At 41.0% G+C, this 130,484-nt stretch overlaps 11 protein-coding genes, 1 long non-coding RNA gene and 2 pseudogenes across 12 annotated transcripts; 1 reads left to right on the forward strand and 13 right to left on the reverse strand.

Moving 5' to 3' along the window:
* Positions 1-3,912: 3,912 nt before the first annotated feature.
* On the reverse strand, positions 3,913-5,946 carry LOC137062389 (zona pellucida sperm-binding protein 3-like). The gene is made up of 8 exons (XM_067433269.1): positions 5,381-5,946; positions 5,071-5,189; positions 4,891-4,994; positions 4,636-4,813; positions 4,385-4,502; positions 4,219-4,301; positions 4,055-4,146; positions 3,913-3,983 (listed from the first exon to the last, which is right to left on the reverse strand). Exons 1-8 carry the CDS (start codon positions 5,915-5,917, stop codon positions 3,913-3,915), a joined length of 1,302 nt encoding a protein of 433 aa, XP_067289370.1. The 5' UTR covers positions 5,918-5,946.
* A 4,347-nt stretch (positions 5,947-10,293) lies between these two features.
* On the reverse strand, positions 10,294-13,517 carry LOC137062390 (zona pellucida sperm-binding protein 3-like; annotated as a pseudogene).
* A 5,787-nt stretch (positions 13,518-19,304) lies between these two features.
* Positions 19,305-21,343, reverse strand: LOC137062392 (zona pellucida sperm-binding protein 3-like). The gene is made up of 8 exons (XM_067433270.1): positions 20,756-21,343; positions 20,463-20,581; positions 20,283-20,386; positions 20,028-20,205; positions 19,777-19,894; positions 19,611-19,693; positions 19,447-19,538; positions 19,305-19,375 (listed from the first exon to the last, which is right to left on the reverse strand). Exons 1-8 carry the CDS (start codon positions 21,290-21,292, stop codon positions 19,305-19,307), a joined length of 1,302 nt encoding a protein of 433 aa, XP_067289371.1. The 5' UTR covers positions 21,293-21,343.
* Positions 21,344-27,134: 5,791 nt separating this feature from the next.
* LOC137062393 (zona pellucida sperm-binding protein 3-like) lies at positions 27,135-29,173 on the reverse strand. Its single transcript, XM_067433271.1, has 8 exons — positions 28,586-29,173; positions 28,293-28,411; positions 28,113-28,216; positions 27,858-28,035; positions 27,607-27,724; positions 27,441-27,523; positions 27,277-27,368; positions 27,135-27,205 (listed from the first exon to the last, which is right to left on the reverse strand). Exons 1-8 carry the CDS (start codon positions 29,120-29,122, stop codon positions 27,135-27,137), a joined length of 1,302 nt encoding a protein of 433 aa, XP_067289372.1. The 5' UTR covers positions 29,123-29,173.
* Positions 29,174-33,497: 4,324 nt separating this feature from the next.
* On the reverse strand, positions 33,498-35,536 carry LOC137062394 (zona pellucida sperm-binding protein 3-like). The gene is made up of 8 exons (XM_067433272.1): positions 34,949-35,536; positions 34,656-34,774; positions 34,476-34,579; positions 34,221-34,398; positions 33,970-34,087; positions 33,804-33,886; positions 33,640-33,731; positions 33,498-33,568 (listed from the first exon to the last, which is right to left on the reverse strand). Exons 1-8 carry the CDS (start codon positions 35,483-35,485, stop codon positions 33,498-33,500), a joined length of 1,302 nt encoding a protein of 433 aa, XP_067289373.1. The 5' UTR covers positions 35,486-35,536.
* Positions 35,537-41,328: 5,792 nt separating this feature from the next.
* LOC137062395 (zona pellucida sperm-binding protein 3-like) lies at positions 41,329-43,367 on the reverse strand. Its single transcript, XM_067433273.1, has 8 exons — positions 42,780-43,367; positions 42,487-42,605; positions 42,307-42,410; positions 42,052-42,229; positions 41,801-41,918; positions 41,635-41,717; positions 41,471-41,562; positions 41,329-41,399 (listed from the first exon to the last, which is right to left on the reverse strand). Exons 1-8 carry the CDS (start codon positions 43,314-43,316, stop codon positions 41,329-41,331), a joined length of 1,302 nt encoding a protein of 433 aa, XP_067289374.1. The 5' UTR covers positions 43,317-43,367.
* Positions 43,368-47,692: 4,325 nt separating this feature from the next.
* LOC137062396 (zona pellucida sperm-binding protein 3-like) lies at positions 47,693-49,680 on the reverse strand. Its single transcript, XM_067433274.1, has 8 exons — positions 49,144-49,680; positions 48,851-48,969; positions 48,671-48,774; positions 48,416-48,593; positions 48,165-48,282; positions 47,999-48,081; positions 47,835-47,926; positions 47,693-47,763 (listed from the first exon to the last, which is right to left on the reverse strand). Exons 1-8 carry the CDS (start codon positions 49,678-49,680, stop codon positions 47,693-47,695), a joined length of 1,302 nt encoding a protein of 433 aa, XP_067289375.1.
* Positions 49,681-54,374: 4,694 nt separating this feature from the next.
* On the reverse strand, positions 54,375-56,062 carry LOC137062397 (zona pellucida sperm-binding protein 3-like). The gene is made up of 6 exons (XM_067433275.1): positions 55,526-56,062; positions 55,216-55,334; positions 55,036-55,139; positions 54,781-54,958; positions 54,530-54,647; positions 54,375-54,446 (listed from the first exon to the last, which is right to left on the reverse strand). Exons 1-6 carry the CDS (start codon positions 56,060-56,062, stop codon positions 54,399-54,401), a joined length of 1,104 nt encoding a protein of 367 aa, XP_067289376.1. The 3' UTR covers positions 54,375-54,398.
* A 4,375-nt stretch (positions 56,063-60,437) lies between these two features.
* LOC137062398 (zona pellucida sperm-binding protein 3-like) lies at positions 60,438-62,481 on the reverse strand (annotated as a pseudogene).
* Positions 62,482-66,811: 4,330 nt separating this feature from the next.
* On the reverse strand, positions 66,812-68,799 carry LOC137062400 (zona pellucida sperm-binding protein 3-like). The gene is made up of 8 exons (XM_067433276.1): positions 68,263-68,799; positions 67,970-68,088; positions 67,790-67,893; positions 67,535-67,712; positions 67,284-67,401; positions 67,118-67,200; positions 66,954-67,045; positions 66,812-66,882 (listed from the first exon to the last, which is right to left on the reverse strand). The coding sequence occupies exons 1-8, from the start codon at positions 68,797-68,799 to the stop codon at positions 66,812-66,814; spliced, it is 1,302 nt and encodes a 433-aa protein (XP_067289377.1).
* A 4,377-nt stretch (positions 68,800-73,176) lies between these two features.
* Positions 73,177-75,222, reverse strand: LOC137062401 (zona pellucida sperm-binding protein 3-like). Its single transcript, XM_067433277.1, has 8 exons — positions 74,645-75,222; positions 74,335-74,453; positions 74,155-74,258; positions 73,900-74,077; positions 73,649-73,766; positions 73,483-73,565; positions 73,319-73,410; positions 73,177-73,247 (listed from the first exon to the last, which is right to left on the reverse strand). Exons 1-8 carry the CDS (start codon positions 75,179-75,181, stop codon positions 73,177-73,179), a joined length of 1,302 nt encoding a protein of 433 aa, XP_067289378.1. The 5' UTR covers positions 75,182-75,222.
* A 4,331-nt stretch (positions 75,223-79,553) lies between these two features.
* LOC137062402 (zona pellucida sperm-binding protein 3-like) lies at positions 79,554-81,562 on the reverse strand. Its single transcript, XM_067433278.1, has 8 exons — positions 81,005-81,562; positions 80,712-80,830; positions 80,532-80,635; positions 80,277-80,454; positions 80,026-80,143; positions 79,860-79,942; positions 79,696-79,787; positions 79,554-79,624 (listed from the first exon to the last, which is right to left on the reverse strand). The coding sequence occupies exons 1-8, from the start codon at positions 81,539-81,541 to the stop codon at positions 79,554-79,556; spliced, it is 1,302 nt and encodes a 433-aa protein (XP_067289379.1). The 5' UTR covers positions 81,542-81,562.
* A 2,525-nt stretch (positions 81,563-84,087) lies between these two features.
* On the reverse strand, positions 84,088-86,143 carry LOC137062403 (zona pellucida sperm-binding protein 3-like). Its single transcript, XM_067433279.1, has 7 exons — positions 85,556-86,143; positions 85,246-85,364; positions 85,066-85,169; positions 84,811-84,988; positions 84,560-84,677; positions 84,230-84,476; positions 84,088-84,158 (listed from the first exon to the last, which is right to left on the reverse strand). Exons 1-7 carry the CDS (start codon positions 86,090-86,092, stop codon positions 84,088-84,090), a joined length of 1,374 nt encoding a protein of 457 aa, XP_067289380.1. The 5' UTR covers positions 86,093-86,143.
* A 4,565-nt stretch (positions 86,144-90,708) lies between these two features.
* On the forward strand, positions 90,709-98,868 carry LOC137062878 (uncharacterized). The gene is made up of 4 exons (XR_010901302.1): positions 90,709-91,308; positions 91,763-92,428; positions 92,838-92,919; positions 96,466-98,868. It is a non-coding gene; the product is annotated as an uncharacterized lncRNA (long non-coding RNA).
* The last annotated feature ends 31,616 nt before the right edge of the window (positions 98,869-130,484 follow it).

A 130,484-nucleotide genomic window follows, 5' to 3' on the forward strand; every position in this document is an offset into this window, starting at 1 on the left:
TCAATAGAGGAAGAAAGTGTTCGAAATGTTTGACGACAAATAGTTCATCAAACAGTATCGTTTAGACAGAGCAGACATCATCTTTTTCAGCACTGGTTAATGTTGGGTTTTATAAAAAAAATAAAAATAAAAATAAAAACACTGTTCGAGTAATTCAGCAAGCAGTAGCGATCGTTTCTCTCTCCTGCCATGTCGGTTTTCTTTTGGAATCCATGGTGGCTGATTATATATATAAAAAAATCTAGGCTATATATGGGCAATTTAACAGCACGCCAGTTTAAAGACAATGAATTACATGGATGAAAACATGTTTATCTTTCATTTAAAATGTGTATATTATAATGTATTCTCTTGAAAACTCTTTATTGTCAAATGTGTATTGAATGTAAACTCCTCTTAGGAATTTCACCATTCAATGTGAATTTATCTTTATATTCTTAAATAAGGACATCTATTCAGTATTTGTGGCACAGCAAAGTGTCGTAAATCCACACTAAGACTAGCATTTAAGATTTAGTCCTACACTTTACTTAAAGTATGATTGGGACGCTTGATAACTAACTTTTAAGCGCAGCTTTGAGCCAAGAATTGTTTTACTCTTAAGTCAATTCTTAGCAGTGTTCTTGTGAGTAATTCTAAGATGTTTGATAAATACGGGCCCAGATTCCCCCCGACCTACTGTTATTATCCAGTCTATCTGTTCTGTCAGATTGAGCTGCAAACATCAATGACAGATTTGAACTTATCCAAGCTTGAAATGGTCAACCGACGTGAATTATAAAATCATTTTAGTACGCCATTCAAATCATGAGGGTCAACCATGTTGCATTGCAAAGCGATCACCAACAGAACCATTTTGGATGGAGATTAATGCAAACACAGATATCAGTTACCAGTCATGAGTAAAGTGAATGTAAACCGGTGGGACAAAAAAAAAAAAGAAACAAAGTACATGGTCAAAAGATCAGTGTAAATGCAGCCATCTGTCTCTCTTCAACTAAAAACATATGCATCGGGTTAATTTACACAACGCCATTTTGTGTGCTTGAAAACACAAATTTTACCATCGTCTGTGTAAACAACAAAAACGTGAACTTTTGAAAACAGATATCATATGTCTAGGTTCATCTTTGATTACTCCTTCAGGGTCGGTCAGAAATCTTGGAGTAATCTTTGATGACCAGCTGTCCTTCAAAGACCACATCTCGGTCATGCAGGTTTGCATTGCACAACATCAGGGAAATCAGACTGTTCCTTACAGAGCATGCAACACAGCTTCTTGTCCAAGCCCTGGTAATTTCTAGACTTGACTATTGCAATGCGCTTCTGGCTGGACTTCCATCCTGTGCAATCAAACCGCTGCAAATGATCCAGAACGCTGCGGCACGTCTTGTATTCAATGAGCCCAAAATGGCTCATGTCACACCTCTATTCAGCTCTCTGCATTGGCTACCACTCGCTGCCCGGATCAAATTCAAAGATCTGACTCTTGCTTATGGATCTTCCACAAGCTCTGCACTCCTACGAGTCTACACCCCCAGCAGAAGCCTTCGCTCCGCTAATGAGCGAAGGCTTGTGGTACCATCACAGAGAAGCATGAAATCCCTCTCCAGAACTTTTTCTTTCATTGTTCCTGGTTGGTGGAACGATCTTCCGTCCTCCATACGCACAACAGAATCACTGGCTTCATTCAAAAGACAGGTAAAATCTAATCTCTTCCATGAGCACTTAATCTTACATAAAACAATAAAAAAAAATACTCAACTCCTGAGTTGTAAGTCGCTTTGGATAAAAGCGTCTGCTAAATGTATAAATGTAAATGTAAATATGCGCATTTCGGGTTTGGTGGGTGTTTCTTGACAAAGTTTCAGCGCAGACTACTGGCCTGGCATGCATAATACAGCCTGTTTAGTACTTTTTTGAGAGATCCGTGTGAACGGGGATCAGTTTAACAAATATGCTGCGTTCCACTCCCACTTTAAGACACGCACTTGCAAACTACCCTAAGCATTTCCACTCCACCCCACCACCATTTTGAAGTGCAACCCACTTTGTGAGGTGGACAAGGGAAGTTTATATGGAGAGACCCTTGCTCCCTTGATTTTGACCGAGGGATCAAGTCTACTTCATATGTACACTTCAGGCAGCTTCATATACCACAGTGCAATGTGATTGTGACATCACCGCATATTACGTTTAATTTACCCCACCACAGACAACTCTATGATATTTTTAAAAACATTTATAACAACCCAAACACACCTATATACATATATAATGCTGCTTTAAACAATTTCGTGAAGGAAAAAATCAATCAATCAATCAACTCAATAGTGGATTCCAAGTGATCAAGGGCTTAGGGCATTCCAGTTCAGTCCATTGCTAATATTCCACCAGTAGTGGACACTCATGCAACGTAAGCAAAGATGCACATCCGAGTGATCAAGACGAAGGGAAGTTAGCGAGTGAAGGGCATAATACAAACTAACTGGAACGCAGCAATAGACTGTAAAAAAAAAATATGGACGTAGTGTCTGTGACATCACCCATAGGATTCTGAAGAGCAGTTTTGAAGTGCAAAGTAGAGACGAGCTGACTGTTGACATCTTACCAGCTTGACACTCCCGGGTAACAGAAAACGGGCAACAGAAAGCGGCAGGACGTGGGCTGGGCTGAGCTGAGGTGACGTGATGACTAACAGACAGCAGATAAACGAAAACCAAACCGTCCCTCAAAGTGGCCACGGCCTTAATTATGCAGAAATTTAAGGCTTTATATAATTATAAATGTGTTACACAAAAAATCCACCCCCATCACAGTTGTAATGAAGGTGAAAAATTGCTATATAGACCAAAACCACAAATTTTACCAGGCTGTAAACATGTTTTTTTCTGCTGTAAAGTTGGATATTTTAACATGGAGCCCAATGAGATTCTGCTCCCTTCTGGAGCCTGTCCCTAGCAGCCAGTTAATGAATTGCAGTTTAAGTCACTTCCGTACTGGCATCAAGAGAAACTGGGGAGGTTTCCGCTTGGTTTAACATTGTCATGTACCCTAAGGGTCATATGCATACACACACACACACACACTATAGGCGTGTTCAACTACAAGCTGTCTGAATGCAACTGATCAGCAAGGAGCTAAAAACAGAAACATGAAGTCAGACACTTTCTGCTTCCTAGAGTGATGCTTGCACAATGTTTGAATACTTTATCACAGATGGAGTGAAATAAATGCAATAGTTGTCAAATACACAGATGTTTCAGAGGCATGACTGTTATGTAAATCTTTATGTACTGCTTACAGCATCTGTTTGTACGATGAACTTCAACACAAGACTATATTAAGGAAGCTGGTTCTTTCTTTAATCAGTAGCCACCCATGTGTAAACGTAGCCCGAGTCGCTTATAGCACTTTGATGGCATAGGCGCAATCTCCATTCAGACAATTTCTAACCAGAGTGCACTGCTTAAGTCAGCCAGCAATCAGTCTGTGTGTTGCTGCATGAGTCAAACAAGCATTTTGAGGAGAATTAATTTAGGGAGCACAATGCAACCATGTCTGCAGTGCTTTATGGGACAAAACATTACCTGTAGAGCTCTTGCAATGATTTGCGTGCCAGGTTCTTGAGCATCGTGGGTAGTGTTTTTCATACGGAATTCTGCCGTTAAACACTAAAAATATTGTAAAATGATTGTTTCAAATACAGATACCAGTTAACCATGGAGCAGTATTTAAATGGGTCAGAGTCTAAAATTCCCAACTTCTGGAAGCCTATGGTTTTATGCATTATGGGACTTGCAAAGGTACAGAAGGACTGTCAGGGTCACCAGTGGCAGAATGTGCAAAAGCAGTTAAACCAGACATGAAGGAAAATGACAAGTCAGATACAAGCAAGAATTGATGTCAGTTTTATTGAGGAGCTTTCTTTTGCCCTTGAACCACCACAGGACCAAGTGTGGCCTTGCCTTCCCACTGAACACCTAGAGAGAAGAAACAAGTTAGAGCAATAAAAACATCGTAAGCAACCTTAGAAATAGCAAGATATACTAACCTCCATAGGGAGCAGCAGCAATTCCACCATCAGGACCACATGTTGAGTCACAGCAACCACAAACTTGGTCATTTCCATCAGCAGCAAACCACCTGCAACAGGACAAAGACACCACCTTCAAGATGAGCAAAGTCAGCTTTAAAATAAGATAAAGTGCAACGTACCCATTGGTGAAAGAACAGGATTTGTGCTCAGCGTCACTGGGTGCAGAAGCAAGAGTTGCCTTCACAACACACGTTATGTAGATCTGCAAGGGATGACAGACAAGTCAGAAAACCAAAGCAGATGGGAAGAGAAGTTGAATTTACTCATGATATGCGTAGTACATACAGAAGGACTGGAGCTCTCCTGGAACCTGAATGCCTCCAGCTGGATCTGGACCTTGTCAGCCTGGGACCGAGGCATGAAGCGGGAGCTGGAAGCTGTAGCCTTGGCATCCACAAAGCACCTGATGAGGTCAGCACAAAGAGAAACCCATGAATCCATTCAGAGTCACAGATCATTTCTAGTTGGTTGACATCAGTGACAGTTTAAAAAGAGCAACTAAAACTGTCCTATAGCGCCAAGGGCCATAACCTTACCCATGATTCTCAATGAAGGAATATCTCGGAAGGGAGTTCACATCAGGCACTTGAGTGGCCACACAGCTGTCCACAAACACACGCAGAGGCACATGATTGTACTGCTTCACAGATGCCTCAATGTTAATAACGCCACCCAGGAAATAAAGGTATGAAGGCCTCTGATTGGACCAATCATCTACAGATAAGAAAAGGGGACCTTTTAGGCACAAATCACAAGGATAAAGATTTATTTTATTAAAAACCTGTACCAACCCATCATGAGCTTCAGGGAGAACACCAAGGCTTCTTCACCAATCTCCGTTGAGGCATAAGGGACCCATGTTGGCCTCAAGGCATTACTGCTTACATTTTGAAGCCTGTGGTTCATTAAGGGACCCATTAAATGGTCTCCCAGTTGCACGGGAGGCAGTGAAAGGCACAGAGGTCACTTACCTTTGATAGTGGCACTGAACACCAACAACTGCACCCTCAGTCCGGGTAATCGCAGTACTTGCAAGAGCCTCAGGGGTGTAGGTAAGAGAAAAGGTGTAGACAAGCTCATCCTCATTCATCTGGAAGAGATTGAAGTAGTTAAAACAAAAGGGTTCCTCACAAAGATGATTGGGTGAACCATTAACCTTTAAGACAGGTTTGTACCAGATGCCCTGGCATTACAAAGACAACAGCCATGTGAACTGACACTCTTTGAGGATTTTGGAGATCCTCAACTAGAACAAACTGATTACGATTTAGGAGTTCTTACCATCTGCACGCTGTTGCAGTCCTGTAACTCATACTCAAAGATGAGCACCTTAGACTGAGAGTCCTGACCAACAACAGGACATCCACCTAAAGACAGACCAGTTGGCTGGATCAAATGACCATTGCTAAACAAGTCCTGCTGGACCTCTACAAGGACCCGGTTCTCTCCACATTGAACCGCTACGCTGCTGGGAGTCACGGGTTGCCTCAACTGGAAGTTCACCGCCAACTCACTCTGCACCTCGGGAACGACAGGATACTTCCAATCCAAAGGCTTCACTGGACCCTGCAACAGCTGCTTCTCCTGAAGGCCAAAAGGGTCCTGTGCAAGGCCTCTGGAGGCAGAACCCAAAGGACTCTGAGCAACTTTCAAAGGGTTCCAGAGCCCTGGAGGAGAAAGGGCAGGACCTCTGGAAGCTGGATCGGATTTTGGCCCCATGCTTCTTGGACTTTGACTGTAGCTCAAACTTCCCCATGCATCAGGCAGATCAAATGCAACAATCACAGCCACCACTAAGACACCTTTTAGAACCTCCATCCTAGCAAACTTTAACACAAATGCCACAACACGCACCAGTGCTTGCCTTTGCCATTTTGTACATCTTTGAATGAAGGTGTCACCTCCCCTTTTAGTTTAATTGATTACCTTTGATTCTGCTCTGGACCTGTAGAGTTTATGCATCTCTGGGATCCACAGCTCTGCCAAGTGAAACTCTGCACTTTGGTATGGCTGCGTTTACACTGGCACAAAAAATAAAAAATCTGGGCCCGTATTTATCAAGCTTCTCAAAGTGCTATTTTAGTCTTAAGTGCTGAGAATTCATGACATTTACTCCTACTTTCAAACTTAAGTATAAAAGCAAGTTATCAAATTTCTTAAAGCTAAGAATCTCTCTTACTCTCCCAGTTATTTAAGACAGCTCGAGAGGTCTCTCAAGTGGTTAGGAGTTGCCAGTAGGGGCTTGTGATGGCGCTATGGAGACAGAGACGTGCGCAAATCTTTCAATAGAGGAAGAAAGTGTTCGAAATGTTTGACGACAAATAGTTCATCAAACAGTATCGTTTAGACAGAGCAGACATCATCTTTTTCAGCACTGGTTAATGTTGGGTTTTATAAAAAAAATAAAAATAAAAATAAAAACACTGTTCGAGTAATTCAGCAAGCAGTAGCGATCGTTTCTCTCTCCTGCCATGTCGGTTTTCTTTTGGAATCCATGGTGGCTGATTATATATATAAAAAAATCTAGGCTATATATGGGCAATTTAACAGCACGCCAGTTTAAAGACAATGAATTACATGGATGAAAACATGTTTATCTTTCATTTAAAATGTGTATATTATAATGTATTCTCTTGAAAACTCTTTATTGTCAAATGTGTATTGAATGTAAACTCCTCTTAGGAATTTCACCATTCAATGTGAATTTATCTTTATATTCTTAAATAAGGACATCTATTCAGTATTTGTGGCACAGCAAAGTGTCGTAAATCCACACTAAGACTAGCATTTAAGATTTAGTCCTACACTTTACTTAAAGTATGATTGGGACGCTTGATAACTAACTTTTAAGCGCAGCTTTGAGCCAAGAATTGTTTTACTCTTAAGTCAATTCTTAGCAGTGTTCTTGTGAGTAATTCTAAGATGTTTGATAAATACGGGCCCAGATTCCCCCCGACCTACTGTTATTATCCAGTCTATCTGTTCTGTCAGATTGAGCTGCAAACATCAATGACAGATTTGAACTTATCCAAGCTTGAAATGGTCAACCGACGTGAATTATAAAATCATTTTAGTACGCCATTCAAATCATGAGGGTCAACCATGTTGCATTGCAAAGCGATCACCAACAGAACCATTTTGGATGGAGATTAATGCAAACACAGATATCAGTTACCAGTCATGAGTAAAGTGAATGTAAACCGGTGGGACAAAAAAAAAAAAGAAACAAAGTACATGGTCAAAAGATCAGTGTAAATGCAGCCATCTGTCTCTCTTCAACTAAAAACATATGCATCGGGTTAATTTACACAACGCCATTTTGTGTGCTTGAAAACACAAATTTTACCATCGTCTGTGTAAACAACAAAAACGTGAACTTTTGAAAACAGATATCATATGTCTAGGTTCATCTTTGATTACTCCTTCAGGGTCGGTCAGAAATCTTGGAGTAATCTTTGATGACCAGCTGTCCTTCAAAGACCACATCTCGGTCATGCAGGTTTGCATTGCACAACATCAGGGAAATCAGACTGTTCCTTACAGAGCATGCAACACAGCTTCTTGTCCAAGCCCTGGTAATTTCTAGACTTGACTATTGCAATGCGCTTCTGGCTGGACTTCCATCCTGTGCAATCAAACCGCTGCAAATGATCCAGAACGCTGCGGCACGTCTTGTATTCAATGAGCCCAAAATGGCTCATGTCACACCTCTATTCAGCTCTCTGCATTGGCTACCACTCGCTGCCCGGATCAAATTCAAAGCTCTGACTCTTGCTTATGGATCTTCCACAAGCTCTGCACTCCTACGAGTCTACACCCCCAGCAGAAGCCTTCGCTCCGCTAATGAGCGAAGGCTTGTGGTACCATCACAGAGAAGCATGAAATCCCTCTCCAGAACTTTTTCTTTCATTGTTCCTGGTTGGTGGAACGATCTTCCGTCCTCCATACGCACAACAGAATCACTGGCTTCATTCAAAAGACAGGTAAAATCTAATCTCTTCCATGAGCACTTAATCTTACATAAAACAATAAAAAAAAATACTCAACTCCTGAGTTGTAAGTCGCTTTGGATAAAAGCGTCTGCTAAATGTATAAATGTAAATGTAAATATGCGCATTTCGGGTTTGGTGGGTGTTTCTTGACAAAGTTTCAGCGCAGACTACTGGCCTGGCATGCATAATACAGCCTGTTTAGTACTTTTTTGAGAGATCCGTGTGAACGGGGATCAGTTTAACAAATATGCTGCGTTCCACTCCCACTTTAAGACACGCACTTGCAAACTACCCTAAGCATTTCCACTCCACCCCACCACCATTTTGAAGTGCAACCCACTTTGTGAGGTGGACAAGGGAAGTTTATATGGAGAGACCCTTGCTCCCTTGATTTTGACCGAGGGATCAAGTCTACTTCATATGTACACTTCAGGCAGCTTCATATACCACAGTGCAATGTGATTGTGACATCACCGCATATTACGTTTAATTTACCCCACCACAGACAACTCTATGATATTTTTAAAAACATTTATAACAACCCAAACACACCTATATACATATATAATGCTGCTTTAAACAATTTCGTGAAGGAAAAAATCAATCAATCAATCAACTCAATAGTGGATTCCAAGTGATCAAGGGCTTAGGGCATTCCAGTTCAGTCCATTGCTAATATTCCACCAGTAGTGGACACTCATGCAACGTAAGCAAAGATGCACATCCGAGTGATCAAGACGAAGGGAAGTTAGCGAGTGAAGGGCATAATACAAACTAACTGGAACGCAGCAATAGACTGTAAAAAAAAAATATGGACGTAGTGTCTGTGACATCACCCATAGGATTCTGAAGAGCAGTTTTGAAGTGCAAAGTAGAGACGAGCTGACTGTTGACATCTTACCAGCTTGACACTCCCGGGTAACAGAAAACGGGCAACAGAAAGCGGCAGGACGTGGGCTGGGCTGAGCTGAGGTGACGTGATGACTAACAGACAGCAGATAAACGAAAACCAAACCGTCCCTCAAAGTGGCCACGGCCTTAATTATGCAGAAATTTAAGGCTTTATATAATTATAAATGTGTTACACAAAAAATCCACCCCCATCACAGTTGTAATGAAGGTGAAAAATTGCTATATAGACCAAAACCACAAATTTTACCAGGCTGTAAACATGTTTTTTTCTGCTGTAAAGTTGGATATTTTAACATGGAGCCCAATGAGATTCTGCTCCCTTCTGGAGCCTGTCCCTAGCAGCCAGTTAATGAATTGCAGTTTAAGTCACTTCCGTACTGGCATCAAGAGAAACTGGGGAGGTTTCCGCTTGGTTTAACATTGTCATGTACCCTAAGGGTCATATGCATACACACACACACACACACTATAGGCGTGTTCAACTACAAGCTGTCTGAATGCAACTGATCAGCAAGGAGCTAAAAACAGAAACATGAAGTCAGACACTTTCTGCTTCCTAGAGTGATGCTTGCACAATGTTTGAATACTTTATCACAGATGGAGTGAAATAAATGCAATAGTTGTCAAATACACAGATGTTTCAGAGGCATGACTGTTATGTAAATCTTTATGTACTGCTTACAGCATCTGTTTGTACGATGAACTTCAACACAAGACTATATTAAGGAAGCTGGTTCTTTCTTTAATCAGTAGCCACCCATGTGTAAACGTAGCCCGAGTCGCTTATAGCACTTTGATGGCATAGGCGCAATCTCCATTCAGACAATTTCTAACCAGAGTGCACTGCTTAAGTCAGCCAGCAATCAGTCTGTGTGTTGCTGCATGAGTCAAACAAGCATTTTGAGGAGAATTAATTTAGGGAGCACAATGCAACCATGTCTGCAGTGCTTTATGGGACAAAACATTACCTGTAGAGCTCTTGCAATGATTTGCGTGCCAGGTTCTTGAGCATCGTGGGTAGTGTTTTTCATACGGAATTCTGCCGTTAAACACTAAAAATATTGTAAAATGATTGTTTCAAATACAGATACCAGTTAACCATGGAGCAGTATTTAAATGGGTCAGAGTCTAAAATTCCCAACTTCTGGAAGCCTATGGTTTTATGCATTATGGGACTTGCAAAGGTACAGAAGGACTGTCAGGGTCACCAGTGGCAGAATGTGCAAAAGCAGTTAAACCAGACATGAAGGAAAATGACAAGTCAGATACAAGCAAGAATTGATGTCAGTTTTATTGAGGAGCTTTCTTTTGCCCTTGAACCACCACAGGACCAAGTGTGGCCTTGCCTTCCCACTGAACACCTAGAGAGAAGAAACAAGTTAGAGCAATAAAAACATCGTAAGCAACCTTAGAAATAGCAAGATATACTAACCTCCATAGGGAGCAGCAGCAATTCCACCATCAGGACCACATGTTGAGTCACAGCAACCACAAACTTGGTCATTTCCATCAGCAGCAAACCACCTGCAACAGGACAAAGACACCACCTTCAAGATGAGCAAAGTCAGCTTTAAAATAAGATAAAGTGCAACGTACCCATTGGTGAAAGAACAGGATTTGTGCTCAGCGTCACTGGGTGCAGAAGCAAGAGTTGCCTTCACAACACACGTTATGTAGATCTGCAAGGGATGACAGACAAGTCAGAAAACCAAAGCAGATGGGAAGAGAAGTTGAATTTACTCATGATATGCGTAGTACATACAGAAGGACTGGAGCTCTCCTGGAACCTGAATGCCTCCAGCTGGATCTGGACCTTGTCAGCCTGGGACCGAGGCATGAAGCGGGAGCTGGAAGCTGTAGCCTTGGCATCCACAAAGCACCTGATGAGGTCAGCACAAAGAGAAACCCATGAATCCATTCAGAGTCACAGATCATTTCTAGTTGGTTGACATCAGTGACAGTTTAAAAAGAGCAACTAAAACGGTCCTATAGCGCCAAGGGCCATAACCTTACCCATGATTCTCAATGAAGGAATATCTCGGAAGGGAGTTCACATCAGGCACTTGAGTGGCCACACAGCTGTCCACAAACACACGCAGAGGCACATGATTGTACTGCTTCACAGATGCCTCAATGTTAATAACGCCACCCAGGAAATAAAGGTATGAAGGCCTCTGATTGGACCAATCATCTACAGATAAGAAAAGGGGACCTTTTAGGCACAAATCACAAGGATAAAGATTTATTTTATTAAAAACCTGTACCAACCCATCATGAGCTTCAGGGAGAACACCAAGGCTTCTTCACCAATCTCCGTTGAGGCATAAGGGACCCATGTTGGCCTCAAGGCATTACTGCTTACATTTTGAAGCCTGTGGTTCATTAAGGGACCCATTAAATGGTCTCCCAGTTGCACGGGAGGCAGTGAAAGGCACAGAGGTCACTTACCTTTGATAGTGGCACTGAACACCAACAACTGCACCCTCAGTCCGGGTAATCGCAGTACTTGCAAGAGCCTCAGGGGTGTAGGTAAGAGAAAAGGTGTAGACAAGCTCATCCTCATTCATCTGGAAGAGATTGAAGTAGTTAAAACAAAAGGGTTCCTCACAAAGATGATTGGGTGAACCATTAACCTTTAAGAAAGGTTTGTACCAGATGCCCTGGCATTACAAAGACAACAGCCATGTGAACTGACACTCTTTGAGGATTTTGGAGATCCTCAACTAGAACAAACTGATTACGATTTAGGAGTTCTTACCATCTGCACGCTGTTGCAGTCCTGTAACTCATACTCAAAGATGAGCACCTTAGACTGAGAGTCCTGACCAACAACAGGACATCCACCTAAAGACAGACCAGTTGGCTGGATCAAATGACCATTGCTAAACAAGTCCTGCTGGACCTCTACAAGGACCCGGTTCTCTCCACATTGAACCGCTACGCTGCTGGGAGTCACGGGTTGCCTCAACTGGAAGTTCACCGCCAACTCACTCTGCACCTCGGGAACGACAGGATACTTCCAATCCAAAGGCTTCACTGGACCCTGCAACAGCTGCTTCTCCTGAAGGCCAAAAGGGTCCTGTGCAAGGCCTCTGGAGGCAGAACCCAAAGGACTCTGAGCAACTTTCAAAGGGTTCCAGAGCTAGTGATGGGACATCTGAAGCGAGGCTCCGGAGCTTGTGTCGAGCAAAAAGGGGCGTTCCAGATGAAGCCCCGATTCGAGGCTTGTATCGTTTCTGTGAAAATCACGTGACGATGACAAACGAGGCCTCGTTTTCTTTTGAATACGTCATTGCTTCATTCGGAGTATCGCTTTCGGATAAAAGTGGTTCGAAACCTCGCGGCTCTTGTGGGGTTTGCAGTAGGCATTTGCATTGGTGTTGAGGTGTTGGTTGTATAGTAGCGATATCATTATATATCATAGCTTGTATTATATATTATATTACATTATACTTAGTTTAGTAGATTATTAGAGTAAATTATACATAGTTCAGTAGATTAATAGAGTAAATTAGCCTATATCTAGTTGTATATCTAGTAGTGTGTATACTACGTAATTATAATTATAATATATATTATATATATTTTTAACATGAATGTATAACCCGGGGACATAAAAGTTCCCCCAATTGAAGAATCACCCATATAATATATATATATATATATATATATATATATATATATATATATATATATATATATATATATATATATATATATTAGTAGGCCTAGTGTTATTATTATATATATATATATATATATATATATATATATATATATATATATATATATATATATATATATATATATATATATATATATATATTATTGCTATTATTATTATTATTATTATTAATAATATTATTATAAGACTAGACTGTATTAGGGAAAGCTTTCCCATCCCTGTTGCAGTTTGCTGTTCCACAATTCCAGTCCCATAAGCACTGCACTCACAATAATTTATTTACAATCATTCTGGGCATTCACTCATCACTAACCCAAAGAACTACTGAATAGTTGAACACAAAGTTGTGTGTTTGTGTGAGTTGTGTGTGCATAGGTTAATACAAGCAGAGTAAAATACTTTATTAATACACAGGCAATAGAAAAAGGGTGTGCCCACACTATGACAATTTGGTTGCTCAGGATGAATAGATTTGTGTGCGATGCATTGCTTTGCACAGCAGGTGTCACTAGGGAGCACACTGTTTCATGAGGCTTCAGGTAAATGAACCTTTTGGTGAACCAATGGGCTGGAAAGCCTCAGTGGTTCAGGAAGCCTCATTTGGCCATCACTATCCAGAGCCCTGGAGGAGAAAGGGCAGGACCTCTGGAAGCTGGATCGGATTTTGGCCCCATGCTTCTTGGACTTTGACTGTAGCTCAAACTTCCCCATGCATCAGGCAGATCAAATGCAACAATCACAGCCACCACTAAGACACCTTTTAGAACCTCCATCCTAGCAAACTTTAACACAAATGCCACAACACGCACCAGTGCTTGGCTTTGCCATTTTGTACATCTTTGAATGAAGGTGTCACCTCCCCTTTTAGTTTAATTGATTACCTTTGATTCTGCTCTGGACCTGTAGAGTTTATGCATCTCTGGGATCCACAGCTCTGCCAAGTGAAACTCTGCACTTTGGTATGGCTGCGTTTACACTGGCACAAAAAATAAAAAATCTGGGCCCGTATTTATCAAGCTTCTCAAAGTGCTATTTTAGTCTTAAGTGCTGAGAATTCATGACATTTACTCCTACTTTCAAACTTAAGTATAAAAGCAAGTTATCAAATTTCTTAAAGCTAAGAATCTCTCTTACTCTCCCAGTTATTTAAGACAGCTCGAGAGGTCTCTCAAGTGGTTAGGAGTTGCCAGTAGGGGCTTGTGATGGCGCTATGGAGACAGAGACGTGCGCAAATCTTTCAATAGAGGGAGAATGTGTTCGAAATGTTTGACGACAAATAGTTCATCAAACAGTATCGTTTAGACAGAGCAGACATCACCTTTTTCAGCACTGGTTAATGTTGGGTTTTATAAAAAAAAAAATAAAAAATAAAAAACACTGTTCGAGTAATTCATTAAGCAGTAGCGATCGTTTCTCTCTCCTGCCATGTCGGTTTTCTTTTGGAATCCATGGTGGCTGATTATATATATAAAAAAATCTAGGCTATATATGGGCAATTTAACAGCACGCCAGTTTAAAGAAAATGAATTACATGGATGAAAACATGTTTATCTTTCATTTAAAATGTGTATATTATAATGTATTCTCTTGAAAACTCTTTATTGTCAAATGTGTATTGAATGTAAACTCCTCTTAGGAATTTCACCATTCAATGTGAATTTATCTTTATATTCTTAAATAAGGACATCTATTCAGTATTTGTGGCACAGCAAAGTGTCGTAAATCCACTCTAAGACTAGCACTTAAGATTTAGTCCTACACTTTACTTAAAGTATGATTGGGACGCTTGATAACTAACTTTTAAGCGCAGCTTTGAGCCAAGAATTGTTTTACTCTTAAGTCAATTCTTAGCAGTGTTCTTGTGAGTAATTCTAAGATGTTTGATAAATACGGGCCCAGATTCCCCCCGACCTACTGTTATTATCCAGTCTATCTGTTCTGTCAGATTGAGCTGCAAACATCAATGACAGATTTGAACTTATCCAAGCTTGAAATGGTCAACCGACGTGAATTATAAAATCATTTTAGTACGCCATTCAAATCATGAGGGTCAACCATGTTGCATTGCAAAGCGATCACCAACAGAACCATTTTGGATGGAGATTAATGCAAACACAGATATCAGTTACCAGTCATGAGTAAAGTGAATGTAAACCGGTGGGACAAAAAAAAAAAGAAACAAAGTACATGGTCAAAAGATCAGTGTAAATGCAGCCATTTGTCTCTCTTCAACTAAAAACATATGCATCGGGTTAATTTACACAACGCCATTTTGTGTGCTTGAAAACACAAATTTTACCATCGTCTGTGTAAACAACAAAAACGTGAACTTTTGAAAACAGATATCATATGTCTAGGTTCATCTTTGATTACTCCTTCAGGGTCGGTCAGAAATCTTGGAGTAATCTTTGATGACCAGCTGTCCTTCAAAGACCACATCTCGGTCATGCAGGTTTGCATTGCACAACATCAGGGAAATCAGACTGTTCCTTACAGAGCATGCAACACAGCTTCTTGTCCAAGCCCTGGTAATTTCTAGACTTGACTATTCTGCCGTGCAAAGGCAAAAGGCCGTAACTTCGTTTTTGGTCGAAAATTAGTTATTGACATTTTTGGGACTTTCAAGACCTCCTTTATCATGTGGATAAATATCGTTAGTCAATTATGTTGTTTTTTCGAGAAAATTATGGATTGTCTGAACAGTAACTTCCAAAAGCCCAGGAGAAACCAAGGCAGAAAACCGTAACAGCAGTTACCGCTCTTTGCCTTGGTTTTAGAACACTCAAACTGAGTTACAGTACTCTGCCTTTGTTTAGCCATGCGTCTAAATTAAGTTACGGTACCGACATGCAGTTATGGTGTCCCGCCTTTGTATTAATGTCTATTAAAGTTTGCCGCGTTTGAGTTACGGTGTAGCCTGTGTACTGTCATACATGTTTTCATAATGCAGAATATTCTCTCAGCGCGCTGTCAGGCAGTCTGGGGCTGCCCACTGCACGAGTGTGTGTAGGCTACTCGAATGCAGTGACAGCGTGCGACCACGCATACAATCAGTAGGCTAGTAACAGTTTGCAATTATATCCATATATCCTACCTTTTCTTGTAAAACCGATAAAATCCATGCCAATGAACGTCATCGGAGATGTTTAATCCACAAGCATTCTGAGAATTATTCCTGTCACATCAATCTAAAAGTTGTCCTTTTAGGCTTGGCGATTTTCATTCAAAGATGTAAAAGTATAAGCTGTGTAGCCTATAGTATCTTTTTTACTAGATAAAAACATTAAAAACATATTGCAATAAATAATTACTCTGTTTAGCCTATGAATGGGCAATCCGATCCAGTCAGCGCTGTCATTAGCCAAAATATAATAGCGTGATAGCCAAACTTAACCCTTGATTAACCAGCGGCACTGTTTGCTATTTGTCTTATTTATCACATGCATTTTTACAAGATTTTTTATTTGTTCTATTTTTTTATATCTTTGCATTATATATGCAAATGTTTACTCATTAGAAATAATCTTATCTTGTTCATATAATTCAGTGTCACCTATCAACCTGTAAGTTTTGCTGCACACCAATGAAGATTCTCTTTACTAGAGGTATTGTGTCCTTAATAATAATAAGATGGCTATAATTAATTGTAAATCATCCAAAAAAAAAATGCCATGATCATTAGATTTTATAAAGGTGTTACTATATTGATTTTGCAAATGGTGATCAGCAACCAAATATTGATAATATGGAAGTTACTGCCTTTTGCCTTGGCATGACTCCACATTTTTTGCAGACAATACAAAGGCAGAGTGCCGTAACTTCAAAATAGGGGTCAAAAGTCAAGTTTGAGTAAAAAAAAAGTGTATGTAGATAATTGTCATTACTAAAACATCTAAATGCCAGATTTCCAGTGTCCTACCTATAACTAATTTGGCTGGACAACAAAAAACTTTTAAAGTCATTTTTCTCAGTTCCACACTCCAGTGAGTTAAGGTCTTTTGCCTTTGTAGGGCAGTATTGCAATGCGCTTCTGGCTGGACTTCCATCCTGTGCAATCAAACCGCTGCAAATGATCCAGAACGCTGCGGCACGTCTTGTATTCAATGAGCCCAAAATGGCTCATGTCACACCTCTATTCAGCTCTCTGCATTGGCTACCACTCGCTGCCCGGATCAAATTCAAAGCTCTGACTCTTGCTTATGGATCTTCCACAAGCTCTGCACTCCTACGAGTCTACACCCCCAGCAGAAGCCTTCGCTCCGCTAATGAGCGAAGGCTTGTGGTACCATCACAGAGAAGCATGAAATCCCTCTCCAGAACTTTTTCTTTCATTGTTCCTGGTTGGTGGAACGATCTTCCGTCCTCCATACGCACAACAGAATCACTGGCTTCATTCAAAAGACAGGTAAAATCTAATCTCTTCCATGAGCACTTAATCTTACATAAAAAAATAAAAAAAAATACTCAACTCCTGAGTTGTAAGTCGCTTTGGATAAAAGCGTCTGCTAAATGTATAAATGTAAATGTAAATATGCGCATTTCGGGTTTGGTGGGTGTTTCTTGACAAAGTTTCAGCGCAGACTACTGGCCTGGCATGCATAATACAGCCTGTTTAGTACTTTTTTGAGAGATCCGTGTGAACGGGGATCAGTTTAACAAATATGCTGCGTTCCACTCCCACTTTAAGACACGCACTTGCAAACTACCCTAAGCATTTCCACTCCACCCCACCACCATTTTGAAGTGCAACCCACTTTGTGAGGTGGACAAGGGAAGTTTATATGGAGAGACCCTTGCTCCCTTGATTTTGACCGAGGGATCAAGTCTACTTCATATGTACACTTCAGGCAGCTTCATATACCACAGTGCAATGTGATTGTGACATCACCGCATATTACGTTTAATTTACCCCACCACAGACAACTCTATGATATTTTTTAAAACATTTATAACAACCCAAACACAACTATATACATATATAATGCTGCTTTAAACAATTTCGTGAAGGAAAAAATCAATCAATCAATCAACTCAATAGTGGATTCCAAGTGATCAAGGGCTTAGGGCATTCCAGTTCAGTCCATTGCTAATATTCCACCAGTAGTGGACACTCATGCAACGTAAGCAAAGATGCACATCCGAGTGATCAAGACGAAGGGAAGTTAGCGAGTGAAGGGCATAATACAAACTAACTGGAACGCAGCAATAGACTGTAAAAAAAAAATATGGACGTAGTGTCTGTGACATCACCCATAGGATTCTGAAGAGCAGTTTTGAAGTGCAAAGTAGAGACGAGCTGACTGTTGACATCTTACCAGCTTGACACTCCCGGGTAACAGAAAACGGGCAACAGAAAGCGGCAGGACGTGGGCTGGGCTGAGCTGAGGTGACGTGATGACTAACAGACAGCAGATAAACGAAAACCAAACCGTCCCTCAAAGTGGCCACGGCCTTAATTATGCAGAAATTTAAGGCTTTATATAATTATAAATGTGTTACACAAAAAATCCACCCCCATCACAGTTGTAATGAAGGTGAAAAATTGCTATATAGACCAAAACCACAAATTTTACCAGGCTGTAAACATGTTTTTTTCTGCTGTAAAGTTGGATATTTTAACATGGAGCCCAATGAGATTCTGCTCCCTTCTGGAGCCTGTCCCTAGCAGCCAGTTAATGAATTGCAGTTTAAGTCACTTCCGTACTGGCATCAAGAGAAACTGGGGAGGTTTCCGCTTGGTTTAACATTGTCATGTACCCTAAGGGTCATATGCATACACACACACACACACACTATAGGCGTGTTCAACTACAAGCTGTCTGAATGCAACTGATCAGCAAGGAGCTAAAAACAGAAACATGAAGTCAGACACTTTCTGCTTCCTAGAGTGATGCTTGCACAATGTTTGAATACTTTATCACAGATGGAGTGAAATAAATGCAATAGTTGTCAAATACACAGATGTTTCAGAGGCATGACTGTTATGTAAATCTTTATGTACTGCTTACAGCATCTGTTTGTACGATGAACTTCAACACAAGACTATATTAAGGAAGCTGGTTCTTTCTTTAATCAGTAGCCACCCATGTGTAAACGTAGCCCGAGTCGCTTATAGCACTTTGATGGCATAGGCGCAATCTCCATTCAGACAATTTCTAACCAGAGTGCACTGCTTAAGTCAGCCAGCAATCAGTCTGTGTGTTGCTGCATGAGTCAAACAAGCATTTTGAGGAGAATTAATTTAGGGAGCACAATGCAACCATGTCTGCAGTGCTTTATGGGACAAAACATTACCTGTAGAGCTCTTGCAATGATTTGCGTGCCAGGTTCTTGAGCATCGTGGGTAGTGTTTTTCATACGGAATTCTGCCGTTAAACACTAAAAATATTGTAAAATGATTGTTTCAAATACAGATACCAGTTAACCATGGAGCAGTATTTAAATGGGTCAGAGTCTAAAATTCCCAACTTCTGGAAGCCTATGGTTTTATGCATTATGGGACTTGCAAAGGTACAGAAGGACTGTCAGGGTCACCAGTGGCAGAATGTGCAAAAGCAGTTAAACCAGACATGAAGGAAAATGACAAGTCAGATACAAGCAAGAATTGATGTCAGTTTTATTGAGGAGCTTTCTTTTGCCCTTGAACCACCACAGGACCAAGTGTGGCCTTGCCTTCCCACTGAACACCTAGAGAGAAGAAACAAGTTAGAGCAATAAAAACATCGTAAGCAACCTTAGAAATAGCAAGATATACTAACCTCCATAGGGAGCAGCAGCAATTCCACCATCAGGACCACATGTTGAGTCACAGCAACCACAAACTTGGTCATTTCCATCAGCAGCAAACCACCTGCAACAGGACAAAGACACCACCTTCAAGATGAGCAAAGTCAGCTTTAAAATAAGATAAAGTGCAACGTACCCATTGGTGAAAGAACAGGATTTGTGCTCAGCGTCACTGGGTGCAGAAGCAAGAGTTGCCTTCACAACACACGTTATGTAGATCTGCAAGGGATGACAGACAAGTCAGAAAACCAAAGCAGATGGGAAGAGAAGTTGAATTTACTCATGATATGCGTAGTACATACAGAAGGACTGGAGCTCTCCTGGAACCTGAATGCCTCCAGCTGGATCTGGACCTTGTCAGCCTGGGACCGAGGCATGAAGCGGGAGCTGGAAGCTGTAGCCTTGGCATCCACAAAGCACCTGATGAGGTCAGCACAAAGAGAAACCCATGAATCCATTCAGAGTCACAGATCATTTCTAGTTGGTTGACATCAGTGACAGTTTAAAAAGAGCAACTAAAACGGTCCTATAGCGCCAAGGGCCATAACCTTACCCATGATTCTCAATGAAGGAATATCTCGGAAGGGAGTTCACATCAGGCACTTGAGTGGCCACACAGCTGTCCACAAACACACGCAGAGGCACATGATTGTACTGCTTCACAGATGCCTCAATGTTAATAACGCCACCCAGGAAATAAAGGTATGAAGGCCTCTGATTGGACCAATCATCTACAGATAAGAAAAGGGGACCTTTTAGGCACAAATCACAAGGATAAAGATTTATTTTATTAAAAACCTGTACCAACCCATCATGAGCTTCAGGGAGAACACCAAGGCTTCTTCACCAATCTCCGTTGAGGCATAAGGGACCCATGTTGGCCTCAAGGCATTACTGCTTACATTTTGAAGCCTGTGGTTCATTAAGGGACCCATTAAATGGTCTCCCAGTTGCACGGGAGGCAGTGAAAGGCACAGAGGTCACTTACCTTTGATAGTGGCACTGAACACCAACAACTGCACCCTCAGTCCGGGTAATCGCAGTACTTGCAAGAGCCTCAGGGGTGTAGGTAAGAGAAAAGGTGTAGACAAGCTCATCCTCATTCATCTGGAAGAGATTGAAGTAGTTAAAACAAAAGGGTTCCTCACAAAGATGATTGGGTGAACCATTAACCTTTAAGAAAGGTTTGTACCAGATGCCCTGGCATTACAAAGACAACAGCCATCAGGATTTTGGAGATCCTCAACTAGAACAAACTGATTACGATTTAGGAGTTCTTACCATCTGCACGCTGTTGCAGTCCTGTAACTCATACTCAAAGATGAGCACCTTAGACTGAGAGTCCTGACCAACAACAGGACATCCACCTAAAGACAGACCAGTTGGCTGGATCAAATGACCATTGCTAAACAAGTCCTGCTGGACCTCTACAAGGACCCGGTTCTCTCCACATTGAACCGCTACGCTGCTGGGAGTCACGGGTTGCCTCAACTGGAAGTTCACCGCCAACTCACTCTGCACCTCGGGAACGACAGGATACTTCCAATCCAAAGGCTTCACTGGACCCTGCAACAGCTGCTTCTCCTGAAGGCCAAAAGGGTCCTGTGCAAGGCCTCTGGAGGCAGAACCCAAAGGACTCTGAGCAACTTTCAAAGGGTTCCAGAGCCCTGGAGGAGAAAGGGCAGGACCTCTGGAAGCTGGATCGGATTTTGGCCCCATGCTTCTTGGACTTTGACTGTAGCTCAAACTTCCCCATGCATCAGGCAGATCAAATGCAACAATCACAGCCACCACTAAGACACCTTTTAGAACCTCCATCCTAGCAAACTTTAACACAAATGCCACAACACGCACCAGTGCTTGGCTTTGCCATTTTGTACATCTTTGAATGAAGGTGTCACCTCCCCTTTTAGTTTAATTGATTACCTTTGATTCTGCTCTGGACCTGTAGAGTTTATGCATCTCTGGGATCCACAGCTCTGCCAAGTGAAACTCTGCACTTTGGTATGGCTGCGTTTACACTGGCACAAAAAATAAAAAATCTGGGCCCGTATTTATCAAGCTTCTCAAAGTGCTATTTTAGTCTTAAGTGCTGAGAATTCATGACATTTACTCCTACTTTCAAACTTAAGTATAAAAGCAAGTTATCAAATTTCTTAAAGCTAAGAATCTCTCTTACTCTCCCAGTTATTTAAGACAGCTCGAGAGGTCTCTCAAGTGGTTAGGAGTTGCCAGTAGGGGCTTGTGATGGCGCTATGGAGACAGAGACGTGCGCAAATCTTTCAATAGAGGGAGAATGTGTTCGAAATGTTTGACGACAAATAGTTCATCAAACAGTATCGTTTAGACAGAGCAGACATCACCTTTTTCAGCACTGGTTAATGTTGGGTTTTATAAAAAAAATAAAATAAAATAAAAAACACTGTTCGAGTAATTCATTAAGCAGTAGCGATCGTTTCTCTCTCCTGCCATGTCGGTTTTCTTTTGGAATCCATGGTGGCTGATTATATATATAAAAAAATCTAGGCTATATATGGGCAATTTAACAGCACGCCAGTTTAAAGAAAATGAATTACATGGATGAAAACATGTTTATCTTTCATTTAAAATGTGTATATTATAATGTATTCTCTTGAAAACTCTTTATTGTCAAATGTGTATTGAATGTAAACTCCTCTTAGGAATTTCACCATTCAATGTGAATTTATCTTTATATTCTTAAATAAGGACATCTATTCAGTATTTGTGGCACAGCAAAGTGTCGTAAATCCACTCTAAGACTAGCACTTAAGATTTAGTCCTACACTTTACTTAAAGTATGATTGGGACGCTTGATAACTAACTTTTAAGCGCAGCTTTGAGCCAAGAATTGTTTTACTCTTAAGTCAATTCTTAGCAGTGTTCTTGTGAGTAATTCTAAGATGTTTGATAAATACGGGCCCAGATTCCCCCCGACCTACTGTTATTATCCAGTCTATCTGTTCTGTCAGATTGAGCTGCAAACATCAATGACAGATTTGAACTTATCCAAGCTTGAAATGGTCAACCGACGTGAATTATAAAATCATTTTAGTACGCCATTCAAATCATGAGGGTCAACCATGTTGCATTGCAAAGCGATCACCAACAGAACCATTTTGGATGGAGATTAATGCAAACACAGATATCAGTTACCAGTCATGAGTAAAGTGAATGTAAACCGGTGGGACAAAAAAAAAAGAAACAAAGTACATGGTCAAAAGATCAGTGTAAATGCAGCCATTTGTCTCTCTTCAACTAAAAACATATGCATCGGGTTAATTTACACAACGCCATTTTGTGTGCTTGAAAACACAAATTTTACCATCGTCTGTGTAAACAACAAAAACGTGAACTTTTGAAAACAGATATCATATGTCTAGGTTCATCTTTGATTACTCCTTCAGGGTCGGTCAGAAATCTTGGAGTAATCTTTGATGACCAGCTGTCCTTCAAAGACCACATCTCGGTCATGCAGGTTTGCATTGCACAACATCAGGGAAATCAGACTGTTCCTTACAGAGCATGCAACACAGCTTCTTGTCCAAGCCCTGGTAATTTCTAGACTTGACTATTCTGCCGTGCAAAGGCAAAAGGCCGTAACTTCGTTTTTGGTCGAAAATTAGTTATTGACATTTTTGGGACTTTCAAGACCTCCTTTATCATGTGGATAAATATCGTTAGTCAATTATGTTGTTTTTTCGAGAAAATTATGGATTGTCTGAACAGTAACTTCCAAAAGCCCAGGAGAAACCAAGGCAGAAAACCGTAACAGCAGTTACCGCTCTTTGCCTTGGTTTTAGAACACTCAAACTGAGTTACAGTACTCTGCCTTTGTTTAGCCATGCGTCTAAATTAAGTTACGGTACCGACATGCAGTTATGGTGTCCCGCCTTTGTATTAATGTCTATTAAAGTTTGCCGCGTTTGAGTTACGGTGTAGCCTGTGTACTGTCATACATGTTTTCATAATGCAGAATATTCTCTCAGCGCGCTGTCAGGCAGTCTGGGGCTGCCCACTGCACGAGTGTGTGTAGGCTACTCGAATGCAGTGACAGCGTGCGACCACGCATACAATCAGTAGGCTAGTAACAGTTTGCAATTATATCCATATATCCTACCTTTTCTTGTAAAACCGATAAAATCCATGCCAATGAACGTCATCGGAGATGTTTAATCCACAAGCATTCTGAGAATTATTCCTGTCACATCAATCTAAAAGTTGTCCTTTTAGGCTTGGCGATTTTCATTCAAAGATGTAAAAGTATAAGCTGTGTAGCCTATAGTATCTTTTTTACTAGATAAAAACATTAAAAACATATTGCAATAAATAATTACTCTGTTTAGCCTATGAATGGGCAATCCGATCCAGTCAGCGCTGTCATTAGCCAAAATATAATAGCGTGATAGCCAAACTTAACCCTTGATTAACCAGCGGCACTGTTTGCTATTTGTCTTATTTATCACATGCATTTTTACAAGATTTTTTATTTGTTCTATTTTTTTATATCTTTGCATTATATATGCAAATGTTTACTCATTAGAAATAATCTTATCTTGTTCATATAATTCAGTGTCACCTATCAACCTGTAAGTTTTGCTGCACACCAATGAAGATTCTCTTTACTAGAGGTATTGTGTCCTTAATAATAATAAGATGGCTATAATTAATTGTAAATCATCCAAAAAAAAAATGCCATGATCATTAGATTTTATAAAGGTGTTACTATATTGATTTTGCAAATGGTGATCAGCAACCAAATATTGATAATATGGAAGTTACTGCCTTTTGCCTTGGCATGACTCCACATTTTTTGCAGACAATACAAAGGCAGAGTGCCGTAACTTCAAAATAGGGGTCAAAAGTCAAGTTTGAGTAAAAAAAAAGTGTATGTAGATAATTGTCATTACTAAAACATCTAAATGCCAGATTTCCAGTGTCCTACCTATAACTAATTTGGCTGGACAACAAAAAACTTTTAAAGTCATTTTTCTCAGTTCCACACTCCAGTGAGTTAAGGTCTTTTGCCTTTGTAGGGCAGTATTGCAATGCGCTTCTGGCTGGACTTCCATCCTGTGCAATCAAACCGCTGCAAATGATCCAGAACGCTGCGGCACGTCTTGTATTCAATGAGCCCAAAATGGCTCATGTCACACCTCTATTCAGCTCTCTGCATTGGCTACCACTCGCTGCCCGGATCAAATTCAAAGCTCTGACTCTTGCTTATGGATCTTCCACAAGCTCTGCACTCCTACGAGTCTACACCCCCAGCAGAAGCCTTCGCTCCGCTAATGAGCGAAGGCTTGTGGTACCATCACAGAGAAGCATGAAATCCCTCTCCAGAACTTTTTCTTTCATTGTTCCTGGTTGGTGGAACGATCTTCCGTCCTCCATACGCACAACAGAATCACTGGCTTCATTCAAAAGACAGGTAAAATCTAATCTCTTCCATGAGCACTTAATCTTACATAAAAAAATAAAAAAAAATACTCAACTCCTGAGTTGTAAGTCGCTTTGGATAAAAGCGTCTGCTAAATGTATAAATGTAAATGTAAATATGCGCATTTCGGGTTTGGTGGGTGTTTCTTGACAAAGTTTCAGCGCAGACTACTGGCCTGGCATGCATAATACAGCCTGTTTAGTACTTTTTTGAGAGATCCGTGTGAACGGGGATCAGTTTAACAAATATGCTGCGTTCCACTCCCACTTTAAGACACGCACTTGCAAACTACCCTAAGCATTTCCACTCCACCCCACCACCATTTTGAAGTGCAACCCACTTTGTGAGGTGGACAAGGGAAGTTTATATGGAGAGACCCTTGCTCCCTTGATTTTGACCGAGGGATCAAGTCTACTTCATATGTACACTTCAGGCAGCTTCATATACCACAGTGCAATGTGATTGTGACATCACCGCATATTACGTTTAATTTACCCCACCACAGACAACTCTATGATATTTTTTAAAACATTTATAACAACCCAAACACAACTATATACATATATAATGCTGCTTTAAACAATTTCGTGAAGGAAAAAATCAATCAATCAATCAACTCAATAGTGGATTCCAAGTGATCAAGGGCTTAGGGCATTCCAGTTCAGTCCATTGCTAATATTCCACCAGTAGTGGACACTCATGCAACGTAAGCAAAGATGCACATCCGAGTGATCAAGACGAAGGGAAGTTAGCGAGTGAAGGGCATAATACAAACTAACTGGAACGCAGCAATAGACTGTAAAAAAAAAATATGGACGTAGTGTCTGTGACATCACCCATAGGATTCTGAAGAGCAGTTTTGAAGTGCAAAGTAGAGACGAGCTGACTGTTGACATCTTACCAGCTTGACACTCCCGGGTAACAGAAAACGGGCAACAGAAAGCGGCAGGACGTGGGCTGGGCTGAGCTGAGGTGACGTGATGACTAACAGACAGCAGATAAACGAAAACCAAACCGTCCCTCAAAGTGGCCACGGCCTTAATTATGCAGAAATTTAAGGCTTTATATAATTATAAATGTGTTACACAAAAAATCCACCCCCATCACAGTTGTAATGAAGGTGAAAAATTGCTATATAGACCAAAACCACAAATTTTACCAGGCTGTAAACATGTTTTTTTCTGCTGTAAAGTTGGATATTTTAACATGGAGCCCAATGAGATTCTGCTCCCTTCTGGAGCCTGTCCCTAGCAGCCAGTTAATGAATTGCAGTTTAAGTCACTTCCGTACTGGCATCAAGAGAAACTGGGGAGGTTTCCGCTTGGTTTAACATTGTCATGTACCCTAAGGGTCATATGCATACACACACACACACACACTATAGGCGTGTTCAACTACAAGCTGTCTGAATGCAACTGATCAGCAAGGAGCTAAAAACAGAAACATGAAGTCAGACACTTTCTGCTTCCTAGAGTGATGCTTGCACAATGTTTGAATACTTTATCACAGATGGAGTGAAATAAATGCAATAGTTGTCAAATACACAGATGTTTCAGAGGCATGACTGTTATGTAAATCTTTATGTACTGCTTACAGCATCTGTTTGTACGATGAACTTCAACACAAGACTATATTAAGGAAGCTGGTTCTTTCTTTAATCAGTAGCCACCCATGTGTAAACGTAGCCCGAGTCGCTTATAGCACTTTGATGGCATAGGCGCAATCTCCATTCAGACAATTTCTAACCAGAGTGCACTGCTTAAGTCAGCCAGCAATCAGTCTGTGTGTTGCTGCATGAGTCAAACAAGCATTTTGAGGAGAATTAATTTAGGGAGCACAATGCAACCATGTCTGCAGTGCTTTATGGGACAAAACATTACCTGTAGAGCTCTTGCAATGATTTGCGTGCCAGGTTCTTGAGCATCGTGGGTAGTGTTTTTCATACGGAATTCTGCCGTTAAACACTAAAAATATTGTAAAATGATTGTTTCAAATACAGATACCAGTTAACCATGGAGCAGTATTTAAATGGGTCAGAGTCTAAAATTCCCAACTTCTGGAAGCCTATGGTTTTATGCATTATGGGACTTGCAAAGGTACAGAAGGACTGTCAGGGTCACCAGTGGCAGAATGTGCAAAAGCAGTTAAACCAGACATGAAGGAAAATGACAAGTCAGATACAAGCAAGAATTGATGTCAGTTTTATTGAGGAGCTTTCTTTTGCCCTTGAACCACCACAGGACCAAGTGTGGCCTTGCCTTCCCACTGAACACCTAGAGAGAAGAAACAAGTTAGAGCAATAAAAACATCGTAAGCAACCTTAGAAATAGCAAGATATACTAACCTCCATAGGGAGCAGCAGCAATTCCACCATCAGGACCACATGTTGAGTCACAGCAACCACAAACTTGGTCATTTCCATCAGCAGCAAACCACCTGCAACAGGACAAAGACACCACCTTCAAGATGAGCAAAGTCAGCTTTAAAATAAGATAAAGTGCAACGTACCCATTGGTGAAAGAACAGGATTTGTGCTCAGCGTCACTGGGTGCAGAAGCAAGAGTTGCCTTCACAACACACGTTATGTAGATCTGCAAGGGATGACAGACAAGTCAGAAAACCAAAGCAGATGGGAAGAGAAGTTGAATTTACTCATGATATGCGTAGTACATACAGAAGGACTGGAGCTCTCCTGGAACCTGAATGCCTCCAGCTGGATCTGGACCTTGTCAGCCTGGGACCGAGGCATGAAGCGGGAGCTGGAAGCTGTAGCCTTGGCATCCACAAAGCACCTGATGAGGTCAGCACAAAGAGAAACCCATGAATCCATTCAGAGTCACAGATCATTTCTAGTTGGTTGACATCAGTGACAGTTTAAAAAGAGCAACTAAAACGGTCCTATAGCGCCAAGGGCCATAACCTTACCCATGATTCTCAATGAAGGAATATCTCGGAAGGGAGTTCACATCAGGCACTTGAGTGGCCACACAGCTGTCCACAAACACACGCAGAGGCACATGATTGTACTGCTTCACAGATGCCTCAATGTTAATAACGCCACCCAGGAAATAAAGGTATGAAGGCCTCTGATTGGACCAATCATCTACAGATAAGAAAAGGGGACCTTTTAGGCACAAATCACAAGGATAAAGATTTATTTTATTAAAAACCTGTACCAACCCATCATGAGCTTCAGGGAGAACACCAAGGCTTCTTCACCAATCTCCGTTGAGGCATAAGGGACCCATGTTGGCCTCAAGGCATTACTGCTTACATTTTGAAGCCTGTGGTTCATTAAGGGACCCATTAAATGGTCTCCCAGTTGCACGGGAGGCAGTGAAAGGCACAGAGGTCACTTACCTTTGATAGTGGCACTGAACACCAACAACTGCACCCTCAGTCCGGGTAATCGCAGTACTTGCAAGAGCCTCAGGGGTGTAGGTAAGAGAAAAGGTGTAGACAAGCTCATCCTCATTCATCTGGAAGAGATTGAAGTAGTTAAAACAAAAGGGTTCCTCACAAAGATGATTGGGTGAACCATTAACCTTTAAGAAAGGTTTGTACCAGATGCCCTGGCATTACAAAGACAACAGCCATCAGGATTTTGGAGATCCTCAACTAGAACAAACTGATTACGATTTAGGAGTTCTTACCATCTGCACGCTGTTGCAGTCCTGTAACTCATACTCAAAGATGAGCACCTTAGACTGAGAGTCCTGACCAACAACAGGACATCCACCTAAAGACAGACCAGTTGGCTGGATCAAATGACCATTGCTAAACAAGTCCTGCTGGACCTCTACAAGGACCCGGTTCTCTCCACATTGAACCGCTACGCTGCTGGGAGTCACGGGTTGCCTCAACTGGAAGTTCACCGCCAACTCACTCTGCACCTCGGGAACGACAGGATACTTCCAATCCAAAGGCTTCACTGGACCCTGCAACAGCTGCTTCTCCTGAAGGCCAAAAGGGTCCTGTGCAAGGCCTCTGGAGGCAGAACCCAAAGGACTCTGAGCAACTTTCAAAGGGTTCCAGAGCCCTGGAGGAGAAAGGGCAGGACCTCTGGAAGCTGGATCGGATTTTGGCCCCATGCTTCTTGGACTTTGACTGTAGCTCAAACTTCCCCATGCATCAGGCAGATCAAATGCAACAATCACAGCCACCACTAAGACACCTTTTAGAACCTCCATCCTAGCAAACTTTAACACAAATGCCACAACACGCACCAGTGCTTGGCTTTGCCATTTTGTACATCTTTGAATGAAGGTGTCACCTCCCCTTTTAGTTTAATTGATTACCTTTGATTCTGCTCTGGACCTGTAGAGTTTATGCATCTCTGGGATCCACAGCTCTGCCAAGTGAAACTCTGCACTTTGGTATGGCTGCGTTTACACTGGCACAAAAAATAAAAAATCTGGGCCCGTATTTATCAAGCTTCTCAAAGTGCTATTTTAGTCTTAAGTGCTGAGAATTCATGACATTTACTCCTACTTTCAAACTTAAGTATAAAAGCAAGTTATCAAATTTCTTAAAGCTAAGAATCTCTCTTACTCTCCCAGTTATTTAAGACAGCTCGAGAGGTCTCTCAAGTGGTTAGGAGTTGCCAGTAGGGGCTTGTGATGGCGCTATGGAGACAGAGACGTGCGCAAATCTTTCAATAGAGGGAGAATGTGTTCGAAATGTTTGACGACAAATAGTTCATCAAACAGTATCGTTTAGACAGAGCAGACATCACCTTTTTCAGCACTGGTTAATGTTGGGTTTTATAAAAAAAATAAAATAAAATAAAAAACACTGTTCGAGTAATTCATTAAGCAGTAGCGATCGTTTCTCTCTCCTGCCATGTCGGTTTTCTTTTGGAATCCATGGTGGCTGATTATATATATAAAAAAATCTAGGCTATATATGGGCAATTTAACAGCACGCCAGTTTAAAGAAAATGAATTACATGGATGAAAACATGTTTATCTTTCATTTAAAATGTGTATATTATAATGTATTCTCTTGAAAACTCTTTATTGTCAAATGTGTATTGAATGTAAACTCCTCTTAGGAATTTCACCATTCAATGTGAATTTATCTTTATATTCTTAAATAAGGACATCTATTCAGTATTTGTGGCACAGCAAAGTGTCGTAAATCCACTCTAAGACTAGCACTTAAGATTTAGTCCTACACTTTACTTAAAGTATGATTGGGACGCTTGATAACTAACTTTTAAGCGCAGCTTTGAGCCAAGAATTGTTTTACTCTTAAGTCAATTCTTAGCAGTGTTCTTGTGAGTAATTCTAAGATGTTTGATAAATACGGGCCCAGATTCCCCCCGACCTACTGTTATTATCCAGTCTATCTGTTCTGTCAGATTGAGCTGCAAACATCAATGACAGATTTGAACTTATCCAAGCTTGAAATGGTCAACCGACGTGAATTATAAAATCATTTTAGTACGCCATTCAAATCATGAGGGTCAACCATGTTGCATTGCAAAGCGATCACCAACAGAACCATTTTGGATGGAGATTAATGCAAACACAGATATCAGTTACCAGTCATGAGTAAAGTGAATGTAAACCGGTGGGACAAAAAAAAAAGAAACAAAGTACATGGTCAAAAGATCAGTGTAAATGCAGCCATTTGTCTCTCTTCAACTAAAAACATATGCATCGGGTTAATTTACACAACGCCATTTTGTGTGCTTGAAAACACAAATTTTACCATCGTCTGTGTAAACAACAAAAACGTGAACTTTTGAAAACAGATATCATATGTCTAGGTTCATCTTTGATTACTCCTTCAGGGTCGGTCAGAAATCTTGGAGTAATCTTTGATGACCAGCTGTCCTTCAAAGACCACATCTCGGTCATGCAGGTTTGCATTGCACAACATCAGGGAAATCAGACTGTTCCTTACAGAGCATGCAACACAGCTTCTTGTCCAAGCCCTGGTAATTTCTAGACTTGACTATTGCAATGCGCTTCTGGCTGGACTTCCATCCTGTGCAATCAAACCGCTGCAAATGATCCAGAACGCTGCGGCACGTCTTGTATTCAATGAGCCCAAAATGGCTCATGTCACACCTCTATTCAGCTCTCTGCATTGGCTACCATTCGCTGCCCGGATCAAATTCAAAGCTCTGACTCTTGCTTATGGATCTTCCACAAGCTCTGCACTCCTACGAGTCTACACCCCCAGCAGAAGCCTTCGCTCCGCTAATGAGCGAAGGCTTGTGGTACCATCACAGAGAAGCATGAAATCCCTCTCCAGAACTTTTTCTTTCATTGTTCCTGGTTGGTGGAACGATCTTCCGTCCTCCATACGCACGACAGAATCACTGGCTTCATTCAAAAGACAGGTAAAATCTAATCTCTTCCATGAGCACTTAATCTTACATAAAAAAAAAAAAAAAATACTCAACTCCTGAGTTGTAAGTCACTTTGGATAAAAGCGTCTGCTAAATGTATAAATGTAAATGTAAATATGCGCATTTCGGGTTTGGTGGGTGTTTCTTGACAAAGTTTCAGCGCAGACTACTGGCCTGGCATGCATAATACAGCCTGTTTAGTACTTTTTTGAGAGATCCGTGTGAACGGGGATCAGTTTAACAAATATGCTGCGTTCCACTCCCACTTTAAGACACGCACTTGCAAACTACCCTAAGCATTTCCACTCCACCCCACCACCATTTTGAAGTGCAACCCACTTTGTGAGGTGGACAAGGGAAGTTTATATGGAGAGACCCTTGCTCCCTTGATTTTGACCGAGGGATCAAGTCTACTTCATATGTACACTTCAGGCAGCTTCATATACCACAGTGCAATGTGATTGTGACATCACCGCATATTACGTTTAATTTACCCCACCACAGACAACTCTATGATATTTTTAAAAACATTTATAACAACCCAAACACACCTATATACATATATAATGCTGCTTTAAACAATTTCGTGAAGGAAAAAATCAATCAATCAATCAACTCAATAGTGGATTCCAAGTGATCAAGGGCTTAGGGCATTCCAGTTCAGTCCATTGCTAATATTCCACCAGTAGTGGACACTCATGCAACGTAAGCAAAGATGCACATCCGAGTGATCAAGACGAAGGGAAGTTAGCGAGTGAAGGGCATAATACAAACTAACTGGAACGCAGCAATAGACTGTAAAAAAAAAATATGGACGTAGTGTCTGTGACATCACCCATAGGATTCTGAAGAGCAGTTTTGAAGTGCAAAGTAGAGACGAGCTGACTGTTGACATCTTACCAGCTTGACACTCCCGGGTAACAGAAAACGGGCAACAGAAAGCGGCAGGACGTGGGCTGGGCTGAGCTGAGGTGACGTGATGACTAACAGACAGCAGACAAACGAAAACCAAACCGTCCCTCAAAGTGGCCACGGCCTTAATTATGCAGAAATTTAAGGCTTTATATAATGTAAACAAATGTGTTACACAAAAAATCCACCCCCATCACAGTTGTAATGAAGGGGAAAAATTGCTATATAGACCAAAACCACAAATTTTACCAGGCTGTAAACATGTTTTTTTCTGCTGTAAAGTTGGATATTTTAACATGGAGCCCAATGAGATTCTGCTCCCTTCTGGAGCCTGTCCCTAGCAGCCAGTTAATGAATTGCAGTTTAAGTCACTTCCGTACTGGCATCAAGAGAAACTGGGGAGGTTTCCGCTTGGTTTAACATTGTCATGTACCCTAAGGGTCATATGCATACACACACACACACACACTATAGGCGTGTTCAACTACAAGCTGTCTGAATGCAACTGATCAGCAAGGAGCTAAAAACAGAAACATGAAGTCAGACACTTTCTGCTTCCTAGAGTGATGCTTGCACAATGTTTGAATACTTTATCACAGATGGAGTGAAATAAATGCAATAGTTGTCAAATACACAGATGTTTCAGAGGCATGACTGTTATGTAAATCTTTATGTACTGCTTACAGCATCTGTTTGTACGATGAACTTCAACACAAGACTCTATTAAGGAAGCTGGTTCTTTCTTTAATCAGTAGCCACCCATGTGTAAACGTAGCCCGAGTCGCTTATAGCACTTTGATGGCATAGGCGCAATCTCCATTCAGACAATTTCTAACCAGAGTGCACTGCTTAAGTCAGCCAGCAATCAGTCTGTGTGTTGCTGCATGAGTCAAACAAGCATTTTGAGGAGAATTAATTTAGGGAGCACAATGCAACCATGTCTGCAGTGCTTTATGGGACAAAACATTACCTGTAGAGCTCTTGCAATGATTTGCGTGCCAGGTTCTTGAGCATCGTGGGTAGTGTTTTTCATACGGAATTCTGCCGTTAAACACTAAAAATATTGTAAAATGATTGTTTCAAATACAGATACCAGTTAACCATGGAGCAGTATTTAAATGGGTCAGAGTCTAAAATTCCCAACTTCTGGAAGCCTATGGTTTTATGCATTATGGGACTTGCAAAGTTACAGAAGGACTGTCAGGGTCACCAGTGGCAGAATGTGCAAAAGCAGTTAAACCAGACATGAAGGAAAATGACAAGTCAGATACAAGCAAGAATTGATGTCAGTTTTATTGAGGAGCATTCTTTTGCCCTTGAACCACCACAGGACCAAGTGTGGCCTTGCCTTCCCACTGAACACCTAGAGAGAAGAAACAAGTTAGAGCAATAAAAACATCGTAAGCAACCTTAGAAATAGCAAGATATACTAACCTCCATAGGGAGCAGCAGCAATTCCACCATCAGGACCACATGTTGAGTCACAGCAACCACAAACTTGGTCATTTCCATCAGCAGCAAACCACCTGCAACAGGACAAAGACACCACCTTCAAGATGAGCAAAGTCAGCTTTAAAATAAGATAAAGTGCAACGTACCCATTGGTGAAAGAACAGGATTTGTGCTCAGCGTCACTGGGTGCAGAAGCAAGAGTTGCCTTCACAACACACGTTATGTAGATCTGCAAGGGATGACAGACAAGTCAGAAAACCAAAGCAGATGGGAAGAGAAGTTGAATTTACTCATGATATGCGTAGTACATACAGAAGGACTGGAGCTCTCCTGGAACCTGAATGCCTCCAGCTGGATCTGGACCTTGTCAGCCTGGGACCGAGGCATGAAGCGGGAGCTGGAAGCTGTAGCCTTGGCATCCACAAAGCACCTGATGAGGTCAGCACAAAGAGAAACCCATGAATCCATTCAGAGTCACAGATCATTTCTAGTTGGTTGACATCAGTGACAGTTTAAAAAGAGCAACTAAAACGGTCCTATAGCGCCAAGGGCCATAACCTTACCCATGATTCTCAATGAAGGAATATCTCGGAAGGGAGTTCACATCAGGCACTTGAGTGGCCACACAGCTGTCCACAAACACACGCAGAGGCACATGATTGTACTGCTTCACAGATGCCTCAATGTTAATAACGCCACCCAGGAAATAAAGGTATGAAGGCCTCTGATTGGACCAATCATCTACAGATAAGAAAAGGGGACCTTTTAGGCACAAATCACAAGGATAAAGATTTATTTTATTAAAAACCTGTACCAACCCATCATGAGCTTCAGGGAGAACACCAAGGCTTCTTCACCAATCTCTGTTGAGGCATAAGGGACCCATGTTGGCCTCAAGGCATTACTGCTTACATTTTGAAGCCTGTGGTTCATTAAGGGACCCATTAAATGGTCTCCCAGTTGCACGGGAGGCAGTGAAAGGCACAGAGGTCACTTACCTTTGATAGTGGCACTGAACACCAACAACTGCACCCTCAGTCCGGGTAATCGCAGTACTTGCAAGAGCCTCAGGGGTGTAGGTAAGAGAAAAGGTGTAGACAAGCTCATCCTCATTCATCTGGAAGAGATTGAAGTAGTTAAAACAAAAGGGTTCCTCACAAAGATGATTGGGTGAACCATTAACCTTTAAGAAAGGTTTGTACCAGATGCCCTGGCATTACAAAGACAACAGCCATCAGGATTTTGGAGATCCTCAACTAGAACAAACTGATTACGATTTAGGAGTTCTTACCATCTGCACGCTGTTGCAGTCCTGTAACTCATACTCAAAGATGAGCACCTTAGACTGAGAGTCCTGACCAACAACAGGACATCCACCTAAAGACAGACCAGTTGGCTGGATCAAATGACCATTGCTAAACAAGTCCTGCTGGACCTCTACAAGGACCCGGTTCTCTCCACATTGAACCGCTACGCTGCTGGGAGTCACGGGTTGCCTCAACTGGAAGTTCACCGCCAACTCACTCTGCACCTCGGGAACGACAGGATACTTCCAATCCAAAGGCTTCACTGGACCCTGCAACAGCTGCTTCTCCTGAAGGCCAAAAGGGTCCTGTGCAAGGCCTCTGGAGGCAGAACCCAAAGGACTCTGAGCAACTTTCAAAGGGTTCCAGAGCCCTGGAGGAGAAAGGGCAGGACCTCTGGAAGCTGGATCGGATTTTGGCCCCATGCTTCTTGGACTTTGACTGTAGCTCAAACTTCCCCATGCATCAGGCAGATCAAATGCAACAATCACAGCCACCACTAAGACACCTTTTAGAACCTCCATCCTAGCAAACTTTAACACAAATGCCACAACACGCACCAGTGCTTGGCTTTGCCATTTTGTACATCTTTGAATGAAGGTGTCACCTCCCCTTTTAGTTTAATTGATTACCTTTGATTCTGCTCTGGACCTGTAGAGTTTATGCATCTCTGGGATCCACAGCTCTGCCAAGTGAAACTCTGCACTTTGGTATGGCTGCGTTTACACTGGCACAAAAAATAAAAAATCTGGGCCCGTATTTATCAAGCTTCTCAAAGTGCTATTTTAGTCTTAAGTGCTGAGAATTCATGACATTTACTCCTACTTTCAAACTTAAGTATAAAAGCAAGTTATCAAATTTCTTAAAGCTAAGAATCTCTCTTACTCTCCCAGTTATTTAAGACAGCTCGAGAGGTCTCTCAAGTGGTTAGGAGTTGCCAGTAGGGGCTTGTGATGGCGCTATGGAGACAGAGACGTGCGCAAATCTTTCAATAGAGGGAGAATGTGTTCGAAATGTTTGACGACAAATAGTTCATCAAACAGTATCGTTTAGACAGAGCAGACATCACCTTTTTCAGCACTGGTTAATGTTGGGTTTTATAAAAAAAAAAAAAAAAAAAAAAAAACACTGTTCGAGTAATTCATTAAGCAGTAGCGATCGTTTCTCTCTCCTGCCATGTCGGTTTTCTTTTGGAATCCATGGTGGCTGATTATATATATAAAAAAATCTAGGCTATATATGGGCAATTTAACAGCACGCCAGTTTAAAGAAAATGAATTACATGGATGAAAACATGTTTATCTTTCATTTAAAATGTGTATATTATAATGTATTCTCTTGAAAACTCTTTATTGTCAAATGTGTATTGAATGTAAACTCCTCTTAGGAATTTCACCATTCAATGTGAATTTATCTTTATATTCTTAAATAAGGACATCTATTCAGTATTTGTGGCACAGCAAAGTGTCGTAAATCCACTCTAAGACTAGCACTTAAGATTTAGTCCTACACTTTACTTAAAGTATGATTGGGACGCTTGATAACTAACTTTTAAGCGCAGCTTTGAGCCAAGAATTGTTTTACTCTTAAGTCAATTCTTAGCAGTGTTCTTGTGAGTAATTCTAAGATGTTTGATAAATACGGGCCCAGATTCCCCCCGACCTACTGTTATTATCCAGTCTATCTGTTCTGTCAGATTGAGCTGCAAACATCAATGACAGATTTGAACTTATCCAAGCTTGAAATGGTCAACCGACGTGAATTATAAAATCATTTTAGTACGCCATTCAAATCATGAGGGTCAACCATGTTGCATTGCAAAGCGATCACCAACAGAACCATTTTGGATGGAGATTAATGCAAACACAGATATCAGTTACCAGTCATGAGTAAAGTGAATGTAAACCGGTGGGACAAAAAAAAAAAGAAACAAAGTACATGGTCAAAAGATCAGTGTAAATGCAGCCATTTGTCTCTCTTCAACTAAAAACATATGCATCGGGTTAATTTACACAACGCCATTTTGTGTGCTTGAAAACACAAATTTTACCATCGTCTGTGTAAACAACAAAAACGTGAACTTTTGAAAACAGATATCATATGTCTAGGTTCATCTTTGATTACTCCTTCAGGGTCGGTCAGAAATCTTGGAGTAAGCTTTGATGACCAGCTGTCCTTCAAAGACCACATCTCGGTCATGCAGGTTTGCATTGCACAACATCAGGGAAATCAGACTGTTCCTTACAGAGCATGCAACACAGCTTCTTGTCCAAGCCCTGGTAATTTCTAGACTTGACTATTCTGCCGTGCAAAGGCAAAAGGCCGTAACTTCGTTTTTGGTCGAAAATTAGTTATTGACATTTTTGGGACTTTCAAGACCTCCTTTATCATGTGGATAAATATCGTTAGTCAATTATGTTGTTTTTTCGAGAAAATTATGGATTGTCTGAACAGTAACTTCCAAAAGCCCAGGAGAAACCAAGGCAGAAAACCGTAACAGCAGTTACCGCTCTTTGCCTTGGTTTTAGAACACTCAAACTGAGTTACAGTACTCTGCCTTTGTTTAGCCATGCGTCTAAATTAAGTTACGGTACCGACATGCAGTTATGGTGTCCCGCCTTTGTATTAATGTCTATTAAAGTTTGCCGCGTTTGAGTTACGGTGTAGCCTGTGTACTGTCATACATGTTTTCATAATGCAGAATATTCTCTCAGCGCGCTGTCAGGCAGTCTGGGGCTGCCCACTGCACGAGTGTGTGTAGGCTACTCGAATGCAGTGACAGCGTGCGACCACGCATACAATCAGTAGGCTAGTAACAGTTTGCAATTATATCCATATATCCTACCTTTTCTTGTAAACCCGATAAAATCCATGCCAATGAACGTCATCGGAGATGTTTAATCCACAAGCATTCTGAGAATTATTCCTGTCACATCAATCTAAAAGTTGTCCTTTTAGGCTTGGCGATTTTCATTCAAAGATGTAAAAGTATAAGCTGTGTAGCCTATAGTATCTTTTTTACTAGATAAAAACATTAAAAACATATTGCAATAAATAATTACTCTGTTTAGCCTATGAATGGGCAATCCGATCCAGTCAGCGCTGTCATTAGCCAAAATATAATAGCGTGATAGCCAAACTTAACCCTTGATTAACCAGCGGCACTGTTTGCTATTTGTCTTATTTATCACATGCATTTTTACAAGATTTTTTATTTGTTCTATTTTTTTATATCTTTGCATTATATATGCAAATGTTTACTCATTAGAAATAATCTTATCTTGTTCATATAATTCAGTGTCACCTATCAACCTGTAAGTTTTGCTGCACACCAATGAAGATTCTCTTTACTAGAGGTATTGTGTCCTTAATAATAATAAGATGGCTATAATTAATTGTAAATCATCCAAAAAAAAAATGCCATGATCATTAGATTTTATAAAGGTGTTACTATATTGATTTTGCAAATGGTGATCAGCAACCAAATATTGATAATATGGAAGTTACTGCCTTTTGCCTTGGCATGACTCCACATTTTTTGCAGACAATACAAAGGCAGAGTGCCGTAACTTCAAAATAGGGGTCAAAAGTCAAGTTTGAGTAAAAAAAAAGTGTATGTAGATAATTGTCATTACTAAAACATCTAAATGCCAGATTTCCAGTGTCCTACCTATAACTAATTTGGCTGGACAACAAAAAACTTTTAAAGTCATTTTTCTCAGTTCCACACTCCAGTGAGTTAAGGTCTTTTGCCTTTGTAGGGCAGTATTGCAATGCGCTTCTGGCTGGACTTCCATCCTGTGCAATCAAACCGCTGCAAATGATCCAGAACGCTGCGGCACGTCTTGTATTCAATGAGCCCAAAATGGCTCATGTCACACCTCTATTCAGCTCTCTGCATTGGCTACCACTCGCTGCCCGGATCAAATTCAAAGCTCTGACTCTTGCTTATGGATCTTCCACAAGCTCTGCACTCCTACGAGTCTACACCCCCAGCAGAAGCCTTCGCTCCGCTAATGAGCGAAGGCTTGTGGTACCATCACAGAGAAGCATGAAATCCCTCTCCAGAACTTTTTCTTTCATTGTTCCTGGTTGGTGGAACGATCTTCCGTCCTCCATACGCACAACAGAATCACTGGCTTCATTCAAAAGACAGGTAAAATCTAATCTCTTCCATGAGCACTTAATCTTACATAAAAAAATAAAAAAAAATACTCAACTCCTGAGTTGTAAGTCGCTTTGGATAAAAGCGTCTGCTAAATGTATAAATGTAAATGTAAATATGCGCATTTCGGGTTTGGTGGGTGTTTCTTGACAAAGTTTCAGCGCAGACTACTGGCCTGGCATGCATAATACAGCCTGTTTAGTACTTTTTTGAGAGATCCGTGTGAACGGGGATCAGTTTAACAAATATGCTGCGTTCCACTCCCACTTTAAGACACGCACTTGCAAACTACCCTAAGCATTTCCACTCCACCCCACCACCATTTTGAAGTGCAACCCACTTTGTGAGGTGGACAAGGGAAGTTTATATGGAGAGACCCTTGCTCCCTTGATTTTGACCGAGGGATCAAGTCTACTTCATATGTACACTTCAGGCAGCTTCATATACCACAGTGCAATGTGATTGTGACATCACCGCATATTACGTTTAATTTACCCCACCACAGACAACTCTATGATATTTTTTAAAACATTTATAACAACCCAAACACAACTATATACATATATAATGCTGCTTTAAACAATTTCGTGAAGGAAAAAATCAATCAATCAATCAACTCAATAGTGGATTCCAAGTGATCAAGGGCTTAGGGCATTCCAGTTCAGTCCATTGCTAATATTCCACCAGTAGTGGACACTCATGCAACGTAAGCAAAGATGCACATCCGAGTGATCAAGACGAAGGGAAGTTAGCGAGTGAAGGGCATAATACAAACTAACTGGAACGCAGCAATAGACTGTAAAAAAAAAATATGGACGTAGTGTCTGTGACATCACCCATAGGATTCTGAAGAGCAGTTTTGAAGTGCAAAGTAGAGACGAGCTGACTGTTGACATCTTACCAGCTTGACACTCCCGGGTAACAGAAAACGGGCAACAGAAAGCGGCAGGACGTGGGCTGGGCTGAGCTGAGGTGACGTGATGACTAACAGACAGCAGATAAACGAAAACCAAACCGTCCCTCAAAGTGGCCACGGCCTTAATTATGCAGAAATTTAAGGCTTTATATAATTATAAATGTGTTACACAAAAAATCCACCCCCATCACAGTTGTAATGAAGGTGAAAAATTGCTATATAGACCAAAACCACAAATTTTACCAGGCTGTAAACATGTTTTTTTCTGCTGTAAAGTTGGATATTTTAACATGGAGCCCAATGAGATTCTGCTCCCTTCTGGAGCCTGTCCCTAGCAGCCAGTTAATGAATTGCAGTTTAAGTCACTTCCGTACTGGCATCAAGAGAAACTGGGGAGGTTTCCGCTTGGTTTAACATTGTCATGTACCCTAAGGGTCATATGCATACACACACACACACACACTATAGGCGTGTTCAACTACAAGCTGTCTGAATGCAACTGATCAGCAAGGAGCTAAAAACAGAAACATGAAGTCAGACACTTTCTGCTTCCTAGAGTGATGCTTGCACAATGTTTGAATACTTTATCACAGATGGAGTGAAATAAATGCAATAGTTGTCAAATACACAGATGTTTCAGAGGCATGACTGTTATGTAAATCTTTATGTACTGCTTACAGCATCTGTTTGTACGATGAACTTCAACACAAGACTATATTAAGGAAGCTGGTTCTTTCTTTAATCAGTAGCCACCCATGTGTAAACGTAGCCCGAGTCGCTTATAGCACTTTGATGGCATAGGCGCAATCTCCATTCAGACAATTTCTAACCAGAGTGCACTGCTTAAGTCAGCCAGCAATCAGTCTGTGTGTTGCTGCATGAGTCAAACAAGCATTTTGAGGAGAATTAATTTAGGGAGCACAATGCAACCATGTCTGCAGTGCTTTATGGGACAAAACATTACCTGTAGAGCTCTTGCAATGATTTGCGTGCCAGGTTCTTGAGCATCGTGGGTAGTGTTTTTCATACGGAATTCTGCCGTTAAACACTAAAAATATTGTAAAATGATTGTTTCAAATACAGATACCAGTTAACCATGGAGCAGTATTTAAATGGGTCAGAGTCTAAAATTCCCAACTTCTGGAAGCCTATGGTTTTATGCATTATGGGACTTGCAAAGGTACAGAAGGACTGTCAGGGTCACCAGTGGCAGAATGTGCAAAAGCAGTTAAACCAGACATGAAGGAAAATGACAAGTCAGATACAAGCAAGAATTGATGTCAGTTTTATTGAGGAGCTTTCTTTTGCCCTTGAACCACCACAGGACCAAGTGTGGCCTTGCCTTCCCACTGAACACCTAGAGAGAAGAAACAAGTTAGAGCAATAAAAACATCGTAAGCAACCTTAGAAATAGCAAGATATACTAACCTCCATAGGGAGCAGCAGCAATTCCACCATCAGGACCACATGTTGAGTCACAGCAACCACAAACTTGGTCATTTCCATCAGCAGCAAACCACCTGCAACAGGACAAAGACACCACCTTCAAGATGAGCAAAGTCAGCTTTAAAATAAGATAAAGTGCAACGTACCCATTGGTGAAAGAACAGGATTTGTGCTCAGCGTCACTGGGTGCAGAAGCAAGAGTTGCCTTCACAACACACGTTATGTAGATCTGCAAGGGATGACAGACAAGTCAGAAAACCAAAGCAGATGGGAAGAGAAGTTGAATTTACTCATGATATGCGTAGTACATACAGAAGGACTGGAGCTCTCCTGGAACCTGAATGCCTCCAGCTGGATCTGGACCTTGTCAGCCTGGGACCGAGGCATGAAGCGGGAGCTGGAAGCTGTAGCCTTGGCATCCACAAAGCACCTGATGAGGTCAGCACAAAGAGAAACCCATGAATCCATTCAGAGTCACAGATCATTTCTAGTTGGTTGACATCAGTGACAGTTTAAAAAGAGCAACTAAAACGGTCCTATAGCGCCAAGGGCCATAACCTTACCCATGATTCTCAATGAAGGAATATCTCGGAAGGGAGTTCACATCAGGCACTTGAGTGGCCACACAGCTGTCCACAAACACACGCAGAGGCACATGATTGTACTGCTTCACAGATGCCTCAATGTTAATAACGCCACCCAGGAAATAAAGGTATGAAGGCCTCTGATTGGACCAATCATCTACAGATAAGAAAAGGGGACCTTTTAGGCACAAATCACAAGGATAAAGATTTATTTTATTAAAAACCTGTACCAACCCATCATGAGCTTCAGGGAGAACACCAAGGCTTCTTCACCAATCTCCGTTGAGGCATAAGGGACCCATGTTGGCCTCAAGGCATTACTGCTTACATTTTGAAGCCTGTGGTTCATTAAGGGACCCATTAAATGGTCTCCCAGTTGCACGGGAGGCAGTGAAAGGCACAGAGGTCACTTACCTTTGATAGTGGCACTGAACACCAACAACTGCACCCTCAGTCCGGGTAATCGCAGTACTTGCAAGAGCCTCAGGGGTGTAGGTAAGAGAAAAGGTGTAGACAAGCTCATCCTCATTCATCTGGAAGAGATTGAAGTAGTTAAAACAAAAGGGTTCCTCACAAAGATGATTGGGTGAACCATTAACCTTTAAGAAAGGTTTGTACCAGATGCCCTGGCATTACAAAGACAACAGCCATCAGGATTTTGGAGATCCTCAACTAGAACAAACTGATTACGATTTAGGAGTTCTTACCATCTGCACGCTGTTGCAGTCCTGTAACTCATACTCAAAGATGAGCACCTTAGACTGAGAGTCCTGACCAACAACAGGACATCCACCTAAAGACAGACCAGTTGGCTGGATCAAATGACCATTGCTAAACAAGTCCTGCTGGACCTCTACAAGGACCCGGTTCTCTCCACATTGAACCGCTACGCTGCTGGGAGTCACGGGTTGCCTCAACTGGAAGTTCACCGCCAACTCACTCTGCACCTCGGGAACGACAGGATACTTCCAATCCAAAGGCTTCACTGGACCCTGCAACAGCTGCTTCTCCTGAAGGCCAAAAGGGTCCTGTGCAAGGCCTCTGGAGGCAGAACCCAAAGGACTCTGAGCAACTTTCAAAGGGTTCCAGAGCCCTGGAGGAGAAAGGGCAGGACCTCTGGAAGCTGGATCGGATTTTGGCCCCATGCTTCTTGGACTTTGACTGTAGCTCAAACTTCCCCATGCATCAGGCAGATCAAATGCAACAATCACAGCCACCACTAAGACACCTTTTAGAACCTCCATCCTAGCAAACTTTAACACAAATGCCACAACACGCACCAGTGCTTGGCTTTGCCATTTTGTACATCTTTGAATGAAGGTGTCACCTCCCCTTTTAGTTTAATTGATTACCTTTGATTCTGCTCTGGACCTGTAGAGTTTATGCATCTCTGGGATCCACAGCTCTGCCAAGTGAAACTCTGCACTTTGGTATGGCTGCGTTTACACTGGCACAAAAAATAAAAAATCTGGGCCCGTATTTATCAAGCTTCTCAAAGTGCTATTTTAGTCTTAAGTGCTGAGAATTCATGACATTTACTCCTACTTTCAAACTTAAGTATAAAAGCAAGTTATCAAATTTCTTAAAGCTAAGAATCTCTCTTACTCTCCCAGTTATTTAAGACAGCTCGAGAGGTCTCTCAAGTGGTTAGGAGTTGCCAGTAGGGGCTTGTGATGGCGCTATGGAGACAGAGACGTGCGCAAATCTTTCAATAGAGGGAGAATGTGTTCGAAATGTTTGACGACAAATAGTTCATCAAACAGTATCGTTTAGACAGAGCAGACATCACCTTTTTCAGCACTGGTTAATGTTGGGTTTTATAAAAAAAAAAAAAATAAAATAAAAAACACTGTTCGAGTAATTCATTAAGCAGTAGCGATCGTTTCTCTCTCCTGCCATGTCGGTTTTCTTTTGGAATCCATGGTGGCTGATTATATATATAAAAAAATCTAGGCTATATATGGGCAATTTAACAGCACGCCAGTTTAAAGAAAATGAATTACATGGATGAAAACATGTTTATCTTTCATTTAAAATGTGTATATTATAATGTATTCTCTTGAAAACTCTTTATTGTCAAATGTGTATTGAATGTAAACTCCTCTTAGGAATTTCACCATTCAATGTGAATTTATCTTTATATTCTTAAATAAGGACATCTATTCAGTATTTGTGGCACAGCAAAGTGTCGTAAATCCACTCTAAGACTAGCACTTAAGATTTAGTCCTACACTTTACTTAAAGTATGATTGGGACGCTTGATAACTAACTTTTAAGCGCAGCTTTGAGCCAAGAATTGTTTTACTCTTAAGTCAATTCTTAGCAGTGTTCTTGTGAGTAATTCTAAGATGTTTGATAAATACGGGCCCAGATTCCCCCCGACCTACTGTTATTATCCAGTCTATCTGTTCTGTCAGATTGAGCTGCAAACATCAATGACAGATTTGAACTTATCCAAGCTTGAAATGGTCAACCGACGTGAATTATAAAATCATTTTAGTACGCCATTCAAATCATGAGGGTCAACCATGTTGCATTGCAAAGCGATCACCAACAGAACCATTTTGGATGGAGATTAATGCAAACACAGATATCAGTTACCAGTCATGAGTAAAGTGAATGTAAACCGGTGGGACAAAAAAAAAAGAAACAAAGTACATGGTCAAAAGATCAGTGTAAATGCAGCCATTTGTCTCTCTTCAACTAAAAACATATGCATCGGGTTAATTTACACAACGCCATTTTGTGTGCTTGAAAACACAAATTTTACCATCGTCTGTGTAAACAACAAAAACGTGAACTTTTGAAAACAGATATCATATGTCTAGGTTCATCTTTGATTACTCCTTCAGGGTCGGTCAGAAATCTTGGAGTAATCTTTGATGACCAGCTGTCCTTCAAAGACCACATCTCGGTCATGCAGGTTTGCATTGCACAACATCAGGGAAATCAGACTGTTCCTTACAGAGCATGCAACACAGCTTCTTGTCCAAGCCCTGGTAATTTCTAGACTTGACTATTGCAATGCGCTTCTGGCTGGACTTCCATCCTGTGCAATCAAACCGCTGCAAATGATCCAGAACGCTGCGGCACGTCTTGTATTCAATGAGCCCAAAATGGCTCATGTCACACCTCTATTCAGCTCTCTGCATTGGCTACCATTCGCTGCCCGGATCAAATTCAAAGCTCTGACTCTTGCTTATGGATCTTCCACAAGCTCTGCACTCCTACGAGTCTACACCCCCAGCAGAAGCCTTCGCTCCGCTAATGAGCGAAGGCTTGTGGTACCATCACAGAGAAGCATGAAATCCCTCTCCAGAACTTTTTCTTTCATTGTTCCTGGTTGGTGGAACGATCTTCCGTCCTCCATACGCACGACAGAATCACTGGCTTCATTCAAAAGACAGGTAAAATCTAATCTCTTCCATGAGCACTTAATCTTACATAAAAAAAAAAAAAAAATACTCAACTCCTGAGTTGTAAGTCACTTTGGATAAAAGCGTCTGCTAAATGTATAAATGTAAATGTAAATATGCGCATTTCGGGTTTGGTGGGTGTTTCTTGACAAAGTTTCAGCGCAGACTACTGGCCTGGCATGCATAATACAGCCTGTTTAGTACTTTTTTGAGAGATCCGTGTGAACGGGGATCAGTTTAACAAATATGCTGCGTTCCACTCCCACTTTAAGACACGCACTTGCAAACTACCCTAAGCATTTCCACTCCACCCCACCACCATTTTGAAGTGCAACCCACTTTGTGAGGTGGACAAGGGAAGTTTATATGGAGAGACCCTTGCTCCCTTGATTTTGACCGAGGGATCAAGTCTACTTCATATGTACACTTCAGGCAGCTTCATATACCACAGTGCAATGTGATTGTGACATCACCGCATATTACGTTTAATTTACCCCACCACAGACAACTCTATGATATTTTTAAAAACATTTATAACAACCCAAACACACCTATATACATATATAATGCTGCTTTAAACAATTTCGTGAAGGAAAAAATCAATCAATCAATCAACTCAATAGTGGATTCCAAGTGATCAAGGGCTTAGGGCATTCCAGTTCAGTCCATTGCTAATATTCCACCAGTAGTGGACACTCATGCAACGTAAGCAAAGATGCACATCCGAGTGATCAAGACGAAGGGAAGTTAGCGAGTGAAGGGCATAATACAAACTAACTGGAACGCAGCAATAGACTGTAAAAAAAAAATATGGACGTAGTGTCTGTGACATCACCCATAGGATTCTGAAGAGCAGTTTTGAAGTGCAAAGTAGAGACGAGCTGACTGTTGACATCTTACCAGCTTGACACTCCCGGGTAACAGAAAACGGGCAACAGAAAGCGGCAGGACGTGGGCTGGGCTGAGCTGAGGTGACGTGATGACTAACAGACAGCAGACAAACGAAAACCAAACCGTCCCTCAAAGTGGCCACGGCCTTAATTATGCAGAAATTTAAGGCTTTATATAATGTAAACAAATGTGTTACACAAAAAATCCACCCCCATCACAGTTGTAATGAAGGGGAAAAATTGCTATATAGACCAAAACCACAAATTTTACCAGGCTGTAAACATGTTTTTTTCTGCTGTAAAGTTGGATATTTTAACATGGAGCCCAATGAGATTCTGCTCCCTTCTGGAGCCTGTCCCTAGCAGCCAGTTAATGAATTGCAGTTTAAGTCACTTCCGTACTGGCATCAAGAGAAACTGGGGAGGTTTCCGCTTGGTTTAACATTGTCATGTACCCTAAGGGTCATATGCATACACACACACACACACACTATAGGCGTGTTCAACTACAAGCTGTCTGAATGCAACTGATCAGCAAGGAGCTAAAAACAGAAACATGAAGTCAGACACTTTCTGCTTCCTAGAGTGATGCTTGCACAATGTTTGAATACTTTATCACAGATGGAGTGAAATAAATGCAATAGTTGTCAAATACACAGATGTTTCAGAGGCATGACTGTTATGTAAATCTTTATGTACTGCTTACAGCATCTGTTTGTACGATGAACTTCAACACAAGACTCTATTAAGGAAGCTGGTTCTTTCTTTAATCAGTAGCCACCCATGTGTAAACGTAGCCCGAGTCGCTTATAGCACTTTGATGGCATAGGCGCAATCTCCATTCAGACAATTTCTAACCAGAGTGCACTGCTTAAGTCAGCCAGCAATCAGTCTGTGTGTTGCTGCATGAGTCAAACAAGCATTTTGAGGAGAATTAATTTAGGGAGCACAATGCAACCATGTCTGCAGTGCTTTATGGGACAAAACATTACCTGTAGAGCTCTTGCAATGATTTGCGTGCCAGGTTCTTGAGCATCGTGGGTAGTGTTTTTCATACGGAATTCTGCCGTTAAACACTAAAAATATTGTAAAATGATTGTTTCAAATACAGATACCAGTTAACCATGGAGCAGTATTTAAATGGGTCAGAGTCTAAAATTCCCAACTTCTGGAAGCCTATGGTTTTATGCATTATGGGACTTGCAAAGTTACAGAAGGACTGTCAGGGTCACCAGTGGCAGAATGTGCAAAAGCAGTTAAACCAGACATGAAGGAAAATGACAAGTCAGATACAAGCAAGAATTGATGTCAGTTTTATTGAGGAGCATTCTTTTGCCCTTGAACCACCACAGGACCAAGTGTGGCCTTGCCTTCCCACTGAACACCTAGAGAGAAGAAACAAGTTAGAGCAATAAAAACATCGTAAGCAACCTTAGAAATAGCAAGATATACTAACCTCCATAGGGAGCAGCAGCAATTCCACCATCAGGACCACATGTTGAGTCACAGCAACCACAAACTTGGTCATTTCCATCAGCAGCAAACCACCTGCAACAGGACAAAGACACCACCTTCAAGATGAGCAAAGTCAGCTTTAAAATAAGATAAAGTGCAACGTACCCATTGGTGAAAGAACAGGATTTGTGCTCAGCGTCACTGGGTGCAGAAGCAAGAGTTGCCTTCACAGCACACGTTATGTAGATCTGCAAGGGATGACAGACAAGTCAGAAAACCAAAGCAGATGGGAAGAGAAGTTGAATTTACTCATGATATGCGTAGTACATACAGAAGGACTGGAGCTCTCCTGGAACCTGAATGCCTCCAGCTGGATCTGGACCTTGTCAGCCTGGGACCGAGGCATGAAGCGGGAGCTGGAAGCTGTAGCCTTGGCATCCACAAAGCACCTGATGAGGTCAGCACAAAGAGAAACCCATGAATCCATTCAGAGTCACAGATCATTTCTAGTTGGTTGACATCAGTGACAGTTTAAAAAGAGCAACTAAAACGGTCCTATAGCGCCAAGGGCCATAACCTTACCCATGATTCTCAATGAAGGAATATCTCGGAAGGGAGTTCACATCAGGCACTTGAGTGGCCACACAGCTGTCCACAAACACACGCAGAGGCACATGATTGTACTGCTTCACAGATGCCTCAATGTTAATAACGCCACCCAGGAAATAAAGGTATGAAGGCCTCTGATTGGACCAATCATCTACAGATAAGAAAAGGGGACCTTTTAGGCACAAATCACAAGGATAAAGATTTATTTTATTAAAAACCTGTACCAACCCATCATGAGCTTCAGGGAGAACACCAAGGCTTCTTCACCAATCTCCGTTGAGGCATAAGGGACCCATGTTGGCCTCAAGGCATTACTGCTTACATTTTGAAGCCTGTGGTTCATTAAGGGACCCATTAAATGGTCTCCCAGTTGCACGGGAGGCAGTGAAAGGCACAGAGGTCACTTACCTTTGATAGTGGCACTGAACACCAACAACTGCACCCTCAGTCCGGGTAATCGCAGTACTTGCAAGAGCCTCAGGGGTGTAGGTAAGAGAAAAGGTGTAGACAAGCTCATCCTCATTCATCTGGAAGAGATTGAAGTAGTTAAAACAAAAGGGTTCCTCACAAAGATGATTGGGTGAACCATTAACCTTTAAGAAAGGTTTGTACCAGATGCCCTGGCATTACAAAGACAACAGCCATGAGGATTTTGGAGATCCTCAACTAGAACAAACTGATTACGATTTAGGAGTTCTTACCATCTGCACGCTGTTGCAGTCCTGTAACTCATACTCAAAGATGAGCACCTTAGACTGAGAGTCCTGACAAACAACAGGACATCCACCTAAAGACAGACCAGTTGGCTGGATCAAATGACCATTGCTAAACAAGTCCTGCTGGACCTCTACAAGGACCCGGTTCTCTCCACATTGAACCGCTACGCTGCTGGGAGTCACGGGTTGCCTCAACTGGAAGTTCACCGCCAACTCACTCTGCACCTCGGGAACGACAGGATACTTCCAATCCAAAGGCTTCACTGGACCCTGCAACAGCTGCTTCTCCTGAAGGCCAAAAGGGTCCTGTGCAAGGCCTCTGGAGGCAGAACCCAAAGGACTCTGAGCAACTTTCAAAGGGTTCCAGAGCCCTGGAGGAGAAAGGGCAGGACCTCTGGAAGCTGGATCGGATTTTGGCCCCATGCTTCTTGGACTTTGACTGTAGCTCAAACTTCCCCATGCATCAGGCAGATCAAACGCAACAATCACAGCCACCACTAAGACACCTTTTAGAACCTCCATCCTAGCAAACTTTAACACAAATCCCACAACACGCACCAGTGCTTGGCTTTGCCATTTTGTACATCTTTGAATGAAGGTGTCACCTCCCCTTTTAGTTTAATTAATTACCTTTGATTCTGCTCTGGACCTGTAGAGTTTATGCATCTCTGGGATCCACAGCTCTGCCAAGTGAAACTCTGCACTTTGGTATGGCTGCGTTTACACTGGCACAAAAAATAAAAAATCTGGGCCCGTATTTATCAAGCTTCTCAAAGTGCTATTTTAGTCTTAAGTGCTGAGAATTCATGACATTTACTCCTACTTTCAAACTTAAGTATAAAAGCAAGTTATCAAATTTCTTAAAGCTAAGAATCTCTCTTACTCTCCCAGTTATTTAAGACAGCTCGAGAGGTCTCTCAAGTGGTTAGGAGTTGCCAGTAGGGGCTTGTGATGGCGCTATGGAGACAGAGACGTGCGCAAATCTTTCAATTGAGGAAGAAAGTGTTCGAAATGTTTGACGACAAATAGTTCATCAAACAGTATCGTTTAGACAGAGCAGACATCATCTTTTTCAGCACTGGTTAATGTTGGGTTTTATAAAAAAAATAAAAATAAAAATAAAAACACTGTTCGAGTAATTCAGCAAGCAGTAGCGATCGTTTCTCTCTCCTGCCATGTCGGTTTTCTTTTGGAATCCATGGTGGCTGATTATATATATAAAAAAAATCTAGGCTATATATGGGCAATTTAACAGCACGCCAGTTTAAAGACAATGAATTACATAGATGAAAACATGTTTATCTTTCATTTAAAATGTGTATATTATAATGTATTCTCTTGAAAACTCTTTATTGTCAAATGTGTATTGAATGTAAACTCCTCTTAGGAATTTCACCATTCAATGTGAATTTATCTTTATATTCTTAAATAAGGACATCTATTCAGTATTTGTGGCACAGCAAAGTGTCGTAAATCCACACTAAGACTAGCACTTAAGATTTAGTCCTACACTTTACTTAAAGTATGATTGGGACGCTTGATAACTAACTTTTAAGCGCAGCTTTGAGCCAAGAATTGTTTTACTCTTAAGTCAATTCTTAGCAGTGTTCTTGTGAGTAATTCTAAGATGTTTGATAAATACGGGCCCAGATTCCCCCCGACCTACTGTTATTATCCAGTCTATCTGTTCTGTCAGATTGAGCCGCAAACATCAATGACAGATTTGAACTTATCCAAGCTTGAAATGGTCAACCGACGTGAATTATAAAATCATTTTAGTACGCCATTCAAATCATGAGGGTCAACCATGTTGCATTGCAAAGCGATCACCAACAGAACCATTTTGGATGGAGATTAATGCAAACACAGATATCAGTTACCAGTCATGAGTAAAGTGAATGTAAACCGGTGGGACAAAAAAAAAAAGAAACAAAGTACATGGTCAAAAGATCAGTGTAAATGCAGCCATTTGTCTCTCTTCAACTAAAAACATATGCATCGGGTTAATTTACACAACGCCATTTTGTGTGCTTGAAAACACAAATTTTACCATCGTCTGTGTAAACAACAAAAACGTGAACTTTTGAAAACAGATATCATATGTCTAGGTTCATCTTTGATTACTCCTTCAGGGTCGGTCAGAAATCTTGGAGTAATCTTTGATGACCAGCTGTCCTTCAAAGACCACATCTCGGTCATGCAGGTTTGCATTGCACAACATCAGGGAAATCAGACTGTTCCTTACAGAGCATGCAACACAGCTTCTTGTCCAAGCCCTGGTAATTTCTAGACTTGACTATTGCAATGCGCTTCTGGCTGGACTTCCATCCTGTGCAATCAAACCGCTGCAAATGATCCAGAACGCTGCGGCACGTCTTGTATTCAATGAGCCCAAAATGGCTCATGTCACACCTCTATTCAGCTCTCTGCATTGGCTACCACTCGCTGCCCGGATCAAATTCAAAGCTCTGACTCTTGCTTATGGATCTTCCACAAGCTCTGCACTCCTACGAGTCTACACCCCCAGCAGAAGCCTTCGCTCCGCTAATGAGCGAAGGCTTGTGGTACCATCACAGAGAAGCATGAAATCCCTCTCCAGAACTTTTTCTTTCATTGTTCCTGGTTGGTGGAACGATCTTCCGTCCTCCATACGCACGACAGAATCACTGGCTTCATTCAAAAGACAGGTAAAATCTAATCTCTTCCATGAGCACTTAATCTTACATAAAAAAAAATAAATAAATACTCAACTCCTGAGTTGTAAGTCGCTTTGGATAAAAGCGTCTGCTAAATGTATAAATGTAAATGTAAATATGCGCATTTCGGGTTTGGTGGGTGTTTCTTGACAAAGTTTCAGCGCAGACTACTGGCCTGGCATGCATAATACAGCCTGTTTAGTACTTTTTTGAGAGATCCGTGTGAACGGGGATCAGTTTAACAAATATGCTGCGTTCCACTCCCACTTTAAGACACGCACTTGCAAACTACCCTAAGCATTTCCACTCCACCCCACCACCATTTTGAAGTGCAACCCACTTTGTGAGGTGGACAAGGGAAGTTTATATGGAGAGACCCTTGCTCCCTTGATTTTGACCGAGGGATCAAGTCTACTTCATATGTACACTTCAGGCAGCTTCATATACCACAGTGCAATGTGATTGTGACATCACCGCATATTACGTTTAATTTACCCCACCACAGACAACTCTATGATATTTTTAAAAACATTTATAACAACCCAAACACACCTATATACATATATAATGCTGCTTTAAACAATTTCGTGAAGGAAAAAATCAATCAATCAATCAACTCAATAGTGGATTCCAAGTGATCAAGGGCTTAGGGCATTCCAGTTCAGTCCATTGCTAATATTCCACCAGTAGTGGACACTCATGCAACGTAAGCAAAGATGCACATCCGAGTGATCAAGACGAAGGGAAGTTAGCGAGTGAAGGGCATAATACAAACTAACTGGAACGCAGCAATAGACTGTAAAAAAAAAATATGGACGTAGTGTCTGTGACATCACCCATAGGATTCTGAAGAGCAGTTTTGAAGTGCAAAGTAGAGACGAGCTGACTGTTGACATCTTACCAGCTTGACACTCCCGGGTAACAGAAAACGGGCAACAGAAAGCGGCAGGACGTGGGCTGGGCTGAGCTGAGGTGACGTGATGACTAACAGACAGCAGACAAACGAAAACCAAACCGTCCCTCAAAGTGGCCACGGCCTTAATTATGCAGAAATTTAAGGCTTTATATAATGTAAACAAATGTGTTACACAAAAAATCCACCCCCATCACAGTTGTAATGAAGGGGAAAAATTGCTATATAGACCAAAACCACAAATTTTACCAGGCTGTAAACATGTTTTTTTCTGCTGTAAAGTTGGATATTTTAACATGGAGCCCAATGAGATTCTGCTCCCTTCTGGAGCCTGTCCCTAGCAGCCAGTTAATGAATTGCAGTTTAAGTCACTTCCGTACTGGCATCAAGAGAAACTGGGGAGGTTTCCGCTTGGTTTAACATTGTCATGTACCCTAAGGGTCATATGCATACACACACACACACACACTATAGGCGTGTTCAACTACAAGCTGTCTGAATGCAACTGATCAGCAAGGAGCTAAAAACAGAAACATGAAGTCAGACACTTTCTGCTTCCTAGAGTGATGCTTGCACAATGTTTGAATACTTTATCACAGATGGAGTGAAATAAATGCAATAGTTGTCAAATACACAGATGTTTCAGAGGCATGACTGTTATGTAAATCTTTATGTACTGCTTACAGCATCTGTTTGTACGATGAACTTCAACACAAGACTATATTAAGGAAGCTGGTTCTTTCTTTAATCAGTAGCCACCCATGTGTAAACGTAGCCCGAGTCGCTTATAGCACTTTGATGGCATAGGCGCAATCTCCATTCAGACAATTTCTAACCAGAGTGCACTGCTTAAGTCAGCCAGCAATCAGTCTGTGTGTTGCTGCATGAGTCAAACAAGCATTTTGAGGAGAATTAATTTAGGGAGCACAATGCAACCATGTCTGCAGTGCTTTATGGGACAAAACATTACCTGTAGAGCTCTTGCAATGATTTGCGTGCCAGGTTCTTGAGCATCGTGGGTAGTGTTTTTCATACGGAATTCTGCCGTTAAACACTAAAAATATTGTAAAATGATTGTTTCAAATACAGATACCAGTTAACCATGGAGCAGTATTTAAATGGGTCAGAGTCTAAAATTCCCAACTTCTGGAAGCCTATGGTTTTATGCATTATGGGACTTGCAAAGGTACAGAAGGACTGTCAGGGTCACCAGTGGCAGAATGTGCAAAAGCAGTTAAACCAGACATGAAGGAAAATGACAAGTCAGATACAAGCAAGAATTGATGTCAGTTTTATTGAGGAGCTTTCTTTTGCCCTTGAACCACCACAGGACCAAGTGTGGCCTTGCCTTCCCACTGAACACCTAGAGAGAAGAAACAAGTTAGAGCAATAAAAACATCGTAAGCAACCTTAGAAATAGCAAGATATACTAACCTCCATAGGGAGCAGCAGCAATTCCACCATCAGGACCACATGTTGAGTCACAGCAACCACAAACTTGGTCATTTCCATCAGCAGCAAACCACCTGCAACAGGACAAAGACACCACCTTCAAGATGAGCAAAGTCAGCTTTAAAATAAGATAAAGTGCAACGTACCCATTGGTGAAAGAACAGGATTTGTGCTCAGCGTCACTGGGTGCAGAAGCAAGAGTTGCCTTCACAACACGTTATGTAGATCTGCAAGGGATGACAGACAAGTCAGAAAACCAAAGCAGATGGGAAGAGAAGTTGAATTTACTCATGATATGCGTAGTACATACAGAAGGACTGGAGCTCTCCTGGAACCTGAATGCCTCCAGCTGGATCTGGACCTTGTCAGCCTGGGACCGAGGCATGAAGCGGGAGCTGGAAGCTGTAGCCTTGGCATCCACAAAGCACCTGATGAGGTCAGCACAAAGAGAACCCCATGAATCCATTCAGAGTCACAGATCATTTCTAGTTGGTTGACATCAGTGACAGTTTAAAAAGAGCAACTAAAACGGTCCTATAGCGCCAAGGGCCATAACCTTACCCATGATTCTCAATGAAGGAATATCTCGGAAGGGAGTTCACATCAGGCACTTGAGTGGCCACACAGCTGTCCACAAACACACGCAGAGGCACATGATTGTACTGCTTCACAGATGCCTCAATGTTAATAACGCCACCCAGGAAATAAAGGTATGAAGGCCTCTGATTGGACCAATCATCTACAGATAAGAAAAGGCGACCTTTTAGGCACAAATCACAAGGATAAAGATTTATTTTATTAAAAACCTGTACCAACCCATCATGAGCTTCAGGGAGAACACCAAGGCTTCTTCACCAATCTCCGTTGAGGCATAAGGGACCCATGTTGGCCTCAAGGCATTACTGCTTACATTTTGAAGCCTGTGGTTCATTAAGGGACCCATTAAATGGTCTCCCAGTTGCACGGGAGGCAGTGAAAGGCACAGAGGTCACTTACCTTTGATAGTGGCACTGAACACCAACAACTGCACCCTCAGTCCGGGTAATCGCAGTACTTGCAAGAGCCTCAGGGGTGTAGGTAAGAGAAAAGGTGTAGACAAGCTCATCCTCATTCATCTGGAAGAGATTGAAGTAGTTAAAACAAAAGAGTTCCTCACAAAGATGATTGGGTGAACCATTAACCTTTAAGAAAGGTTTGTACCAGATGCCCTGGCATTACAAAGACAACAGCCATGTGAACTGACACTCTTTGAGGATTTTGGAGATCCTCAACTAGAACAAACTGATTACGATTTAGGAGTTCTTACCATCTGCACGCTGTTGCAGTCCTGTAACTCATACTCAAAGATGAGCACCTTAGACTGAGAGTCCTGACCAACAACAGGACATCCACCTAAAGACAAACCAGTTGGCTGGATCAAATGACCATTGCTAAACAAGTCCTGCTGGACCTCTACAAGGACCCGGTTCTCTCCACATTGAACCGCTACGCTGCTGGGAGTCACGGGTTGCCTCAACTGGAAGTTCACCGCCAACTCACTCTGCACCTCGGGAACGACAGGATACTTCCAATCCAAAGGCTTCACTGGACCCTGCAACAGCTGCTTCTCCTGAAGGCCAAAAGGGTCCTGTGCAAGGCCTCTGGAGGCAGAACCCAAAGGACTCTGAGCAACTTTCAAAGGGTTCCAGAGCCCTGGAGGAGAAAGGGCAGGACCTCTGGAAGCTGGATCGGATTTTGGCCCCATGCTTCTTGGACTTTGACTGTAGCTCAAACGTCCCCATGCATCAGGCAGATCAAATGCAACAATCACAGCCACCACTAAGACACCTTTTAGAACCTCCATCCTAGCAAACTTTAACACAAATGCCACAACACGCACCAGTGCTTGGCTTTGCCATTTTGTACATCTTTGAATGAAGGTGTCACCTCCCCTTTTAGTTTAATTGATTACCTTTGATTCTGCTCTGGACCTGTAGAGTTTATGCATCTCTGGGATCCACAGCTCTGCCAAGTGAAACTCTGCACTTTGGTATGGCTGCGTTTACACTGGCACAAAAAATAAAAAATCTGGGCCCGTATTTATCAAGCTTCTCAAAGTGCTATTTTAGTCTTAAGTGCTGAGAATTCATGACATTTACTCCTACTTTCAAACTTAAGTATAAAAGCAAGTTATCAAATTTCTTAAAGCTAAGAATCTCTCTTACTCTCCCAGTTATTTAAGACAGCTCGAGAGGTCTCTCAAGTGGTTAGGAGTTGCCAGTAGGGGCTTGTGATGGCGCTATGGAGACAGAGACGTGCGCAAATCTTTCAATAGAGGAAGAAAGTGTTCGAAATGTTTGACGACAAATAGTTCATCAAACAGTATCGTTTAGACAGAGCAGACATCATCTTTTTCAGCACTGGTTAATGTTGGGTTTTATAAAAAAAATAAAAATAAAAATAAAAACACTGTTCGAGTAATTCAGCAAGCAGTAGCGATCGTTTCTCTCTCCTGCCATGTCGGTTTTCTTTTGGAATCCATGGTGGCTGATTATATATATAAAAAAATCTAGGCTATATATGGGCAATTTAACAGCACGCCAGTTTAAAGACAATGAATTACATGGATGAAAACATGTTTATCTTTCATTTAAAATGTGTATATTATAATGTATTCTCTTGAAAACTCTTTATTGTCAAATGTGTATTGAATGTAAACTCCTCTTAGGAATTTCACCATTCAATGTGAATTTATCTTTATATTCTTAAATAAGGACATCTATTCAGTATTTGTGGCACAGCAAAGTGTCGTAAATCCACACTAAGACTAGCATTTAAGATTTAGTCCTACACTTTACTTAAAGTATGATTGGGACGCTTGATAACTAACTTTTAAGCGCAGCTTTGAGCCAAGAATTGTTTTACTCTTAAGTCAATTCTTAGCAGTGTTCTTGTGAGTAATTCTAAGATGTTTGATAAATACGGGCCCAGATTCCCCCCGACCTACTGTTATTATCCAGTCTATCTGTTCTGTCAGATTGAGCTGCAAACATCAATGACAGATTTGAACTTATCCAAGCTTGAAATGGTCAACCGACGTGAATTATAAAATCATTTTAGTACGCCATTCAAATCATGAGGGTCAACCATGTTGCATTGCAAAGCGATCACCAACAGAACCATTTTGGATGGAGATTAATGCAAACACAGATATCAGTTACCAGTCATGAGTAAAGTGAATGTAAACCGGTGGGACAAAAAAAAAAAGAAACAAAGTACATGGTCAAAAGATCAGTGTAAATGCAGCCATTTGTCTCTCTTCAACTAAAAACATATGCATCGGGTTAATTTACACAACGCCATTTTGTGTGCTTGAAAACACAAATTTTACCATCGTCTGTGTAAACAACAAAAACGTGAACTTTTGAAAACAGATATCATATGTCTAGGTTCATCTTTGATTACTCCTTCAGGGTCGGTCAGAAATCTTGGAGTAATCTTTGATGACCAGCTGTCCTTCAAAGACCACATCTCGGTCATGCAGGTTTGCATTGCACAACATCAGGGAAATCAGACTGTTCCTTACAGAGCATGCAACACAGCTTCTTGTCCAAGCCCTGGTAATTTCTAGACTTGACTATTGCAATGCGCTTCTGGCTGGACTTCCATCCTGTGCAATCAAACCGCTGCAAATGATCCAGAACGCTGCGGCACGTCTTGTATTCAATGAGCCCAAAATGGCTCATGTCACACCTCTATTCAGCTCTCTGCATTGGCTACCACTCGCTGCCCGGATCAAATTCAAAGCTCTGACTCTTGCTTATGGATCTTCCACAAGCTCTGCACTCCTACGAGTCTACACCCCCAGCAGAAGCCTTCGCTCCGCTAATGAGCGAAGGCTTGTGGTACCATCACAGAGAAGCATGAAATCCCTCTCCAGAACTTTTTCTTTCATTGTTCCTGGTTGGTGGAACGATCTTCCGTCCTCCATACGCACAACAGAATCACTGGCTTCATTCAAAAGACAGGTAAAATCTAATCTCTTCCATGAGCACTTAATCTTACATAAAAAAAAAAAAAAAAATACTCAACTCCTGAGTTGTAAGTCGCTTTGGATAAAAGCGTCTGCTAAATGTATAAATGTAAATGTAAATATGCGCATTTCGGGTTTGGTGGGTGTTTCTTGACAAAGTTTCAGCGCAGACTACTGGCCTGGCATGCATAATACAGCCTGTTTAGTACTTTTTTGAGAGATCCGTGTGAACGGGGATCAGTTTAACAAATATGCTGCGTTCCACTCCCACTTTAAGACACGCACTTGCAAACTACCCTAAGCATTTCCACTCCACCCCACCACCATTTTGAAGTGCAACCCACTTTGTGAGGTGGACAAGGGAAGTTTATATGGAGAGACCCTTGCTCCCTTGATTTTGACCGAGGGATCAAGTCTACTTCATATGTACACTTCAGGCAGCTTCATATACCACAGTGCAATGTGATTGTGACATCACCGCATATTACGTTTAATTTACCCCACCACAGACAACTCTATGATATTTTTAAAAACATTTATAACAACCCAAACACACCTATATACATATATAATGCTGCTTTAAACAATTTCGTGAAGGAAAAAATCAATCAATCAATCAACTCAATAGTGGATTCCAAGTGATCAAGGGCTTAGGGCATTCCAGTTCAGTCCATTGCTAATATTCCACCAGTAGTGGACACTCATGCAACGTAAGCAAAGATGCACATCCGAGTGATCAAGACGAAGGGAAGTTAGCGAGTGAAGGGCATAATACAAACTAACTGGAACGCAGCAATAGACTGTAAAAAAAAAATATGGACGTAGTGTCTGTGACATCACCCATAGGATTCTGAAGAGCAGTTTTGAAGTGCAAAGTAGAGACGAGCTGACTGTTGACATCTTACCAGCTTGACACTCCCGGGTAACAGAAAACGGGCAACAGAAAGCGGCAGGACGTGGGCTGGGCTGAGCTGAGGTGACGTGATGACTAACAGACAGCAGATAAACGAAAACCAAACCGTCCCTCAAAGTGGCCACGGCCTTAATTATGCAGAAATTTAAGGCTTTATATAATTATAAATGTGTTACACAAAAAATCCACCCCCATCACAGTTGTAATGAAGGTGAAAAATTGCTATATAGACCAAAACCACAAATTTTACCAGGCTGTAAACATGTTTTTTTCTGCTGTAAAGTTGGATATTTTAACATGGAGCCCAATGAGATTCTGCTCCCTTCTGGAGCCTGTCCCTAGCAGCCAGTTAATGAATTGCAGTTTAAGTCACTTCCGTACTGGCATCAAGAGAAACTGGGGAGGTTTCCGCTTGGTTTAACATTGTCATGTACCCTAAGGGTCATATGCATACACACACACACACACACTATAGGCGTGTTCAACTACAAGCTGTCTGAATGCAACTGATCAGCAAGGAGCTAAAAACAGAAACATGAAGTCAGACACTTTCTGCTTCCTAGAGTGATGCTTGCACAATGTTTGAATACTTTATCACAGATGGAGTGAAATAAATGCAATAGTTGTCAAATACACAGATGTTTCAGAGGCATGACTGTTATGTAAATCTTTATGTACTGCTTACAGCATCTGTTTGTACGATGAACTTCAACACAAGACTATATTAAGGAAGCTGGTTCTTTCTTTAATCAGTAGCCACCCATGTGTAAACGTAGCCCGAGTCGCTTATAGCACTTTGATGGCATAGGCGCAATCTCCATTCAGACAATTTCTAACCAGAGTGCACTGCTTAAGTCAGCCAGCAATCAGTCTGTGTGTTGCTGCATGAGTCAAACAAGCATTTTGAGGAGAATTAATTTAGGGAGCACAATGCAACCATGTCTGCAGTGCTTTATGGGACAAAACATTACCTGTAGAGCTCTTGCAATGATTTGCGTGCCAGGTTCTTGAGCATCGTGGGTAGTGTTTTTCATACGGAATTCTGCCGTTAAACACTAAAAATATTGTAAAATGATTGTTTCAAATACAGATACCAGTTAACCATGGAGCAGTATTTAAATGGGTCAGAGTCTAAAATTCCCAACTTCTGGAAGCCTATGGTTTTATGCATTATGGGACTTGCAAAGGTACAGAAGGACTGTCAGGGTCACCAGTGGCAGAATGTGCAAAAGCAGTTAAACCAGACATGAAGGAAAATGACAAGTCAGATACAAGCAAGAATTGATGTCAGTTTTATTGAGGAGCTTTCTTTTGCCCTTGAACCACCACAGGACCAAGTGTGGCCTTGCCTTCCCACTGAACACCTAGAGAGAAGAAACAAGTTAGAGCAATAAAAACATCGTAAGCAACCTTAGAAATAGCAAGATATACTAACCTCCATAGGGAGCAGCAGCAATTCCACCATCAGGACCACATGTTGAGTCACAGCAACCACAAACTTGGTCATTTCCATCAGCAGCAAACCACCTGCAACAGGACAAAGACACCACCTTCAAGATGAGCAAAGTCAGCTTTAAAATAAGATAAAGTGCAACGTACCCATTGGTGAAAGAACAGGATTTGTGCTCAGCGTCACTGGGTGCAGAAGCAAGAGTTGCCTTCACAACACACGTTATGTAGATCTGCAAGGGATGACAGACAAGTCAGAAAACCAAAGCAGATGGGAAGAGAAGTTGAATTTACTCATGATATGCGTAGTACATACAGAAGGACTGGAGCTCTCCTGGAACCTGAATGCCTCCAGCTGGATCTGGACCTTGTCAGCCTGGGACCGAGGCATGAAGCGGGAGCTGGAAGCTGTAGCCTTGGCATCCACAAAGCACCTGATGAGGTCAGCACAAAGAGAAACCCATGAATCCATTCAGAGTCACAGATCATTTCTAGTTGGTTGACATCAGTGACAGTTTAAAAAGAGCAACTAAAACGGTCCTATAGCGCCAAGGGCCATAACCTTACCCATGATTCTCAATGAAGGAATATCTCGGAAGGGAGTTCACATCAGGCACTTGAGTGGCCACAGCTGTCCACAAACACACGCAGAGGCACATGATTGTACTGCTTCACAGATGCCTCAATGTTAATAACGCCACCCAGGAAATAAAGGTATGAAGGCCTCTGATTGGACCAATCATCTACAGATAAGAAAAGGGGACCTTTTAGGCACAAATCACAAGGATAAAGATTTATTTTATTAAAAACCTGTACCAACCCATCATGAGCTTCAGGGAGAACACCAAGGCTTCTTCACCAATCTCCGTTGAGGCATAAGGGACCCATGTTGGCCTCAAGGCATTACTGCTTACATTTTGAAGCCTGTGGTTCATTAAGGGACCCATTAAATGGTCTCCCAGTTGCACGGGAGGCAGTGAAAGGCACAGAGGTCACTTACCTTTGATAGTGGCACTGAACACCAACAACTGCACCCTCAGTCCGGGTAATCGCAGTACTTGCAAGAGCCTCAGGGGTGTAGGTAAGAGAAAAGGTGTAGACAAGCTCATCCTCATTCATCTGGAAGAGATTGAAGTAGTTAAAACAAAAGGGTTCCTCACAAAGATGATTGGGTGAACCATTAACCTTTAAGAAAGGTTTGTACCAGATGCCCTGGCATTACAAAGACAACAGCCATGTGAACTGACACTCTTTGAGGATTTTGGAGATCCTCAACTAGAACAAACTGATTACGATTTAGGAGTTCTTACCATCTGCACGCTGTTGCAGTCCTGTAACTCATACTCAAAGATGAGCACCTTAGACTGAGAGTCCTGACCAACAACAGGACATCCACCTAAAGACAGACCAGTTGGCTGGATCAAATGACCATTGCTAAACAAGTCCTGCTGGACCTCTACAAGGACCCGGTTCTCTCCACATTGAACCGCTACGCTGCTGGGAGTCACGGGTTGCCTCAACTGGAAGTTCACCGCCAACTCACTCTGCACCTCGGGAACAACAGGATACTTCCAATCCAAAGGCTTCACTGGACCCTGCAACAGCTGCTTCTCCTGAAGGCCAAAAGGGTCCTGTGCAAGGCCTCTGGAGGCAGAACCCAAAGGACTCTGAGCAACTTTCAAAGGGTTCCAGAGCCCTGGAGGAGAAAGGGCAGGACCTCTGGAAGCTGGATCGGATTTTGGCCCCATGCTTCTTGGACTTTGACTGTAGCTCAAACTTCCCCATGCATCAGGCAGATCAAATGCAACAATCACAGCCACCACTAAGACACCTTTTAGAACCTCCATCCTAGCAAACTTTAACACAAATGCCACAACACGCACCAGTGCTTGGCTTTGCCATTTTGTACATCTTTGAATGAAGGTGTCACCTCCCCTTTTAGTTTAATTGATTACCTTTGATTCTGCTCTGGACCTGTAGAGTTTATGCATCTCTGGGATCCACAGCTCTGCCAAGTGAAACTCTGCACTTTGGTATGGCTGCGTTTACACTGGCACAACAAATAAAAAATCTGGGCCCGTATTTATCAAGCTTCTCAAAGTGCTATTTTAGTCTTAAGTGCTGAGAATTCATGACATTTACTCCTACTTTCAAACTTAAGTATAAAAGCAAGTTATCAAATTTCTTAAAGCTAAGAATCTCTCTTACTCTCCCAGTTATTTAAGACAGCTCGAGAGGTCTCTCAAGTGGTTAGGAGTTGCCAGTAGGGGCTTGTGATGGCGCTATGGAGACAGAGACGTGCGCAAATCTTTCAATAGAGGGAGAATGTGTTCGAAATGTTTGACGACAAATAGTTCATCAAACAGTATCGTTTAGACAGAGCAGACATCACCTTTTTCAGCACTGGTTAATGTTGGGTTTTATAAAAAAAATAAAATAAAATAAAAAACACTGTTCGAGTAATTCATTAAGCAGTAGCGATCGTTTCTCTCTCCTGCCATGTCGGTTTTCTTTTGGAATCCATGGTGGCTGATTATATATATAAAAAAATCTAGGCTATATATGGGCAATTTAACAGCACGCCAGTTTAAAGAAAATGAATTACATGGATGAAAACATGTTTATCTTTCATTTAAAATGTGTATATTATAATGTATTCTCTTGAAAACTCTTTATTGTCAAATGTGTATTGAATGTAAACTCCTCTTAGGAATTTCACCATTCAATGTGAATTTATCTTTATATTCTTAAATAAGGACATCTATTCAGTATTTGTGGCACAGCAAAGTGTCGTAAATCCACTCTAAGACTAGCACTTAAGATTTAGTCCTAAACTTTACTTAAAGTATGATTGGGACGCTTGATAACTAACTTTTAAGCGCAGCTTTGAGCCAAGAATTGTTTTACTCTTAAGTCAATTCTTAGCAGTGTTCTTGTGAGTAATTCTAAGATGTTTGATAAATACGGGCCCAGATTCCCCCCGACCTACTGTTATTATCCAGTCTATCTGTTCTGTCAGATTGAGCTGCAAACATCAATGACAGATTTGAACTTATCCAAGCTTGAAATGGTCAACCGACGTGAATTATAAAATCATTTTAGTACGCCATTCAAATCATGAGGGTCAACCATGTTGCATTGCAAAGCGATCACCAACAGAACCATTTTGGATGGAGATTAATGCAAACACAGATATCAGTTACCAGTCATGAGTAAAGTGAATGTAAACCGGTGGGACAAAAAAAAAAGAAACAAAGTACATGGTCAAAAGATCAGTGTAAATGCAGCCATTTGTCTCTCTTCAACTAAAAACATATGCATCGGGTTAATTTACACAACGCCATTTTGTGTGCTTGAAAACACAAATTTTACCATCGTCTGTGTAAACAACAAAAACGTGAACTTTTGAAAACAGATATCATATGTCTAGGTTCATCTTTGATTACTCCTTCAGGGTCGGTCAGAAATCTTGGAGTAATCTTTGATGACCAGCTGTCCTTCAAAGACCACATCTCGGTCATGTAGGTTTGCATTGCACAACATCAGGGAAATCAGACTGTTCCTTACAGAGCATGCAACACAGCTTCTTGTCCAAGCCCTGGTAATTTCTAGACTTGACTATTGCAATGCGCTTCTGGCTGGACTTCCATCCTGTGCAATCAAACCGCTGCAAATGATCCAGAACGCTGCGGCACGTCTTGTATTCAATGAGCCCAAAATGGCTCATGTCACACCTCTATTCAGCTCTCTGCATTGGCTACCACTCGCTGCCCGGATCAAATTCAAAGCTCTGACTCTTGCTTATGGATCTTCCACAAGCTCTGCACTCCTACGAGTCTACACCCCCAGCAGAAGCCTTCGCTCCGCTAATGAGCGAAGGCTTGTGGTACCATCACAGAGAAGCATGAAATCCCTCTCCAGAACTTTTTCTTTCATTGTTCCTGGTTGGTGGAACGATCTTCCGTCCTCCATACGCACGACAGAATCACTGGCTTCATTCAAAAGACAGGTAAAATCTAATCTCTTCCATGAGCACTTAATCTTACATAAAAAAACAAAAAAAACAATACTCAACTCCTGAGTTGTAAGTCGCTTTGGATAAAAGCGTCTGCTAAATGTATAAATGTAAATGTAAATATGCGCATTTCGGGTTTGGTGGGTGTTTCTTGACAAAGTTTCAGCGCAGACTACTGGCCTGGCATGCATAATACAGCCTGTTTAGTACTTTTTTGAGAGATCCGTGTGAACGGGGATCAGTTTAACAAATATGCTGCGTTCCACTCCCACTTTAAGACACGCACTTGCAAACTACCCTAAGCATTTCCACTCCACCCCACCACCATTTTGAAGTGCAACCCACTTTGTGAGGTGGACAAGGGAAGTTTATATGGAGAGACCCTTGCTCCCTTGATTTTGACCGAGGGATCAAGTCTACTTCATATGTACACTTCAGGCAGCTTCATATACCACAGTGCAATGTGATTGTGACATCACCGCATATTACGTTTAATTTACCCCACCACAGACAACTCTGATATTTTTAAAAACATTTATAACAACCCAAACACACCTATATACATATATAATGCTGCTTTAAACAATTTTGTGATGGAAAAAATCAATCAATCAATCAACTCAATAGTGGATTCCAAGTGATCAAGGGCTTAGGGCATTCCAGTTCAGTCCATTGCTAATATTCCACCAGTAGTGGACACTCATGCAACGTAAGCAAAGATGCACATCCGAGTGATCAAGACGAAGGGAAGTTAGCGAGTGAAGGGCATAATACAAACTAACTGGAACGCAGCAATAGACTGTAAAAAAAAAATATGGACGTAGTGTCTGTGACATCACCCATAGGATTCTGAAGAGCAGTTTTGAAGTGCAAAGTAGAGACGAGCTGACTGTTGACATCTTACCAGCTTGACACTCCCGGGTAACAGAAAACGGGCAACAGAAAGCGGCAGGACGTGGGCTGGGCTGAGCTGAGGTGACGTGATGACTAACAGACAGCAGACAAACGAAAACCAAACCGTCCCTCAAAGTGGCCACGGCCTTAATTATGCAGAAATTTAAGGCTTTATATAATTATAAATGTGTTACACAAAAAATCCACCCCCATCACAGTTGTAATGAAGGTGAAAAATTGCTATATAGACCAAAACCACAAATTTTACCAGGCTGTAAACATGTTTTTTTCTGCTGTAAAGTTGGATATTTTAACATGGAGCCCAATGAGATTCTGCTCCCTTCTGGAGCCTGTCCCTAGCAGCCAGTTAATGAATTGCAGTTTAAGTCACTTCCGTACTGGCATCAAGAGAAACTGGGGAGGTTTCCGCTTGGTTTAACATTGTCATGTACCCTAAGGGTCATATGCATACACACACACACACACTATAGGCGTGTTCAACTACAAGCTGTCTGAATGCAACTGATCAGCAAGGAGCTAAAAACAGAAACATGAAGTCAGACACTTTCTGCTTCCTAGAGTGATGCTTGCACAATGTTTGAATACTTTATCACAGATGGAGTGAAATAAATGCAATAGTTGTCAAATACACAGATGTTTCAGAGGCATGACTGTTATGTAAATCTTTATGTACTGCTTACAGCATCTGTTTGTACGATGAACTTCAACACAAGACTATATTAAGGAAGCTGGTTCTTTCTTTAATCAGTAGCCACCCATGTGTAAACGTAGCCCGAGTCGCTTATAGCACTTTGATGGCATAGGCGCAATCTCCATTCAGACAATTTCTAACCAGAGTGCACTGCTTAAGTCAGCCAGCAATCAGTCTGTGTGTTGCTGCATGAGTCAAACAAGCATTTTGAGGAGAATTAATTTAGGGAGCACAATGCAACCATGTCTGCAGTGCTTTATGGGACAAAACATTACCTGTAGAGCTCTTGCAATGATTTGCGTGCCAGGTTCTTGAGCATCGTGGGTAGTGTTTTTCATACGGAATTCTGCCGTTAAACACTAAAAATATTGTAAAATGATTGTTTCAAATACAGATACCAGTTAACCATGGAGCAGTATTTAAATGGGTCAGAGTCTAAAATTCCCAACTTCTGGAAGCCTATGGTTTTATGCATTATGGGACTTGCAAAGGTACAGAAGGACTGTCAGGGTCACCAGTGGCAGAATGTGCAAAAGCAGTTAAACCAGACATGAAGGAAAATGACAAGTCAGATACAAGCAAGAATTGATGTCAGTTTTATTGAGGAGCTTTCTTTTGCCCTTGAACCACCACAGGACCAAGTGTGGCCTTGCCTTCCCACTGAACACCTAGAGAGAAGAAACAAGTTAGAGCAATAAAAACATCGTAAGCAACCTTAGAAATAGCAAGATATACTAACCTCCATAGGGAGCAGCAGCAATTCCACCATCAGGACCACATGTTGAGTCACAGCAACCACAAACTTGGTCATTTCCATCAGCAGCAAACCACCTGCAACAGGACAAAGACACCACCTTCAAGATGAGCAAAGTCAGCTTTAAAATAAGATAAAGTGCAACGTACCCATTGGTGAAAGAACAGGATTTGTGCTCAGCGTCACTGGGTGCAGAAGCAAGAGTTGCCTTCACAACACACGTTATGTAGATCTGCAAGGGATGACAGACAAGTCAGAAAACCAAAGCAGATGGGAAGAGAAGTTGAATTTACTCATGATATGCGTAGTACATACAGAAGGACTGGAGCTCTCCTGGAACCTGAATGCCTCCAGCTGGATCTGGACCTTGTCAGCCTGGGACCGAGGCATGAAGCGGGAGCTGGAAGCTGTAGCCTTGGCATCCACAAAGCACCTGATGAGGTCAGCACAAAGAGAAACCCATGAATCCATTCAGAGTCACAGATCATTTCTAGTTGGTTGACATCAGTGACAGTTTAAAAAGAGCAACTAAAACGGTCCTATAGCGCCAAGGGCCATAACCTTACCCATGATTCTCAATGAAGGAATATCTCGGAAGGGAGTTCACATCAGGCACTTGAGTGGCCACACAGCTGTCCACAAACACACGCAGAGGCACATGATTGTACTGCTTCACAGATGCCTCAATGTTAATAACGCCACCCAGGAAATAAAGGTATGAAGGCCTCTGATTGGACCAATCATCTACAGATAAGAAAAGGGGACCTTTTAGGCACAAATCACAAGGATAAAGATTTATTTTATTAAAAACCTGTACCAACCCATCATGAGCTTCAGGGAGAACACCAAGGCTTCTTCACCAATCTCCGCTGAGGCATAAGGGACCCATGTTGGCCTCAAGGCATTACTGCTTACATTTTGAAGCCTGTGGTTCATTAAGGGACCCATTAAATGGTCTCCCAGTTGCACGGGAGGCAGTGAAAGGCACAGAGGTCACTTACCTTTGATAGTGGCACTGAACACCAACAACTGCACCCTCAGTCCGGGTAATCGCAGTACTTGCAAGAGCCTCAGGGGTGTAGGTAAGAGAAAAGGTGTAGACAAGCTCATCCTCATTCATCTGGAAGAGATTGAAGTAGTTAAAACAAAAGGGTTCCTCACAAAGATGATTGGGTGAACCATTAACCTTTAAGAAAGGTTTGTACCAGATGCCCTGGCATTACAAAGACAACAGCCATGAGGATTTTGGAGATCCTCAACTAGAACAAACTGATTACGATTTAGGAGTTCTTACCATCTGCACGCTGTTGCAGTCCTGTAACTCATACTCAAAGATGAGCACCTTAGACTGAGAGTCCTGACCAACAACAGGACATCCACCTAAAGACAGACCAGTTGGCTGGATCAAATGACCATTGCTAAACAAGTCCTGCTGGACCTCTACAAGGACCCGGTTCTCTCCACATTGAACCGCTACGCTGCTGGGAGTCACGGGTTGCCTCAACTGGAAGTTCACCGCCAACTCACTCTGCACCTCGGGAACGACAGGATACTTCCAATCCAAAGGCTTCACTGGACCCTGCAACAGCTGCTTCTCCTGAAGGCCAAAAGGGTCCTGTGCAAGGCCTCTGGAGGCAGAACCCAAAGGACTCTGAGCAACTTTCAAAGGGTTCCAGAGCCCTGGAGGAGAAAGGGCAGGACCTCTGGAAGCTGGATCGGATTTTGGCCCCATGCTTCTTGGACTTTGACTGTAGCTCAAACTTCCCCATGCATCAGGCAGATCAAACGCAACAATCACAGCCACCACTAAGACACCTTTTAGAACCTCCATCCTAGCAAACTTTAACACAAATCCCACAACACGCACCAGTGCTTGGCTTTGCCATTTTGTACATCTTTGAATGAAGGTGTCACCTCCCCTTTTAGTTTAATTAATTACCTTTGATTCTGCTCTGGACCTGTAGAGTTTATGCATCTCTGGGATCCACAGCTCTGCCAAGTGAAACTCTGCACTTTGGTATGGCTGCGTTTACACTGGCACAAAAAATAAAAAATCTGGGCCCGTATTTATCAAGCTTCTCAAAGTGCTATTTTAGTCTTAAGTGCTGAGAATTCATGACATTTACTCCTACTTTCAAACTTAAGTATAAAAGCAAGTTATCAAATTTCTTAAAGCTAAGAATCTCTCTTACTCTCCCAGTTATTTAAGACAGCTCGAGAGGTCTCTCAAGTGGTTAGGAGTTGCCAGTAGGGGCTTGTGATGGCGCTATGGAGACAGAGACGTGCGCAAATCTTTCAATAGAGGAAGAAAGTGTTCGAAATGTTTGACGACAAATAGTTCATCAAACAGTATCGTTTAGACAGAGCAGACATCATCTTTTTCAGCACTGGTTAATGTTGGGTTTTATAAAAAAAATAAAAATAAAAATAAAAACACTGTTCGAGTAATTCAGCAAGCAGTAGCGATCGTTTCTCTCTCCTGCCATGTCGGTTTTCTTTTGGAATCCATGGTGGCTGATTATATATATAAAAAAAATCTAGGCTATATATGGGCAATTTAACAGCACGCCAGTTTAAAGACAATGAATTACATGGATGAAAACATGTTTATCTTTCATTTAAAATGTGTATATTATAATGTATTCTCTTGAAAACTCTTTATTGTCAAATGTGTATTGAATGTAAACTCCTCTTAGGAATTTCACCATTCAATGTGAATTTATCTTTATATTCTTAAATAAGGACATCTATTCAGTATTTGTGGCACAGCAAAGTGTCGTAAATCCACACTAAGACTAGCACTTAAGATTTAGTCCTACACTTTACTTAAAGTATGATTGGGACGCTTGATAACTAACTTTTAAGCACAGCTTTGAGCCAAGAATTGTTTTACTCTTAAGTCAATTCTTAGCAGTGTTCTTGTGAGTAATTCTAAGATGTTTGATAAATACGGGCCCAGATTCCCCCCGACCTACTGTTATTATCCAGTCTATCTGTTCTGTCAGATTGAGCCGCAAACATCAATGACAGATTTGAACTTATCCAAGCTTGAAATGGTCAACCGACGTGAATTATAAAATCATTTTAGTACGCCATTCAAATCATGAGGGTCAACCATGTTGCATTGCAAAGCGATCACCAACAGAACCATTTTGGATGGAGATTAATGCAAACACAGATATCAGTTACCAGTCATGAGTAAAGTGAATGTAAACCGGTGGGACAAAAAAAAAAAGAAACAAAGTACATGGTCAAAAGATCAGTGTAAATGCAGCCATTTGTCTCTCTTCAACTAAAAACATATGCATCGGGTTAATTTACACAACGCCATTTTGTGTGCTTGAAAACACAAATTTTACCATCGTCTGTGTAAACAACAAAAACGTGAACTTTTGAAAACAGATATCATATGTCTAGGTTCATCTTTGATTACTCCTTCAGGGTCGGTCAGAAATCTTGGAGTAATCTTTGATGACCAGCTGTCCTTCAAAGACCACATCTCGGTCATGCAGGTTTGCATTGCACAACATCAGGGAAATCAGACTGTTCCTTACAGAGCATGCAACACAGCTTCTTGTCCAAGCCCTGGTAATTTCTAGACTTGACTATTGCAATGCGCTTCTGGCTGGACTTCCATCCTGTGCAATCAAACCGCTGCAAATGATCCAGAACGCTGCGGCACGTCTTGTATTCAATGAGCCCAAAATGGCTCATGTCACACCTCTATTCAGCTCTCTGCATTGGCTACCACTCGCTGCCCGGATCAAATTCAAAGCTCTGACTCTTGCTTATGGATCTTCCACAAGCTCTGCACTCCTACGAGTCTACACCCCCAGCAGAAGCCTTCGCTCCGCTAATGAGCGAAGGCTTGTGGTACCATCACAGAGAAGCATGAAATCCCTCTCCAGAACTTTTTCTTTCATTGTTCCTGGTTGGTGGAACGATCTTCCGTCCTCCATACGCACAACAGAATCACTGGCTTCATTCAAAAGACAGGTAAAATCTAATCTCTTCCATGAGCACTTAATCTTACATAAAAAAATAAAAAAAAATACTCAACTCCTGAGTTGTAAGTCGCTTTGGATAAAAGCGTCTGCTAAATGTATAAATGTAAATGTAAATATGCGCATTTCGGGTTTGGTGGGTGTTTCTTGACAAAGTTTCAGCGCAGACTACTGGCCTGGCATGCATAATACAGCCTGTTTAGTACTTTTTTGAGAGATCCGTGTGAACGGGGATCAGTTTAACAAATATGCTGCGTTCCACTCCCACTTTAAGACACGCACTTGCAAACTACCCTAAGCATTTCCACTCCACCCCACCACCATTTTGAAGTGCAACCCACTTTGTGAGGTGGACAAGGGAAGTTTATATGGAGAGACCCTTGCTCCCTTGATTTTGACCGAGGGATCAAGTCTACTTCATATGTACACTTCAGGCAGCTTCATATACCACAGTGCAATGTGATTGTGACATCACCGCATATTACGTTTAATTTACCCCACCACAGACAACTCTATGATATTTTTAAAAACATTTATAACAACCCAAACACACCTATATACATATATAATGCTGCTTTAAACAATTTCGTGAAGGAAAAAATCAATCAATCAATCAACTCAATAGTGGATTCCAAGTGATCAAGGGCTTAGGGCATTCCAGTTCAGTCCATTGCTAATATTCCACCAGTAGTGGACACTCATGCAACGTAAGCAAAGATGCACATCCGAGTGATCAAGACGAAGGGAAGTTAGCGAGTGAAGGGCATAATACAAACTAACTGGAACGCAGCAATAGACTGTAAAAAAAAAATATGGACGTAGTGTCTGTGACATCACCCATAGGATTCTGAAGAGCAGTTTTGAAGTGCAAAGTAGAGACGAGCTGACTGTTGACATCTTACCAGCTTGACACTCCCGGGTAACAGAAAACGGGCAACAGAAAGCGGCAGGACGTGGGCTGGGCTGAGCTGAGGTGACGTGATGACTAACAGACAGCAGACAAACGAAAACCAAACCGTCCCTCAAAGTGGCCACGGCCTTAATTATGCAGAAATTTAAGGCTTTATATAATGTAAACAAATGTGTTACACAAAAAATCCACCCCCATCACAGTTGTAATGAAGGGGAAAAATTGCTATATAGACCAAAACCACAAATTTTACCAGGCTGTAAACATGTTTTTTTCTGCTGTAAAGTTGGATATTTTAACATGGAGCCCAATGAGATTCTGGTCCCTTCTGGAGCCTGTCCCTAGCAGCCAGTTAATGAATTGCAGTTTAAGTCACTTCCGTACTGGCATCAAGAGAATCTGGGGAGGTTTCCGCTTGGTTTAACATTGTCATGTACCCTAAGGGTCATATGCATACACACACACACACACTACAGGCGTGTTCAACTACAAGCTGTCTGAATGCAACTGATCAGCAAGGAGCTAAAAACAGAAACATGAAGTCAGACACTTTCTGCTTCCTAGAGTGATGCTTGCACAATGTTTGAATACTTTATCACAGATGGAGTGAAATAAATGCAATAGTTGTCAAATACACAGATGTTTCAGAGGCATGACTGTTATGTAAATCTTTATGTACTGCTTACAGCATCTGTTTGTACGATGAACTTCAACACAAGACTATATTAAGGAAGCTGGTTCTTTCTTTAATCAGTAGCCACCCATGTGTAAACGTAGCCCGAGTCGCTTATAGCACTTTGATGGCATAGGCGCAATCTCCATTCAGACAATTTCTAACCAGAGTGCACTGCTTAAGTCAGCCAGCAATCAGTCTGTGTGTTGCTGCATGAGTCAAACAAGCATTTTGAGGAGAATTAATTTAGGGAGCACAATGCAACCATGTCTGCAGTGCTTTATGGGACAAAACATTACCTGTAGAGCTCTTGCAATGATTTGCGTGCCAGGTTCTTGAGCATCGTGGGTAGTGTTTTTCATACGGAATTCTGCCGTTAAACACTAAAAATATTGTAAAATGATTGTTTCAAATACAGATACCAGTTAACCATGGAGCAGTATTTAAATGGGTCAGAGTCTAAAATTCCCAACTTCTGGAAGCCTATGGTTTTATGCATTATGGGACTTGCAAAGGTACAGAAGGACTGTCAGGGTCACCAGTGGCAGAATGTGCAAAAGCAGTTAAACCAGACATGAAGGAAAATGACAAGTCAGATACAAGCAAGAATTGATGTCAGTTTTATTGAGGAGCTTTCTTTTGCCCTTGAACCACCACAGGACCAAGTGTGGCCTTGCCTTCCCACTGAACACCTAGAGAGAAGAAACAAGTTAGAGCAATAAAAACATCGTAAGCAACCTTAGAAATAGCAAGATATACTAACCTCCATAGGGAGCAGCAGCAATTCCACCATCAGGACCACATGTTGAGTCACAGCAACCACAAACTTGGTCATTTCCATCAGCAGCAAACCACCTGCAACAGGACAAAGACACCACCTTCAAGATGAGCAAAGTCAGCTTTAAAATAAGATAAAGTGCAACGTACCCATTGGTGAAAGAACAGGATTTGTGCTCAGCGTCACTGGGTGCAGAAGCAAGAGTTGCCTTCACAACACACGTTATGTAGATCTGCAAGGGATGACAGACAAGTCAGAAAACCAAAGCAGATGGGAAGAGAAGTTGAATTTACTCATGATATGCGTAGTACATACAGAAGGACTGGAGCTCTCCTGGAACCTGAATGCCTCCAGCTGGATCTGGACCTTGTCAGCCTGGGACCGAGGCATGAAGCGGGAGCTGGAAGCTGTAGCCTTGGCATCCACAAAGCACCTGATGAGGTCAGCACAAAGAGAACCCCATGAATCCATTCAGAGTCACAGATCATTTCTAGTTGGTTGACATCAGTGACAGTTTAAAAAGAGCAACTAAAACGGTCCTATAGCGCCAAGGGCCATAACCTTACCCATGATTCTCAATGAAGGAATATCTCGAAAGGGAGTTCACATCAGGCACTTGAGTGGCCACACAGCTGTCCACAAACACACGCAGAGGCACATGATTGTACTGCTTCACAGATGCCTCAATGTTAATAACGCCACCCAGGAAATAAAGGTATGAAGGCCTCTGATTGGACCAATCATCTACAGATAAGAAAAGGCGACCTTTTAGGCACAAATCACAAGGATAAAGATTTATTTTATTAAAAACCTGTACCAACCCATCATGAGCTTCAGGGAGAACACCAAGGCTTCTTCACCAATCTCCGTTGAGGCATAAGGGACCCATGTTGGCCTCAAGGCATTACTGCTTACATTTTGAAGCCTGTGGTTCATTAAGGGACCCATTAAATGGTCTCCCAGTTGCACGGGAGGCAGTGAAAGGCACAGAGGTCACTTACCTTTGATAGTGGCACTGAACACCAACAACTGCACCCTCAGTCCGGGTAATCGCAGTACTTGCAAGAGCCTCAGGGGTGTAGGTAAGAGAAAAGGTGTAGACAAGCTCATCCTCATTCATCTGGAAGAGATTGAAGTAGTTAAAACAAAAGGGTTCCTCACAAAGATGATTGGGTGAACCATTAACCTTTAAGAAAGGTTTGTACCAGATGCCCTGGCATTACAAAGACAACAGCCATGTGAACTGACACTCTTTGAGGATTTTGGAGATCCTCAACTAGAACAAACTGATTACGATTTAGGAGTTCTTACCATCTGCACGCTGTTGCAGTCCTGTAACTCATACTCAAAGATGAGCACCTTAGACTGAGAGTCCTGACCAACAACAGGACATCCACCTAAAGACAGACCAGTTGGCTGGATCAAATGACCATTGCTAAACAAGTCCTGCTGGACCTCTACAAGGACCCGGTTCTCTCCACATTGAACCGCTACGCTGCTGGGAGTCACGGGTTGCCTCAACTGGAAGTTCACCGCCAACTCACTCTGCACCTCGGGAACGACAGGATACTTCCAATCCAAAGGCTTCACTGGACCCTGCAACAGCTGCTTCTCCTGAAGGCCAAAAGGGTCCTGTGCAAGGCCTCTGGAGGCAGAACCCAAAGGACTCTGAGCAACTTTCAAAGGGTTCCAGAGCCCTGGAGGAGAAAGGGCAGGACCTCTGGAAGCTGGATCGGATTTTGGCCCCATGCTTCTTGGACTTTGACTGTAGCTCAAACTTCCCCATGCATCAGGCAGATCAAATGCAACAATCACAGCCACCACTAAGACACCTTTTAGAACCTCCATCCTAGCAAACTTTAACACAAATGCCACAACACGCACCAGTGCTTGGCTTTGCCATTTTGTACATCTTTGAATGAAGGTGTCACCTCCCCTTTTAGTTTAATTGATTACCTTTGATTCTGCTCTGGACCTGTAGAGTTTATGCATCTCTGGGATCCACAGCTCTGCCAAGTGAAACTCTGCACTTTGGTATGGCTGCGTTTACACTGGCACAACAAATAAAAAATCTGGGCCCGTATTTATCAAGCTTCTCAAAGTGCTATTTTAGTCTTAAGTGCTGAGAATTCATGACATTTACTCCTACTTTCAAACTTAAGTATAAAAGCAAGTTATCAAATTTCTTAAAGCTAAGAATCTCTCTTACTCTCCCAGTTATTTAAGACAGCTCGAGAGGTCTCTCAAGTGGTTAGGAGTTGCCAGTAGGGGCTTGTGATGGCGCTATGGAGACAGAGACGTGCGCAAATCTTTCAATAGAGGGAGAATGTGTTCGAAATGTTTGACGACAAATAGTTCATCAAACAGTATCGTTTAGACAGAGCAGACATCACCTTTTTCAGCACTGGTTAATGTTGGGTTTTATAAAAAAAATAAAATAAAATAAAAAACACTGTTCGAGTAATTCATTAAGCAGTAGCGATCGTTTCTCTCTCCTGCCATGTCGGTTTTCTTTTGGAATCCATGGTGGCTGATTATATATATAAAAAAATCTAGGCTATATATGGGCAATTTAACAGCACGCCAGTTTAAAGAAAATGAATTACATGGATGAAAACATGTTTATCTTTCATTTAAAATGTGTATATTATAATGTATTCTCTTGAAAACTCTTTATTGTCAAATGTGTATTGAATGTAAACTCCTCTTAGGAATTTCACCATTCAATGTGAATTTATCTTTATATTCTTAAATAAGGACATCTATTCAGTATTTGTGGCACAGCAAAGTGTCGTAAATCCACTCTAAGACTAGCACTTAAGATTTAGTCCTAAACTTTACTTAAAGTATGATTGGGACGCTTGATAACTAACTTTTAAGCGCAGCTTTGAGCCAAGAATTGTTTTACTCTTAAGTCAATTCTTAGCAGTGTTCTTGTGAGTAATTCTAAGATGTTTGATAAATACGGGCCCAGATTCCCCCCGACCTACTGTTATTATCCAGTCTATCTGTTCTGTCAGATTGAGCTGCAAACATCAATGACAGATTTGAACTTATCCAAGCTTGAAATGGTCAACCGACGTGAATTATAAAATCATTTTAGTACGCCATTCAAATCATGAGGGTCAACCATGTTGCATTGCAAAGCGATCACCAACAGAACCATTTTGGATGGAGATTAATGCAAACACAGATATCAGTTACCAGTCATGAGTAAAGTGAATGTAAACCGGTGGGACAAAAAAAAAAGAAACAAAGTACATGGTCAAAAGATCAGTGTAAATGCAGCCATTTGTCTCTCTTCAACTAAAAACATATGCATCGGGTTAATTTACACAACGCCATTTTGTGTGCTTGAAAACACAAATTTTACCATCGTCTGTGTAAACAACAAAAACGTGAACTTTTGAAAACAGATATCATATGTCTAGGTTCATCTTTGATTACTCCTTCAGGGTCGGTCAGAAATCTTGGAGTAATCTTTGATGACCAGCTGTCCTTCAAAGACCACATCTCGGTCATGTAGGTTTGCATTGCACAACATCAGGGAAATCAGACTGTTCCTTACAGAGCATGCAACACAGCTTCTTGTCCAAGCCCTGGTAATTTCTAGACTTGACTATTGCAATGCGCTTCTGGCTGGACTTCCATCCTGTGCAATCAAACCGCTGCAAATGATCCAGAACGCTGCGGCACGTCTTGTATTCAATGAGCCCAAAATGGCTCATGTCACACCTCTATTCAGCTCTCTGCATTGGCTACCACTCGCTGCCCGGATCAAATTCAAAGCTCTGACTCTTGCTTATGGATCTTCCACAAGCTCTGCACTCCTACGAGTCTACACCCCCAGCAGAAGCCTTCGCTCCGCTAATGAGCGAAGGCTTGTGGTACCATCACAGAGAAGCATGAAATCCCTCTCCAGAACTTTTTCTTTCATTGTTCCTGGTTGGTGGAACGATCTTCCGTCCTCCATACGCACGACAGAATCACTGGCTTCATTCAAAAGACAGGTAAAATCTAATCTCTTCCATGAGCACTTAATCTTACATAAAAAAAATAAATAAATACTCAACTCCTGAGTTGTAAGTCGCTTTGGATAAAAGCGTCTGCTAAATGTATAAATGTAAATGTAAATATGCGCATTTCGGGTTTGGTGGGTGTTTCTTGACAAAGTTTCAGCGCAGACTACTGGCCTGGCATGCATAATACAGCCTGTTTAGTACTTTTTTGAGAGATCCGTGTGAACGGGGATCAGTTTAACAAATATGCTGCGTTCCACTCCCACTTTAAGACACGCACTTGCAAACTACCCTAAGCATTTCCACTCCACCCCACCACCATTTTGAAGTGCAACCCACTTTGTGAGGTGGACAAGGGAAGTTTATATGGAGAGACCCTTGCTCCCTTGATTTTGACCGAGGGATCAAGTCTACTTCATATGTACACTTCAGGCAGCTTCATATACCACAGTGCAATGTGATTGTGACATCACCGCATATTACGTTTAATTTACCCCACCACAGACAACTCTATGATATTTTTAAAAACATTTATAACAACCCAAACACACCTATATACATATATAATGCTGCTTTAAACAATTTCGTGAAGGAAAAAATCAATCAATCAATCAACTCAATAGTGGATTCCAAGTGATCAAGGGCTTAGGGCATTCCAGTTCAGTCCATTGCTAATATTCCACCAGTAGTGGACACTCATGCAACGTAAGCAAAGATGCACATCCGAGTGATCAAGACGAAGGGAAGTTAGCGAGTGAAGGGCATAATACAAACTAACTGGAACGCAGCAATAGACTGTAAAAAAAAATATGGACGTAGTGTCTGTGACATCACCCATAGGATTCTGAAGAGCAGTTTTGAAGTGCAAAGTAGAGACGAGCTGACTGTTGACATCTTACCAGCTTGACACTCCCGGGTAACAGAAAACGGGCAACAGAAAGCGGCAGGACGTGGGCTGGGCTGAGCTGAGGTGACGTGATGACTAACAGACAGCAGACAAACGAAAACCAAACCGTCCCTCAAAGTGGCCACGGCCTTAATTATGCAGAAATTTAAGGCTTTATATAATGTAAACAAATGTGTTACACAAAAAATCCACCCCCATCACAGTTGTAATGAAGGGGAAAAATTGCTATATAGACCAAAACCACAAATTTTACCAGGCTGTAAACATGTTTTTTTCTGCTGTAAAGTTGGATATTTTAACATGGAGCCCAATGAGATTCTGCTCCCTTCTGGAGCCTGTCCCTAGCAGCCAGTTAATGAATTGCAGTTTAAGTCACTTCCGTACTGGCATCAAGAGAAACTGGGGAGGTTTCCGCTTGGTTTAACATTGTCATGTACCCTAAGGGTCATATGCATACACACACACACACACTATAGGCGTGTTCAACTACAAGCTGTCTGAATGCAACTGATCAGCAAGGAGCTAAAAACGGAAACATGAAGTCAGACACTTTCTGCTTCCTAGAGTGATGCTTGCACAATGTTTGAATACTTTATCACAGATGGAGTGAAATAAATGCAATAGTTGTCAAATACACAGATGTTTCAGAGGCATGACTGTTATGTAAATCTTTATGTACTGCTTACAGCATCTGTTTGTACGATGAACTTCAACACAAGACTATATTAAGGAAGCTGGTTCTTTCTTTAATCAGTAGCCACCCATGTGTAAACGTAGCCCGAGTCGCTTATAGCACTTTGATGGCATAGGCGCAATCTCCATTCAGACAATTTCTAACCAGAGTGCACTGCTTAAGTCAGCCAGCAATCAGTCTGTGTGTTGCTGCATGAGTCAAACAAGCATTTTGAGGAGAATTAATTTAGGGAGCACAATGCAACCATGTCTGCAGTGCTTTATGGGACAAAACATTACCTGTAGAGCTCTTGCAATGATTTGCGTGCCAGGTTCTTGAGCATCGTGGGTAGTGTTTTTCATACGGAATTCTGCCGTTAAACACTAAAAATATTGTAAAATGATTGTTTCAAATACAGATACCAGTTAACCATGGAGCAGTATTTAAATGGGTCAGAGTCTAAAATTCCCAACTTCTGGAAGCCTATGGTTTTATGCATTATGGGACTTGCAAAGGTACAGAAGGACTGTCAGGGTCACCAGTGGCAGAATGTGCAAAAGCAGTTAAACCAGACATGAAGGAAAATGACAAGTCAGATACAAGCAAGAATTGATGTCAGTTTTATTGAGGAGCTTTCTTTTGCCCTTGAACCACCACAGGACCAAGTGTGGCCTTGCCTTCCCACTGAACACCTAGAGAGAAGAAACAAGTTAGAGCAATAAAAACATCGTAAGCAACCTTAGAAATAGCAAGATATACTAACCTCCATAGGGAGCAGCAGCAATTCCACCATCAGGACCACATGTTGAGTCACAGCAACCACAAACTTGGTCATTTCCATCAGCAGCAAACCACCTGCAACAGGACAAAGACACCACCTTCAAGATGAGCAAAGTCAGCTTTAAAATAAGATAAAGTGCAACGTACCCATTGGTGAAAGAACAGGATTTGTGCTCAGCGTCACTGGGTGCAGAAGCAAGAGTTGCCTTCACAACACACGTTATGTAGATCTGCAAGGGATGACAGACAAGTCAGAAAACCAAAGCAGATGGGAAGAGAAGTTGAATTTACTCATGATATGCGTAGTACATACAGAAGGACTGGAGCTCTCCTGGAACCTGAATGCCTCCAGCTGGATCTGGACCTTGTCAGCCTGGGACCGAGGCATGAAGCGGGAGCTGGAAGCTGTAGCCTTGGCATCCACAAAGCACCTGATGAGGTCAGCACAAAGAGAAACCCATGAATCCATTCAGAGTCACAGATCATTTCTAGTTGGTTGACATCAGTGACAGTTTAAAAAGAGCAACTAAAACGGTCCTATAGCGCCAAGGGCCATAACCTTACCCATGATTCTCAATGAAGGAATATCTCGGAAGGGAGTTCACATCAGGCACTTGAGTGGCCACACAGCTGTCCACAAACACACGCAGAGGCACATGATTGTACTGCTTCACAGATGCCTCAATGTTAATAACGCCACCCAGGAAATAAAGGTATGAAGGCCTCTGATTGGACCAATCATCTACAGATAAGAAAAGGGGACCTTTTAGGCACAAATCACAAGGATAAAGATTTATTTTATTAAAAACCTGTACCAACCCATCATGAGCTTCAGGGAGAACACCAAGGCTTCTTCACCAATCTCCGTTGAGGCATAAGGGACCCATGTTGGCCTCAAGGCATTACTGCTTACATTTTGAAGCCTGTGGTTCATTAAGGGACCCATTAAATGGTCTCCCAGTTGCACGGGAGGCAGTGAAAGGCACAGAGGTCACTTACCTTTGATAGTGGCACTGAACACCAACAACTGCACCCTCAGTCCGGGTAATCGCAGTACTTGCAAGAGCCTCAGGGGTGTAGGTAAGAGAAAAGGTGTAGACAAGCTCATCCTCATTCATCTGGAAGAGATTGAAGTAGTTAAAACAAAAGGGTTCCTCACAAAGATGATTGGGTGAACCATTAACCTTTAAGAAAGGTTTGTACCAGATGCCCTGGCATTACAAAGACAACAGCCATGAGGATTTTGGAGATCCTCAACTAGAACAAACTGATTACGATTTAGGAGTTCTTACCATCTGCACGCTGTTGCAGTCCTGTAACTCATACTCAAAGATGAGCACCTTAGACTGAGAGTCCTGACCAACAACAGGACATCCACCTAAAGACAGACCAGTTGGCTGGATCAAATGACCATTGCTAAACAAGTCCTGCTGGACCTCTACAAGGACCCGGTTCTCTCCACATTGAACCGCTACGCTGCTGGGAGTCACGGGTTGCCTCAACTGGAAGTTCACCGCCAACTCACTCTGCACCTCGGGAACGACAGGATACTTCCAATCCAAAGGCTTCACTGGACCCTGCAACAGCTGCTTCTCCTGAAGGCCAAAAGGGTCCTGTGCAAGGCCTCTGGAGGCAGAACCCAAAGGATTCTGAGCAACTTTCAAAGGGTTCCAGAGCCCTGGAGGAGAAAGGGCAGGACCTCTGGAAGCTGGATCGGATTTTGGCCCCATGCTTCTTGGACTTTGACTGTAGCTCAAACTTCCCCATGCATCAGGCAGATCAAATGCAACAATCACAGCCACCACTAAGACACCTTTTAGAACCTCCATCCTAGCAAACTTTAACACAAATCCCACAACACGCACCAGTGCTTGGCTTTGCCATTTTGTACATCTTTGAATGAAGGTGTCACCTCCCCTTTTAGTTTAATTAATTACCTTTGATTCTGCTCTGGACCTGTAGAGTTTATGCATCTCTGGGATCCACAGCTCTGCCAAGTGAAACTCTGCACTTTGGTATGGCTGCGTTTACACTGGCACAAAAAATAAAAAATCTGGGCCCGTATTTATCAAGCTTCTCAAAGTGCTATTTTAGTCTTAAGTGCTGAGAATTCATGACATTTACTCCTACTTTCAAACTTAAGTATAAAAGCAAGTTATCAAATTTCTTAAAGCTAAGAATCTCTCTTACTCTCCCAGTTATTTAAGACAGCTCGAGAGGTCTCTCAAGTGGTTAGGAGTTGCCAGTAGGGGCTTGTGATGGCGCTATGGAGACAGAGACGTGCGCAAATCTTTCAATAGAGGAAGAAAGTGTTCGAAATGTTTGACGACAAATAGTTCACTGGCCTGGCATGCATAATACAGCCTGTTTAGTACTTTTTTGAGAGATCCGTGTGAACGGGGATCAGTTTAACAAATATGCTGCGTTCCACTCCCACTTTAAGACACGCACTTGCAAACTACCCTAAGCATTTCCACTCCACCCCACCACCATTTTGAAGTGCAACCCACTTTGTGAGGTGGACAAGGGAAGTTTATATGGAGAGACCCTTGCTCCCTTGATTTTGACCGAGGGATCAAGTCTACTTCATATGTACACTTCAGGCAGCTTCATATACCACAGTGCAATGTGATTGTGACATCACCGCATATTACGTTTAATTTACCCCACCACAGACAACTCTATGATATTTTTAAAAACATTTATAACAACCCAAACACACCTATATACATATATAATGCTGCTTTAAACAATTTCGTGAAGGAAAAAGTCAATCAATCAATCAACTCAATAGTGGATTCCAAGTGATCAAGGGCTTAGGGCATTCCAGTTCAGTCCATTGCTAATATTCCACCAGTAGTGGACACTCATGCAACGTAAGCAAAGATGCACATCCGAGTGATCAAGATGAAGGGAAGTTAGCAAGTGAAGGGCATAATACAAACTAACTGGAACGCAGCAATAGACTGTAAAAAAAAAATATGGACGTAGTGTCTGTGACATCACCCATAGGATTCTGAAGAGCAGTTTTGAAGTGCAAAGTAGAGACGAGCTGACTGTTGACATCTTACCAGCTTGACACTCCCGGATAACAGAAAACGGGCAACAGAAAGCGGCAGGACGTGGGCTGGGCTGAGCTGAGGTGACGTGATGACTAACAGACAGCAGACAAACGAAAACCAAACCGTCCCTCAAAGTGGCCACGGCCTTAATTATGCAGAAATTTAAGGCTTTATATAATGTAAACAAATGTTACACAAAAAATCCACCCCCATCACAGTTGTAATGAAGGGGAAAAATTGCTATATAGACCAAAACCACAAATTTTACCAGGCTGTAAACATGTTTTTTTCTGCTGTAAAGTTGGATATTTTAACATGGAGCCCAATGAGATTCTGCTCCCTTCTGGAGCCTGTCCCTAGCAGCCAGTTAATGAATTGCAGTTTAAGTCACTTCCGTACTGGCATCAAGAGAAACTGGGGAGGTTTCCGCTTGGTTTAACATTGTCATGTACCCTAAGGGTCATATGCATACACACACACACACACACACTATAGGCGTGTTCAACTACAAGCTGTCTGAATGCAACTGATCAGCAAGGAGCTAAAAACGGAAACATGAAGTCAGACACTTTCTGCTTCCTAGAGTGATGCTTGCACAATGTTTGAATACTTTATCACAGATGGAGTGAAATAAATGCAATAGTTGTCAAATACACAGATGTTTCAGAGGCATGACTGTTATGTAAATCTTTATATACTGCTTACAGCATCTGTTTGTACGATGAACTTCAACACAAGACTATATTAAGGAAGCTGGTTCTTTCTTTAATCAGTAGCCACCCATGTGTAAACGTAGCCCGAGTCGCTTATAGCACTTTGATGGCATAGGCGCAATCTCCATTCAGACAATTTCTAACCAGAGTGCACTGCTTAAGTCAGCCAGCAATCAGTCTGTGTGTTGCTGCATGAGTCAAACAAGCATTTTGAGGAGAATTAATTTAGGGAGCACAATGCAACCATGTCTGCAGTGCTTTATGGGACAAAACATTACCTGTAGAGCTCTTGCAATGATTTGCGTGCCAGGTTCTTGAGCATCGTGGGTAGTGTTTTTCATACGGAATTCTGCCGTTAAACACTAAAAATATTGTAAAATGATTGTTTCAAATATAGATACCAGTTAACCATGGAGCAGTATTTAAATGGGTCAGAGTCTAAAATTCCCAACTTCTGGAAGCCTATGGTTTTATGCATTATGGGACTTGCAAAGGTACAGAAGGACTGTCAGGGTCACCAGTGGCAGAATGTGCAAAAGCAGTTAAACCAGACATGAAGGAAAATGACAAGTCAGATACAAGCAAGAATTGATGTCAGTTTTATTGAGGAGCTTTCTTTTGCCCTTGAACCACCACAGGACCAAGTGTGGCCTTGCCTTCCCACTGAACACCTAGAGAGAAGAAACAAGTTAGAGCAATAAAAACATCGTAAGCAACCTTAGAAATAGCAAGATATACTAACCTCCATAGGGAGCAGCAGCAATTCCACCATCAGGACCACATGTTGAGTCACAGCAACCACAAACTTGGTCATTTCCATCAGCAGCAAACCACCTGCAACAGGACAAAGACACCACCTTCAAGATGAGCAAAGTCAGCTTTAAAATAAGATAAAGTGCAACGTACCCATTGGTGAAAGAACAGGATTTGTGCTCAGCGTCACTGGGTGCAGAAGCAAGAGTTGCCTTCACAACACACGTTATGTAGATCTTCAAGGGATGACAGACAAGTCAGAAAACCAAAGCAGATGAGAAGAGAAGTTGAATTTACTCATGATATGCGTAGTACATACAGAAGGACTGGAGCTCTCGTGGAACCTGAATGCCTCCAGCTGGATCTGGACCTTGTCAGCCTGGGACCGAGGAATGAAGCGGGAGCTGGAAGCTGTAGCCTTGGCATCCACAAAGCACCTGATTAGGTCAGCACAAAGAGAAACCCATGAATCCATTCAGAGTCACAGATCATTTCTAGTTGGTTGACATCAGTGACAGTTTAAAAAGAGCAACTAAAACGGTCCTATAGCGCCAAAGGCCATAACCTTACCCATGATTCTCAATGAAGGAATATCTCGGAAGGGAGTTCACATCAGGCACTTGAGTGGCCACACAGCTGTCCACAAACACACGCAGAGGCACATGATTGTACTGCTTCACAGATGCCTCAATGTTAATAACGCCACCCAGGAAATAAAGGTATGAAGGCCTCTGATTGGACCAATCATCTACAGATAAGAAAAGGGGACCTTTTAGGCACAAATCACAAGGATAAAGATTTATTTTATTAAAAACCTGTACCAACCCATCATGAGCTTCAGGGAGAACACCAAGGCTTCTTCACCAATCTCCGTTGAGGCATAAGGGACCCATGTTGGCCTCAAGGCATTACTGCTTACATTTTGAAGCCTGTGGTTCATTAAGGGACCCATTAAATGGTCTCCCAGTTGCACGGGAGGCAGTGAAAGGCACAGAGGTCACTTACCTTTGATAGTGGCACTGAACACCAACAACTGCACCCTCAGTCCGGGTAATCGCAGTACTTGCAAGAGCCTCAGGGGTGTAGGTAAGAGAAAAGGTGTAGACAAGCTCATCCTCATTCATCTGGAAGATATTGAAGTAGTTAAAACAAAAGGGTTCCTCACAAAGATGATTGGGTGAACCATTAACCTTTAAGAAAGGTTTGTACCAGATGCCCTGGCATTACAAAGACAACAGCCATGTGAACTGACACTCTTTGAGGATTTTGGAGATCCTCAACTAGAACAAACTGATAACGATTTAGGAGTTCTTACCATCTGCACGCTGTTGCAGTCCTGTAACTCATACTCAAAGATGAGCACCTTAGACTGAGAGTCCTGACCAACAACAGGACATCCACCTAAAGACAGACCAGTTGGCTGGATCAAATGACCATTGCTAAACAAGTCCTGCTGGACCTCTACAAGGACCTGGTTCTCTCCACATTGAACCGCTACGCTGCTGGGAGTCACGGGTTGCCTCAACTGGAAGTTCACCGCCAACTCACTCTGCACCTCGGGAACGACAGGATACTTCCAATCCAAAGGCTTCACTGGACCCTGCAACAGCTGCTTCTCCTGAAGGCCAAAAGGGTCCTGTGCAAGGCCTCTGGAGGCAGAACCCAAAGGACTCTGAGCAACTTTCAAAGGGTTCCAGAGCCCTGGAGGAGAAAGGGCAGGACCTCTGGAAGCTGGATCGGATTTTGGCCCCATGCTTCTTGGACTTTGACTGTAGCTCAAACTTCCCCATGCATCAGGCAGATCAAATGCAACAATCACAGCCACCACTAAGACACCTTTTAGAACCTCCATCCTAGCAAACTTTAACACAAATGCCACAACACGCACCAGTGCTTGGCTTTGCCATTTTGTACATCTTTGAATGAAGGTGTCACCTCCCCTTTTAGTTTAATTGATTACCTTTGATTCTGCTCTGGACCTGTAGAGTTTATGCATCTCTGGGATCCACAGCTCTGCCAAGTGAAACTCTGCACTTTGGTATGGCTGCGTTTACACTGGCACAAAAAATAAAAAATCTGATTCCCCCCAACCTACTGTTATTATCCAGTCTATCTCTTCCGTCAGATTGAGCTGCAAACATCAATGACAGATTTGAACTTATCCAAGCTTGAAATGGTCAACCGACGTGAATTATAAAATCATTTTAGTACGCCATTCAAATCATGAGGGTCAACCATGTTGCATTGCAAAGCGATCACCAACAGAACCATTTTGGATGGAGATTAATGCAAACACAGATATCAGTGGTGATGGGACATCTGAAGCGAGGCTCCGGAGCTTGTGTCGAGCAAAAAGGGGCGTTCCAGATGAAGCCCCGATTCGAGGCTTGTATCATTTCCGTGAAAATCACGTGACGATGACAAACGAGGCCTTGTTTTCTGTTGAATACGTCATTGCTTCATTCTGAGTATCGCTGAGTATAATATATATATATATATATATATATATATATATATATATATATATATATATATAGCCTATATTAGTAGTAGGCCTAGTGTTATTATATATATATATATATATATATATATATATATATATATATATATATATATATATATATATATATATATTATTGCTATTATTATTATTATTATTATTAATATTATTATAAGACTAGACTGCATTAGGGAAAGCTTTTCCCATCCCTGTTCCACAATTCCAGTCCCATAAGCACTGCACAATAATTGATTTACAATCATTCTGGGCATTCACTGTCATCACTAACCCAAAGAACTACTGAATAGTTGAACACAAAGTTGTGTGTTTGTGTGAGTTGTGTGTACATAGGTTAATACAAGCAGAGTAAAATACTTTATTAATACACAGGCAATAGAAAAAGGGTGTGCCCACAGTATGATAATTTGGTTGCTCAGGATGAATAGATTTGTGTGCGATGCATTGCTTTGCACAGCAGGTGTCACTAGACAGCACACAGTTTCATGAGGCTTCAGGTAAATGAACCTTTTGGTGAAGCAATGGGCTGGAACATAGATATCCATAATAAAGGCTAGATGTCTCGTGCGCGCTGTTGGCCAATGGAGGTCGCCGTCCGCAACTTGCGGCCATCTTGTCACAGGCAGCTCGCTCACTCGTAACAGTGTGTTTTAATGGTGCATGTACTTTTAAATAACCATAACTTGCTCAATTTTCAACCGATTTCCAAACTGTTTCGTTTGATATTAAACGCCAGAGATGTAGTTATGACACTACATACTTATGAATAATTATAACCATGGACTTCAATATGAAAGTAACATTGAACAGAACAGGTGCAATAAAAAAGGTATTTATGTTAAATCAATATATCTAGGCTACTAAAACTGTGTACCGAATGGCAACATGAGAAATGTATTAATTATATCACACACACACACACACACACACACACACACACAGCTCTGAATTTTTTTTCCAGAGCTATATTATATATATTTTTATATACACTTTTATCACTATTATAATAAAATATTTTTTTTAAAAAAAACATGCAAACTAAGTTTTTTAACTAGACAAAAGATTGGTTGTCATAAAATCTTTATTGGTGTTAATAAACCTATATAATTGAACAGTTTGATTGTGGTCTCAGCCTTGATAACGTGCACGTAAGTTAGCCGTGATACACAAGCTGCACGATTAAGTCGTTTACCGAAAACAAAAAGCTGCAATTTCAATGTGTTAAAGCATCCAGATTTGTAGCCATGTTAATAATGGTTGTAAGAAACCAAACCATTTGTAAATCCGTAAAGATTTCAGCGAGATAAGAGTATTTATGTTCATACAGATCACTCATCTTACATCAGGTTCCACAGAGCCCAACAGAAAGCTTGCCTGTGACAAGATGGCCGCCGGTGATGACGATGGTGACTCCGCCGTAAGATATCTAGCCTTAATTATGGATATCTATGGGCTGGAAAGCCTCAGTGGCTCAGGAAGCCTCATTTGGCCATCACTAGATATCAGTTACCAGTCATGAGTAAAGTGAATGTAAACCGGTGGGACAAAAAAAAAAGAAACAAAGTACATGGTCAAAAGATCAGTGTAAATGCAGCCATTTGTATCTCTTCAAATAATAACATATGTATCGGGTTAATTTACACAACGCCATTTTGTGTGCTTGAAAACACAAATTTTGATAACACACACAAAAAAAAATCTGAATCCCACGAAGAACATGAACACACAGGAACCCACAATACACACTGCAACGATCTGACAAAAGACTTCTTCTTCTTCTTCTGTTGTTTAAATGGCGGTTGGCAAACCAACTAAAGGTGCATTTCCGCCACCTACTGGGTTGGAGTATGGAGCACTACTTGGTTGAATACACTTTGGAGAGGGAAAAAAAAATAGAAACCCTTTAAATATTTTTTACCAGTTCTGTATCCTTAATAAATTGTAATACTTTCTCGTATATGTCATGCTTTGTTCCTTCTCCTAATATTTCCTTTGGTGAATAATTACTTACACCCCTATAATTTAGTGACTGAATTTATTCAAGTCTTTCTCTATTGTATGCTATACATTCTAATATATGCTTTACTGTTTCAGGATATCCACATTTGTCGCAATTACCAGTTTCATGTTTACTTATTTTATATAGACTTTGATTTAGTGAAGTATGCCCAATATGTAATCTTGTAATTATCACATCCTTTTTCCTGTTATTTATAGTTGTTCTTTCCACCCCCACATTTCTTTGTATACTATACATGTGTCTTCCTCTTATTTCATTATCCCATAACCTCTGCCACCTCTTTTTCACTTCAGTCCCAATCAATCCCTTAATTTCCGCTTTACTCATCTGAACTCTGATTTTAGCTTCTGTAATGTTTCATTTAAAATATCTTGTCTTGCAAAAGATTTTTCACTTTCTAAACTCTGCAGAGCTGATAGTGAGTCTGTATAACACTACTGTTAGGCTGCTTTTCTTCTATCCATTGTAAAGCCAATAACATGGCTATCAGTTCTGTTGTAAAAAAATATATATGATCTGTTGCTCTTTTTGATATTTTAATATTGTACTGAGGAATATATATTGCTGCAGCTGCTCTACCTGTTTCCGGATCTTTTGATCCATCTGTAAATATTTGAGTCATGTTGTTATATGCTTGAATAATATATTGTTGAACGATTACTTTTGATGGCAAATTTGATTCATTCTTATGTATCTCATTAAGTATGAATAGGTATATATCTGGCATTGGGAATAACCATGGGGGTATAGATGAAATTGAACAGAAGGCGCTACTTCTATTAAAAACTAAAACCTGTTTCCAGTGCCTCCTGACAAAAGACTGAGTGAGACAGAGGACTATATGGGCCCGGTAATGAGGTGCAGCAGGTGAGAGTGATCAGTGATGAGTAATCAGTGACCACGCCTCCAACAACACCACACAACACAGACAGAAGGAGACAGTGAATTCATGAACCGTGACACTAGAGCTGTGTCCCAAAGTGAAGGGTGCGCACTTCGAAGGCCATGCACTTCGAAGGCCAGACCAGGCCACGCCTTCAAAGTGCACGAAGTGCACGAAGCGGCACGAAGGGCGAACCAAGGGACAGGGTTGCCAGGTCTGAATAATAAAACCCCTCCAATTGTTATTCAAAAGTATCGGAATCACAGCCAGAATGGGCCAAAATATCCCAAAATGCGGGGCGCGGGCAGTAGAAATATTGCTTAAGTAAAGACAACTTAACCTGTGGACTATAGGCTACAAACACTCCAAAGCAACAGTAGCCTAAATGCAACCCCATTCCAGACTTGGCAACAATGAACCAAAGCGCCGTTAATGGACTAGCAGGTTCTGACAACTGACAGCGGACATTCGTGAGGAGATTTTAAAAAGAGAAATGGAGCATATACTACTACTTATATATATATATATATATATATATATATAGCCCATCGTCGCAGGCTTTGAAGCATGTCAAAACCCAATAGAAAGCTCAAAAAAAGTATATATATATAGGCTATATATATATATATATATATATATATATATATATATATATATATATATATATATATATATATATATATATACTTTTTTTGAGCTTTCTATTGGGTTTTGACATGCTTCAAAGCCTGCGACGATAAGGGCTGGACCATAAGCATGTAAATCTGTAGCCGGTTAAATATTGTCAAATTGCAAATATTCTTTAACAGTTTATTTCTTATGTTAAATGTAACTGTTACAATATATTTTAAACATTTAGCCTATATACGTCCAAGTTTTTTTTTTTTTTTTTAAGTAGGCCTACTTATTTTTATTCAACTCATCATCTCTGCATTTTTTTACGGCATGCCATGCAGCCGTCGACCGATTCAGCCCCGCAAAGCTGCGGACAGTGGAAAAATGCACTGATCCCAGATTATGTCCCGCTCAGGCCTTACCAGAGTCTCTACCCAGATAGCACACATACGTCTGGCCGACGTCGGCCCCAGAGCGGACGTCGGCCTCCAAATCATAACATCGAATAAGTATCGGCCAGGCATACGCGAATATCGCTTTATTTCCAGCTCGTCGGCTTTGGGTCGGCCCAATATACTGGAGGCCGATGCTGTGTTTATCTGTTGTTTGCTCATGATGCCCATTCATCTCTTTGCCACCAACCCGGGAGAAAGACGAAGCGACGCGACGCCATCTGTGGGTTTTAGGTAAATTTTCACTTGAGGAAATCAGAAAAAAAAACAGGCAGTTTGTAATCGCAGTTTTCACTCCAAGAATTCCTCACAGTTTTTAGTCAGAAATGGTGCATACTCTTGTGCCAAAGTTTTTTGAGTTGCCAAACTGTCTGAACATTTGTCATCATCTGATCAATAAACTGACTGTTCATTAAATTGGTAATGTACGTGTTTATTTACGTAATGCTGCTGCGTGACTTTGACGGGCGTGCGTTGAACAGTCAAACACTGGAAGTTACCATGGAAACGGGCCGGAGTTTGCAGCAAGCCAGCAACAGCACAGTAACGGACACGCTCCTGTTATTTTCGCTGCTTTCAGGTAAGTTTAGTCCCTAAACATTACACAAATAATATAAAACTGTTCCGTACACGTTTCTTACTGTAATTGACACGCTTCTGTCGAATATTTACTTTATTAAAATTGTTCAGTGTCTTTGAAAAAGTCCGTTAGCATCTCAACCGTTTTTTATTAGCAGCTTGCTAATACACTTTAGCTCTAATGAAAGTGAGTTTTTAATCACGTCTTTATGTGCAGAAGAGAGGCTTTGATAGTTTTTTTTAGGTTTGCTGGTAGTCTGTCAATGGGTTATTGGAAGTGAGCTAATTTATTTAACCTAACTTCACTATAAGTTAATGTTATTACAGGAAACGGCAAAATCAAATGAAATGATCTTTCACGGTAAAAAAAACAACAACAACAACAACCTAAATTACATTTAATGTTTAATTATTTAATACCAATTACGTTCATTTTTTCCCCCCTGTGATTTCAGTAAAAAAAAAATAAAAATACAACAACGGAGGCAAAGGATGGTCCCATGGGCTGCTGACAGAGAAGGGTAAATCTCATTAGATCTTTAGTATTTTTTCTACAAAAGGTAACACTTTAGTAAGGTGAACAATTCTTAGCTTGCACATTTGCTGTTTATTAGTATTATTAAGCACATATTAATGCATGACCTTATACTACAACATCCCTAAATTCTTCCTGGTATCTAACTAAACTTAAACGCTACAACAATTACCTTACTATCTATTAAGCAGTAAATTATGAATTTGAGGCAAAAGTTAAGTGAATGTTTCCCATACCAAAGTGTTACCATAATAAATATTTTACCTACATCACCATGCATGTTATTTTCTTTTGCAAAATTATTTTTTATTACAGTTTGCAAGGTTCTGACAACCACACGTAAGTAACACTGAGCAATGTAAAATGAAGTAAGCCTAAAACAAATTATGTTAAGAAATTATTGTATGTATACTCTGCATATTCTACTTTCTCTTATCTGCGTTTCACCTCTGCTCTAGCTTGTTTCCTTCTAATAAGCCTGACATTATATAGGCTCTGTGATAAACTGTTTATGTTCCTAGATTCTTCCATGCTGATGGCCTGCACTCCTGTTGAAGAAAATCTCAGGCTAAAAACTAGATGACTGGTAAGCAAAACCTCAAAAATTATACTACTGTTCAAAAGTTGGGGGTCTGTACATTTTAAAAACATTAACTCCATGTTGTTACAGTGAGACCGTCTGAAAAGCCTTTAGGGTAAAATAATCAGCAAAATTAGACAAGGTGACAAATGTAATGTGTTATAGTTTGTATTTATGATTAACTATTATGATAACAGGATGTTATGGTCTTAAATACTTTTACTAAATACTTAAATACTTTAAATGCTGACTGTGGTTCAGGCGGTCAACAACTTTAGGCATTTAAGTTATTTTTCAGCGTACTCACTGCTCATACTATTAGCCTCTAAAATGTTTGAATTATATCACAATACAGTGTCAGAGGGTAAAGATATCATTAGAGTTCTTACAGTTATTGCTGTGCTCTTATTACCAGATCAGATATAAAGCCCAGCGTTTGGTGCTGAGATTCTTCAGGACAAGGCCCTGATGACATCTACAATTAGTACATGAAGATGGTGAGATCCCCAATAGCTGCCTGTATCCCAGATCAAAAGACTGAAAACAACAGGCTTCAATCTGTATTAAAGGTATAGTTCACTCAAAAAATTAGACTGTGCTGTTTATCTGCTGGGCTTCCGAGATGTAGGTGTGTTTATTTCTTCAGTAGAACACAAATGAAGATTTTTAACTTAGCTGTTGCTCATATAATGCATGTCATGGGGTGTATTTCTATGAGAGTAAAAAACACAAAGACTTAGGAATCCATATTAAACACAGCGGCTCGTGGCGACACATTGATGTCTTAAGACACAAAACGATCACTTTCTGTGAGAAGCACACCAGTATTTGTGTTATTTTTTACCTCATATCAGACGAATCTCATCTAGTATTCCCAACGCCATTAGTTCCATCTAAGAAGGTCAAAACCCGGTGCGATCATAGATAAATGCCTTATTAGTGCCTGCGTTCGGTCGAATGAGGCATCTACGTTCGCGCCGGGATTTTGACCTACTCACCCTAAATGAGATTCGTCTTATATGAGGTAAAAAAATAACAAATACAGTTGTGTTTATCACAGAAACCGATCGTTTCGATGTGTCGCCACGAGCAACAGGGGTTGGGGTTTAATATGGATTAATATCGCTCGTATAATGCATGTCAAAGTTAAAAATCTTCATCTGAGTTCTACTGAAAAAACAAACACACCTACATCTCAGATGCCCTGCGGGTCAGCAGATAAACATCACATTTTCATTTTTGGGTGAACTATCCCTTTAATTTATTTTGATAGGTTTAATGTTACATTGTTAGTCTGGAAAATACACTCAAAAAAACAAAGCTATTGAACGCACTTAAATTAAGGAAAACTTTTCCACAAAATTGAATTACATTTTTCAAAATCTAATGGAATTATCTGTTATAATCTTGTTATATGAATTTAATTGGTTAGTTCACCCAAAAATGAAAAATCTCACTACAGTGGTTCTACACTAATTTTATGAAGTGATGAGAATAGTTTTTGTCCGCCAAAAAAAGCAAAATAACGACTTATATAGTGATGGCTGTTTTCAAAACACCGCTTCCTGAAGCTTCGAACCGTTATGAATCAGTATCGAATCATGATTCGGATCGTCAAAGTCACGTGATTTCAGCAGTTTGGTCATGAATCGATATGCTCGGATGCTTCAGGAAGAAGTGTTTTAAAATCACCCATCACTATAGAAGTCATTATTTAGTAGGGATGCACCAAATTTTCGGCTTTCTGCCAAAAGACTTTCATCACCAAAACAATATGGCCGAACTATATAATATGGGTTATAACTTGAAAATTATGCTTTGTTTATTAAATTATCCTGTCGATGGATACATGTACTGGCTCCTCAGTTATACACTACAACAACAGTGAAAACAAAAGAAAAACCAGTCATTTTCACCTTCATCACCCGCGTGTAGAGCCAGAAGACACGAATGAGAACTCTAGCGCGCTTTGAGAAGATCTGTCTCTGTGCATCATCCGAGAGCGCGCACGTCTCACAGCGCGCAAATATTGAGTTCTCTTACAAGTCTTGCGCTTAAACGGACAAACTCGCACAAGAAGTATGTCAACATGTCCATCTTGATGAGTATCCAAGCAGATACTCATCAAGACCCCCCCCAAACCTGCAACTGTCTGCGTTTCGACCGCGATCTAAAGTTCCGAGAAGATTAGGCAGATTAGTCCGGTGATGTAACCTACTGCGCGACTGCTCCTCCATCAATGTCAGACAGAAATCATTTTTGTGTGTACCGATTGAAAGATTTAGTGGACTGTCTACATGAGCCGTTATCTAAACTGATCTGGTGTTTACATGTGATGACTTTCAATCGCAATCAATTTGTCACATGCAGCTTGTCTGCCGCATCAAAAATGCCACCGCTGTTTTCTCCAGCAGCTGGAGTGTGTTTACTGTAGCCATAGCAACTCTTAACGGCCACCAGGACTAATACAGTATTATTTATAGCTATTTATTTGTTGTAAAGTGTAATAATCATCTCAGAAAAAAAAATCTTCTGTCAGGCGCAGTTAAAGTAAAAACTGCCTGGGGCAATATACGCTGTGTCATTACTCCAACATTATCTTCATAACTTACGAAATAAAATGTTTACCCCTCAGAAAAATTAACTATTCTCTCTTGTCAACATGAGCGCGGCGCGCGCTGTCACGTCATGTAAGGACGCACACTTAAAAGTAATCGGTCAGGTCGTTTACATAGTGAAAAAAAATTAATAACAAGTATGGAAGAGATTCAAGCTGTGCTGCTTTTGCTGGTTATGACAGAAAAGAGCACTAATATGCAGATTCAGCAGCATATTCAGAAAGCTTGTAAAGCTAGATTTAAAATGACAATGTATATTATTATTAGCTATTACAGACATTGCACGTGAGATGGCTGAGACGAACGCGCAGTTGAAATAAAATGCTGCGTGTGCTCAACCAATCAGCATGTTCAGCGCCCAAGTCCCGCCCTCGAAAGTTCCTGAACTTTGAAAAAGTACTACCTTACTTACTACTTTACTATCATAAAATGATTATAGAGCCACTGTAGTGAGATGGACTTTGTTACGCCGTCTTTAGTGCCTTTATGGGTCTTGAGAGAGGAAATGACATTGGTGTCAGTGAAGGCCTTTCTGAGCAATCTGATACATATTTTTATATGTATTTAATTGCTTTTTTTACATCTTGGCCAGGGGACTACAGATGAAAAATAGCCTTTTAGCTAATTCTGGCTTTTTTAACCATGTTTGTTCATGTGTTTTATGAAATTGCACTGTCCCCTTTCAAATAAACCATTAAATCAAATCAAATCATCGGATTTCAACACTAATATCTTCATCTGTGTGTGAAGATGAACGGAGGTCTGACCGGTGTCCAACCACAGGAGGAATTATGACAGAATTTATTGGGTTATTGGGTTAATTTTGGGTGAACTAACTCTTTAACTTTATATCGCACACCCCACCCACACCACAGGTTTAAACGATGGTGGTGCGCACTGCAGCCTCACTTCACCACCAGCATTGCATCCGTGGCTAAACACCCCCTAACTTTAGTGCATCGTGATTGGATATTTTGCTCATATCAGCATAGACTCATTGGCACACAAAACAGAGCCAATTCAGAGAGAAATAAAATGCACAGAAATTAATGCAATACACAAGCGCCTACTGATCCAAGGGTGTCGTACCGAATGGGTCAATATTATTTTGAGAATTGTGACATCCCTAATATTTTTCCAGTTTAGTTATGTAATTGTTTATATTTTACATTAATCATTCATTTTGTATAAAAATTAAATAGAGAAGAAAATGTGACAATGTCACTGGGCTTGTCACAAATTGCCAAATTAATGGAATATTCAGAGTGCAAGACAAAACCGTGCCTTTTGTGCAATATTATGCTGCAAATATTGTATATTGAGCTAAAGTTAAATTGAACCTTGTATGATAATTTGTGTAACCAGATTCAATACTTTGTAATGAGTATGTACAATGGATTTTGAACTGTACTATTTTTGTTACAGGTTCTCTGGGAATCCCCAGTTGAAGGCATGAAGACATCAAATGTTGGCCTGGACAGATGTACCAACAGTCCACCACACTGACCTCTGCTTTTGCATGGATGGCTGATCAATACTGTTCTGTGAGGGTATTATTATAGAAAAAAACTGAACACCTGTGACAGTGGGATTTGTAGTTGTAAAGAATAGTCACACATCAGTGCACTTAGGGTGCTTTCACATCTCTTGTTCAGTTAATTTGGTCCGAACCAAGGCCAAACAATTAAATAATACATTGTTGCATTTTACAGCTTTTTTGGTTCCTTTTCACACCACACTGATTGCTTTGGTCCGAACCAGTTGAAACACGTGACAACATCCACATCACTCATTGGCCATGGTGTATTACCTAAACTGCTTTTCGAATGGTCAGAATTTACTTTGTGGGAAAATTTCAACAGAAGAGGAAAAGCCAGCAAACTATAACACTATAGAAAGACGACTGCGAGCAGGTTTTGTCCCTGGCCATAATCTACTACATATTGTGTATTAACCACAGTATGCAAACAATACCTTTCTATAATGAAGCGCGGATGCGACTTGAAAACAGCGTACTGCAGACGGCGAGCGCACATCACTCGTCACTTCAATCAGAGGCGTGCATTAATTATTCTTAACTCTGACACGCTCATTCCGAAAATATTTCCAACGATCTATCAGGTAATAATGTCATGCACATAATGTCAGCGCAGCTAACTACGGCAGCTGGTTTAGTCAAAATATTATCAGTACTTTTGCAGTTGGTTCTGTTCGAGGTCGGATCACGTTCTCACCATCAGCTAACCGCTCCAGAGTTTGTTTGAAAGCGCACAGAGACCAGCTCTTCAAGGAGCTCTCGGTACGCTTGTTTGGTCCGCTTTTTGTGCGTACCCGAGTGTGATTGCTGCTTTCACCAAACGAACCGCACCAAAGAGGGAAATGAACTCTAGTACGATTCAACTGAACTAAATAAGGCAGGTGTGAAAGCACCCTTAAAGTCAGAGAAAATGCTTTTTTTTAGAAGTTGCAAACTTTTCTTTCTCTTACAAAGAACACAACAGTTAAACCTTTTCAAATTATTTTCTGGTGGTGCACAAGTCCTATTCTACAAATTAACAAATGATAAAAACATGAAAAAACATGATATGACTTCATGCTCTGCAGTCTTTACATGAATTCAACGTTTAAAAACAGTATATTCAAAATATAAAAAAAATATCTACTTGACTTTAATACAAAGGTTTCTCGTCAATGTAATGTAAAGTGTAGTGTGACCGTATCTTTATTCTGCATTTGGTGCACCCATGTATCAAAAGTGTGAAGCCATGGACAAATTTTACTTGTTAGATGATGTGAGATCGTGAGTATGATTTTTTCCCCCTTGATGGAAAAAATGAGCCCACGATTTTATTAATTTGTGATTTGTAGAATAGGATTAGAACAAATGTAACTGTTGTGTTTGTGAGAGAAAAGAAAACTACAAGTTTACAAATCCTAATACATTTTCTCAGTGACTTTACTGAAATTTTCTCCACTGTCAGCAGTGCTTAGTTTTGCTAAAATAATACTCGATATTACAGCACATGCATAGTTTGAGTCGATGTTCTGGTTATATTTTTTCCAGTCTCAATTGACCAATGCCAAACCTATTTCATTAACAACTATTAATTCTGTTTGTAGTCAATATATAAACAATTGATATTTAATTCAAGAGATTGGCTGAACTTTGCGGACTCGATCAGTATTTCTCGTCCAATGGTCAAACTTTAATTTTCCAGTTTCACTAGTATTGCATCCTTCTCATCGGTATTTAATAATGACTTTTCAGTGTGGTTTAAACCTCTTTTTTGGCTCATAATATGCATTTTATTTTTTAAAGTAATTAAAAATATTTTCTCTATGCTATTGAAAATGTGGGTTACATCTTTGTCACCTTTTTCACCAAGGAGTTTACACTTGCTGATAGTAGGCTGCAATAGTTGCAAAAGAAAACCAATTCATCTGCAATATTCTTCTGCCCTACATTTTCAAGGGTAAGCTTTCTTTATAAACCATCTACTCACCCATATGCATTTATTTTGTGTAACACAAAAAGAGTCACATAGTCTGTCACCATTAGAAAAGAACCTGTCATTTGAGTCTCATTATGTTCTGACTGACATATCCTTTTGTGCTCCAATAAAAATAATGTGTCTGGTACATGATCAGTTGTTCTTGAGTAAATATTGCTTTTAATTTATGTACCTGTATAGCCTACCTCTTTGTGTATTTGAATGTAAATGCCTTTTCTATTATATATATTTTTCTATTAAATGCCTTTTCTATTATATTGTCATATTGAATATTTATATAGATTGTTTGCTCTAAACATGTAGGCTATCTGTAACTGCTCTGAAAATATTAAAACAATGTTAACTGAATGTTATGTGTGATTATTACATAAACAGGCTAATGTATCTTATTAGTATTAAGTATTTGCTATTTTTAAAACAGAAAATGTGTTAACGTTAACTGTACCAAACTGAAATCAACATCGTGTTTCACTCAACTGACATCAACGTCATTCAGCATAAGGTAAGTAAATCATCTGTGTAGATTGATGTTTTGAATGGAGTGTCTGACGTTGGTCTTTAATGCCAAGAGTGTAACGTTGATTCTATGCCAGTGTGCTATCTGGGTGTAACCCGAAAGGTTCGACCTAAATAAAGGTCCTAGAAAGCCCATGAATAGTGGCCAGGATTTGCCGTTTTGCATCGTCCACACGTCGGCCGGACAGCATTCGCGATCAAATGCCGATGTCTCGGCGACTTTGTCCCAATTAGCAAACGCTCTCTGATCGATGTCTTTCCGATGGAACTTTGTGCATCGCGCCGACATCGGCCCGACGTATGTGTGCTATCTGGGTATTGTGCCTTATTCCCCATCCCGGTCCAGCTCCAGCTTCTCCCGCTCAGCGCAATGAAAGTGTTGAAAAGTGTTTTCTTCTGGTTTGGCTGATAATAAAAATTTGTTGTTTCTAATGTTAAACTTAAGTTATTTTATTGGTCTATAAATAGGCTATGTAGTTGTAAAAAGCCTACGTAGGCTAATAGGCAATTTATTTTCATTTACACATTTTAAATTACATGACAAGAAAATATATGTATAGCCTAAACATAAATGTGTTTAAGCTACAAATTATAACGTGCATTACAAAAATAAACAATAGCTAGGCTATAGAAAAACCACTTCTCTTTCATTTAGCCTACGTTTGAAGTTAACGAAAATGAACAATAGACAGCAGTTCGTTTAATTTACAAATAACTTGCATAAAAAATAATAAGCTAGCCATTTAAATTGTTCTGTGTCGGCCACGCATTCAGCCTTTGGAGGATCGATGTTTCGTTGACCGTCGTCAGTGAACATTCATTCATATAAAAAAAACAACAACTTTATTTTAGCATCTAAGTCAGCAGTTTTCGTTTTATTTGTATTTTTTCTTATATTTCTGAGTGACAGATGTCACATTTGATTTAGCCTATTTTTCTGTGATATTTGTTTTAGTTACGGTGTTGACATAGGCTACAATAGGCTGTAAGAAAAATAAATGATTGCACGGACAATTCCTATCCAGTGTCTCTCTTTCTGTAAGGGAAATTTAAAAGATAGATTCTGGAAACAAAATCTAAATTTAGCTGGATCAGTCGGGTTGGGAATAAAATAATTTATAGCGGGTGAGCACGGAGTGAATTTTGCGCGAGCGGAATGGTGCGGTGCGGAATAGCGGGAGCAGGACGAAAATACAGCGCCGCGCAGATTATATTTTGAAGGCTATTTAAAGAAAGTGTATGGGGAAAAAAAAGAAACAGCGAAAAGGGTGATAATGGACTGATTCCTCTTCTTGAGATAATGGTTGAGAAATAAATAGCATTTAAAAATTGGGAAATTAAAGTTTATCTTGCTCAGGGCAGGGAACTGGGAACTGTGTGAATGCACTAACGTTGAACGTTTTATTTACTTCTAGCGCTTGCGCTGTTGTGTTCAATAGTAGCCTACCCAGGCTACACTTGAGTTACCGACCGCTACCGTCTTTAACTGGAATCTGATCGAGTGCCGCGGGAATGCGGACCAGTCAAATCCTGTAGTCACCAGTGTGCTATGAATTCTGGGATAGGGAAGGCTGCGAAGTTATGGGAAGGTCCCATCTGCTGTACCCTTCCTTTGCCTGAGAACCGAAGGGCGCATTTTGAAGTCTGTAATAAAGTTCGATATAAGGAGGAAGGAAGAGGACACGGGGTCGGCTGGACGGTTGATGCTTGTCTCTTTATTTTCTCAATAACTCATAAACACACACTCATGTGTGAAATCTCATAAACACGATCTCTCGATCACTTCCGGGTCGGCACTTCCGGCTTCCGGTTACTCAGTCTCTGTACAGGGGGTTTGGCATCAACCATCCGGGTTCTCTCTCTTCCCGATCTCCGGTTCCACTGATGTTTTATCCCCTCTCCGCGCTCATTACTAGAACAAGAGACAGGTGTTATTAATCTGCTTCCAACCCACTCACGTACCGCTTGTCCCGCGGCTCTCTCTCCCGCTGCAGACCTCGCTGAACCACGCCCCCCTTGCCACAAAGTCGCTCATGAATTGCGGCAGCCTTCGTCGCACCGCTGTGACGCAATCGCACTTCAAATGCGGCCTTCACAGGTGCAGCGTTCACTTTGGGACAGCCTACGTAGTGCCGCTGTGACGTAATCGCACTTCAAATGCGGCCTTCAGAGGGTGCAGCCTTCACATTGGGACAGTCTTCGTAGTGCAGGTATGACGTAATCGCACTTCAAATGCGGCCTTCGAAGTGCGCGCACTTCACTTTGGGACACAGCTAAAGTGTAAGCCAGGCCGAAAGAAACGGTATCACGTGCTTCCGGGCTGGGGATCAATAGTTTGTGCGCGCATACAAGCGTAAAAACTTCGCTAAGTGTGCGCGCTCGGGAGAGGGAGTAGGCTGCAAAGGCTGCAAAGGCTGCGCATTTTCCTGGCCGCCAGGCGGGACAGCGTAGTCAAACGAGACAGGCCCGAAATCCTCGGAGTCGGATGCTGTCGTAGGCAAAGTGTAAGCCAGGCCGAAAGAAACGGTCTAAGTGCTTCCGGCAGAGATGGGGATTCAAGTTTGAGACTCGGACTCGAGTGCGACTTAAGTCGCACACACAGTAACTTTAGACTCGACTTGAGACTCGTCCTCGAAATACCGCAGACTTGACTTGGACTTGAGGTGGACTTGACATACTCAAATAAATTAACGGCACTAATTTGATTAACGTTAACGCAGCGCGCATTTTCTGTTTGATCCATGGCTAGTTGGAGAAATTGAGATCAGCCATAGACATAAGTAGCAAACATTAATAGGGAAAGAAAAGGGTTAGAAATAACATTACTCTGAAACAAGAGCATTTATAGCCTACATAAGCGATTATATTTTACTCCAGATGAAAGAAAAGTGCGTTTTTCACTGAGCACATTCTCTGCAGTCTGAGCTCACTCTCGCTCATATCTGAGGTAAATCATTAACACCATCAACACTTACAGTAACTACATGTGTTTTATTGAACTAAATACATTACAATCGACTAAAAAACGAAAACGCAGGTAACTTTTCTGAACAAGAGCGCCGTGTTAGCGTGAATCGCGGCACAGTTCGGGCACGCACACACACATTACCGGCAGTTCAATAGGGAAACGCGCAGCTCTTAAAGGGGCCACACACTATATTCCCACTCGTGGAATATGGACCTCCTCCAAGTATGTTGTAATGCAGTTGCTCATGAACGTTTGTTTAATTTTAACCCTTGTTCCCTAACGAAACAAAAATATATTGCAGTATATTGGAAAATATAATGTAATACATTGGGCAATATATTTGCATATATGGGATTTCATATTTATATTCTCCAATATATTACAATATATAAAAGCGGCAATCATTCGTATATTTTGCAATATATTACAGGAATATATAATATATTGTGTAATACCATAAATATATTATTCCATGTATTTACAATATATTATAATATATTTCAAAATAATATATTGGTAAATATATTTTCCTTTCGTAATGGTTGCCCTACATACCAGTTTTCAAAAAGTGGGGGAAAATGTTTTTAAAAGTGTGTGTGTAATACACACTGTGTATGTGTGTGTTCTTGTATATGCTTTATGAGGACACAAATGTGGACATGGGTATTAAAATAAAACGTAATCATGGTTCATAATCCAAACTGCTCAAAAAACATACTAAATGATAATCATTATAATTCAGCGACAGACAGAACCTATCTTCGGAACCTAAATTTTTGGTTTAGGTAAAGCATTCTTGTTGTTTTGGTCATATTGCAATAGCCTGTTTACAGTTATATAACAAAATCAAAGCTGATACGGTATGTTAATAGAGAAAGGTGTCAAAATAACATATTACATGCTTTGAATTCCATATATATATATATATATATATATATATATATATATATATATATATATATATATATATATATATAGCTTGCAGTGTTCTAAACAGCCTGGATGGGTCACTGCAAAGCTATATATATATATGGAATTCAAAGCATGTAATATGTTATTTTGACACCTTTCTCTATTAACATACCGTATCAGCTTTGATTTTGTTATATAACTGTAAAAAGGCTATTGCAATATGACCAAAACAACAAGAATGCTTTACCTAAACCAAAAATTTAGGTTCTGAAGATAGGTATATATATATATATATATATATATATATATATATATATATATACATATATATATACATATATATATATATATATATATATATATATATATATATATATATATATATATATATATATATATATATATATCTTTGCAGTGTTCAAAACAGCCTGGATGGGTCACCATACATGATGCAACACTTAAAGGGATCCCCTGGTGTTGAGACTTGTATGGCTTAATATAACATAAATGATGTCTCTTACTGAATTATGTGGTAGAAAACCCATGAAAGATCTACATTATTTAAAAAATCGATTTTATATTTGGACCATGGGCGGCGCCATTTTGTTTGAGTTCTAGGTTGATGACGTAGAATGGTTGAACTCCTCAATCAGCTGGCGTTACCTGTAGCTATTTTTGCCACAATGCAACTCGAAAATTGTTTCAGAGTTAAACAAAACCAATGAATTCCTTTGTAATTGTACTCAAAACACACTCAAACATGTGCACACAAACTCACCTACACAAGTCACAAACAGATCGGCGGGCGTGCACACACACCTGACAGACTGCTCTGTCTCAATCGCATGCATCATCACCAAACCAATCCCATGCATCATCACCAAAACATCCTGCCTCTCTTCCTCACGTTACCTTATAGCCGGGTGCACACTGTGCGATTTTGGCCACGATTTGGCCGTCTGAGACAAATTTAGGAAATCCTAAAGGATTCCTCAGATCCTAGGCTAAAATCTGACGTCTTTGGTCGTTAGTTTGACATGTTCACCGGCCGCCGATTAATGAGATCTGCGATCAAATTTTACCTCAGACGAAATTCTGGCAGTGTCAGAAGATTTGGCACAGAATCCTGCAGTGTGACTTCTCCTACGACAACAGTCAAATATCTCGGTTTTTCAAGACAAACTATGACCAAAACGAGAGCTAGAAATTTATTTGTAGCCAGTATTCAGTCCCGCGTGTAATGCAGCTCACTGTCACTGAACGCGTCATTCATTGATGATATAAAGCTCCGGGTGAGATTTCTTGCGCGCGTCCGTTTTTAGCGCGCCTAAACTATCGTGCAGTCTGACATTAATGACAACTGAGATCTTACAGTGTGACACGGGGATCATGTTCGTACAGTCTGACAAGGGACATTCGCAAAGGATTTTGAAAAATCGCACAGTGTGCAGGACCCATATCCCATCGTCCTACCTAGATATTTCCCTCTGCTGGTTACATTAGGCATTACAGTTAATCTACTGCATATCAACAGTCTATCTATGATATCAACACAGGGAATAAATTGAGGGTTACGTATGCGCGCACGCAGTGCGTGTGTGTGTGTGTTCGCGCCGATCTGTTGGGGTGTGTGTGAGTCTGTGAGAGAGAGAGAGTTTGTGTGCACATGTATGTTTGAGTGCGTGAAGTCGGACAGCTGTGTGTAAATCGGCTGTACACTCGTTATTGCGGTGCAACGTGAGACTGAATGACTGCACTCGAACATGTCCACTATGGTGTCAGACAACACTACAAATGGCCGTCCCTTCAAATAATGCCCTATTTAAGGGTATAGGGGGTCGATTTCAGATTCAGCCCCTGTCGTGGAGACTGAGCAACCCAACATCTCGATTGAGACAAATGTGTGTGCCCGCCCGCCGATCTGTTTGTGACTTGTGTAGGTGAGTTTGTGTGCACATGTATGTTTGAGTGTGTTTTGAGTACAATTAAATGAATTCATTGGTTTTGTTTAACTCTGAAACAATTTTCGAGTTGCATTGAGGTAAAAATAGCTACGGGTAACTCCAGCTGATTGAGGAGTTCAACCATTCTACGTCATCAACATAGAACGCAAACAAAATGGCGCCGCCCATGGTCCAAATATAAAATCGATTTTTAAAATAATGTAGATCTTTCATGGATTTTCTACTACATAATTCAGTAAGAGACATCATTTATGTTATATTAAGCCATACAAGTCTCAACACCAGGGGATCCCTTTAAGAGACTTATTATAATAAAGATACTTGAGACTTGACTTGGACTTCAGCTCAGAGACTTGAGACTTGACTTGAACTCTAGCTCAGAGACTTGTGAGCATCTCTGGCTTCCGGGCTGGGGATCAATAGTTTTGTGGGGCCATACAAGCGGAAAAAACTTTGCTAAGCGCGCGCGCGCGCTCGGGAGAGGGAGTGAGAGAAGGGAAATAGCCCGCTCACACTCGATGTCCTAGAGCTAAACATCCGAACCCCAGGCCACGGTCGAGGGAGGCCTAACCACCTCGGACGCGCGGCAGGGGAATCAAACGGTTTATTAAAATACCTCTTCAAGAGGGAGTGCATAGCGATATTCACATTGTGAAGTGCCCTGAGCCGCCTCACGCGCGTATACATAAATATATAAAATAATATATAATGTATCACTTACCATGCAGGTCATCGCTTGAGTAGAGTGAGTGCACGGGGGGGCAACGACGAAACTCCATCATATACTTCACCAGCTAGGAGAACAAAGTTCAGCTATCTGTGGTCGCTGAAGTAGTGAAGGAGAAAGATGCTTAAATACAGTTTTTAGGGGTCAGATAAATCGCACGAAGGGAGCGATGCTGCCGCTTTGTGAAGGCAGAGAAATCTGGAAAGAAGATGGCGCGCGCGCGCCAGTATAGCTCAAAGGTGATGAGCTAGAGGGGCGGCGCTGCGCCCCTCATTCATGCCAATTCATTCAGCCAATGAATTGGCATGATTCTATAAGGGCTTCAGACAATCGGCACGCCCAGGGGCGTATCCTAATATGCGTCATTCACAGTGTCGAGTGAACCTATGAAAGAGAACATTTGGGGGCGGTTCAAGATGGCGCTCTAGCAACATGTGAATTGATGAGCTCCGCAAACTCAAATAGCATTATTGGTTTATAGTGCAATTAAAAAAAGACTGCCACCCTCTTTCAATTCATAACATCAGTTAGTGAACAAATACTGTTTTACAAGAGAGTGACACAATGGGCAAATCCGAAAAAAGGAAAAGCAAGAGCGCACCTCAGGCAAACACTAACACTGCTATTAAAACTGGTAAAGATCAAGCTTCCGGAAGTCTTGTAAAAGACAATCTTCATGACTACAGCAAGATAAATCCTGATTTTGATGATTTCATGTTATGCGAGGAGGAATTTCCTGCTCTGCCAGACACTCCATGCAAATCTCCTGCTACCAAACAACGGAAGACTGTAAGTTATGACATTGCTGATGTTCTCTCGCAACTCGGTGGACTCTCGCAATTAATAAATACTCGGTCTGATTCTCTGGAAAACATGATAGGAGAGAATACACGCGCGATTACCAGCATGAAGGAGGTAATACATGAAAATACCAAACAAATCACAAGTGTCAAGGAAGCTATCGAATTCATGAGTGAGGAAGTTAACAGTCTGAAAATCAAGTACGGAGCGGTAGAGTCCAAGGTGGGTTAAGTGGAGCAGGCTACCACTGAGCAAGAGAGAAGACTAGCAACACTGGAAAGCTATTTGCGACGTTGGAACTTACGAATTTATGGCATCCCAGAGAAGGACAGAGAAAATGTTCGGGAATCGGTCATCCAGGTGTGTCAGCAACTCCTACCAGAAGACAAGGACAAACTTCCAAGCGCCATTGACTCTGTACACCGACTTGGTCGCAAACAACCGAACAAAAACAGAGGGATTATTTTCCAGTTTACCTCCCGTGTCTACCGCGACGCCGTGTGGCGTGCAGCAAAGGAGTCGGCTTTTGTCAGGGAAAATAAACTGAAAATATCTGAGGATTTGTCCCCAGCAGATAAAGAGAGGAGAAACAAACTATGGCCGGCAGTGGAAAAAGCAAGACAATAAACGCGCTTACTTTATTGGTGGTAGGGCCTTTGTTGAAGGAGTCGAAATATTCCCTTCAGCTTGAAACTTTTATGTACCTGATTTGGATATTCGAATCTCCTTTCGTGGTGTAGCCTACTGAGAGCGTGAGCTAACAGATTGTTTAACTGAGAATTTATTTTATTTTATTTTTCTTATTATTTTCTCTTCTCTTCAGCTGACTTTATTTATTTAGTTATTTTATCTTTTGAGTGCAATCTAATCTAAAAATTCTGTTCTGAAGAAGAAGGGAGAAAAAAAAGAGGAAAAAAAACAACAACAAAAAAAAACTTGTTGCTCACGGATAAAACCAAGGAAGACTACTTTGAAGACTACCTCGTTTATTATGCATATACTACTAAATGTGGGATTATTACAATTACTCTTTTTATTTTTTTATTTGTTTATATCCTGCCCTTGAGATTGAACAACATTATTTGCATTGGCATAGAGTTTGCTGTTCTCATCGTTCTGTGTGTATATTTGTTATTACACATTTTCGGAGACTTGTTTAATCTATCTTTATAATAGACTTCTTTTCTCATTTTATGTCTCTATCTTTAATTTCTTTTAACACTAGAGGGTTAAGAAACCTGACTAAAAGGAAAGCGTTTTTTCTATATCTTAAACAATTTAATTCAGATTTTTGCTTGCTGCAAGAATGTCACTCAACCAAAGAGGATTATAATTTTTGGAGATCTCAGTGGGGATCAGATTTATGGATGGCTCATGGAACAAGTAATTCAGCTGGCGTTTGTATTCTTAGAAACCGTTTTAATGGGAAGATTCTTTGCTCTGATTATGACCCAAGAGGACATTATATCTGTCTTGTAATGGAAATTTCAAATGTTAGATATGTTATTGTTAATATTTATGGGTTTAATCAACAACAAAAAAACGAAAAACTTTTTGATCAAGTGGAAGAACTTGTGATGAAATTGTTAACTAAATACCCAGATTCTTTTTTAGTTTTTGGAGGAGATTTTAATGTGATGTTAGATAACATCTTAGACAGATGGCCCCCAAAGTCTCCTGATAATTCAAATTTGTACTTAAAGATGTTTATGCAACGTTTTTCTTTAGTTGATTGCTGGCGAGATACTCATCCTTCTCAAAAAATATTTACTTGGAGTAATAATTCTCTTTCACACCAGTCTCGTATTCTCAGGGTGCCAGTCAGCTTTGAACTTGTTTGTTTTCTATTGTTACTCCGCCCCTCTTTTCACCTGGTTATCTCATTAGGGCTCACACCTGTTTTAGTTAGTTTGTCACCCTTTATATTCTCCTGTCCAGTGCCAGATCGAATCTCTGCTTTGAGTTACCTTGTCTGTTATTTTGAGACTGATATCTTGCCTTTGTATTAGTATTAGTATTAGTCCTAGTCTTGTTTTCCTGCGTTCTTTCTGGAGTTTGTTATTGCTCTCTGTTTTAGTTTTGAGCTCCCGTCTGGCTAGTTCAGTTTTAGTTTGTTTTCCCCTCTCCCTGTCTACGTGGGCTGCCAGATCCCTACCTTCCTGATTCTCCATTTTTGGATCTCCCTTGCCTGTCTGCCACCCAGGATTTCAGCCTCCACTGCCAGGTCCCTTCCTCCATTCTCCAGGTTTACCCTTTTTCTCTCTCCCCCTGCCATTGTGACACTACGGTAACACTTTACTTGAAGGGGTGCGCATAAGACTGACATGACACCTTCATAATCATGACATGACACGTATCATGAATATAAAGTTTTTATGCATGTTTATGACAACTGTCATTAAGTGTCATTCGCTTAATTATGTCATTTTTAATGCAATGATGACATTTCAGAGTTGTCTTTGTTATGACAACTTGACGTAAACCAATACATCATAACCTGTCAGTGTCTTTGTCATGACAACTTGACATTACCAAGACAACATAACCTGTCATAAACATGACATAACTTAAGATTAAGAAACTTACTTAGCTAATAGGGTTAACCTTAAACTGTCATGTGGTTGGTTTTGATGTTGACTGAGGCCATTATAATGTCATACATTTTTTCAGTGGCACAAGTTTAATTTGTCATTAAAATGTAATTAGGTGTTAATACGCTGTCAAATTATTTTTTAATAACTGTGTGATACACCCTTATGTGATACCATAATTTAGTGTTTATTTGATATGCATTTAAGTGGAGCAATGTAGTGTTTAAAATAATTGCAATTTGCATCTTGTAGTTCAATATTAATGTTAGGGGGGAACCAAAGAAAGTGGAACCGAAGTGCGCGTATCGGTGCATCGTGGTACCTAGGTGATGGACGCCCCGTCTCTCATACAAGCTGTGTCTCATTTCAGAAGGCTGCGTCCTCCGCAGGTCGCATTTGAAGGGTGCATACGTCATAAGGCGGTCTCATTTCAAAAAAGTGAGTAGGACACTTCAAATGCGACCTTCGAATGCGTCCTTCTTTCAGAGGATTTCGGAGTGTGCATGAGGTGTAGCCTTCACGTAGGCATAACCCACAATTCTTTGCGTCGCCGTTAACAACCGTCATATATTTTTTTTATATTATATGAAAAAACGGCACCACTGCCAGATATACATGCGAGCGTAGGTGTGGTGTTTAAAATGTAAGTTCAAGCTTGTTTTTATTTTTAAGCTCTATTACCTCAAAAAGATAGTTGTGGTTAACAGGATTACAACACTTTAGTGCTTTTTAAACGTTTAGAACAGTACATTGCTGTCAAGACAAGAAACATTTCATAGTAATTTTCAAGTTATAAATAATTTTTCATATAAACTGCCGTGAGAGCGCAACGAGGCTGAACTTGTTGGCATAGCAACGTGATACTTCCTGCCTGTGTCTCCTATGTAGGACGTCTCGTTTAATTCTGATTGAAGACACTCTGTATACTGCATCCTACACAGGAAGTGTCCTCCGGAGGACGCAGCCTTCGAAATTAACGAAATGAGACAGCTACAGAGATTTGTGTATGAAGATGGCGGTTCGTTCTTTCACTCTCTGATCATCTCATTCTGTTTTCCAGGTTGGTATTCTGTTAACATATGATAATAACTGTGTTCCCCTGAAGTGTATGTTGTGTATTGAAACTGTGAGTTGGTTATGAAATTTTCGATGTATGAAGCCGAGTTAAAGAGCCGCGTTTATAATCGCGGGAAAACGTTTCGGTAACAATGCCGCGAGCGGCTGTGTAACATGAGTATTGTGCTGAATGAGTGACACTGGTGGTCTCACTTCCTGTTAACGCTATTATGTGTTTTTAATGTATCCTGACAGGTTATAAACTATAGTAAATGTTAAGAGAAGAGGGGTATGTTGTTTAAAACATAAAGGGGAATTTATTATGAAAGTGTTATAAGTTGAACAGTTTTCCCAAAGTGTATAATTCATGTTGTGAGTCTAAAGTCATGTAAATATTCATTTAATGCCAAAGAGGGTTTATGATTTACATTACTAAATTAATATTACAGTGCATTTTGTGAGTTAACAAGTAAACAGATGTGTATATCTATATATATATATATATATATATATATATATATATATATATATATATATATATATATATATATATATATATATATATATTTAAAGTGTGATTTATCCTTGTGACATTACTGCACTTTAAAGAAAGAGTGGTGCTTATTTTTGGTAAGACATGATTACTTTGTGAATGTGAAATATGTCGCATTGTTATGTGGAAAGTAAAGAGAACTATATTGACAAGTTTAAATTGAAATTAACGGATAGACTCCGACATTGAAACATGTTTACACTAAGGGAATGTTATTGTTTTATACCATGATTTGATACATTTGTAATAAACGATACAGAGATTTGTGTATGAAGATGGCGGTTCGTTCTTTCACTCTCTGATCATCTCATTCTGTTTTCCAGGCAGTAAACTAAGGGAGTTGAGAGTAGTGAACCCCAACCAAAATCATTTGTTACTGCAGTTACACGATTTGAAACTCGTAACAACAGCATCATTAATATTTTTCAGTTCATAATTTTTTATTTTATTTTTTAAGTTTCCTCCACCAGCTTCAACAGAAGGTTAGATAATAGACAATTTCAAATGTCTTAAAAATATGAAAAGGAGTTCGAGAAATAAAATCAATCATTTAATTTTTAAGACCTGCCCTCTCACAGAACTGACTCTTAAAAACACAAGGCATGAATTTATACACAGGTGACCAGCACCAATTAACGCAAAAAGGGGAAAACACGTACACAAATAATGGCCATTACACAAAATAAACATTAAATATATATATATCAACATCATATACACACATAAACAAACACAGAAAAATAACACTTTGTCAAATGACTTCACTTTATAAATGATCTTCCGATGTATAAAAATTAGAGGAATAGTCTTTAGAGCCCCACCCCGGGCTGAACAAGGAATGGTTGCGACTAGATCCTAGGCCGGAACATTATATATAGGGCCAACGTTTCCGCCCGAACCCCTTTTGACGGTGCACCAGCACACGTGACTCCGCCATAACAAACAGACAAACAAAGAAATGGTAAGAATAAACTCAAACTATTCGTAAAAGAGTGAGCGACGGTTTAAATAAAGTATATTAAACCCAAAATAACGTTGTTGTGAATTGTTTTTACTTACTGCAAACTAAATTGACATTAAACACCTAAACAAACTAACCTGACTGAGGCTCTGCCAACAACTGTTACAGCGTACACATAACCAGTGGTCCCACCATAGACATCATCATATAGGTGTATATGTCTATGCCACACTATCATTTTGAGTTATATTAATACTTTTTAATGACTCTGTACGTTTTTCTCTATGATGCCATATTTCAGGTCAAGCTAAATATTCATGACACTGTTATAAAATAATTTGACAGAGTAGTGACACTTAATGACATGTTAATGACAAATTCAACTTGTACCACTGTAGTTTAGGTCAAGAAATATATTCATGACAATGTTATGAAATAATTTGACACAGTATTGACACTTAATGACATGTAAATGACAAATTAAATTTATAAAAAATCATGACATTATAATAGCCTAATGACAGCCAACGTCAAAACCATCCACATGACAGTTTAATAATAATAAAATATTTTATTTATAACGCACTTTTCATTCCGAATAATCTCAAAGTGCAACAAATGGAAAAAATAACAATACATGAATAACAAGTAAAAATTACATCTGAACATCATGCCGGACGCTGATGACGCTATAGCCTGGTGCAAACTTCAGCCACCATGCAGTTCAAGCCTGAGGGAGACCACCAGTGAGCAGCCGACACCCAGAAGAGAGAGCAGCCACAGGGAGCAACATCAAATGTCCTTCAAACCAAAACAACCACAAATTCAAACAAAAACAGAAGAGAAGCGGTGATAAAATGGCAAACAACGTCCTCTCAGTGGCTGCCAGCAATCAGCAACACTCTCAATTGTAGCTCTGACTGTTAGACTAGTCACAAACATAAGAAAATAAAATAAAATCTAAATTTAATAGTAAAGTTAACATGATTTGTGGGTGGAGAAGCGGCGAACAGACAACGCCAGTGTCCTCTCCCCCACGTTGCCTAGCAACTAATGTAATGTAAACCCAAAAAGCTAAGTAGTTTCTTAAATTTGATAATTAATCTGCTATGTCATTTCATGTCTGTTTATGACAGGTTATGTTGTCTTGGTAATGTCAAGTTGTCATGACAAAGACACTGACAGGTTATGATGTATTGGTTTATGTCAAGTTGTCATAAAGACAACTCTGAAATGTCATCATTGCATTAAAAATGACATAATTAAGTGTATGACACTTAATGACAGTTGTCATAAACATGCAATAAAAACTCCTTCATATTCATGACACGTGTCATGTCATGATTATGAAGGTGTCATGTCAGTCTTATGCACACCCCTTCAAGCAAAGTGTTACCAAAACGGACCTTTCATCATGGTTGTTTAAACCAATGAGCATTAAGCTGTGTCGTCAGCAAGTCGTTTCCCATCATGCTTTTGCTCAGCGCAGTCGGTGGAGAGCAACTGCGCTCGACTGCAGAATCCGACACATCCACCTTTCGCTCGCGAGAGTCTTTTGACATACGTCAGCATGACATTAGAGCAAGGCGGACCGCCCTTGGACCCATTTCTAACTGGCATGCATCTCGCGCTGATCACCAGTGATCGGTTCTGTGCAGATTTTGCTCATCGCAAACAAGCCTAGAGTCAGGAGACAAGTAAGCCGTAAGTGGGTCAATTGCAAATAATGAACACCTGTGTCTTGTTCCAGTAATGGGCATGGAGAGACCGGATATAAGCCACCAGAAAGAGAGCTTCTGGGAGAGAGATGGGAGACTTCAGATTGGAAGACTTCAAGCCTGGAGTTGTTGAACAAAGGGCAATTTCAGGCTTGTCAGTAGAAACTGATAATACATCAGAATTTCAGGAACCAAGTTCAAGTCTGGACTTTTTCAATGAAGAACAAGACCAGTTGAATGACACCGAAGCAAACCTAGCTTCACTGTTATTAAAGCTATAGCACATATATCTTGTATCTAGCTCGGCTATTAATGATCATTCCGGTATGTACCATTATTGAAATCTTTACAGCAGGTGTTATATTGTCAACCTATCTTGGATAAAGTAATAAACTTAGAAGGAACATCAGAAGTACACACTGAAACATCGGTGTATAAATCATATTGTGATGGACTACATTTTAAAGAAAATCCTTTACTTTCAGAAACCTCAGTTATTTATTTGATACTATATGTGGATGATTTCAAAATCAGCAATCCTCTTGGCAGGTGGGCAGATCGATACTAATATTGATAATATCGATACCAACGTTGGTATCGGTATTGATCTATACCAACGTGAAAATATCGATACTTAAGTTTCAGTTTCTCTCGTTTTGCGACCTGGCCGTGTTTGTCAAAATGCTGCTGCTCTCACAGAGCAGAGTAAGCTCTCAAGAGAGTGCTGCTCGTGCTCGACACTGCTCTCCTCCCCCTCTCCTGTTTTGTACCGTCATGTGACTCACCACTAGCGCTACCACCAGCAGTCAGGTGCGCACGCCGCTCAGCCGCGCATTTTAATTTTCTAACAGCAGTCACCCTGCGTCCCAACTCGCATACTATCCATCCTAAATAGTATTCGAAAATAGAATTAGTATGTCCCAAATCATAGTATGTTGAAAAGATTATTCCAAAGGTACCCGGATGGTTTACTATTTCCGGTCCGAATTCGAAGTATGAATCGATGGGCACTCAAACGGCTGATATTGCCCACAACCCACTGCGAGGTCGTATGGGGATTCGATTAGAACTACAAACGCGGATAAAAAACGTTAAAAAACTACACTTGCATACTTTTCTGCTACACACTCAAAAGTATATACTTTTTCTTCACAAAAAGAGTACATACTTTTAGGAAGAAGTATAAGTAGGCGAATTTGGGACACAGCATCAGTCAGAGGCGGAGAATGGCAGCAGAGAGAAAGAGGAGCGGTGTATGGCTGTATTTTCAGGCCGAAAATGAGACAAAAGCGACTTGTACCATTTGTAGAAAGTCTTTAAAATACAGTGGCAATACAACTAATTTGTACAAACATATGAAAAATCACGGACCAGAAAATGCAGAGCTGCAGAAACGGAGAGAGGAGGAGAAAAATCCCCCTACCCCACCCCCTGGCCCCGACAGACCCGCGACTCAGAGGCAGAAGTCACTGCCAGAGGCATTTCAGTTTGGCAGGGAATATCCAGGTAGATAAGAGTGATGAAAGACATATTTTAGTCATCTTCTTCAGCATTAGTTAATAATAATTAATAACTGGTCATTTGTTACTTTAGTCAACTTAAGAATTATGCTAAGACCTAGATGTAATACATTAATTCCATTGAAGCGTGTTATTTAAATGAATTCATTTACTGGAACTGAAACAAAGATTTTTTGTTAACATGCTACTTGAAAAGAGAATTTGTTTTTACATTTTTTATATTTGTGAAGTAATCATTTTGTAACTTTGATTATTTAAATAAAACAGAAGTTGTTTCTGAACAAAAGCTTTTATAGTACTGATTAATAACCCAAAATGCAAATCACAAAAACAAATTAAAAGTCATGAAAATTAATTTAGATTTAGGTTGAAGACGCATCCACCTTAATTATTAAAAAGTATCGGTATTGGCGATACCGGCCCTGCATTTACTCACACCTCTACTTGGCATATCAAAGAAAAAGCACAAAGTTTGTGGAGTGTATTGGGTTCTAGGAAGCTTACCCTCATTTTGTCAGTCATCTTTGTCATCAATTTTTTTGGCTGCTTTAATCAAATCTGAAGATGTTAAGAATTATGGCTACGAGAAGGTGCTGGAGCCACTGATAAATGATCTTGTAACCTTGGAGCAACATGATGTTTTCATTAGCAAGTTGGGCCGGGTTCTAAAAGGTACTATTCAATTTGTTGTTGCTGATAATCTTGCTGCACATGGTATTGGAGGATTTGTTAAGAACATTTCTGGAATTTATGTGTGCAGGTTTTGTACCGCTGAAAAGTCAGACATACAGTCCCAAGAAGTAAGAAGTGGGGCATTTTGTTTCAGAACAAAGGAAATTCATGCAGATCACCATAAAACAATCAGACAAAAGTCTTTGCCTAGTTACTGTGGTGTGAAGAAAACTTGCATATTGTCATTTTTCAATGTAACCTCTGGATTTCCAGCTGATATTGTCCATGACATATTTGAAGGAATTGTGCCAGTTGAAATTGCCCTGTGCCTCCTCCGTACTTATCTCCAAGAAGTATTTCACTTTAGATGATGTAAATCAGTCAATACACAAATTTCCTTGTAAGTGGACTGATAAAACGTCCTTGTTCTATCCCTATCAACTTTGCATCAAAAAAGACTGTGGGTGGAAATGCTAATGAAAATTGGGCTTTGATTAGATTTTTGCCTCTGTTGATTGGCAGTAAGGTTCCTCGTGAGGAACAAGCATGGCAGATCTTGACAGACTTAAAAGATATTGTAGACCTTGTTGTCACTCCAGTTCACACTGAAGATTCTATTGCATATCTTGATTTTAAGATCTCAGAACAAAGAGTGAGATTTCAAGAGGTATTTCCAGATTCAACACTTTGGCCAAAGCACCATTACTTGGAGCACTATCCACAACTTTTCGTCAGTTTGGTCCACACGCTTTGAATCCAAACATAGCTTCCTTAAGAGAGTTGTCAGACACACAATCAGCTTTAAGAATGTGCTCCAGTCATTGTCAATGAAACATCAATTTCAGATAGCATATTATTTGCATGCGAGCTGTGTCCCTAAACCATCTCTTGAAGTTACAGATGTTTCTACACTTCCACTTGGTGTTCTAAATGAAAACATTGCACAAGCACTAAAGCAAAAATATGTGCATATTGAGGAGGCATGTTTATCGAAAAATGGTACATACAATGGCCTAAATTACAAGACTGGAATGATTCTGGCACACGGCTCCCTAGCAGGACTCCTAGAGTTTTGTGAAATTGTCCAAATGGTTGTTGTGCTAGACAGATTATGTTTTATTGTCAGGAAACTGAAGGCATGGTACTTTGAACACTACAGATCATTTGTCTTAAAAAAGTCTTTGACTTCAGAAGTGTTGCTTGTAGAGCGTCATGATTTAATGGATGTGTACCCACTTGCAGATTACTGTTTTAGGGATGCATCTTACAACAGTAAAGAGATACATACATGCCTAGGTAATTGTAATTAGAAATTTGACAGATATATATTGCTATTTATTTGGTGACTATTATGAATGTTATGTCTTTTCTCTCTTTAGATTGTCACCATGGCTTGCACAAAGAACATAGTGCTTAGATTATTTTTTGGTAAAGATGATGCACATAAAATGATCCTTCATAATGGCTTGCTTGCATCCCTGGATGATATGGTTGAGAAAGAGCAACAAAAACAAAAGTCTGCAGTACTTGGATGCTGATTTCAGGGAATTTGTTAATGTAACTGCCATTTTTTATTTTATTTATTTTTTATTTAAGAAACAGGGACAGCGTACAATAAACATTTACCTCAAAGGGAGAGATGCATAGTACCGGGTTTTAGCTCAAGAGCTAATTTTCACCCGTAGTCCCTGGGCAGGCTGATGTTAAGCTACAATATATAAACAAACATGAGTAATAAGATTTACACTTGCCAAAAAAATAAATAAAATAAAAATTGTACAAAAGTTCATGTTCACACCTTTCATATACTTAGACCTTAGAACACACACATACACATATCTTAAAATGTTCTGAAATACAACACCTTGGCACCATAAAACTAATTCAGCTGCAGGATGAAATGTTTCCATGACAAGATTTAGGTTCTCCAGCCACCTCAGCCATGAGGATGGATGATGTTACATCTGAAATTTCATGTAATACAGAAAGCAGCACAGACACAACAAATATTTCCCATCCTGAGTCTGTTTTGTCCAGAACCCATGCTTGGCCAACACATTTCCCAATCCCTTTGTTCTCATATGAGACTGAGCTTCAATTAGAAAGGGGAAACGCAGACTACAAAGCTAATAAAAAAGTGTTGACTGTTGGGTCAAAGATGAAAAGGGATATTCTACACAAAGTGGCAGATCAAATATACAAATTCAAAGCATATCCATTAGACACTGATTTTAGAAAGGTAGCAGAGGCATTAGTGGAGACACATCCTTGCCTAAATGAGCCTGGTTCCTGTTGTGGATCCTATGGATGGAAGCAGAGGCTAAAATTCAAAATGCCCAATTACATGGCTGTGCCGAAATTAATGTTAATTCACTAAAAGCTAAAGGTAATGAAGATACTCACCCGTCTAAGAATTGTCACGACTCCTGGGTGATCAGTCTGTGTGTGTGTGTGTGTGTGTGTGTGTGTGTGTGTGTGTGTGTGTGTGTGTGTGTGTGTGTGTGACAAATCCTTGTCCTTGTGGGGACATTTTAAGGTCCCCATGAGGAAAACATCTTATAAATCACACAGAAGGAGTTTTTTTGAGAAAGTAAAAATGCAGAATGTTTCCTGTGATGGGTAGGTTTAGGGGCAGGGGCAGTGTAGGGGGATAGGATGTACAGTTTGTACAGTATGAAATCCATTACGCCTATGGAATGTCCCCATAAAACATGGAAACACGACGTGTGTGTGTGTGTGTGTGTGTGTGTGTGTGTGTGTGTGTGTGTATTCTTACCTGTTGGTGGTGGTTCTCTTTGGGTTCTCTAACTCATCCCACTCATTTCGGTAATTGTTCACCTGTCGCGTCTCATCAGCCCTCTTTGAATAGCCCGCTGTTCTGTCTCTCGTTGCGCGCTCATTGCCTTGGTTGGTTTCTGTCATTTTGTCCAGTCCAGTCGGAGGCTCATTACGCTGTCCCTCTTCAGTCTTCCTCTGATCCTGTCGCAGTGTAGTGACTGGGCTACATATATTAATAAATTAAATTAGCTCAATAGGGAATTATGGGGATTAATATTTAATTATTTATTATTAATCATAACGGGTTATGATCAAACAATAAATTTTCAAATAACCCAATAGGACATACCTAACCTAGGTATTTAAGCAATATAAATTTGTTTAACCACAATGGATTGCAATTAACGAATATATATTAAATCATTACAGAATAACCTTTAAAGAATTAATTCAAAACTCATCTGATCCGTTCTTTTAACGAACGATCAGTACAATCTCTTATCAACTGTCAAAGCTTTTATTCTTTCTACCAAATCTCTGGGAAGGTTACTCTTCTGGCCACAAAGAGTAAACTTTCAGAGCTATTGGGATATAAGTTAAAGTATTCAAAGATACTCATGAGAGCCGTAGCTAGATCTGAACATTAAAGTGACTTATGTCTTGTGAGCAGTAACAATGACAATTAAACATGGACACAGTGGTTTAAATAATTGATACTACGAATACATACGACTAGATAAAGAATACATGTATATACAGAATAACGACAGGTAACGAAATAGGAAAGGAGAACGAAGAGAAAGGAAGGGTTCAGAATGGCATTTCACAAACATTACTACAGAGAGCCAGCAAAGAACAATATCACCTTAAACAGGGTTACTAGTCTTAAACGCATCTAAATTTCGATGGAATTTATACTTGCATGGTTTGCTTTGTGTTGAGTATAAAAGAATACGTGTGAGTCCTCTCAAGAGTGTTCTGTGAGCTGGAATGCTCTCTCTCAGTTCTTCCAAGTAATCGGGTCTCCGATCAGCGGGAAGTTTGAAGGTAGTTTGAAAGTGAATGTTGCCAAAAGGAGAGAAAGGTTTCCTTCGAAGATGTGGAAGTTCCTTGACCGTTGAGATGGTGCTCAGTGCCTGTCCGCCTTTGTCCAAGGACTGAGTAGCGGAGCGTGCTGACTTCAAAGGAAACAACCACTCTTGACTTCACCTCTTAGCCGAGGCCGAAGCCTCACGGCAAGAGGTGAGCCGGCTTCAGAGGACGGGAGGAAAGGTCCGAGGGCGAGTAGAGAAGAGACCAAAGAAATGTTTCCATTTGTCTTTTAAGACGATTAATCCACACCCCTTCTGTATTAGTTTACCCAATCCAGAGGGTGAATTGTGAGCGGGAAAAATTCTCTTTGTCTCTGTTTACGACCTACTTTGCATGTTTTATCAGGTGTCGTAAAGGGTGTCGATTTTATACAGTTTTACTCCCAAGTTTGCTAAATGTATTAATGATACATTTCATAATCCTATTCTGTGCATCATTGATTAAGACAAAGAGAGAGGAATATTTAGATATCAAACATGTTATGGCTGGGAGATATTAAAGCAGAGATACATTCTTACACAGGAATACAAGCATTTAAAATGAACTTACATTGTTTATACATCATGACTATGTTGGTATGACATAGGGAGCATACATACACACAATGATACCTCATATACAGTCTGGAATAGTTTTAATTTTGAATTAAAGCTTCATAAGGAAAGAGTGTTTGTGTGTGTGTGTGTGTGTGTGTGTGTGTGTGTGTGTGTGTGTGTGTGTGGAGGTCTGTGTATTGGGAGAAGTTTCGGGCGTCTCTCTGTCTGAGAGAATGTGGGGTGGGGGGGTGGGGGGGTGAGACAGGGTTCAAGTCATGTGACCAGATAACAATCTGATTGAAGTTGTCACAGTTTTCCAAAGATGCTGCCTGTCTCATTTCGACTGGGTCATAAAAACTGTCTGAGGTGTCAACTTCTCCAGACTCGTTGGCATCGGGCCCCTAATTTATATGTGGCTAAAAGCTATCCACCCTAAACATCAGAATTGACTCATCTTTGATCCTGATGAGAGAGACTCCAGACGCTACAATGCATACTGAGCTTTTTACACTGTTAAAGACTTGGATTCCCATAAAAACTAAGTTGGACGTTTGATGGAGTATTTCTGTTTCAAAAATACTTCTTCCGGTTTCGGAGTTTCGGAGAGTTTTTTTCGAGTATTGGTCCGCTTGACGTCGATAGAGCGGAAGGTCCTTGTATGGGCCGTATGGGCTCTTCTACCGAAAAGGTGCGCGCGCACGTGACTAGATGCACGCCGCCCATAAACACTGCTCTCAAGGTGCAGCAGATCCACTGGTCTGTGCAACACGTCTGTCGTGCCGCGCTCCACTTAATTTCTATGGGTGACATCAAGCAGGGCCGTTTCTAGCCTTTCTGGCACCCTAGGCGAGATTCATATGTTGCACCCCCAACCCCCCGCCCCCTTTTTTTTTTTTTTTAAACTACAACTTATTAAGTAAATATGACTTCCTTATTTCATGGGCATATTGTTACATGCATTAATCGAATAATGTAGCTAGGTTTATTATCACTGAGATCACAGATGTTGTGGGGTTCGGGGCATGCTCCCCCGAGAAATTTTTTATTTCTATGATCTACATATGTGTATTTTAAGATGTTCTGAAGGCCAAAAAATTTGATAACAATAGCTTGAAAACCATGTCATGGATTGAAGAACACAGTGAGTGACACAAAGACTAAAAGACGGGACGAAGCCGTAGCCAAAGCCTTGCGCCAGTTTCATATGTTTTAAAGGTTAATCACATATTTTTTTAGGGGGGGCTGATGCACAAGTTCATAAAAAAGGGCCTAGTGACGCCCATGGTTATGACAGTATTAGCCTACTTGATCAATTTACACTAAACAGCTATCTCTGATGTAAAAAAAAAAAAATATTCAAATTAACTGCTATAATGTTCTGCACCTGAAATGAGCATGGCGTGTGGTCCGTCCAGTACTAATATTCAGTGTAATGTTTTACTCAACGTTATGATAGAGCGACCAGCTTAGTAGAGAACAAGTAACCAATAAGTAGGCTAACATACCTGTATATTTCGCTTTCTTTTTTTATATTTCCTCTTTTTTCTTTTTACGATACTGAGCCCCTGATAGCTTTGACCTTTCCATGATGATGAAACTAAAGCACGCTGTAGCGAGTAGAAATATAGTGTGGCCACTTTAAGAGTTGCGCGCGCTCCCTGCAAACGAAGTCTGCATTTTGTGTATGTGCGCACTGAGTCTTGAGCTCCCATGTGTGGGGATTATTTTTTGTTTTCTGTTGCTAACAGTCAGTTATTTTGTTTTGTTAAGTAATGCTGTGGACGGAAAGGGAGTTTGTGATGAGAGTTCAGCGGGAATAAAGTGCGATCTGTTTGATGTTAATCGCCTCCGTGTTTGCATCCACTCCAGTTACATTAAGTGAGCTATCCGCATTTTTCACTCGGACACAAGCGTTACAACGGCACGGATGACGACGTTCCCTGCCGCCCTCTACATGATCTCATTTCATTACAGCAGCGCCACTAACACCATGGTGACTTCACTCCAATAATCGCAACTAATCATAATGCCTTGAAATAGCAAAAGTACGAAATATTAATAATAAAATATATATGGAATAACTAAAAAATCTTGTTGGGGCGGGGGCTCATTGGCGCCCCCCAGCTGTTGGCGCCCTAGGCGACCGCCTAGTTTGCATATGCCTAGAAACGGCACTGACATCAAGCGACTTCAACGCTTCAGCACAACATTCCGGGAAGGCAGCGCTGCATTTGAACCGATTTGAACACAGAAATGACGGGAAGCGTCACAACATACGCTTCGGTCGCAAAAGTGGATCTCCACGGTCTCTGCTGTCAGGACTTCACGAAATCAACAGTTAACTTACCAAAGAAGTGTGTTTTTGATGGAGCGGTCCCAACGATCCTGCTTTGGAAACAGGCGGTGAGTAAAACTGCTTCAAATGTCTGTTGTTGGCTATCGTTGCGTAAGTAAACATCAGTAAACAACACGATCGTGTATAACGTTAGTTAATTTATCAATGGAGCATGCGATCTATGGTGTGTGTTTAAATACATTTGTTTAGCTGACCAATATATGAGTCAGTTTGTTTATTGGAAAACCACCCAAACATAAACCTAGCATTCTCACAAAGCGTGTTTCGTCATTCAAATGGTTCAAAAGGTTCAAAAACGGTTACTCCATTGGTGTTCTATGTATAACATTACAGTAGTCTGACGTGCAAAACCGTTTTGCTTGCTACTGCTAAGGTTTAGTCGCATAGAAAAGTCCATAAACCAAATCATGTCCTCATAAACTGAGAGTAAACACACACAAATGTTGACAGGCCACTAAATACAGTACATACCACAGAGACGGACGTCCTGCTGTTGTTGCGTCTCCTATTCAATTTATTTCAGCCTCTGGATCTGATTCTGGATCATATATGTATTAGTTGAATCTGATAGCCATGGTTTATTTAGGGTAACGTTTTCATCTCCACGCTTGAGGATGTCAGCTTTCAGAAGCTCTCATGCAGTAGCTGCGCGCTCGTCATTCTTTAGCTCCGCTCACTCGATACGCCTCCAGGTGCTCGTTTTTTTTCCGGAAAGACTCGGTACAGCCTATATTTATTTTATAAATATAATAAAACTAAGACTTTTCGGAGATATGAAGGATGCAATACTACTCTATAGGTACTCAAGATTGACATGAGATGATAGAAACACTGAGTGTTTCACCCCCCCTTTAATGATACTTTTATTGATATTCTCTCTCTCTCTCTCTCTCTCTCTCTCTCTCTCTCTCTCTCGCTTTCTGTATCTTGCTTCTGTTGTTGTTGTTGGTTTGAAATAAAAAAAGAGTAAATGATGACTAACTTGATGGCTGTAATTGTATGTTTTTCATAACAAAATATGCATTCATATATGCACTCTATTGTGTAAGGAGGATTCCACAATCAATCAATTAATGAAACATAAAAATCACACAGTAAATCACAATTAAAAGGTTAGTTCAACCAAAAATGTAATAATTAATAATGAAATTTAATACTCACCCTTATGCCGTTCCAGACCTATAAAATCTTTGTTCATCTTCAGAACACAAATTAAGATATTTTTGTTGAAATCCAGTTGCTCAGAAAGGGCTCCTTTGGCAGCAAATTTCCTTTCTCAAAACCCATAAAAGGTACTTTTATAGAGGTTTTAAAAAGTCCATTTAACCATTGTCAATGGACAACAGAGAATTATGGCGTGCCACAAAGATCTGTGATAGGCCCCCTGTTATTTGCAATATATATGCTGCCACTTGGTAATATTATTAGAAACATGGAATTAGTTTCCACTGATATGCTGATGATACTCAATTATATATTTCAGCATGACCAAATTAAATCTCTAAATTATCCAAGCTGACATAGTGTGTTAATGTTACGTAAGTCCACTGGGAGGCAAGTTGAAGAACCAAAAGTGCAGTCTCTTTATTAAACTTAAAATCATAAACATAAAACAAAGACTTCTGTTACGTTCCCCTCTGAGTCTAGGGGCCAGAAGGGGAAATAACAAGTGAAAAAGCAAAATATTTTACCTGGAAATAACTTAGAGATGTAAATAAACAAAAGAAACGTGGAGAATACACCTCAACCTCAGTCTCAGAGTGAAAACAAAACACTTTATAGCGTAATTGTATTTATTTGCTAGGTATAACCAAAGGCTTAACAAAAACATGGGAATAAATCGTCAGGAGAGAGTATAGCCTAAAACAATAAACAAAACAGAGGCTAACTAAGGTTTAAAAAGAACTACCTACCCTGCCCAAAAACAAAGATGAAAATCAACAACATAAACTTCCCTGAGCTTCCTCTCTAACCAAAAAACAGGAGAAAAGATTACACAAAATAAAAAGGCACTCTCCCCCTACTGTTCCCAAATAACAAAATAACAAGAGGTGATACCAAAGGACAATACCTTTTAGATACCCACAAAAGTCAGCTAAAATGATACCTCTTCACACACTAGAAGACAGACTAGACAATAGTCAATTATCGAGTATAGGCTCCACTTCTAACTCGAGGATAAACATGTGATCTCTGCTACACACAGAGAGAGAAAGATCATTTGCAGTCTGAGGCTGGGGAAGAAGTGTTCCTCCCCGTTGCAGGTTCTGAATGATCCTTATATACCCCTCTGCTCAACCTTAAGGCGGGCGTACACTGTGCGAATTCGGACACTCGGAAGGTCGTGAGATATTGCAGATGCTACGAGTCATTTAATTTAATCATCGCATCAAATCAGCTGGTACACGGCACGACTGTTTGCACCGCGAGCCGGCCGCGATCACACGAGTTTTCATGTAACACAGACACCGGAGCTTTCAATGTTGCTGTTATAGCTTTAGATACAAAAAATAAAGAAAAAAGATGTGAAAATGATTTGTTGAAAAGCAGAGAACGGCCATTCAACCAGAGGGAGAGAGAAGAGTGCACGTGAGAGAGAGAAAGTGTGTGTGTGTGTGTGTGTGTGTGTGTGTGTGTGTGTGTGTGTGTGTGAACGCAGTATGTGGCAGCCACTGAGCTAATAATAGTCATATAGATTGAGCGTATGTGACGTGCTTGTGCATGATTTGGCAATAGGGGACAGCCATATGCTGGTAAAAATCGGGCCGACTCCCCGAACTTTTTAAACATGTTTAAAAATGATCGTAAGGTCGGGAGGTGCTCTTAACGTGCTCGGCTCGTCTCGTATTTCCTCTCACACGGTGCGAGCCGCGACCATACGAGCATCCACGATGTCCACGCGATTTCTCCCGAGAAAAAAAAATTGTCTGCGAGTTCGTACGACAGCAAAAATCGCACCGTGTACGCCCGCCTTTAGGCATGCTCACAACGAGTTGCAGCTGATGGTAATTAACCTGCGAGAGCTAGAGAGAGATACAGACAAAGCAAGAGAGAGAGAGAGAACAACAGGACAGGGCACACAAGCATTGTCCTTCTAAAGAAACACACACTGGGTCGTAACACCCCCACCACTAAGATTACAGACCAGGGTTCAATAAAATTTCTGTTTCACCCAAACCAACATGTATATCAGTTTAAACCATCACTTCAACAGATCTTGACAGGGCATCAGCCACAATGTTGTCGATGCCTTTGATGTGCTGGATCTGGAGGTTGAAGTCTTGCAGCTTGAGAGCCCACCGCAGCAAACGCTGGTTAGAAGAAGACATGGTGGACAGAAAAGTTAGAGGATTATGGTCTGTATACACAATTACCGGTAGAGCACTACTCCCAAGATAAACTTCAAAATGTTGTAAAGCCCACAATAAAGCCAAAGCTTCCTTCTCAATTGTGCTATAGGCTAACTGACACTTTGAGAACTTGCGGGAGAAATAAGACACAGGGTGTTCAATGCCTTGAGCATCTTCTTGAAGAAGGACAGCTCCAGCACCAAAGTGGCTTGGATCCACCTGCAGTTTAAATGGTAGTTTAAAGTTAGGTGCAGCTAACACAGGGGCACTACTTAACAAATCTTTCGCTGCCCCAAATGCACGATCACAGTCACGGCTCCACTTAAACGTTCTCGTTGTGCTTAAGAGGTCAGTGAGAGGGACAACTACAGAGGAAAAGTTCTTGCAAAAACCTCTGTAGTATCCTGCCATTCCCAGAAATCAACGAAGCTCGCGCTTATTGTTGGGTTCAGGGAACTTAAGAATAGCTTCCACCTTAGCTTCAACAGGTTTCACCCAACCATGCCCTACCTTCTTCCCTAGGTAGGTTACTGTAGCCTTCCCTATCTCACACTTAGACAGGTTTAAGGTTAGTGAGGCATGTTTTAACCTTTTAAAGACCATTTCTAAAATTTTAATATGGTCTTCCCAAGACTCAGTATAAACTACTATATCGTCAAGGTAGGCGTCACAATTTGGTATGTCACCTAACACAATATGCATCAGCCTTTGAAATGTGGCTGGAGCATTTCTCATTCCAAAAGCAAGGACAGAGTACTCAAGGAAGTAGTCAGGAGTAACAAATGCAGAGATTTCTGCAGCACGACTAGTTAGTGGCACCTGCCAGTAACCCTTCAGCAAGTCAAGTTTTGTAACAAACCTGGCTGATCCTACCCGATCTACACAATCCTCCATACGGGGAAGTGGAAAGGAATCAGGCTTAGTTACCGCGTTCACCTTGCGAAAATCAGTGCAAAAACGGTAGGTACCATCCGCCTTTGGAACCAATAGGCACGGCGAGCTCCACGGGCTTTGACTATGCTGAGCTAGACTGTGCTGTAACATGTACTCCACTTCTGCTTTCATGATCTGACTCTTCATTGGGTTTACTCTGTAGGAGTGTTGTTTGATTGTTTTAGCTGACCCTACATCGATGTCATGTTCAAGAACTGTGGTTCTCCCTGGCACATCAGAGAACAGGGAAGAATACTGATGCATTAGTTTCTTAACCTGATCAGCCTTCTCAGGTTCTAAATGAGAGAGAAAGGAAGTTAGATCTTTCATTACCACAGAGTTTTGCAATCTCTTACCATCTTGTTCTGCAGCTTGAACTGCTACAGCAACCGGTAAGGGGGTAGTGGCAAGGTTACACTGGGAATCAGGCTTCAAGTCTCGAACAAAACTCTTTAACATGTTAATATGGCATACCCTGGTTTTCCTCCGCCTATCAGGAGTGTTAATAGCATAGTCGGTTTCACTAAGTTTCTCTTTCACAGAGTATGGGCCTGTGAACTTAGCATGGAGGGATGAACCATGTTCAGTTTGAAGAACAAGAACTTCATTCGGTTTAAAACTACGAGAAACACTTTTCCTGTCGTAGCGTTCTTTCATTTTAGACTGGTTTGTGGCTAAATCTGCCCTACAAAGGCAAAAGACCTTAACTCACTGGAGTGTGGAACTGAGAAAAATGACTTTAAAGATTTTTTGTTGTCCACCCAAATTAGTTATAGGTAGGACACTGGAAATCTGGCATTCAGATGTTTTAGTAATGAAAATTATCTACATACACTTTTTTTTACTCAAACTTGACTTTTGACCCCTATTTTGAAGTTACTGCACTCTGCCTGTGCATAGAGCACTCTGCACTCTGCCACTCTGTACCGTAACTCAGTTTAAGCGTTCTAAAACAAAGGCAAAGAGCGGTAACTGCTGTTACGGTGTTCTGCCTTGGTTTCTCTTGGGTTTTTAGAAGTTACTGTTAAGACAGTCCATAATTTTCTCGAAAAAACAACCGAATTGACTAACGATATTTATCCACATGATAAAGGAGGTCTTGAATGTCCCAGAAATGTCAATAACTCATTTTCGACCAAAAACGAAGTTACGGCCTTTTGCCTTTGCACGGCAGAAATGTTCCCTAGCCAGTTTACAAGCTCTGTGTAACCGCTCTTTAAATGAGCTTACATAATCCAGGACTGGAACAGGCATTGCATCCTTAGCTAGCAATTGCTCGCTTAACACTTTAAGAGGGCCCCTCACAGTGTGACCAAAAACTAGGTCGGCAGGACTGAATCCAAGCGATTCCTGCTCCGCCTCCCTAACAGCAAACATCAAGAATGGTAAACTTTCTGCCCAATCTTTACCACTAGAAAGACAGTAAGTCCGCAGCATCATCTTTAACGTCTGGTGGAACCTTTCCACAGCACCTTGCGATTGAGGGTGATATGCACTTGACAGTTCATGCGTAATACCAAACTGAGTTAAAGTCTGTGCAAAAAGTCGTGAGATAAAATTCGTACCCTGATCAGTTTGTATGACTTGGCAACCCGAAGACAGTACAAAACTTGATCAGCTCACGAATAATAATGTGGGCTTTTGTAGAGTGCAAGGGAATTGCTTCGGGAAAACGTGTAGAAGTACACAATATAGACAGAATGTACTCATGACCGGACTTTGACTTAGGCAGAGGCCCAACACAGTCCAAAAGCAAGCGCTCAAAAGGTTCCTGCATCACAGGAATTGGCCGCAAAGGAGCAACTGGAAGTTTCTGGTTTGGTTTGCCCGCTATTTGACAAGCAGCACACGAGTGGCAGAACTTAGACACAGCTGATTTCAGTCCTGGCCAGAAGAAGTAACAGGACACACGTTTGAATGTTTTAGTAACTCCCAAGTGTCCTGAGAGTACATGTTCATGAGCGATTTTTAATACGGGCTCTCTGTACTGTTGAGGCAAAACGATTTGGTGAATTTCATTCAAGAACGAACGAGCACTAGGCCTCCATCTCCGCATTAAAACATCCCCTTCCCAAAAGTACTGTCAGTGAGATCTGTCACGGACCCAATACAGCTTGCCAAAGAAGGATCTGTATTCTGAGCAGGAGCCAATTGTTCCCTAGCCACTCCCAAAACAGGCTCCAGTTCAGGTACCGTGTCAACCTTGTTACGATCGCTAACAACAGCGTCCTCTAGCCTCAAGTTACGATCATCATCTACATGAACCAGAAAGCTCTCAGAGAGAGCAATTACATCACCTAACTTCTTCCTTTGGGCACGGGTGACTGCACATGAAGGGAAAACAGAAGGAAATTTTTTCGCAAGCGACGAACTCTCATTTTTCGTTGCATCTCCAATTACTAAGGGGCTAGGGAAAACATCTCCACCTGCGAGATCATTCCCTAGAATAACATCTACTCCATCAACTGGTAGTTGTGGGCAAACCCCGAGTGTTACAGGGCCCGTGACCAAATCTGATGTAAGGTACAGGATATGTAAGGGCAAATTGAGACATCCCATGCCAATCCCACGCACTAAGATGTTGGTGCCAGCATAAACTGCGGCAGACGGTAACGCCTTTTCACAAATAAGTGACTGGACTGACCCAGTGTCTCTCAAAATCTTCACCGATTGACCCACTCCATCAGGTGAATGAGACACTGTGCCATCCAGTAAAAATGGCTGATACGCACTCGTAATAGTCTCCATAGCACAATTATCATTACCGACGGTGTGCACCAAAGCTGTACTTTTCTGTTTCCAAGCACGACATTCAGAAATGAGGTGACTTGGATCCAGGCAGAAGAAACAAGCTCGCTTTTCGTTCTTTTTACGTGGCGAATTCGGTTGTATTACAGGTTTAGCGTGTGACAAGGCAGGTCTCACCTCTCTGTCTGTATTATTGCTGTAAGACGATGTTACATTACGCCGCGAGGTAAAGAATACATTCCGGTGCGTTAGAACAAATTCATCAGCTACAACTGCTGCTTCACCGATAGAAGTTACTTTCTGCTCATTCAAGTGAATTACTACATTTTCAGGTACACTACCTTTGAACTCCTCAAGCAAAATCAGCTCTTGGAGTTGTTCAAAAGTAGTGACCCGATTAGAAAGACACCACTTTTCAAAAAGTGTGCGCTTCTCTCGGGCAAACTTAACATAAGTCTGTTTGGCAGCTTTGGTATGGGAGCGGAACCTTTGCCTATACGCCTCTGGTACCAGTTCATATGCTCTAAGCACAGCAGCTTTCACAACGTCGTAGTCAAGCGATTGTTCTAGCGGCAAAGCAGAGGAAACCTCCTGGGCTTTCCCAGTAAGACTGCACTGCAAAAGCAATGCCCACACATCTTTAGGCCATTGCAACTTCATAGCTAGGCGTTCAAACGTAACAAAATAAGCATCTACTTCGCTTTCCCTGAACGGCGGAACCAGTTTCAAATATCTGCTAACATCAAAATTGGTATTGGCCTCAAGCAAATTCTGAGGTGCCACAGGAGTGTTAGCAGAAAGACTTCGCAAACGAGGCAAAGGTACAGGCTTGCGTCCCAGCTCTAAAACTTTTTGATCATTTGCCGTAATTGAATATCACGATCCCTTTCTGCCTCTACAACGCGCAACTTAACCAACATGGTCTCATGCTCTTTTTCTTTAATCATGAAATCTAGTTCTTTCATTTTAAATGCTAACACTGGATCAGCAGAAGGTTCTACCACAGAGACCCTAGGAGGTACATCATCAGACATTTATATTGAAGAAGTTAGCAATCAATATTACATTTTTCTTCTTACAACGCTCAAAAACTTCTGTGGTAGGAGAGAGAGTGCACTCAATCAAATCAAACTCCATTCTACTACCACAGTTTTCCCCACACCAAAAAAACCTGCCAAAC

Source organism: Pseudorasbora parva, chromosome 23, assembly GCF_024679245.1.
Source record: "Pseudorasbora parva isolate DD20220531a chromosome 23, ASM2467924v1, whole genome shotgun sequence".
NCBI classification, from domain to species: Eukaryota; Metazoa; Chordata; class Actinopteri; order Cypriniformes; family Gobionidae; genus Pseudorasbora; species Pseudorasbora parva.

What these genes read in the sequence shown, in the direction of transcription:
- LOC137062393 (XM_067433271.1), bottom strand. Translation starts at nt 29,122, where the DNA reads ATGGAGGTTCTAAAAGGTGTCTTAGTGGTGGCTGTGATTGTTGCATTT. An exon ending in CTCCCTGAAGCTCATGATGG is followed by an intron (nt 28,036 to 28,112) that starts GTTGGTACAGGT and finishes TCTTATCTGTAG; the next exon opens with ATGATTGGTCCAATCAGAGG. An exon ending in TCCTTCATTGAGAATCATGG is followed by an intron (nt 27,725 to 27,857) that starts GTAAGGTTATGG and finishes TGACCTCATCAG; the next exon opens with GTGCTTTGTGGATGCCAAGG.
- LOC137062395 (XM_067433273.1), bottom strand. Translation starts at nt 43,316, where the DNA reads ATGGAGGTTCTAAAAGGTGTCTTAGTGGTGGCTGTGATTGTTGCATTT. An exon ending in ACTGCAACAGCGTGCAGATG is followed by an intron (nt 42,606 to 42,779) that starts GTAAGAACTCCT and finishes AATCTCTTCCAG; the next exon opens with ATGAATGAGGATGAGCTTGT. An exon ending in TCCTGTTCTTTCACCAATGG is followed by an intron (nt 41,563 to 41,634) that starts GTACGTTGCACT and finishes GTCCTGTTGCAG; the next exon opens with GTGGTTTGCTGCTGATGGAA.
- LOC137062400 (XM_067433276.1), bottom strand. Translation starts at nt 68,799, where the DNA reads ATGGAGGTTCTAAAAGGTGTCTTAGTGGTGGCTGTGATTGTTGCGTTT. An exon ending in ACTGCAACAGCGTGCAGATG is followed by an intron (nt 68,089 to 68,262) that starts GTAAGAACTCCT and finishes AATCTCTTCCAG; the next exon opens with ATGAATGAGGATGAGCTTGT. An exon ending in GTTCAGTGCCACTATCAAAG is followed by an intron (nt 67,894 to 67,969) that starts GTAAGTGACCTC and finishes AATGAACCACAG; the next exon opens with GCTTCAAAATGTAAGCAGTA.
- LOC137062389 (XM_067433269.1), bottom strand. Translation starts at nt 5,917, where the DNA reads ATGGAGGTTCTAAAAGGTGTCTTAGTGGTGGCTGTGATTGTTGCATTT. An exon ending in ACTGCAACAGCGTGCAGATG is followed by an intron (nt 5,190 to 5,380) that starts GTAAGAACTCCT and finishes AATCTCTTCCAG; the next exon opens with ATGAATGAGGATGAGCTTGT. An exon ending in AGGAGAGCTCCAGTCCTTCT is followed by an intron (nt 4,302 to 4,384) that starts GTATGTACTACG and finishes CATCCCTTGCAG; the next exon opens with ATCTACATAACGTGTGTTGT.
- LOC137062396 (XM_067433274.1), bottom strand. Translation starts at nt 49,680, where the DNA reads ATGGAGGTTCTAAAAGGTGTCTTAGTGGTGGCTGTGATTGTTGCGTTT. An exon ending in GTTCAGTGCCACTATCAAAG is followed by an intron (nt 48,775 to 48,850) that starts GTAAGTGACCTC and finishes AATGAACCACAG; the next exon opens with GCTTCAAAATGTAAGCAGTA. An exon ending in TCCTGTTCTTTCACCAATGG is followed by an intron (nt 47,927 to 47,998) that starts GTACGTTGCACT and finishes GTCCTGTTGCAG; the next exon opens with GTGGTTTGCTGCTGATGGAA.
- LOC137062402 (XM_067433278.1), bottom strand. Translation starts at nt 81,541, where the DNA reads ATGGAGGTTCTAAAAGGTGTCTTAGTGGTGGCTGTGATTGTTGCATTT. An exon ending in TCCTTCATTGAGAATCATGG is followed by an intron (nt 80,144 to 80,276) that starts GTAAGGTTATGG and finishes TGACCTCATCAG; the next exon opens with GTGCTTTGTGGATGCCAAGG. An exon ending in AGGAGAGCTCCAGTCCTTCT is followed by an intron (nt 79,943 to 80,025) that starts GTATGTACTACG and finishes CATCCCTTGCAG; the next exon opens with ATCTACATAACGTGTGTTGT.
- LOC137062401 (XM_067433277.1), bottom strand. Translation starts at nt 75,181, where the DNA reads ATGGAGGTTCTAAAAGGTGTCTTAGTGGTGGCTGTGATTGTTGCATTT. An exon ending in TCCTTCATTGAGAATCATGG is followed by an intron (nt 73,767 to 73,899) that starts GTAAGGTTATGG and finishes TGACCTCATCAG; the next exon opens with GTGCTTTGTGGATGCCAAGG. An exon ending in TGCTGCTGCTCCCTATGGAG is followed by an intron (nt 73,248 to 73,318) that starts GTTAGTATATCT and finishes TCTTCTCTCTAG; the next exon opens with GTGTTCAGTGGGAAGGCAAG.
- LOC137062394 (XM_067433272.1), bottom strand. Translation starts at nt 35,485, where the DNA reads ATGGAGGTTCTAAAAGGTGTCTTAGTGGTGGCTGTGATTGTTGCATTT. An exon ending in CTCCCTGAAGCTCATGATGG is followed by an intron (nt 34,399 to 34,475) that starts GTTGGTACAGGT and finishes TCTTATCTGTAG; the next exon opens with ATGATTGGTCCAATCAGAGG. An exon ending in TCCTGTTCTTTCACCAATGG is followed by an intron (nt 33,732 to 33,803) that starts GTACGTTGCACT and finishes GTCCTGTTGCAG; the next exon opens with GTGGTTTGCTGCTGATGGAA.
- LOC137062397 (XM_067433275.1), bottom strand. Translation starts at nt 56,062, where the DNA reads ATGGAGGTTCTAAAAGGTGTCTTAGTGGTGGCTGTGATTGTTGCATTT. An exon ending in GTTCAGTGCCACTATCAAAG is followed by an intron (nt 55,140 to 55,215) that starts GTAAGTGACCTC and finishes AATGAACCACAG; the next exon opens with GCTTCAAAATGTAAGCAGTA. An exon ending in TCCTTCATTGAGAATCATGG is followed by an intron (nt 54,648 to 54,780) that starts GTAAGGTTATGG and finishes TGACCTCATCAG; the next exon opens with GTGCTTTGTGGATGCCAAGG.
- LOC137062403 (XM_067433279.1), bottom strand. Translation starts at nt 86,092, where the DNA reads ATGGAGGTTCTAAAAGGTGTCTTAGTGGTGGCTGTGATTGTTGCATTT. An exon ending in CTCCCTGAAGCTCATGATGG is followed by an intron (nt 84,989 to 85,065) that starts GTTGGTACAGGT and finishes TCTTATCTGTAG; the next exon opens with ATGATTGGTCCAATCAGAGG. An exon ending in ACGAGAGCTCCAGTCCTTCT is followed by an intron (nt 84,477 to 84,559) that starts GTATGTACTACG and finishes CATCCCTTGAAG; the next exon opens with ATCTACATAACGTGTGTTGT.
- LOC137062392 (XM_067433270.1), bottom strand. Translation starts at nt 21,292, where the DNA reads ATGGAGGTTCTAAAAGGTGTCTTAGTGGTGGCTGTGATTGTTGCATTT. An exon ending in ACTGCAACAGCGTGCAGATG is followed by an intron (nt 20,582 to 20,755) that starts GTAAGAACTCCT and finishes AATCTCTTCCAG; the next exon opens with ATGAATGAGGATGAGCTTGT. An exon ending in CTCCCTGAAGCTCATGATGG is followed by an intron (nt 20,206 to 20,282) that starts GTTGGTACAGGT and finishes TCTTATCTGTAG; the next exon opens with ATGATTGGTCCAATCAGAGG.